The following is a 144,179-nucleotide window of genomic DNA, read 5'->3' as shown; positions in this document are numbered from 1 at the left end:
AAGTTACATTCAAAACACTATGCTTCAAAATTTGTGAAATATATAATCCAAGCAATGCATAAAGAGGCATTTACTTCTTGGAATGAATATATTAGAATACCTACAACCTGGAAGGAAGATGAGCTACATATTCCACAGAAGAAGAAAAAATAAAGAGGAGGATAAAGAGGAATGGAGAGAAGAAGAATAGAAAAAGAGGAGGTGACAAAGTGCTAAAGTAACTTAAAAGAAAGAAATTCCCACTGAACTCAGAAATTATGAAATAGAAAACTAAAAGATATGGGGATTATTATCAAAGCCACAAGCTAGTTACTTGAAGATATTGAAAAATTAGATAAGGATAGGGAAGGAAAAAAATACCCCAAGCATATAATAACTTGTATCACTTCTCTACAAATGTAGAAAATAAAAGAGAATTTTTCAAAGTCCAGACAACCCTAAAGAAGAAAGGAAAGGGGGAAAGATACATAGGGGAAATATAGGATAAACTCCAGAAGGGGGCTGGGATTGTGGCTCAGTGGCAGAGTGCTTGCCTCGCATGTGGGAGGCACTGGGTTCGATCCTCAGCACTATGTAAAAATAAATAAATGAAAGTATTAAAAAAAACCTTCAGAAGAAATAAAGAATAAGGGATAGTAAATATTGAAGAAATTTATATCACTCCTCAAAACTTTACCTCAGCACACAAAAGATAATAATCACAAATGTTTCCAATTGAATTTTAAAAGCACACTCAGGAATTTCTTGTAAAACTATTTTCTCTATGTAGAAAAAGAAGATTTATAGGATGAGCTTACTATAATATTAATATCAAAATTAGACATAACTACTAAGAAAGATAAAAATTTAAATTATTTTTATTAACAATCATTGATAAGCATATTTGAAATAAAACATTAACAAATCAAGTGTGGCAGCTGTGCATATGTCATAACCAAATAGAGTTTATCAGAAGACTATTATAAGTTTAGTTAAATATTGGGAAAATTGCCAAAGTAATTTTTACCACTGAAAAGATGAGTGGACAAAAAGTACATGAGCCACAGAACAAATGTAGCAGGAGATTTCAGCAAAGCCCACAACTTATCATGATATTATTTGCATATTAGGTGAATCACTTTTCAATCAATTAGCTGGTTCTCAGCTCAAATTACCCCTCCAGTAAAACCAGCTCTGCAATAATTGGCATTTTTCCTCTATAGTGTATGTGATATTAAATTCTGCCACTAGAGGACAGTGGAGGATGTTCAAGATGCTAGAGCAGTTTTGCATTATTGTGGTCATGCATGATAGCAGGTCAGTGGTACCGAACTGTGAGGAAAACCATGATGCTTTATTCTAAGAAAATCCAATATAGTTTAAGTTTAACCCATAATAATCTATGCAGAATTAAGGCAGATAAGCATGTCAAGTTTAATATGTTGGCATTAATTACAGTTAATGTAATTGCAGGTATAAAGCCCTATAAGCCTCATAGCAATTTGCTAATACTTTTCTGCTCCTTCTCTTCACATATTGGAAGTTTGTAGGACTGCCTTTATTTTTTTCCTAATATTACATAAAACCTTGTGGCTTCCCAATGAAAACAACAGAAGTTTCTAATTGTGGGTAACAAAAATTTCATTTAGAAACAGAAAAATGTTTTCTACATTACAAAATGCTCTTCAAAAAAACATTTGTACTTTAAAACATGATCTTACAATACATTTTACACAGTATAACCTTCAATCTCTGACAGTCTGTGCCCATGAGGCAGCTGAAAAGTGTAGCCTCTGAGCCTGCATCCTGAGTGAGGGAAAGCATAGTTCTGCTGTGACTCCTGTGCTTCTATCATTGTGTGACTCAGCCTACATTTATCTGAGTTTTCTCATTTACAAAAGATAATAATGCCACCACTGACCACAGATGGTTGCTATAGCAGTGATGTGAATTAATATTGTCCAGAGTTTAGAGCATTTATGGCTGTCTTTAAATACTATATGAGAATTTATCAAAGTACTAAAATTGGTTGTACTACTTGATAGTGGCAGCTATATTGAAATTAGCAACTCTGTTTCCTGAAAATTACTGAATCATGATCCTATTTAGAGCATTTATGGCTGTCTTTAAATACTATATGAGAATTTATCAAAGTACTAAAATTGGTTGTACTACTTGATAGTGGCAGCTATATTGAAATTAGCAACTCTGTTTCCTGAAAATTACTGAATCATGATCCTAATGGTGGTCTTCCCTGCCTTCCATTGACCTTCTGGAACTCCATTTCCATGAAGTGATAAGCAAATATCCTCTTAAGTGCAGAGTAAACAATGCAGCCTTCTGCAGAAGTTTCTCTTTGGGTTACCCTTCACCCCCATGATTGTCTCTTGGTCTTTTGAGTTTCAAGATTTAGTGGAAATGGGTCTGTTAATTTAATATGAATTCTGTTAGGGCATGACTTTTATTTGACTGATCATCTATGCACAGTTAGGATTCCAGGTATGACTTCAAAGATAAACACTCAGAAGTGCCTGGGCACACCCACAGGACATGCTGGCAAGGGTCCTATCCATAGTGTGGAATGTGGGCTCCTTGGCCTGCACTTCACCACTTTCACTGCACCCTCAGTGAGCCAATTAACCCCTGTGTGCTGAGTCTCTTCCCCCCATATAGTGAGAGTAGGAATTTCACTATCCATCTCATCTGATTGTCTTGAGGAGCAAATGACTGAAAATAAAATTATGATATTTGCTGGTAAATGGATAGAATTGGAGAATATTAGGCCATGGGAAATATGTCAGTCCCAAAGAATCAAAGGCTTAATGTTTTCTCTGATATGTGGATGCTAATTTGCAATAAGTAGGGGAAGTATAGAGATAATTTGGACTTGACAGTGGGGAGTAAAGGAAGGCAAGGGTCATTGGGGTAACAATGACATAGAATGAATCAGACATTATTACTGTATGTGCATATATGATTAAATGACCTGTGGATGTATAACCAGATGGATGAGAAGTTATACTCCATTTATGTATGATGTGTCAGAATGCATTCTACTGTCACGTATAACTAGTTAAAACAAAGAAAACATTTTTTTAAAATCTCATTAGAAAAATAACAAAAAGAAAAAAGAAAGAAAAACAAAAAGATTACCTGATTCCTGGTGGCACGCCCCACTGCCAGGAGAAGAACACACTAGGCCTCTGGAAGGTGGCCACCCATTACAATCTCACTACCAGAGATCACTGCCTTTTGAGTTCCCACATCTAGGGAACTTGCATGTTAATGTTACCAGAGAGGGAGGCCATTCATCATGTTCCTGCATCCAGGGAAAGCCTGCATTCCTGCTAACATAAAAAATGATCACCCTCTGCCTTCTCAGTTGTGCATGCTAACTCTACCACAGAAAGTGACTGCCTTCTAAGTTCCCACAGCTGGTGATACTGTAGAAAGTGACTGCCCTCTGTAATCTAGAAGTTTTCTGCTGAAAATTTTTTGATCTTCTAGATATAGAATCATGTCATCAGCAAATAGTGATAGTTTGAGTTCTTCTTTTCCTATTTGTATTCCTTTACTTTTTTTTCTTTTTTCTAATTGCTCTGGCTAGTTTCAAGGATTATGTTAAATAGAAGTGGTGAAAGAGGGCATCCTTGTTTTGTTCCAGTTCTTGGAATGCTTTTAATTTTTCTCCATTGAGAATGATGTTGGCCTTGGGTTTAGCATATATAGCTTTTACAATGTTGAGATATGTTCCTATTATCCCTAGTATTTCTAGTGTTTTGAATATGAAAAGGTGCCGTATTTTTTCAAATGCTTTCTCTGTATCTATTGAGATGATCATATGATTCTTGTCTTTAAGTTTATTTATGTGATGAATTACAATTTTGATTTCCATATGTTGAATCAACCTTACATCCTTGGGATAAACCCCATTTGATCATGGTGCACTATCTTTTTAATATGTTTTTGAATGTGACTTGCTAGAATTTTATTGAGAATTTTTCCATCTATGTTCATCAGGGATATTAGTCTGAGATTTTCTTTCCTTAATGGGTCATTGTTTGATTTTGGTATCAGAATGATATTAGATTCATAGAATGAGTTTGGAAGTCTTTCCTTCTTTTCTATTTCATGGTATAACTTGAGAAGTATTGGTGTGAATTCTTCTTTGAAGGTCTTATAGAACTTGGCTGATAATCTGGTTCTGAGCCCTTTTTAGTTTGTAGCCTACTAATGGCATCTTCTATTTCATTGCTTGAGATTGATTTGTTCAAATTGTATATGTTCTCTTGTTTCAGTTTTGTATGTCATATGTCTCTAAAATTTGTTAATGTCTTCAAGATTTTCTATTTTATTGGAGTATAAATTTTTAATTAGTTTCTAATTATCTTCTGTATTCTGGTAGTGTCCAACATGATACTTCCTTTTCAATCACAAATTTTAGGAATTTGAGTTTTCTGTCTTTGTCTTTGTTAGCTTGACTAAGTGGTTATCAACTTTATTTTTTCAAAGAACCAACTTTTTGTTTTGTCAATTTTTTGAATTGTTTCTTTTGTTCAAATTCCATTGATTTCAGCTCTGATTTAATTATTTCCTGTCTCCTACTGCTTTTTGAAGTTGATTTGTTCTTCTTTTTCTAGGGCTTTGAGATGTATTGTTAGGTCTTTTACTTGTTGACTTTCTATTCTTTTAATGAATGAGCTCAATGCAATGAACTTTCCTCTTAGCACTGCCTTCATGGTGTCCCAGAAATTTTGATATGTTTTATCACTTTTCTCATTTACCTCTAAGTATTTTTCAATTTTATACCTGATTTCTTCTTTTATTAATTCATCATTTAATAGCATATTATTTAGTCTTCAGTTGTAGAGTGATTCTAAGAACAATGTTATTCAACTGCTTATTGGAGCCATAGGATGGCAAGTGGAGCTTCCTCATTACTTACTGGGGACATTGCCAGGCCCAATCCCTCAGAAAAAGCATGTTTTTTTTTTTTTAATTTCCTGGCATTCTTGGGTGAGTTGTTGTGGAAAGTGGTGACAGTGAAAGGGAGAACATTCATATCTGAAATTGGGGTCTCTGGTGATTTTGTGGCTGTAGCATGCTTGGTGCCTGGGAAAGCTTCTGTGCAAAGGTGCAGGATGCCTAGTTGCTAATGTAATGAGGAGGCTCTGTGCCAGAGTCTTATCAGCTTCAACCTTGATCTCAGACAGCTCTTGGGAATAAAGGAACTCTTTTGCTAGACAACAATGTTTCACCAGCTCTGTTATTCCCGAACCTGCATAACAGTAACTTTAAACAATGGACTTTCTTGAGAGTTTCCCAAAGCTCCTAACATTGCACATTGCAACTGTAGTTTGTAACTGAGAAATAAATTGCACAATGTTGCTAACTGTAACTTTTATAAATACAAAGAATAATGCTTGCATTAGTCTTTAATCTGATTAATAATACATATATAATAAAAATTGCTGGCATTATTCTTTAGACCTGCTTCTCCATCAGAGGCCACAGCTCCACCCAATCCCAGCTGTTATCTTCTAAATCTGCATACATGAGTCTTTATTTTTCTAGCCTCCCATAACTCCTTGTCAAAACCTGCTGTTTGGCTGTACTGGTTGTGGCAGCTTGTCATAACCACTCATCTGCTTTTTAGGATTTCTGTGCTTCTGGGAGTCAAGTCAGAGAGGGTGGGCTGCCTATGTTCTTCCCAGACCATAGGAGGCAAAGTGGGATCTGGTTAAATTGAATGACTGGTTAAATTGCATGACTGAGTAAGTGAAAATGCTAAATCTACATTCCTGACAGTGCCACAGGTCCCCGGAGTGCATAGCATCAAATTCAGTCTTCCCACTGGTGGAATAGATGAAAGTGAATGATGGGGAGGGAGAAGGGATAGGATAAGTAAAGTTTAGAAAAATGAATCTTACCTAATTTTCCTATGTGCATATATGACTATTCCACAGTGAATCTCATCATTCTGTATGTCCACAAGACACTAATCCCAACCCCACCCTGAGAAAAATCTAAAAGTAAAAAGCAGAAAGATCCATAAAGAATAGGGAAGAAAACTGAGAGAGGAAGGAGGCAAGGGAAAGCGGAAAAACTGGGGACTGAATTTGAGCAAATTTCATTCATTACTTTTTTACTTATGTCAGAATGAATCCTAATGTTACATATAACTAGAAAAAAACAGTAAAGATGCAATTACATTACTCCATTGCTACATTTTCAGATTCAATGTATAAGAAAACAAAATTTTTAAGGAAAGGTAATTCAAAACTACAAACCAATAGCATTTAATACCCTCTAGGAAGGATCTATTTTTAAAAAATAATATTTTATAAAAAGTGAGGGCACGGAAATGGGGATCTTTATACATGTTGGTGCATATGGAAGCTGGTATAGCTGTTGTAGTGGGTCAAAGTTGCAGAAATTATATTTGAGCCATAATGAATGATCATCATGATTACTCATTCTGTTTTCCTAACTTACTCTACAATTTCCATTGAGTGAATAGGGTTGAGCCTATAATTCTAGAGATTAAAATTTTATGTAGAATAGAATTTTCCTTCATTGAGACATTCATCCTTTTTTGTAGGAGATGAGAAAATTTGACTGCTTTCTCTTTCATTTCAAACAACGTGTTCCCTTTCTCCCTTGGACACCAAAGTCACTTACTAAATTACTCGAAACCCCTAATTGCTCTATTTAACAAATTTGAAAAGATTTTGTTAAACAGAGTAATGGTTTGAACTTAGTTTGAGTATTTTGTTTATATCAGTATGATTGATTTCCAATGGTATGTTAATCTTACTAATATATGTCCACTATCAGCAAGAGTGCCAGATAGGGAGAAATAGGACACAGAGGACTCCATGCTGATCACTATTGTTATATATTTTTGAAATAAATAACCAAATTGCTATTTCATCAATGATGCATTGTGATTCATCAGGTCATCTTGGTGATACAGATCTTCAGGGAAATAACTAAGGATATTGCTCACTGCAATTTGACTTTCTCTGGTGGTTCTATACACATAAGAAGCACACACTATGCACATGCATGTGCACACACACACACTGTACACTTGCCAGAGATAGGGCAATATTGACTCTGGTATGGAAATATCTGCATCCTCACTCTCACCAAGCTATAAATTTTTTCCATCCTCCCATTTAAAGACAGAAGTTAAATTTGTTTTCATTTTATACAAAATTTCCTAAAGGCACATTTAATCAGAACATAAGAACCTGCTAAGGATTAAGCATTAACTTTTTTAAAAAAATATTTGTTTTAATTAGTTATACATGACAGTAGAAAGCATTTATGCACTTTGGTATATCATACATAGATGGGATTTAATTTCTTATTTTTCTGAGTATACATGTTACAGAATCATGTTGGTCATGTAGTCACATATATACATACAGTAATAGTGTCTATTTCATTCTACTATCTTTCATATCCCCATATCTCCTCCCCTTCCCTCCCATCATTTTCCTCTACCTAAAGTAATGCTATTCTTTCTTAGTGCCCCCCCACCTTATTGTGAATTAGCATCCACACATTAGAGAAAACATTCAGCCTTTGGTTTTGTTAATGGAAGCATTAACTTTATAAAGCAGTCACTAAATTTGTTGAAGACACTTAAATCCTAAAGAATATGTATGATATAAACTATAACATACATAACAATTGTGCTACTAATTGTTTAGGTTATTTTCAAGATATTTTTATTTAAAGAAATTCTGTGTAATATATTTAGCATTCTTCAATTTCCTGAAAAGTTAACTGAAGATGAACTCCCAAAATCCAAGAAGTGTACTAAGCCAGAATTTTTATTTTGGGAGTCTCTGTAGATAGCCACTAATCATATTCTCAAACATGAGGACCTGCAAGGAAAGGAAAGATAGATAAATGGTGAAGAAGAAGAGGAAGAAGGAGAAGAAGAAGAAGAAGAAGAAGAAGAAGAAGAAGAAGAAGAAGAAGAAGAAGAAGAAGAAACAACATAAGTCTTGTTGGTGCAGGATGAGACAGCACTGTCATCTGTGATGACCAATCTCATACACTTTCAGATGATGACCAATCTGAAAGTGTATGAGACCTCAAAGCAGGATTTGGGCTGACTTTCCTCATTGAAAAGACAAAGGTGAAGCCAGACTCCAGGAAGATAAAGAGAGTGCTGAGGTCCAATGTACCAATATCGACCAAGACTACATCCATTGATGAACATTAGTCCATAATTCCAGCTCTAAAAATGATATATATTTAAAAGATAGGAAGAGATTCACACTGGCAATGCTCCACAGGCATTTGGGGAGTGAGAGCAAAATATAAATGCCTATGGAAGTGGTTTTAACGGAGTATGTCCTAAAACTTTTACCCTGATATCTATAAATAAAATAGTAAAACAGGAATGGAACCAACTCTTTACTGGTATACTCTATGATATATATTGCTTTTTTTAATAAAAGGTCTTTTTTTTTCAATAGTAAATATGAGGTAAAAGAATTGAACACTAGTGCTGACAACAGGTACCAAAGATACACTCTTGCTTCAATTTGCTTGCCAAACAATGAGGAATTATAGAACAGCTGGGTGCAGTGGTGCACAGCTGTAATCTCAGCAACTGAGAGGCCAAGAAAGGAGGATTTCAAGTTTAAGGCCAGCTTCAGTAATTCAGTAAGACCTTAAGCAACTTAGCAAGACCCTGTCTCAAAATAAAAATTACAAAGTGATGGGGATGTGGTTCACTGGTTAAGTGCCCCTAGATTCAATGCCTGGTACAAAAATAATTTTAGGATAAAGATCTAGGAAGAGAAACAAAAGACAAGGAAGAAGGAAGTAAATTATGTAATTTTCTTGTAAATGGATGGAACAGGAGAATATTATACTATGTTAAAAAGCCAAACCAAGAAAGTCAAAGGTTGAATGGTTTCTCTAATATGCGGAAGCTAGTCTACAATAAGGAAAAGAGAGTGAGAGAGAAAGAGAGACAGAGGGAAAAGAAATGTGAGAGTGGGGAGATAATGCCATCAAAATAAAAGAAAAATCATGACAGTAGAAGAAGAAAATTGATGGTGAAGGAGATGGGATAGAATAAGGGAGAAAATTGGAGTTAATCTGACCTCAATTTCCTATGTACATATATGAATATATCACAATGAATTTCACCATTATATAATCCCCAAGACACTAATTAAAACAAACTAATGCAAGTAAATAGCAGAAATATCACTAGATTAGGGGAAAGGAAATGAAGAGGCAGAAGGGTATAGTGAGGGAATGTGCTGGGAACTAAATTAGAGCAAATTGTATTTCAGTCATTTATAATTATGTCAAAATAAATCATAATGTTAGGTATAATTAATTTGAACAAATAAAAATGTTTTAATCATTGTTATTTTGAAAGAAGAAGAAGAAGAAGAAGAAGAAGAAGAAGAAGAAGAAGAAGAAGAAGACATCCAGGCAGTCTTTATGAGAAGCTATTTAGGGCTTGTCATAGCCTCACAAGTTTGGGGAGAGAAAAAGTGAATACTACCAGGTCTTATTAAGCAATGCATACTTTCAGTTTGAATCATGAGGGGAGAAGAGTGAAATATTGTCCAGTATCCAGATGAAAATATTCCTTGATGTCAATTCAACTTTCGTAATTAGAGTGAAGTACCCCACATCTCTCCCACATGAGAATATAAAACCACACTGGAGGAATTTGACATTATCTGAGACCTAAAATTATTTATGTAGCCTTTCCATATATCATGTCTGGAATTAATCAAAAATTAATTTAAAAATTACTTTAAAATTAGGAAAAATCACAACAAAATAAGACACAAAGAAGGAAAAGAAATAATAAAAGAACTTACACAGGTAACTAAAATAATAGATTACTAAGACAGAGGTTTTTTAAATGACTCTGCTTAGTATAAATACACCACAGCGAATCTCAACATCATATACATTCATGAGGCTGTGATACTAATTAGAATAAGATATATACTATGCTTGTATAAATATATCAAGATAGCTTTTACTGTCATGTATAACTAAAAAAAAATAAAATTTTACAAGAATTTTTAAACACATGCAAAAATAACTCTGCTTAATGAATTAATATGTTCAAAGAGAGAAAAGACAAGATGGGGAAATTTGAGAAAAAGTTTTCAAAACTATAAAATATAGGAAGTAGGTTTACTATTTAATGAATGCCTTGAATAGCAGTTTAAACACAGCTAAAGAGAGAATCAGTAAGAAGAACAATTTAGGTAAAAGAAAAAAAAAGAATAAGATAACTAGAAGGTAAGAGATAAAATGGATAAGCTAAATGATCTAACATATAATACTATGTCTCTCAATCTAAACTAAAAGTCAAAAGTTGCTGGAGTGCAATTCAAATACATAAGTTATGTAATATAGATAAATAATCATTGAAAACATAAAGAAACTGACAAAAATAAATAGAATCCCTGGGAAGACAACATATGTAAATTCTAAATGAAAGAAAGATGTTATGCTCTGTTAATATTTATATAAAGAGATATTTTAAAAGAAGAATAATTATTAATGATGAGATATGATATAACATGATGATAAAATTGATATATTCATGAAGCTCAGAATATACATTCAAAATTCCATAAAATTCACAAGATAGTGAAAAGTTTCATACTACCTCTAATATCTGATGAACAAAACAAACAAAAGTCATAAACATGAAAAGAAAACTTAAGGAAGAAGATTAATAAAACTGAACTAATAGATATATATATTCTTTCATGTCCACATTATAATATTTACAAATGCATTTGAGTTAAGCCAGTCATGATACATTTTAAAACTTTCTACTCACAGAACCACATATTACAATTAATCACATTGTAGCAATATGGTTATTACATTGTAAAATGCATAAAATTATAAATTTATACATTTTAAAGTTTTCTAACCACAGAACAATTAAGAAATTGGGAGCAAAAAAATAGCTATAAAACTTCCAAATTCTTGAAAATTAATAAGTAAAATTCAAAATAGCACATAAAAAAGGAAGTAATCATGAGACATGAGAAACTATTTCAGTACCTTGATGATGAATATAAAATATAATACAACTCATGCAGTATAAAGGCATCATCCATATCTTTATCAAAAATGTTATAGATCAGAAGGATAGGGGTTGATTTGTTCAAAGCACTGAAATTAAAAAAAAAATTGTTAACCAAGAATACTACACCCAGAAAAAATAATGTCCATCAGTGATGAAATTCACATAAAGATTTTCTCAGACAAATGAAGACTAAGAGTTAACCACCACTACACCTGCCTTACAAGAAATGCTAAAAGTAAAACATTACACATCTCTAGCAGAAAGTCCTTCATCACTCTACCCTATAAAATTGGTAGAGGTAAACAATATGCCAAATGGGCAAATATCAATAATGGACACAATAAGAATGATAGTGCAAGGTAACATGAAATTTCCAATGGAACATAATAATTCTCCAGTCACAGATATCATAGAGAAACACATTGATGAGTTGCCTAAAAATCTTTGAAATAAGAATCCTTTTTTGTTTTTAGTCATACTTAATATACAAATGAGAAAACAGCCAGACGTGTTTGCACTCGCCTGTAATTCCAGAAGCTCAGGAGGCTGAGACAAGAGGATTGCGAGTTCAAAGCCAGTCTCAGCAAAAGTGAGGCACTAAGCAGCTCAGTGAGACTCTGTCTCTAAATAAAATACAAAATAGGGTTGGGGACATGGCTCAGTGGGTGAGTGCCCCTGAGTTCAATCCCTGGTACCCCCCTCCAAAGAAATAGAATAAGAAAACATCAATTGCCCAAATCAGAATTAATATTACTATTAATATCATTACTAACATTATTTTTTTCATTTCTTCTAATTAGTTGCACATGACAGTAGAATGCATTTTGACACACCATACATAAATGGAGTAGAACTTTTCATTCTTCTGGTTGTATGTTATGTAGAATCACACCAGTTGTGCAGTCATGTACAACTTTATCCATTCAGCTTTTGAAGGGCACCTAGGCTGGTTCCACAATTTAGCTATTGTGAGTTGAGCAACTATAAGCATTGATGTTATATGTAGTATGCTGATTTTAAGTCCTTTGGGTATAATCTGAGGAGTGGGATAACTGGGTAAAATGGTGGTTCCATTCCAAGTTTTCTAGGAATCTCCATATTGTTTTCCATAACGGTTGCACCAGTTTGCAAGCCTACCAGCAATGCATGAGTGTACCTTTTTCCACATGTTTTAGCAACATTTACTGTTGCTTATGTTTTTGATATCTTAGAGTAGTTTTGATTTGCATTTCAATTATTGCTAGAGATGTTGAACATTTTTTCATAAATTTTCAGATCAATTGTACTTCTTCTGTGAAATGTCTGTTCAGATCCTTAGCCCATTTATTGATTGGGTTATTTATTTATTTATTTATTTACTTATTTTGGTGTTAAGTTTTTTGAGTTCTTTATATATCCTGGAGAGATTAATGCTCTATCTGAGGTGGAGGTGGTAAAGATTTCTCCAATTCTGTGGAATATCTCTTCATGTTATTGATTGTTTCCTTTGCTAAGAAAAAGCATTTTAGTTTGAATGAATCCCATTTATTGATTCTTGATTTTAATTCTTACAATTTAGGAGTCTTGTTAAGAAAGTAAGATCCGAACATGGTAAAGATTGAGTCTACTTTGTCTCTATTAGGTGCAGGGTCTCTGTTCTACTGCCTAACCCTTTGATTCACTTTGAGTTTAGCTTAACGCATGGTGAGAGATAGAGGTTTATTTTCATTTTTTAAATATAGATTTTCAATTTTCCAAGCACCATTTGTTTAATAGGCTATATTTTTTTCAATGAATGTTTTTGGTGTTTTTGTATACTATGAAATAACTGTATTTATGTGGATTTGTCTCTTTGTCTTATATTCTGTACCATTGGTCTATGTGTCTGCTTTGGTGCCAATACCATGCCATTTTTGTTACTATGGCTCTGTAGTATAGTTTAAGGTCTGGAATTGTGATGCCTCCTGTATCACTTTTTTGCCAAGGATAGCTTTGGCTATTGTGGGTCTCTTATTTTCCCAAAGGAATTTCATAATTGCTTTTTATAGTTCTATGAAGATTGTCATTGGGATTTCAATAGGAATTGCATTAAACCTGTATAACATATTTTGATGACATGGTTATTATTTTTAAAACTTAAAAGAAATAAAACACAATGTACACAATTCAACCAAATTAGAAAAAGAATTTTGATCTTAATAAGAAATTCAGCAAAATAGTAGAAAACATAAAAAGAAACAAAAAATTGGGGTCTGAATAAATTATTGAATGAAACAAAAACATTATTATTAGTAGTAGTGGTAGTAGTTGTTGTTGTAGATGGACATAATACATTTATTTATTTATTTATTTATTTTTATTTGGTGCTGAGGATTGAACCCAGGGCTTCACATGTGCTAGGCAAGTGCTCTACCGCTGAATCATAACCCCAGCCTGAAACAAAAACATTTTTGAGAGCACCAACAACAGACTAGCTTAAGCAGAAAATTTTTGGAGTATAAGAATAGGTCATTGAAATACCTAAGTCAGAAGATAAAGAAATAATTTTTAAAAATTGTGTTAGCCAACTTTGTGTCAATATCTGACAAGAACATCTTAGAGAAGGAAAAGTTTATTTGGAGTTTGTCATTTTAAAGTTCTCAGTCTGTAGTTGGCTGGCTATTGCTCTGAGCCTGAGGAGAGGCAGGATGTCATGGAAGGAAGGCGGGAAGGCATAAAGCTGCTCAGGAGGGAGGGAATGAGGCAGAGAAAGAGAGAGAGAGAGAGAGAGAGAGAGAGAGAGAGAGAGAGAGAGAGAAAAAAACACAAGCAAGGAATAAGATATATAATCCCATATAGTACACACCCAATGACCTGTTTTCTCAAACATATTCCACCTATGTAGTTACCACCCTGTAATTCCTTCAAATTATTAATTTATAAAATGAATTAATTCATAACTAAGTAATCAACTGATCAGGTTATGGCTCTCACAGTGTGATCATTTCTCCCCAGCATTTTCGTGTGAGCTTTTTAGGAGACACCTCATCTTGAAACTATAACAATAATGGAGAAAGAGTCCCAGAATATGAGACATCCAACATTTACACTATGGATATCATAGAAAGAGAAGAGATGGGAAAGACAAAGAAAACCTATTTTGTAAAATAATAGCTAATATACTCCAAATTTTAACATTAATATGGATAATAAGATATTGGAAGTTCAAAAAGCACCAATTTGATTCTATTAAAACAGGTAGAATTAACTGTAAGAAGTAAAATCAAGAATCAATCAATATTATTCAAAATATAATATTTTAAAACTCTCTGAAGTATAAGAAAAAAGAGAAAATTCTAAAATCAGACAGAGAAGCATCATATTATATAAAAGGTGTTCCCCATGAGTCTAAGAGCAGATTTTTTTTAACAAAAATCTTATAAGCCAAGAGGGAATGGGATGATGTATTCAAAGTCTGAAGAGAAAATAATTGCCAACCAATAATATTATATACAGCACATTCATTCTTCCAAAATAAAGAAATAAACACTTTCCAAACACTAAAATTGATGGAATTTTTCACGTCAGATCAATGCTATGAGAACTGCTCAAGGGAATAATACGTCTAGAAATAAAAAGGTTAATACCACCATTATGCAAATATGTGAAAGTATAAAACACACTAGTAGAGCATATACACAAAAGAAAAAGACAGCATTCAAACTATGCAAATTCAAAAAAAAAAAAAAAACAGAATCACAGTGAACAAGAAGGAACAACAAATATACAAAACAATAAAAATAAAATTGATAAATCACACAAGTAAGTTCATATCTATCATAACCTGGAATTTAAATAATTAATTATAATAATTAAAGTAACTAAAATTAAAAATAGGTTAAAATCCTCAATTGAAATATTTATATTGACTAAATGAATAAAAAAAAGATCAAGATCCAACAATATGCGCCTACAAGAATCTCCATTCATAAGTAAAGGCTTACATAGCCAGAATGTAAATTGAGGGGAAAATATACTCTATGCAAACCAAAAACAAACAGTAAGAACACCTATACTCAAGTCAGATAAATTGTATTTTATGTCAAAGACTTTTAAAAGGGCCCAAAGTGGTCAATAAAATAAAGAGACAGATTCAACAATATGAAATAAATATAAACATGCATGTGTGGAAAACCACAGCACCTGACTAACCTAAGGGAAAAAGAAAATAGCAGTAGATCAAAGAGGAGAGATGTTCTCCAATATGATAATAGTGAAGAACTTCAGCACTCTACTGTTTTCAGTGGACAGATAATTCACCCAAAACATCAACACAGAAGCACTGAAGTTAGATTGTACTGCGGAACAGTTGGCCTAAGAGATGGACCTAAGAGATACTACAGCACCTATTATCCTTCAGTCACAGAAAATGCTTTCTTCTCATTAGCACATATAACAATCTCTAGGAACCACAACAAGAACAACAAAATTATGTACTAGGCCAAGAAATAAGTCATAAGAATATAAAACATAAGAAAACTATCTTCTTTGACACCAATGTAATGAAGCAAAAATCAACAAGAAGAATTTTAGAAATGTCATAAATACACAGAAATTAACCAACACACAGTTGAACAATAATTGATCCAAAAAAGATATTGAGAGGGAAGTACAAAAATTTCTTGAAAGCAGTAAAAATGAAACCACAGCTCAACATAACCCATGGAATAAACTAAATAAGCCCTAAGAAGAATTCATGGAAATAAGCATCTACAATCAAGAGAAAGATTTCAAATGATTAGCCCAGTAGAGACCTCAATGTGCTTGAGAAACAAGAATTTTAAAAATTTTAGAATTGAGTAGAAGAAAAGAAATAACAAAGATCGGAGCAGGAAAAAATGAAATAGAAACTAAATAAAAACAACTAATAAATGAAAGACTTGATGTTTTGGAAAGATAAACAAAGTTGATAAAACTTAGAATAGGCTAATGAGACAGGGCATCCAAATTAATAAAATCAGAGGTAAAAATGGTGACATATTAACGAATAAAAAAAGATCCAAAGGACTTTTAGGGAATATTATGAGTGACTCTTTGCCAAAAAAAAGAAAATCTAGAAGAAACAAATGGATTTCTAGACATGTACAACCTACCAAAATTTAGCTACGAAGATAGAAAACACTAAGTAATAAATTTTAACTACTAATTTAACATCTCACAACAAGGGAAAAAAAGCAGGTCTGGATGGCTCCAAAGTTGCATTGTACCAATGTTACAAAAAGAACAAATAACAATTCTTTCTCAAACTATTTCAAACAGATCAAAAGAAAGAGAATACTTGCAAACTCGTTTCCATAAAGCCAAAATAAAACAAAGACATTCACATACATAAAAATAAAAACTATAGTTCAAGATTCCTGATGATCACCCATGCAAAAATTCTAAGCAAAATGCTAGCAGACCAAATCCAACTCATAGGAATACTAATCCATTTTAAAAAGGGACAAGAGTTGTGAATAGACATTTCTGTAAAAACAATACACAAATAGAGAACTCAAATATAAAAAAAAATGTTCAACATCACTAATCATAGGAAAATACAAATCAAAACCATGATGCGTTATCAACTCACTACAGTTAGAATGTCTGTAGTCAAAGGAAAAAAATGCTAATAAGGATGTGGAAAACAGAAACTCATACATTGTTACTAAAAAAAAAAAAAAATGCCAGTAAGTACACTAATTAAAAAAAAACAGCATGAGGCAGCCATTGCAGTACATTGGGTTCCATTGAGACAGCAGTGGGCAAGTAAGAATAGGACAGGCACTGGGCAATTCTGTCTGTGCCTCACAGAGGAAAACAACTAAACATGGGCAAAGGAGATCATAAAGAGCTGGAAACCAAAATATCTTCATATTCATTCTTTGCACACCCTTGGCTAGAAGGAGCACGAGGAGAAGCACCCAGATGCTTCAATTTTTCTTTTTTTTTTTTTTTCATCTATTTTTTATATTTTTATTTTTTTATATTTGTTCTACTTAGTTGTACATGACAGCAGAATGAATTTCTTTTCTTTTTTTTTTCTCCATAAAATTGCTTTATTTATTTTTTTAAATTTTTTATTGTTGGCTGTTCAAAACATTACATAGTTCTTGATATATCATATTTCACAATTTGATTCAAGTGGGTTATGAGCTCCCATTTTTACCCCGTATACAGATTGCAGAATCACATCAGTTACACATCCATTGATTTACATATTGCCATACTAGTGTCTGTTGTATTCTGCTGCCTTTCCTATCCTCTACTATCCCCCCTCCCCTCCCCTCCCCTCCCCTCTTCTCTCTCTGCCCCCTCTACTGACATTCGTTTGTCCCCCTTGTATTATTTTTCCCCTTCCCCTCACTTCCTCTTGTATGTACTCTTGTATAACTCTGAGGGTCTCCTTCCATTTCCATGCATTTTCCCTTCTCTCTCCCTTTCCCTCCCACCTCTCATCCCTGTTTAATGTTAATCTTCTTCTCATGCTCTTCGACCCTACTCTGTTCTTAGTTACTCTCCTTATATCAAAGAAGACATTTGGCATTTGTTTTTTAGGGATTGGCTAGCTTCACTTAGCATAATCTGCTCTAATGCCATCCATTTCCCTGTAAATTCTATGATTTTGTCATTTTTTAATGCAGAGTAATACTCCATTGTGTATAAATGCCACATTTTTTTTATCCATTCATCCATTGAAGGGCATCTAGGTTGGTTCCACAGTCTTGCTATTGTGAATTGTGCTGCTATGAACATCGATGTAGCAGTGTCCCTGTAGCATGCTCTTTTTAGGTCTTTAGGGAATAGACCGAGAAGGGGAATAGCTGGGTGAAATGGTGGCTCCATTCCCAGCTTTCCAAGAAATCTCCATACTGCTTTCCAAATTGGCTGCACCAATTTGCAGTCCCACCAGCAATGTACAAGTGTACCCTTTTCCCCACATCCTCGCCAGCACTTGTTGTTGTTGGACTTCATAATGGCTGCCAATCTAACTGGAGTGAGATGGTATCTTAGGGTGGTTTTGATTTGCATTTCTCTGACTGCTAGAGATGGTGAGCATTTTTTCATGTACTTGTTGATTGATTGTATGTCCTCCTCTGAGAAGTGTCTGTTCAGGTCCTTGGCCCATTTGTTGATTGGGTTGTTTGTTCTCTTATTGTCTAATTTTTTGAGTTCTTTGTATACTCTGGATATTAGGGCTCTATCTGAAGTGTGAGGAGTAAAGATTTGTTCCCAGGATGTAGGCTCTCTATTTACCTCTCTTATTGTTTCTTTTGCTGAGAAAAAACTTTTTAGTTTGAGTAAGTCCCATTTGTTGATTCTAGTTATTAACTTTTGTGCTATGGGTGTCCTATTGAGGAATTTGGAGCCCGACCCCACCGACTGTAGATCGTAGCCAACTTTTTCTTCTATCAGACGGCGTGTCTCTGATTTGAAATCAAGCTCCTTGATCCATTTTGAATTCACTTTTGTGCATGGCGAGAGAAAGGGATTCAGTTTCATTTTGTTGCATATGGATTTCCAGTTTTCCCAGCACCATTTGTTGAAGATGCTATCCTTCCTCCATTGCATGCTTTTAGCCCCTTTATCAAATATAAGGTAGTTGTAGTTTTGTGGATTGGTTTCTGTGTCCTCTATTCTGTACCATTGGTCCACCCGCCTGTTTTGGTACCAGTACCATGCTGTTTTTGTTACTATTGCTCTGTAGTATAGTTTGAAGTCTGGTATCGCTATACCGCCTGATTCACACTTCCTGCTTAGCATTGTTTTTGCTATTCTGGGTCTTTTATTTTTCCATATGAATTTCATGATTGCTTTCTCTATTTCTACAAGAAATGCCGTTGGGATTTTGATTGGCATTGCATTAAACCTATAGAGAACTTTTGGTAATATCGCCATTTTGATGATGTTAGTTCTGCCTATCCATGAACAGGGTATATTTTTCCATCTTCTAAGATCTTCTTCTATTTCTCTCTTTAGGGTTCTGTAGTTTTCATTGTATAAGTCTTTCACCGCTTTTGTTAGGTTGATTTCCAAGTATTTTATTTTTTTTGAAGATATTGTGAATGGAGTGGTTGTCCTCATTTCCATTTCAGAGGATTTGTCGCTGATATACAGGAATGCCTTTGATTTATGCGTGTTGATTTTATATCCTGCCACTTTGCTGAATTCATTTATTAGCTCTAATTGTTTCTTTGTAGACCCTTTTGGGTCTGCTAGGTATAGAATCATGTCATCTGCAAATAGTGATAATTTAAGTTCTTCTTTTCCTATTTTGATGCCTTTAATTTCTTTCGTCTGTCTAATTGCTCTGGCCAGTGTTTCGAGAACTATGTTGAACAGAAGTGGTGAGAGAGGGCATCCCTGTCTTGTTCCAGATTTTAGAGGGAATGCCTTCAATTTTTCTCCATTCAGAATGATGCTAGCCTGAGGCTTAGCATAGATTGCTTTTACAATATTGAGGTATGTTCCTGTTATCCCTAGTTTTTCTAGAGTTTTGAACATAAAGGGATGCTGTACTTTGTCGAATGCTTTTTCCGCATCTATCGAGATGATCATATGGTTCTTATTTTAAGTCTATTGATGTGGTGAATAACATTTATTGATTTCCGTATATTGAACCAGCCTTGCATCCCAGGGATGAATCCTACTTGATCATGGTGCACAATTTTTTTGATATGTTTTTGTATCCGAGTGGCCAGAATTTTATTGAGGATTTTTGCATCTAGGTTCATTAGAGATATTGGTCTGTAGTTTTCTTTCTTTGAAGTGTCTTTGTCTGGTTTAGGTATCAGGGTGATGTTGGCCTCGTAGAATGAATTTGGAAGTTCTCCCTCTTTTTCTATTTCCCGAAGTAGCTTGAAAAGTATTGGTATTAGTTCCTCTTTAAAGGTTTTGTAAAACTCTGCTGTATACCCATCCGGTCCTGGGCTTTTCTTAGTTGGTAGTCTTTTGATGGTTTCTTCTATTTCCTCAATTGATATTGGTCTGTTTAGGTTGTCTATATCCTCCTGACTCAATCTGGGCAGATCATATGACTTAAGAAATTTATCTATGCCTTCACTATCTTCTAATTTATTGGAGTATAAGGATTCAAAATAATTTTTGATTATCTTCTGTATTTCTGAAGTGTCTGTTGTGATATTGCCTCTTTCATCCCGTATGCTAGTAATTTGAGTTCTCTCTCTTCTTCTCTTCGCTAGCATGGCTAAGGGTCTGTCGATTTTGTTTATTTTTTCAAAGAACCAACTTTTAGTTTTGTCAATTTTTTCAATTTTTTCTTTTGTTTCGATTTCATTAATTTCAGCTCTGATTTTAATTATTTCTTGCCTTCTACTTCTTTTGCTGTTCTTTTGCTCGTCTTTTTCTAGGATTTTGAGATGAAGTATGAGATCATTTATTTGTTGGTTTTTTCTTTTTTTAAGGAATGAACTCCAACCAATGAATTTTCCTCTTAGAACTGCTTTCAATGTGTCCCATAGATTCCGATATGTTGTGTCTGTGTTTTCATTAATCTCTAAGAATTTTTTAATTTCCTCCTTGATGTCTTCTATAACCCATTGATCATTCAGTAACCTATTGTTCATTCTCCAAGTGATGGATTCTTTTTCCTTCCTTCTTTTATCGTTGATTTTCAGTTCCATTCCATTATGATCAGATAGGATGCATGGTATTATCTCTACTCCTTTATATTGTCTAAGAGTTGCCCTGTGACATAATATATGATCTATTTTTGAGAAGGATCCATGTGCTGCTGAGAAAAAAGTGTAACTGTTTGATGTTGGGTGGTATATTCTATATATGTCAATTAAGTCTAGGTTTTTAATTGTGTTATTGAGTTCTATAGTTTCCTTATTCAACTTTTGTTTGGAAGATCTGTCCAGTGGTGATAGAGGTGTGTTGAAGTCTCCCATGATTATTGTACGGTGGTCTATTAGACTCTTGAACTTGAGAAGAGTTTATTTGATGAACATAGCTGCACCATTGTTTGGGGCATATATATTTATGATTGTTATGTCTTGTTGGTGTATGGTTCCCTTGAGCAGTATGTAGTGTCCCTCTTTATCCCTTTTGATTAACTTTGGCTTGAAATCTATTTTATCTGATATGAGTATGGATACTCCTGCTTGTTTCCGAAGTCCATATGAGTGATATGATTTTTCCCAGCCTTTCACCTTCAGCCTATGTATGTCTTTTCCTATCAAATGCGTCTCCTGTAGGCAGCATATTGTTGGGTCTTGTTTTGTGATCCATTCTACTAGCCTGTGTCTCTTGATTGGTGAGTTTAAGCCATTAACATTTAGGTTATTATTGAGATATGGGTTGTTCTTCCAGCCATATTTGTTTATTTATGTTACTAAACATGGTTTGTTTTCCTCTTTGATTATTTTCCCCCCTTTAGTGTCCTACCTCCCACTGTTGGTTTTCATTGTTATTTTCCATTTCCTCTTCCTGTAATGTTTTGCCAAGGATGTTTTGAAGAGATGGTTTTCTAGCTGCAAATTCTTTTAACTTTTGTTTATCGTGGAAGGTTTTAATTTCATCTTCCATCCTGAAGCTTAATTTCGCTGGAAACACAATTCTTGGTTGGAACCCATTTTCTTTCAGTGTTTGAAATATGTTATTCCAGGATCTTCTAGCTTTCAGAGTCTGTGTTGAAAGATCAGCTGTTATCCTGATTGGCTTACCCCTAAATGTGATCTGCTTCCTTTCTCTTGTAGCTTTTAAAATTCTCTCCTTATTCTGTATGTTGGGCATCTTCATTATAATGTGTCTAGGTGTGGGTCTCTTATGATTTTGCACATTTGGCGTCCTGTAGGCTTCTAGGATTTGGGGTTCTGTCTCATTCTTCAAGTCTGGGAAGTTTTCTCGTATTATTTCTTTGAATAGATTGCTCATTCCTTTGGTTTGAAACTCTGTCCCTTCCTGTATCCCAATGACTCTTAAATTTGGTCTCTTGATGTTATCCCATATTTCTTGGATGTTCTGCTCATGGTTTCTTAACAGTCTTGCTGAGCTGTCTATGTTCTTTTCAAGTTGAAATACTTTATCTTCATTGTCTGATGTTCTGTCTTCTAAGTGTTCTACTCTGCTGGTAGTATTCTCAATTGAGTTTTTAAGTTGGCTTATTGCTTCCTGCATTTCTAGGATTTCTGTTTGTTTGTTTGTTTTTTATAACCTCTATTTCCCTGTATAGTTGATCTTTTGCTTCTTGGATTTGTTTATGTAATTCATTGTTGAAGTGATCTTTCATTGTCTGATTTTGCTGTCTGATGTCTTCCTTGAGACTCCAGATCATCTTAAGCATGTATATCCTGAATTCTTTATCTGACATTCCATCTGCTGTAGCTATTACCTCTTCTAACGTTGAGTTGACCTGCATTGCTTGTGGTCCTTTCTTTACTTGTCTCTTCATACTGTTCGCGTTCCTTTCTACTTGGTGAAACTGTTGTGTTTTTGAAATTTTCCCCCTATATATTTATATTGGTCTTGTATAGTTGCAAAGTCTCCCTCGCAGGCACGGGCGGCGGCTCTGCCCCTCCTCCAATTGGGGCAATGTGCCTACCATGTCGGCAGGCCGCTGGGCCTGCTCTGCCGGTCGGTAGCAGGTCCGCCGACCTTGCAGGCACGGGCGGCGGCTCTGTCCCTCTGCGGGCCACTAGGCTTGTTCTGTCGGTGGTCGCAGTTCTGCCTACTTTGCAGGCGCAGGCAGCGGCACTTCCCCTCTGCAGGCCTCTGGGGATGTACTGCCAGTGGGTCGCAGGTCCGCCTACCTTGCAGGCGCAGGGGGGGGGGGGGCGGCTCTACCCTTCCTCAGGCCACTGGGCCTGTTCTGTCTCTTGGTTGCAGGTCTGGCCTGTTCTGATGGTGGTCACAGTTCCACCTACCTGGCAGGCGCGGGGGGTGGGGGGCGGCTCTGCCCCTCAGCAGGCCACTGGGCCTGCTTTGTGCGTGGTCACAGTTCCCTCTACCTTGCCGGTGCAGGGGGAGGGGGCGGCTCTGCCTCTCAGCAGGCCGCTGCTCCTCTTCTGCCGGTGGGTCGCAGGCCCGCCTACCTTGCAGGAGTGATTGGAAGCTCTGTCCCGCCGCGGGCCACTGGGCCTTTTCTGTCGGTGGTCACAGTTCCCCTACCTGGCAGGCGCGGGGGGTGGGGGGCAGCTCTGCCCCTCAGCAGGCCGCTGGGCCTGCTCTGTGCGTGGTCACAGTTCCCTCTACCTTGTTCAGTCAATTTTTCAAAGAATGCAGGGCTGGGATTGCAGAGCCTATCAAAGGGAATTTGCCTGGATATCCAGCAACATACAGAGCCAATGGGAAATTACCTGAGGCTACACTGCAGATAGGGACTGATAGGAGCCCTAACAAGTCCACAGGCTGAACCGTGAACATAACTGTTAAATAACAGAGTAGTGTTTGGATACTTGCAGGTCCTTGCCCTGGGAATCAGCTCATGCCATTCACAACCTGAAGCAGTGGAAACTGGAGTCCAGATGAACCACTGGAGACTTTTCACAACTCAGAGCGTGGCACTGGCTAGGGGAATACTTCTACACCACAGATTACCCATAGAAAATCCACAACCAGCATTTCCTACATCCAGAGAGCCACAAGCACCTTCACTACCTCAAAAGGGATCCAGTAGAGAGGAACAGGTACACAATGACACACAACAATCACAGGGACAATCCAGAGCTTACATCCTCAACTACTACAAACCACAGAAACACTGCAACATCTGAGCAGTCAGCAGCAGGCCCATGAGCTGACAAACCAAAAGTTGCTGGTAAAACAATCATAGCAACTAGGAAACTGGCCTCTGTCTACCCCTTCACCCCCTGCAACTCAGGAGAGATCCACATCCTAAGACTTGGATCTGCTTAATGTTCAATTGACAAGGAAATGCAATCCAAGATTCAACAAGAATTTTCTTCACCCAGACCCAGTATACTATAGACAATGCTTATATCAACTTTGATTGTATACATGATTCCTTAACTTGAACAATAATTACTAACCCAATAGCCATCATTATACCTTCGATTCATTTGAATGTATTTCATCTAAGAGTTTAAGGCATTAATTGGAACCAATCTTTCTATCTTCGTTTTCCTAACTCTAGTTTATATCTGCATCTCTTATCCCCTACTCACCCCAGGCAATACCTGCTACAACTTCAAATAACACCCATCCATCTCACTTCCTTTCTACCTTAGTATGAATTACCATTTTACAGCTTCTCTCTCTCTCTCTCTCTCTCTCTCTCTCTCTCTCTCTCTCTCTCTCTCTATCCCATCTCTTCCTATATCTCTTTTCCCCTCTCCTACTTGCCCAATTTTATTCCTCCCTACTTTTACCTCTAACTTAAGGGTATAGTAAGTTTATCAAACTTAACAACTAATTTTTTGGCCTGTTCAAGGGCTAAATAGAATGAGATCTGGTTCAGAAGTGACTATTTGAAATACGGCTCAGTGTCATCACTTAAAGTGGGGCTGATGTTGAGATTAGCAGAGATCACATATTGAATTAAAATATCATTATCTGGATATTCACCCAATACAGAGCTCTTAATAAAAAGAAGTTCATAAAGTAGCCTTTATTTAAAAGAAGTCAGAACCATACAGATAGATGGGTAGATGCAAACAATATGAAAAAGCAAAGGAACAAACCATCTCAAACAATCCAAAATGCCTTGACTGCAGAATTCATTGACACTACAGTGGAGAAAATGTCAGAGAAGAAATTTTAAAAGTTCATAGTTAAATTGTTCTATGAGCTAAAAGACAATGTAAGGAGTAAAATCAAAGAGAAAATACAGGAAGTAAAAATCACTTCAATAAACAAATAGAGGTTCTGAAAGAGAACCCATCAGAAATCCTTAAAATGAAGGAATCAAACTAAATTAAAAATTCAGTGGAAAGCATCACCAATGACTAGATCAATCTGAAGGTAGATTTTCAGGCCTCAAGGACAAAGGATATAATCCAACAATGAAGAAAATATGTTAAGAGACCATGAATGGAATATTCAAGCAACAGGGGATAATATTAAAAAGCTAAATTTAAAATTCATAAGGATAGATGAAGGCTCTGAAATACAAATTAAAAGAAAACACAATGTTTTCAATTAAATAATATATTATCTCATGCTTGATAAAGATATATATATAATATATATTTTATATATATATGAAACATAGTCTTTTTAACAAATGGTTCTAAACTGTAAATCCATATGTAGTAAAATAAAAATCGAACCCCTATTTCTCACCTTGCACAAAACTTAACTCCAAGTGCATCAAAGACCTAGGATGGACACCCTGCATCTACAAGAAGAAAATGTTGGCCCAACATTGCTACATGTCAGCTCAAGAAATGACTTCCTTAACAAGACTTCTAAAGCTCAAGAAGTAAAATCAAGAATCAATAAATGGGATGGCATCAAACTAAAAAGCTTCTTCTCATCAAAGGAAACAATCAATAACATGAAGAAAGAGCCTACAGAAAGGGAGAAAATCTTTGCCACCTGAATCTCAGATACAGCATTGATTTCCAGGATATATAAAGAACTCAAAAAAAGTTAACACACAAACAAAAAACACAAATATCCCAATCAATAAATGGACTAAGGAACTGAGTGAACACTTCACAGGAGAAATACAATTGATAAAAAAAATTTCATTATCTCTAGCAATTAGAGAAATGCAAATCAAAACTACTCTTAAGATTTCATCTCACTCCAGTCAGAATGACAATTACCAAGAATACAAGCAACAATATATGTTGAAGAGGATGTGGGGAAAAGGTACATCTATTCATTACTGGTTGGACTGAAAATTGGTGTAACCATTATGAAAAAAACGTTATGGAGATTCCTTAGAAAACTTGGAATGGAATCACTATTTGACCCAGCTATCCCACTCCTTGGTTTATCAAAGGACTTAAAATGAGCATATTACAGTGACACAGCCACATCAATGATTATAGCAGCTTAACTCACAGTAGTTAAACTATGGAATCAATCTAGGTGCCCTCAACAGATGAATGGATAAAGAAACTGTGGTATATATACACAATGGAATATTGCTCAGCCTTAAAGAAGAATGAAATGATGGCATTTTTCAGTAAATGGATGGAGCTGAAGAATATCATGCTAAGCGAAATAAGCCAATCCCCTCAAACTGAAGACCAAATGTTTTCTCCAATGTGTGGAAGCTAATCCACAATAGAGAGGGGAGATAAAAACAGAATAAAAGTTCAGTGAAGTATACAAAGGGGAATGATGGGAAGGGAAGAAAAATGCCAAAGAAAAGACAGTGGAATAAATTGGACATATCTTTTCTATGTATATATGTGAATGTATCATAGTAAAGCTCACATTGTGTACATCCAAAAAATAAATTAATTAATTAAAAAGAAAACTATGGGTAAATGGCAGAGAAATCAGTTGGGTAGAGAAAAGGGAATAAGTTGTTGGGGAAGGAGAGGAGAATGAGAGATACTGGGGACAGAATTAGAAGATATATTCCATGCTTTTATAATTATGTCAAAATGGATGCTAATGGCATGTATAAATAGAAATAAATAATAAAAAGAACTCACAGGAAATAAAGAATTTTTAAGAAGTGGAATATCATGTCTAATAAAGAAAAAGGCAATTTTGACATGGCAAAGGCAGATAAGACTCATTATGAAAGAGAAATGAAATTCTATATCCTTTTTAAAGGAGGAAACAAAGAAATTCAAGGAGGTCTCCTTCTTGTTCTGAGTGTCTTCCCAAAATTAAAGAAGAATATCCCAGACTATCCCTTGGTGATGTTGCAAAGAAACTGAGAGTGATTTGGAATCCCATTGCTGCACACAGGCAGTCTTATAAATAGAAAGCCGCCGATCTGAAGGAAAAATATGAACATAATATTTCTGACTACCAGGATAAAGGAAAACCTGACACAGCACAAAGGAGAAAAAGGTTAAAAAGCACAAGGGGAAAAAAAGGAAGACGAGGATGAGGACATGGAGGAACATGGAGAAGATAGTGATGATTATGGTGATGTTGACTTAGTGCAGTTTTGTGCTTGTTTATAAAGCATTTAACCCCCTCATAAAATACTCACTCCTTTTAAAGAAAAACTTGAAAATGTCAGGCTGTGTGAAAATTTTTTTAAAAACTGTACAGTTTCTATTTTATATTTAACACACTACTGAAATATAGTGTGTTAAATATAACACATAGTGTGTTAAATATAACACAGGTAGCCCTGTTATGGTATATTTCCAATAGCCATTAACCTTGTCTGGTACAGTAACCTTGTAAATTGGCATGGAAATTTAAAGGAGATTCTTTTTGGTGCATAGCACATATTAATTATTTATGAGGATGGTAGGTTTTTTTTTATCTTAACATTTATCTGAGGCAGCTTATAGCAAATAGTTATTATTCTATTAACCGAATACCACTCTGTGATTGTTTTCTTTACTGTTAAGTATCTTTTCAGTTTGGGGAATGTCGTGACCCCTCGCCAGCAAGGGAAAACACGACACAGGATTCTTCTTTCAACAGTTTATTCAGGCCTTGAGTTATGAATCATCTAATGGCGTCTGCCCGCAAGCACAGCTTAATAAAGCCCCCCGCACCCCAATCCTAAGCTGCCACGTGGATCTCTCTCATAGGGTGGTAAGGGATTGCGTGTCAATTCTCCATAAAAGGAGTTGTTTACCACAGGCCACAGTGGAAGCCGGCGCCATCTTCTAATGGCGGCCACGATCTATAACAATGGCTTACCACAGTTCCCCCTTCTATTTTATATAACAATGCAGGCGAAAGTAGAGGTCCTATCCCACTGTGCAGAAGTGGCTGCAATGTATGGTTCAGTCCTAAGGAGGCACCTTCCCCAGACCTGATCCCATATCAGCCGATGCCTTTTTTCGTAGGGCGGGGCGTGGACGTCAAACCCGCATGCAATAGGACATGCTTTCCTTGAGGTCCGTTGAGGGATCACTCAAGTGCAGTGCTTTGCCTCGCATCCTGCATCATGACGACGGCGAGAAGTAGGATAACACAGGTAGCCTGGTAATAATAACAAAATTTAAGTTGACAACACAATCCCTAAGCCCCAGAGAAAGGTAAAGAGTCTGCAGTCGAGAAGAAAGAGCAGTCCTGAAACCCATCTGTGTGCAATGGTAACAAGACCTGCAGAGTGCAAGGGCTATTCAGCACTGGAGAGAATAAGGAAGAGGACATGCCAATCCCAGTGCAATGTGAAACTAACTTGAGGTGCAATGGCCATGCCCAGAAATCACTGTTTAAGATGTGCAAGCCAGATTTGTGGAGAAATGCCATTTTCTAAGGCCGCAAGAGCCTTTTCTTGTGCATGGCGAGTTTTAAGGCGACAGAGAAGCCACAAACAAAGTACAACACCGAAGCAACACATAGCCCCCAAAATGCCCACTCCCACCCATTCCTTAAAGAAGGAAAAGGCAGAGGATAGCCAACTGGTGAATTGACCCAAAGTCACTGGTTCGACACGGGTACTATTCAAAACAGCAATCTGCGTTAGTTGAGACTGGATCAAGTTTTCTGCTTCCATGGACCAGGTTCCAGATAGATACTCCCCGATGATGCGGGAGGCATTTCTGGAATCATTAAATCTGACAGAGGTTATACATAAGTGCGCACGTTGATCGACACAACCCAAATGTACTAGATCAGACAACTCCTCAACTTGAGCTTGAAGCAAATCTATCCTTTGATTAGCAGCCAGAATCCCAGATAAAATGTGTTGATTAATTCTACTTTGAGATTCAAGTATGGTGGATGTTTGTTGAATAACCTGATTAATAGTGGCAGCAGTTTGTACCTGGCTGGCCATGGCCACTCCAGCTGTAACCGCTGCAACAGCAGATACCGCCACAGCTGTCACTATAGCTGCCGTAATTCCAAAATCTCTACGGCCTCTAATCAGTTCAACAATAGGAAAAGACTCTGGATCTGCAGTAACCGGAATCGGGACAAAGGTCGGAACTTTCATAACCACTGCCGTAGTCCAGGAGCCATTCCAACACTCAGACAAATAGCAGGTAATATTAGAGCAATTAAGTATCCCCTGTGGTGTAAAATTAGCCAAAATAAACAGGAACGGAGATTGGAGACAGACTGCTGCGGAAGGTAATGTAGCATTAGATAAAAAGCATATCCTTATCCCAGGCAGGGCGTCCCGCTGCATGATTTTGTGCAGCCTGCTCTACCGCGCCCTCTAGCATAAATGCTCTCCAGTCCAAGTATTTGCCTGGGGAGACACAAGCGCGCACCAGACTAGCCCAATCTGAGGGAGTCATGCAAAATCTAGTAAGTCCCTCCACCTGAGTAAGGGTGAAAGCGGCATCTATGCCATAAGTGCGGACAGATTCTGCCAAGGTTTTAATTATCTTAAAGTCTAAAGGCTCATGATATCTTCCCCTGTCATTGTCCTGAAACACAGGGTATGCAAGTCCCATATCGGCATCAACTGTCCTCCAAACTTGTGCATGGAAAGATCTCCTGGAACCCCAGCTCCCCCCCACATATGGGGGCGGGGCAACCGGCACCACATCCTCCTCCAGACACTCCACCTCTTCCCCCTCAGAGTCCTGCCGATCGACACTAGATCCCTTCCCCCCCCCCTTACAGCAGGCCTGCGTGCCCTGTATCTCCTTTTTCTTCTTCTTCATTTTTATCTTGCGTAGTTGTTGTAGCAATATATCAAGGTCCTCAGAACTCTCTGAGTCGCCTATGTTCTCAGGCGTTTTTAATTCGGTCAAATCTGGGTAGAGCCTTCTCCTATTTTTATTTTCAGGCTCTTTTGCCTTCTCACTACTCTTACTCTTAATACTCTCTGCCACTTCACTATGTGATCCTTCAGATTTTTCCTCATGTAGTTGCTCAAGAACAGCTTGACCCTCACTCACAGCTTCTTGGCATTTACTATCTACTATACATCCTCTAACTAACTTCAAAAGTGGTATAACACCACCCTCTAAGGTGCCTTGCTCACGAGCGAAATCTAAATCTTTCCCTAATTTGTCCCAGCTAGGAATCGTAAGACTCCCTGAAAAGGCAAACCAAGGAGCCGCTATATCAGCTTCTCTCAAAAACATTTGCAAAGTACTCTGCTTTACCTTAAGTCCTTTTGAACGTAGCAACCCATCTAGGGCCAACAAAATTGGGCTTGAAGAGGTAGCACCCATAATGTCTCCAAAGATATAATGAAAGTGAAAGTACAAAAATCCCCGCTCTCTCCTTTTCTACAGAGGAGCGTCCCGCTATTAGCTTGCGGATTCCCACTTTACCTGGGAACTTACCGGTGCACCACCCTGACTGCTGAAAGTTCTGGATCCTGGGTTCGAGGAATATGGTTCCCCGTCCGGGCCACCAATTGTCGCGACCCCTCGCCAGCAAGGGAAAACACGACACAGGATTCTTCTTTCAACAGTTTATTCAGGCCTTGAGTTATGAATCATCTAATGGCGTCCTCCCGCAAGCACAGCTTAATAAAGCCCCCCCTTACCCCAATCCTAAGCTGCCACGTGGATCTCTCTCATAGTGTGGTAAGGGATTGCATGTCAATTCTCCATAAAAGGAGTTGTTTACCACAGGCCACAGTGGAAGCCGGCGCCATCTTCTAATAGCGGCCACGATCTATAACAATGGCTTACCACAGGGGAAGAATTTGGCTATTTTGTGTTTTTTGAGATTATCGTTCTCTTAATGTGCCAGTATTTTTAAAAATAATGTTCTTTTAATTTACATGCTTTTGTGATGGTGTGTTCTTTTGTTATATAATTTTGATTTGGGTTTCTTCCATTTGTATTTTTTATTTAATTCAAGATGAATACTAAACATCTAAGTCCTGGATGATTCTAAAAAAACTAATAATTGCAAAGATTTTAAAAAAGAAAATAGTATGAACTTCTATGATCCAACCATCCTAGCCCTTGGTATATATCCAAAGGAAACAAAATCAGAACTGAAGAGTTATCTTCTCTCCTTTATGTATTGCAGCATTATTTGCAAAAACTAAGATATAGAATCATCTTAGGTAGCAATCATAGAATAATGGAATATTACTTGTTTTTTAAAAGGACTGAAAGCCTATCACTTATGATATGAATATATCTGAAAGACATTAGATTAAGTGAAATAGTCCAGGTACAGTAAGACAGATATCACTTATTTTTACCATAATACAAACTAAGAAGGTTGATTTCATATAAGCAGTAGAACAGTGTTAATTACAGATAGAAAGGGTGGGGGAGGGGTATAACAAGATCTGATAACAGGTACCAAAATCCAGTTAAATAAAAAGAATGAGTTCTATTGCTCTATAGCACAGTAGACTATAGTTTGCTATATATTTTATAAGGAATTGGAAAAAGTAATTTTTAACAAAGAGAAATGATAAACATTTAAAGATATTAAAATTATATTTGCACTGATTTGGTCATTACACACTGTGTAAATGTATCAAAGTATCACACTGTAACACCATAAATATGAACAATTTTAAAAAAATAAAAGATTTGAAAACAAAGAAATACTAGATGGTGTAGTTCAATATGAAACAAAAGGGTGTTTACACAACATTAGGATAAAATGAACATATACAACACATTGGCAGAGATCATAAGTTTTCCCCAGCAATAGTTTGACCCAAAAAATGGGTAGAACCATTATGGACAGCACTACCAGGGCATCCAACCCCTGAAGGTTGAATTTGCCTGCAAAAGAACACCTGAGTTTGCATCACATCCCTTAAAATGGGAAGAAAATTTATCCCCGTTGTAGGAAACTTCTAGTCCCAGGGAAGATTCTCAATGACCTATGTACATGGAAGTGTCATTGTGTACCCATCCTTGTGGAATATGAGAACTTCAACACTTCTCACACCAATGTGACAAAAAAGATGGAGTTCAAACTTTAACTTTAGAAGTAAAGGAGCCAGAGTAGACATTTTATGATTCCAGAAGACTCATGAAGGTTAGCCATGATCAGCAGGAGTATTTAGAGGCCACCTTGATTAGTCTTAATTTGCCTTTCTTTTCCTTATGAAATGATCTTTAAACTGTTTACAGTGCTAATACTGAAGCCCACTGGGAAACTCCAGAGAAGTGCTTATAGGTAAAGTATTTGCCTTCAGTATCAGCTGTTTCTTATTAAATCTTCATTATTTAGAATTTATAGCTTAAAAATTATAAGAGCAGTTATAAAATTTAAAGATTCTAAATAATTTATGTTTTATATATATAGACAACATATTCAAACTACAATATGTGTTTTTCTACATTTCAATATGAACCACTATCCACATAATATTTAATATACAATTTACTAATGTATTATAGGAAGCATGGCTTCAAACTCTTATATACATTCTGAGTTGCAGCTTTAGAAAATGCAATTTCTAAAATGCAAAAATAAAATATATTAAATTCATTCTTATTCTAAATTTAAAAATGTTTTTATTAGTGTTTATGGTTATACATAATAGTGGGGTTCATTTTGACATAATCATACATGCATGAAATATAATATTCTCCATTGCAGTTCCCAAAACTATGTGTTTCCTTTCCTTCTTCCCTCCCTCTGTTCCCCTACCTCTACTCTACTGGTCTCCTAATTACTTGCTTTTTTAAAATTAGTGCTTTATAGATGTTATCCTATGATAAAGTCTATGGGGCTCATATTCAGAACAGGCAAATCCATAAAGATAATAAAAATATTGTTGTTTTAAAAAGAGAGGAAGGATAGTGAGGAGTAATTATTTAGTGAATGCAAGTTTCTGTTGCACTGATAAAAATATTTTGGAGTTACTGATAGTATTTATACAATATTGTGATAGTACCAAATGTCACTAAAATATTCACTTTTTTTTTTTTTTTTGGTATTAGGGATTGAACCCAGGTGCACTCAACCACTGAGCCACATCCTTAGCCCTGTTTTGTATTTTATTTAGACACAGGGTCTCACTGAGTTGCTTAATGCCTCACTGTTGCTGAGTCTGGTTTCGAATGTGTGATCCTCCTGCCTCAGCCTCCCAAGCCACTGGGATTACAGGAATAAGCAACTGCACCCAGCTTGAAATGTTCACTTTTAAAGAGCTAATTTTATGTTAATAAAATTACTATTTTAAAGTTATGAGATGATTAGTAGTAATATTCTAAATTCACATATTATAAAAAAGAATAAGTTCTAAACAACAGTTATTCATTCATCTCCCTCAAGCAAATACAATAAACTAAATTATTCCTGCAACAAAGAGTATAATAAAAAAACAATAAGGTAATGGCAGAAATTATAGAATTAGGAAAGAAGTACCTAATGGATGCACCAGCAATATATAACAGAAATGAAAAAGGAGATGATATTATAGATGATCTAAAAATATATCAAAAGCGACACACTTGAAAACTTTTATGAACTTGGAAAATGCTCAGAAAAAAATCAAGATTAATATTGAAAGAAAGAGAAAATCTGAAGAAGAACTTACTCTTGAAATAATTGAATCTACACATGCATACTTTTCCAGACAAAATAAATACCAGATTTCTATGGTTTTATTAATGAAATCTATTAAAGGTTTAAGAAGCAATAGTGCACCTACACAAATTTTACTTTTCAAATCATTTACAAGAGCCACTAATTTTAATTCCTAAAAACTAACACATATCTGTCATGAATATAAACACAACAAAACAATTATTTAGAATAGCTAAACACATGGAAAAATTCATATGTCAATCAACAGTACAATGTTTGGATATATGATAGTATATTTACTAAGGCAATTCTACACAACAGCAAAAATGAACAAATTATTTGAGCATCAATAATTGGTTGAATCTTGGGATCACTCAACACTTACTCAGCCCCCACTATTCCAACTGAGCACAGGGTGTCTGTGCCTTCTATTTAAGGAGTTTTCTAAGGTCAACTGCTAATACACTGACATAAAGAAAGTCTAATGCTCTGTGCTTTAAAATGACAATATTTTCTTAATATTGATCTGAAATTATTTGTGAAGAATTTCTTATGTCTATTAGGGTTTATTACTTAGGGAAACTAAGTCAAAGTCTTTTAAATGATTGTTGTATAGCTCTGGATAAATAAACAGCTGCTATTTTAGGATATTACCATATAGTTAACAACCAAAATTTGTGTATAGAGATATGTATCCAAATGAAAACTAAATATGTTTGTCCAAGGTTTAAGTGTTATGTAAAACATTGTAAAATGAACTATGTAGGTTTAATACAGGCATGGTAACCAATAAAGTCTCTTTTTATACGTTCTATCTGACATAAAATTGCTACACTGCTATTGAAGAAAACCTGCCTTATATCTGTTTGCTTTAGCTACATATGTTGCATGATCATATAAGTGAGATGCATTCATACATCAGGTAATAAGTCCATTTCTGATACCTCACCTGAGGAAAGTTAAGTGTCTGCCTCTTACCTCATTTCATGTTAGAATGGCTCTGAAGTAGGCCAGAATTAAGCTTATTTAAAGTTAGGTTCAAAAGATACATTTTTGCTGTAAAGATTAGTGTGATCTAAAAATAAACAAGGGATATAATACAAAACTAAGAAAAGGTTTGAATGAATTGTAAAAGGCATTAAGTTTTAAGAGAGTTTTGAAAGAAAACAAAGTTTGTATAGAATTTCCTATGTGAAGAGTTGATAAATCAGTGAGTCTTTGTAGAGGCTAAATAGATACCAAATATACCTTAGTGCTATTTTGGATACTATGTTTCTTGGCTTGGAACTATTATACAAAATAAATCCTTATAAAACTTTACAACTCCTGCCTGTTAGTATTTTGTAAAACTACCACTTCTAACAGAAAAAATCTAAGTCAATTTAGGACAATAAACTATCAGCTACAGGACAGAGAGGATATAATGCTGACTTTCAATCTTAATATGGACCCAACAGACTTTGGTCTAACTGTAACTATATAATTATATACATTAAAGTTAAATCCCAGTACTCCTACTTCAAGAATGGTGAAACCAAAATTTGAAGACCAAAGTCTGTTGTAAAGAAATAATAAAGAAGAGGAGACAGAGACAAGGTGCAGGAGCAGGGAAAGTGACAGAGTGGCTGAGAGACCAAGTTGCCAAGCTTCATTTATATCAACAGGTTACATTAGGTCATTAGTACCATAACTACATTATTGTTTAGAGTATCAGTAAGGTTGCTTATTCTGTAGTTACATTTTATAGTTATAATATGTAATGTTAGAAGCTTCTAACAGTGCCTCAACTGATCAGGGAGGAGAAAAACACTGGTCACATGACATGACAGCCTCCCACACCTTTATTCCCAGGAGTTATGTGCCTAAGATCAAAGTTGAAGCTGATGAGACTCTAGCATGGAAGGTATTGCCATAGTACCAGGCATCCTATGCCTTGTCACAGAAACTTTCCCAGGCACCAAGCATGCCACCGCCATGAAGTCATCAGAGACCCCAATCTCAAACACAGAAACCCCACAGTGAAACCAAGATTTGGAGACCAAAGTTAAAGAAGTAAAAGGGCTAAGAAAAAGCAGCCAATATTTTGGCCTTTGCTCTCTAAGGTCAGCCAGAGCTCAGGGAATTATGGGACTTTTGTTAGAGCCCTATGCCTCTGGTGAATCACCCAATCTCCTAATCAAGAAGATTATGAAGACCCTAGAGCACAGGAATCCAACCAGTGCACATTCTGCAAAGAGAGGAGTCACTGGAAAGGGAATAGTCCCTGAAGTTTCTGAAGAAAACAACAGGTGGTCAGCAAGACCTTGATCCATTCTGATAGATAGAGGGAAAGCTAAAGGAGCCAAGAGTTTTCTCAGAAGTTCCCAAGAGTGATCCCTGACAAATCTCTGCTGACTCTAAACATTAGACAAGAACAGGGTCAATTTTTTACCAACTTGGTCTTAAACACCTGGCAGGAAAGTATAACCAAAAACAGTCATATGGGGGCATTTTGAAAAGCTATGACTTTTTAAACATAAGATGTTCACTTGTGTCAGTCTATCCAAGGGTTAAGTAAAACTGGGAAATTATTTTAAAGGGGTTACAATAGATACTACCAGAGTGACAAGTTTGTTCTAAGTCAATTTGAGATCTACAAATTTTCCCAACCTCCAACATAGGTAAACTCAATCTGTTTTTTGCTGGTATGATTATATAGCTTTGATATTTATCCCCTGTATTGGTCTAAAAGATGTAATGTGACATATGAAAGCCCTAACTGACTTTACCAAAAGAATCATAAGTGACCCAGCTAAAGAGATTCTTTTGCTAACACAGAGGCAGGCCCACTGAGAAAATGATTTTACAGAAATCAGATGATATTCCACAGCTCAACAGGAAACCTGTGCCATTATACAAATTAAAATTGTGCAATTCTGCTGATGTTTCTACAGTCTTAAATGGCCTCCACTCACAAATAAATGACTGCCATGACCTTCTGAGTAACAACAAATATCTCAAGTAGGGATGAAAGAAGATTAAGAAAAACACAGAAACAAAGAAAAACAGATATTTTTAAGCAAAGCTGGAGCCATGTGGGACATTGCCCTATAATGGAGGAACAGTGATTCAGAAATAGCTCACCATGTTTATTTTTATTGGTTCTCATAATCAGGAAATTTAGCTAAAGAAGCTTTGTAAATTGTTCAAGGCTTTTTTGTTATCAAGAGGCTTCTTTGTGCACTGAAGAGTTAACAGAGCTAGAAAATTTTTGTAGCTATCTTGCTGTGATAGTGTTAAGAACATCCTGTGACTATCCCACTGTACCCAGAAAACCCTTTGTACTGGAACGCCTGATAACTATTGGCACCAGAGCTGAGTATCAAGACTGTAAACATCCTTGCCTTCTGGCAAGGAATGTTTCCCAGGCTTGGCTTTTGCCTACACTGCAGGATCAGCCCAAAACCAGGATCATTTGCTCTCCACAAATGACATGTCAGACCACACATCTAACCTTATGGTGTTCATAGGCTGGCTGGTAACACTGATGTGTGTGTGTGTGTACTAGTGGTTTGCAGAAAATAACACTTTTTTTCTTGTTCATTATTGTACTAGCATGATTCTTACCTTATGTACAATTTGTTCAGTTATTTGCCAACTGCTACCATAGACTTCTGTACTGCCCTGAGGCTTAAGATGCCTGTAGGGTCCATTAAGTTCAATAAGGACATAGAGATACTATCTACTTTGGAAGTACTTTCTGACTTTTATAAGAGTCCATTAAATAGGACCCTGTAGGAGGACCCGACTTCTATTCTCTTAACACCCCTTTTCAGCCTGTAGAAGCTATAGTTGTCATCACTCAAATTCCCTAAAAGCAGTTAGGATTACCTCTTCAGAGGGCAATGAAATCAGGATGGATAGATAAAGGCTGTGCAGATAAGGAAATGGGCCCTTAGGTAACTTCCTGAATAATAGAGCACAAACAGCACCTGCAGATACTTAGTGAGAAACTTACAAAAATGCTATTTTTAAATCAGGACCTATGTGACTGGAATCCATGTCTCTCCAAAGAAGGAAAAATGTCTGATCCATGTTTTGATTGGACTAAAGACTGGATAAAGCCTACATGAATTATATCACAGGCACTGAGCGCCTTACCTAGGTCAGGCATGGGGCTTACTTGCTTAAACTTATAGATCTATATAAACCCCTAGACAATAATCACTTTTTAATATCTCTCTTTTGAGATCCCTCCCTCTTCAGAAGATTTACCTTCTATTACTCTAATAAATTCTGTTACTTTGCCTTCACGCTTATGTTTGTGGATTTTGCTCTCCAAATTCATGAGACAAAGAAGCCACCCATGATCTATGCTACACTTTCCAATGAACCAGAAAAAAAAAAAAAGAATTCTTTGTCCAGTTCAACTCAATAAATGCATTACTTTCAAGTTCACTGAGAAGTTTCTTCCTCATGGTTGAATTTAGGTCCATTTGTCATTTGTCTGTTGTGTATCAGTTACTATGCAAGAAAATGAAAATACAGTGGCAAATAAGATCTTGCACAATTCCTCAAAAAGATGGTGTTTAGCTAAAGAAAAAAGATGTATACTTTTTTATTTATATATGACAGAAGAATGCATTACTACACATATAGAGCACAATTTTTCATATCTCTGGTTGTATACAAAGTATATTCACACCAATTCACGTCTTCATTCATGTACTTTGGATAATAATGACCATCACATCCCACCATTATTTCGAACTCCCTGTTATTTCCCTTACCTTCAAAGTCCTCTGCCCTATCTAAGTTCCTCTATTCCTCCAATGCTCCCCCTTCCTATTCCACTATGAATCAGCCTCTTTATATCAGAGAAAACATTTGGCATTTGGTTTTTTGGGGACTGGCTAACTTCACTTAGCATTGTCTTCTCTAACTACATCCATTTACCTGCAAACGCCATGATTTTATTCTCTTTTATTGCTGAGTAATATTCCATTGTGCATATATGCCACACTTTTTTTTTTACTCATTCACCTATTGAAGGGCATCTAGTTTGGTTCCACAGTTTAGCTATTGTGAATTGTGCTGCTATAAATATTGATGTGGCTGTATCCCTGTAGTATGCTGATTTTAGGTCCTTTGGGTATAGACCAAGGAGAGGAATAGCTGGTCAAATAGTGGTTCCATTCCCAATTTTCCAAGAAATCTCCATACTGCTTTTCATATTGGCTGCAACAATTTGCAGTCCCACAAGCAGTGTATGAGTGTAACTTTTCCCCACATCCTCCCCAACACTTATTGTTTTTTGTATTCATCATATCTGCCGTTCAGACTGGAGTGAGAAGAAATCTTAGAGTGGTTTTGATTTGAATTTCTCTAATTGCTAGTGATGATGAACATTTTTTATATATTTGTTGATTGATTGATTGTATATCACCTTCTGAGAAGTGTCTGTTCAGGTCCTTGGTCCATTTTATTGTTTTTTTGTTTTTGTTTTGGTGTTTAACTTTTTGAGATCTTTATATACATTAGAGATTAGTGCTCCCAAGATGTAGGTTCTCTATTCACCTCACAGATTGTTTCTTTTGAGAAGAAACTTTTTAGTTTGAGTCCATCCAATTTAATGATTCTTGATTTTAATTATTGCACCAAAGGAGTCTTATTAAGAAAGTTGGGGCCTAATCCCACATGATGGAGATTCATCTATAAGACACAGAGTCTCTGGATGTATTCCTAAGACCTGTATCCATTTGGAGTTGAGTTTTGTGCATGGTGAGAGATAGGGGTTTAATTTCATTTTGTTGCATATGGATTTCCATTTTTCTTAGCACCATTTGTTGAAGAGACTATCTTTTCTCCAGTGTATGTTTTTGGCGCCTCTGTCTAATATAAGAAATTGTAATTTTGTGGGATAGTCTCTGAGTCCTCTATTCTGTACCATTGGCCTACAAGTCTGTTTTGGTGCCAATACCATGCTGTTTTTGTTATTATTGCTCTGTAGTATAGTTTAAGGTCTAGTATGGTGATGCCACCTGCTTTACTCTTCCTGCTAAGGATTGCTTTAGCTATTCTGGGTCTCTTATTTTTCCAGATGAATTTCATGATTGCTTTTTCTATTTCTATGAGGAATATCATTGGGATTTTGATTGGAATTGCATTAAATCTGTATAGTGCTTTTGGAAGTATAGTCATTTTGATTAAATTAATTCTGCTTATCCAAAAGCAAGGTAGATCTTTCCATCTTCTAAGGTCTTCTTTGACTTCTTTCTTTAGGGTTCTGTAATTTTCATTATATAGCCTTTCACCTCTTTTGTTAAGTTGATTCCCAAGTATTTTTTTTGAGGCTATTATAAATGGGATAATTTTCCTTGTTTCCCTTTTTTTGAGGATTTGTTACTGATATACAGAAATGGCTTGATTTATGGATGTTGATTTTATATCCTGCTATTTTTCTGAATTCATTTACTAGTTCTAGAAGTTTTCTGGTGGAACTTTTAGGGTCTTCTAGGTGTAGAATCATATCATCAACAAATAGTGCCAATTTGAGCTCTTCTTTTCTTATGTGTATTCCATTCATCTGTCTAACTGCTCTGGCCAGTGTTTCAAAAACTATGTTAAATAGAAGTGGTGAAAGAGGGCATCCCTATCTTCTTCCAGTTTTTAGAGGGAATGCCTTCAATTTTTCTCCATTTAGAATGATGTTGGCCTGGGGCTTAGCATAGATGCCTTTTACAATGTTGAGATATGTTCTTGTTTTCCCAGTGTTTTGAACATGAAGTGGTGCTGTATTTTGTCAAATGCTGTTTCTGCATCTGTTGAGATGATCATATGATTCTTATCTTTGAGTCTATTGATATGATGAATTACATTTATTGATTTTTGTATGTTGAACCAAACTTGCATCCCTGGGATAAAGCCCACCTGGTCATGATGAACAATCTTTTTTATATGATTTTGAATTCTATTTGCTAGAATTTTATTGAGAATTTTTGCATCTATGTTCATTAGAGATATTGGTCTGAAGTTTTATTTCTTTGATGTGTCTTTGCCTGGTTTGGGGATCAGGGTGATTTTGGCCTCTTAGAATGAATTTGGAAGTGCTGCCTCTTTTTCTATTTCCTGAAATAAATTGAAGAGTATTGGTATTAGTTCTTGTTTAAAGGTCTTGTATAACTCAGTTATGTATCCATCCAGAACTGGGCTTTTCTTGATTGGTAGACTTTTGAAGGCATCTCCTATTTCGTCACTTGAAATTGATCTGTTTAAGTTGTGTATATCATTCTAATTAATGTTGGGCAAATTATATGACTTTAGAAATTTGTTGATATATTCAATATTTTTTATTTTATTGAAGTACAAGTTTTCAAAATAATTTCTAATTATCTTTTGTATTTCTGTAGTGTCGTGATATTTCCTTTTTCATTACGTATGTTAGTGATTTGAGTTTTTTCCTCTTCATTAGCATGACTAAGGGTCTGTCAATTTATTTATTTTTTTCAAAGAAGCAACTTTTTGTTCTGTCAATTTTTTCAGTTGCCTCTTTTGTTTTCAATTTCATTGACTTCAGCTCTGATTTTAATTATTTCCTGTCTTCTGCTGCTTTGGGTGTTGATTTGTTCTTCTTTTTCTAGGGCTTTGAGATGTAACATCAATTCATTTATTTGTTGACTTTTTCTTCTTTTAAGGAATGAACTCCATGCAATGAACTTTCCTCTTAGAACTGCTTTCATTGTGTCCCAGAGATTTTGATATGTTGTATCTGTGTTCTCATTCACCTCTAAAAATGTTTTAATCTCCTCTTTGATATCTTCTGCAACCCATTGTTCATCCAGTAGCATATTATTTAGTCTCCAGGTGTTGGAATGGATTTTATTTCTTATTTTATCATTTATTTTAATTTCATTCCACTATGATCTGATAGAATGCAGGGTAGTATCTCTACTTTTTTATATTTGCAAGAGTTGCTTTGTGGCATAGTAGATGGTCTTTTTAGAGAAGCATCCATGTGCTGCTGAGAAAAAGTGCGCTCTCTTGTTGAAGGATAAAATATTCAATATATGTCAGTTATGTCTAAGTTGTCGATTATATTATTGAGCTCTATAGTTTCTTTGTTCGGCTTTCATTTGGAAGATCTATCTAGTGATGAAAGAAGTGTGTTAAAGTCATCCAAAATTATTGTGTCGTGGTCTATATGACTCTTGAACTAGAGAAGAGTTTGTTTGATGAACATAGATACTCCATTATTTGGGGTATATATATTTTTAATTATTAAGTCTTGTTGGTGTATGGGTCCCATTGAGCAGTATGTACTATCTTTCTTTATTTTTTTTTGATTGACTTTAGTTTGAAGTCTACTTTATTTGATGTGAGGATGGAAATCCCTGCTTGTTTCTGCAGTCCACAAGAGTGGTATGATTTTTCCAAACCCTTAACCTTCAATCTGTGGGTGTCTTTCCCTATGAGATGAGTCTCTTGGAGGCAGCATATTGATGGGTTTTTTGTTTTGTTTTGTTTTTATCCAATCTGCTAGTCTATGTTTTTTTTTTAATTGGTGAGTCTAGGCCATTAACATTCAGAGTTATTATTGAGGCATGATTTAGCTGGATATAAGATTCTTGGTTAGCATCCATTTTCTTTCAGAGCTTGGTATATGTTGTTCCCCAATATCCTGGCTTTGAGGGTCTGGGTTGAAAAAGCTACTGAGATACAGAAATCAGATCACATATAGTATTCTCTCTTGCAGCTTTTAAGATTCTATCCTTATTCTGTATGCTAGGCATTTTCATTATAAAGTGACTTGCTGTAGATCTATTGTAATTTTGTACATTTGGTGTCCTGTAAACCTCTTATATTTGGTTTTCCAATTCATTCTTTATGCTTGGGAAATTTTCTGATATTATCTCATTGAAGAGATTGTGCATTCCTTTGGTTTGAAACTCTGTGCCTTCTTCTATCCCAATAATTCTTAGATTTTGTCTTTTCATGCTGTCCCATAAATCTTGGATATTCTGTTCATGGTTTCTTACTATCTTCCCTGTGTGATCATCTTTATTTTCCAGATTGTATACTTTGTCTTTATTATCTGATGTTCCTTCATCCAAGTGATCTAGTCTGTTGGTTATGTTTTCTATTTAGTTTTTTATTTGATTTACTGTATCCTTCATTTCAAGGATTTATGACTTTTTTTCAGTCTCTCTCTCTCTCTCTCTCTAATCTTTTGCCTCCTGTATTTGCTCTTTTATCTCATTGTTGGGGTAATCAATTTTTGCCTGATTGCTAATTTAGGTCATTCTTTAATTCACATATCATTTTAATTATAAACCTTCTGAACTCCTTCTCTGACATTTCATCAACTTTGCTGTCCATGGGTTCTGTTATTATAGTAACCTGGTTTTGGGGGGGACACTTTCCACCTTGTTTTTTTCATGTTGTCTATGTGTCTTCCTTTCTTGCAGTATGTATCTGAGATATTACAGTTTCTTCCCTACATTCTTGTAGTACCCATGTGGATTGTCTGTACCTCACCTTGATATTGTGCTTCCAGACCCTGCTGGTGTCCCTCAATGTATGCTATTGTATCTAAAGTTGGTGGCAACTATAGCCAAGGTAACTCAGGATAATAGTTAAGGTGCCCCATGATGGATGCAATGTCTTACAGAAATTGGGCTGAAAACATGGGCCTCACATTCCCTTTGGATGCCTACTCTGAGATGCAGCTGCTTCTAGGCCCTGTCTATTAAAAGTTAAAGGTTACTGCACGGGGAAGGCTATTGTGATGACTGCAATGTCCCAAGGTGGAAGTGGGTTAGGCTTAGGATCCCAGGTGGGGCAGGGGTGCAAACTCGGACCTACCCTGGACCTTGGTCCTACGCACTTTGATGTGGCTGGATCTGGGCCAGGCCTGGGTTTCTGGGGGTAGTCTACTAGTTGGAAGAGGCAATCCTGTGCCAGAGGCTGGGCTCCTGCAGGTGCCTGCCAGTGGAGCGGTGGGCCCAGCCCTACTGTGAGCCTGGGTCCTGCACAGACCAATGTGGATGGATCTGGGCCATGGTCTTGACCTCCTGCAGTAGTCTGTTGGTTAGAAGGGTGGTCTTGTGCCAGAGGCTAGGCTCTGGCAGGTGTCTGCTCTACAGGTGCAGAGTTAGACCCGGGCCTACTATGAGCCTGGGTCCCACACAGACTGGTGTGGGTGTTCTGGCCTAGATCTGGGCTCCCGCAGTAGTCTGCTGGTTGGAAGATGTGGTCCTGTGCCAGAGGCTGGGCTCTGGTGTGTCTGCCAGTGGAGGGGTGAACCCAGGCCTACTGTGAGCCTGGGTTCCGCATAGGCCTGTATGGGTGGACCTGAGCCACAGGGCTTGATCTCCCACCCCAAGATGTATACTTTTTGATACTTTACTTTCAGAAATATGAAAAAAGAATGTGCAAAAATGTTCCATGCTTTTATAATTATATCAAAATGAATCATAATGCTATGTATAATGTAAAAGGACCAGTAAAAATATAAAGTATATAATATTTTATTTATTCATTCAAAAATATATGTTTCCTGGATAAAGCTGGTGCTAGACTATAGAGATCCAAAGATCAATGGAAAATGTTTCCTATCCTCTGGCATTTTGAGCCCAGAGGAGATAATAGCTATACATAGAGAATGTTATGATTAATTTTATTTTTCAACCTGACTGGGCATGGGTGCCCCAATATTTAGTTAAGCATTTTTCTGGGTATGTGTATGAGGATTTTCTGAATAAGATTAATATTTGAATCAGTATCCACAGTAAAGTAGGTTACCCTACTTTGGAGGCCTGATTTAAATAATAGACAAATATGGAATCAGCCTACCTGCCTTCACCAGATAAATGGATAAATAAAATGTAGTATATGAAACAATAAAATTTTATTCAGCCATAAAGAATAAAAGTATGTCATTTGCAGGAAAATGGATAGAACCAGAGATTAAAATAAGTCAGACACAGAAAGACAGATATTGCATGTTTTATCTCATATGTGGAATCTATAGGGGAAAAAAAGACAACTTCAGAGTAGAAGGGAGAAAAGCAATAGGAGATCAAGGGAGATGGCAGGAAGGAAAAGAGGGGAACAATGAAGGCTATAAATGATCAAACTGTGTTATATGTGTGTATGAATATGCCACAATGAAAAGCACTATTCTGTATAATTAAATGTACTGATAAAGATATTAAATGTTATGTAAAAATTTTAAATTTAAATAATAAAGTATACTTATAAATTTATGCTACATTGCTGTTTTTCTCATTTTAGAATGGTTTTATTTTTATAATTTTTATAATTTATAACATTAAACATACCTTTAATAACTAAATTTAATTTTATCATTTCATTTCATGTAGGCATTGAGTCTGAAACCATACCCTGAATAAGACTTGTTTCCTCTTCCTTGTCTTCTTTTCAATTTGTTTTCTCTCTGCATCCTGCTCTACATCTTAATGACTAACTATAAAATTAGTTAAAACATCCTGAGCATTTCCCTCTGCATTCCCCATTTCTAAGTTAATGGGAAAGGTCATATTTAACAGGTAGTTGTCAGGAAAGTTTAAAGCAGACATAGACTGTGACAGAAACCAGACACACGGACTTTCAAACAACAAGCCTCTGAAGAACCATGCTTTCTTAGATGCACACAGGTCCAGGATCCTTGGTGACCTACAGATAGAGAAAAGACACTCACATTCCACATTCCAGAACTAGCCACCTGCCTGAGACTCAGATAACATCCCCAAGAGAAATGCAATCAAAATGTCTCCAGGCAAGGAGGACACGAGCATTAGCTTTCCATCTTCCAATACACTGGCTTGCTGTCAATAAAGTCTTTTCTTCTCACATTGTTCTGTCCCTTGAATTATTGGCTCCACTGGCAGCAGCAGAAAAAAAAATTTCATGGTTAAAAGTCCTTGAAGTTTTCCTTGGGTAGTTTTCCTATCTCAAAATTTCATGGGAAGGAAAATCTCCAAAACTGTGTGGCACTACATTTCTGAAAAACCTATTCTCAATCCAAATTGAATAGTAAACAACACATGAAGAAAATATGGAAGTGTTAGACAAACATTAAGCACACTATGTTCTCATCAATCAAGTGATAAAAGAGTAATTTATATTAACACCTTAATAAAACAATTTCTGATAGCTCTGAGTCTATGGAGACTAAATAAAAAGCTTCTTAAGATAATTGCTGTATCATGTCAGATTCAGTAGCTACAGATTACAACAGATTTTTGGACTCATCCAAGCACAGTGGTGGCAGGGCATACCTGCTACAAAGAAGACATGGTTTAGGCAATATCCATGTGTATGGGCAAAAAACTCAAGGACTGTATTTGTGACTAATTGTATAACAAGTTATGTTAGTTTCTGTTCTATGGAAAGTTTAGAGCATTTTTTAAAAAAGAGAGATTTAATTTTATTTTTTTGCACTCATGATGTTGATTGCTAAATGTAGTAGTCTGATCATGAAAGCTAAGATGCACATGAAATTTCAGAGATGCTTTTTTTTTAACTTTTAAAACAAAATACACTCTGATAAGTGGATGCTGATCCATATCAGGAGTGGGGAGGCACATGGGAAGAATGGAGGAACTTTGGATTGAGCAAAGGGGAGGAAAGGGGAAAGGGCATGGGGGTAGTAAAGATGATGGAATGAGATGGTCATTATTACCCTAGGTATATCTATGAGTGCATGAATGGTGCAACTCTATGTCATGTATAACCAGAGAAATGAAAAGTTGTGCTCTGTTTGTATACAATGAATCAAAATGCATTCTGCTGCCAAGTATAACAAAATAGTATAAATAAAAAATTTTTAAAAAATTAATTGGAGGCTGGGGTTGTACCTCAATGGTACAGTGCTTGCCTAGCACCTCTGAGGCACTAGGTTCAATCCTCAGCACCACATAATATAAATACATAAATAAAATGAAATTCTAAAAACAAATGATGAAAAATATTTTGAATAAAAATTTTAAAAATACATTTATCTATTGCTACACTTTTAGATTCTATGTCTAAGAAAACATATTTTTAGGAAAGATCATTCAAAAACCACACAGAGATAGCATTTCTGACCCCTATGAAGGCTATTTTAAAAAAGGTTCAAAAAAAGTGTTATGGAATCCAGGATGACAGAGTAGAGGAGAACCTGTGACTAGCTGCTCTATGCGGAATTTGAGGGAGCAGATGGACGGTTTCCCCCACGGGGGCTCCCATTGACAAATTTAAGCTTCTCAGAGTGTGTGACAAAAATCCGCTGATTTTTGCAAGTGCATTGCAGAACGTGGGGGAAACGGAGTTGCTCTTTGCCACCGAAGCGGGACAGCAGCACAGCACTGGAGCCCACTGCAGACCCACGGAGTTTGAGAGCAGCGGCTCTCTGGCAGCAGAGCAGAGATACAGGGTTATTGCTCCTTCAGGGATGAAACCACCAGACTGCAACCCACATAGGTGCAGGACACCAGATGAGCACCAAGTTCTGGTTGTAGCTAAGGAACAGCCCAGCTCCCTCCACCTCACTGGACACCCAGCATGGAAAACATATGGTCTCCATCTTGGAAAATCTATCTTGCCAACTTTTGGTGGGTGTGGCTGACAGCACTGGATGAGTGTCTGAACAGGTATGTGGTTCCCAGCCCCCTTTCTCCCTAGCTGTAATAACTCAAAACCTTTCTCACAGCTTTCAGTGGGCGTGGCAATCAGAGGAATATGACTGACCAGGTTGCCAGTTTCCAACTCCCCCTCTCCCCAGCTGTGATGATGTGGTGACTATCCAACACAGAGATAGCTCTCAGTTGATCAGGAGTGTGGGGCGGCCAGGGCACCACCTGCCCAAAGTGAACCCCGGGCTATGGACAAGAGATCCATCAATTGGGGCCTGGTGGGCCAGAGAGGGAAAGCGGATAGAGACAGGGAGCAACTCAAAGAGACCAGGATTGGAGAGACACCCAGCAGGTGAGGGAGAGCCACCTCACAAGGATTGCTTCCACCACCCTGAAGGCAGAGACTCAACCTGGAATACACAATGCCACCTACTGGAAGAGAAGAAAACAGAATTCTAAGAGTGCATTTTTCTTTCTTTCTTTTTTGTTTTTTTCTTTTTCTTCTTTTTTTTCCTTTCTTTTTCTTTTCATTCATTTCCCTCTATCCCTTTTTTCCTTTTTTTTTCTTCTTTGTTTTTTATTTTTCTTCCTCCTTCTCTTCCTCTCTCAACCTTCCAAGTGTTACTGTTTCTACTACATGTAATTTACTAAATGTAAATAGGTGTTTGTTTCTATGCTTCTTATTGTCCTCCCATGTACTTATCTACTCTAAAATACCTCCTGTCTATTCTCCTGCTAATAATGTCCTTCATTAGAGTTCTCCTCCAAAGTTGCTAAGATATATTAACCCCATACCCTCACATCTTTCCCCCATAACATAATGTTCTATGCCCAACCCTCAGTTCTCTATATGCCACCAGAAACTGTATGCCTTTTATTAAACTAATGACTATATTTTAAATAATAATTGAATCCAACATTTCTAGACATAGTGACTAACTATAAATATATTAATAACAAAAACTTGCTCATAGATGATGTATGATTGATATTAGGAACTGTTAATATTGTCCTTCCTCACAAAGGAGAGATCTCAGAACTATATAAGAGCAATATAAATCTATAGGGTAAAAACAATAACACACCAGTCTCACAGAACTGAAAGAAATGTAGCAACATGAAAAGACAAGGAAAGAAAAGACCACAAACAATGTAAGATAATACATCATTAGAAGAAGTAACATTACAGCAGAAAGAATGTCAGATAAAGATTTCAGGATATACATGGTCCAGATGTTCTGGAGTATCAAAGAAGACATTATACAACAAATACAGACAATGAAAGATCACTTTGACAATGAATTACATAAACAAATCCAAGAAGAAAAAGATCATCTCTACAGGGAGATAGAGATTATACAAAAAAACCAAACAGAAATCCTAGAACTAAAAGAAATGATAAACCAAAAGAAAAACTCAAATGAGAGTATCACTTAGAAGATAGGACAACAGACAACAAAGACAAAATATATCATCTTGAAAAGAATGTAGACAGCACAGTGAGACTCATAAGAAACCATGAGCAGAATATCCAAGAAATATGGGATAACATAAAGAGGCCAAACTTAAGAGTTATTGGGATAGAGGAAGGTAGAGAGGTCCAAACCAAAGGAATGAACAATCTGTTCAATGAAATAATATCAGAACACTTTCCAGACATGAAGAATAAAAAGGAAATCCAAATCTAGACACCTACAGGACACCGAATGTGCAACATCACAAAAGATCCACACCAAGACACATTATAATGAAAATTCCCAACATACAGAACAAGGAGAGAATTTTAAAAGCCACAAGAGAAAGGAAGCAGATTACATATAGGGGTAAACCAATTATATTAATGGCTGATCTTTCAACACAGACCCTGAATGATAGAAGATCCTGGAAAAACATATTTCAAATGCTGAAAGATAATGGGTTCCAACTTCAGGTTTGAAGATGAAATAAAAACCTTCCATGATAAACAAAAGTTAAAAGAATTTGTAGCTAGAAAACCAGCACTTCAAAACATCCTTGGCAAAACATTTCATGAAGAAGAAATGAAAAATAACAATGAAAACCAACAGTGGGAAGTAATAAAGTTAAGGAAAAACTAATCAAAGAGAAAAAATAGATCAACTTAAATAACAAAAATAAACAAATATGCCTGGAAATACAAACCATTATCTCAATAGTAACCCTAAATGTTAATGGCTTAAACTCACCAATCAAAAGACATAGGCTAGTAGACTGGATTTTAAAAAAGATCCAACAATATGCTGCCTACAGGAGACTCATCTGATAGGAAGAGACATACACAGAATGAAGGTGAAAGGTTGGGAAAAAATCAAAACACTCACATGGACCTCAGAAGCAAGCAGTGGTGTCCATACTCATATCAAATACAGTAGACTTCAAGCCAAAGTTAATCAAAAGGGATAAAGAAGGACATTACATCCTATTCAAGGGAACCATACACCAACAAGACATAGGAATCATTAATATATATGCCCCAAACAATGGTGCATCTATGTTCATCAAACAAACTCTTCTCAAGTTCATGAGTCAAATAGATCACAGCACAATAATCATAGGTGATTTTAACACACCTCTCTCACCACTGGACAGATCTTCCAAACAAAAATTAAATAAAGAAATTATAGAACTCAATAACACAATTAATAAATTAGACTTAATTTCCATATATAGAATATATCAACCAACATCAAGCAGATACACTTTCTTCACAGCAGCACCTGGATCCTTCTAAAAAAAATAGACCATATATTATGCCACAAGGCAACTCTTAGCAAATACAAAGGACAGTCCAAGAAGGTTCAGAGGAGAAATGATTGGGTTGTAAGAGTCTTAACTCAATTGGTGAATTAATCCCTAGTGGGATTAATTGAAGTGGTAGGGTGTGGCTGAAGGAGGTAAGAATTAGCACATGGCTATGGGGCATATATTTTGTATCTGGAAAGCAGAGTCTCTCTCTCTCTCTCTCTCTCTCTCTCTCTCTCTCTCTCTCTCTCTCTCTCTTTCTTGCTTCTTGAATACCATGAAATCTGTTTCCCTCCACCAGTCTTCCACCAAGATGTTCTACGTCACATCCAGCCTTGAGGAATGGAGCCGACCTTCTATGGAGTAAGACCTCTGAAACAGTAAGCCCGCAAATAAATTTTTTCTCCTCTATAATTTTTCTGGTCAGATCTTTTAGTCACAGCAGCGGAAAAAAACTGCCTAAAACAACTAGTATTGGTGAGGACTTGTAGAAACTGGAACCTTCATATTGTGTTGGCAGGAATGGGATGTGATAACAGTTGCTGTTGTGTGTAGATGATTCAGAAGTTGCATCTGAACCATAACATAATATGCTATTGGTCATCAGGATTGTCACTTCTGCTTTCCTCCCTTATGCTACAGTAGCCATAGAGTTCATAGGTTTGAGTCTTGAGCCCCATGGAATAAAGATTTATATAGGAATTATGTAGATATGTGATTCCCTTTCAGTGAGACTCACTAAATTTGTGGATGGGCTGATAATCTGACTCCTTTCTCTTCATTTCAAACAGGGAGGCTCCTTCCTCGCTTGGAACACATGTTTATCTTCTATATTTCTTAAAGCCCTAGTCACAATATTGAATAAAGTGAGAATATTTTATCATAGTGCAATGATTTGATTTAGGTCAGGAGCTGTTTTGTGTGGAAGGATGTAATTGGTTTCCAATGGTATCACTTGAGATTAGTTGGATTATTAATGTCTGTGTGTGTTAATTTCACAAATACCTGTTCACTATCAATAAGAGCCTCAACTGTACAGCCAAGGAGGAATAAGACACAGAAGACTATACTGACCTTTGCTGTGATGTGTGTCTGAACCAAACAAATTGCTATCCTGTCTCTGACTGGATGTGACTCATCAGGTCACCTTGGAGACACACAGCTTCAAGGAAATTGTAGTGGCACCCCCTCCTCCACGGAAAATCTTAATTGAGCTTCTCTAGAAATCTTCACCATAATTGACCTTAGGACTATCAGCAAAAGAATATTTACAAAAAAAATAAATGTAGTTAAGCTTTCTATTTCCTGTTGCTCTATCTTACAATAATAAAATTTGTCCACAGGCCTAAAAGAGATCAGCACTCCAGGTGCTGAACACCTCTTTACTAGCTTTCCATAAACACTTATGGACTATCTACTGTATGTGTGTGTGTGTGTGTGTGTGTGTATTTGTAAAAGTTTTCAAGGGAAGTGTGTCTGCAAATGCAAAGTGTGATAAGAAAGACAGATCCTGTAATGAAGCTTCTGGCTTTGGGTGAGAGCTGCACAGAGATGTTTATATTTCAAAGAGAAGAGAAGCTGGCAGGGGGAGGGAAAAGGGGGGAGAAGAAGCTCTCCCCTTCTCAGGAGTTGTCCTTGAAGGGTTAACTTGCCTAGAACAATGAAAGAAAAAGCTGTTTTTGTGTGAACTTCTGAGCCCTTCCCTTACACACTGTGTATAAAGTTCTGAAACAGCATGAACTCAGGGTTCAGGGGAATTAATTGATTCAGTGAAAGCTGTGCCCTCTGAACCTGGCTACAGCCAAATAAAACTGCTTCCTGTTTCCTATCAGATGTTCTGCCTCATCTGTCCCCTACAACAAAATGATTAAAGACATTATTCATTGCCCTCTGCTACCCCATCCTTCTACACACACACACACACACACACACACACACACACACACACACCATGCATTTGCCAGTCGTAAATTCAATATTCTCTCTGCATGGGATGCACAGTATCTTTACTCTCTCCTAGGTTATAGACCCTTCCCATCCTCCCAATTGAGTACAGGGAGAAAGAAGCACAAATCATTTCTATTTTATTTATATCTGCCTATGGCCACAGGTGCATTTGAACCTGCTAAGTATTAAGTGTTTATCTAGATAAACAAGACATTGAAGATTTTGAAGACTTGTTTAAACCTAAAAATTAGTCCCATATACTCTAAAACATGTAACCATGCCTTGTTGATTTTATAGGTTGTCTTTGTATTTTTGCTGTTGGAGGCAACACTGGGTGGAATCTTCTTAACATTAATCTTCTTCCTGAAAAAAAAACTTAAAAACAAACTCCAACAATCAAAAAAATGTGTAAATACAGCGTCACAGCTTGGGCAAGCCTGTAGAGTAGATGTGTGAGCCACTTGATATCTTCTCAAACAGGATGATCTGGGAGGAAAGGAAAATCAATAGTAAAAAAGATAAAGACATTTTTTTTTTCTGAGGATGAGTGATAGTCTGAAGGTTTATCAGATATCAAGGAAGGATTTGGGCTGACTTACTTCATTGTCCCCTGGATGAAGCCAGACTCCGGGAAGGTAAAGTGTTTCCTGAGGCCCAATGTTCCAATATCGCCCAAGGTTATGTCCATTGATGAACACAAATCCAGAAACCCATCCCTGAAAAGGATGAGGCTTGAGATACAGGAAGAGATTCACACCAGCAAGTGAAACTTAAAGCACTTGGGGAATGAGAGCAAGATACCTATAACACTGAAGGTGGAAGTAAAGTTTAGAAAGTAGTATATCTTTTTTTGGGGGGGGTGGGTGTACCAAGTATTAAACTCATGGCACTCAACTACTGAGCCACATCCCCAGCCATATTTTATATTTTATTTTGAGAGAGGATCTCACTGAGTTGTTTAGTGCCTCACCATTGCTGAGGCTGGCTTTGAACTTGCGATTCTCCTGTCTCAGCCTCCCAAGCTGCTGAGATTACAAGCGTGTGCCACCACGCCAGGCAGAAAAAAAATAAGTCTGAGAAGTTCAACCCTGATGTCTAGGAATCAGAGAGGAAAACAGGACTGGAACCAGCCCTGTACTATGATGTTTCTGTTCCTCCTGCCCTATCCCTATAATGCATAATGTGACATATATTTTTTTCTTTTTGGTATCTGGGATTGATTGAATCCAGAGGTGCTTAACCATTGAGGCTAAAGGAGTCTTTTTGCTTCTGAAAATAAGTATTAGGTAGTAGAGATGAATACTACTGGTGGCAACAGCTGTAAAAGCTACATAATCTTTTTTAATCTGCTTCTGATACAATGAAAAACTATAGCACCAAGATCTAAAATAAGATAATGAAAAGGGGGGGCAATCCAGGCAGTTTTTTTTACTAGAAACATTTACTTCCTCAAAGAGTACTTCTAAAGAGCTGCATGAAACCTTTCATACCTTTATAAGGATAAGGACACAAAAACTGGATGCCAGCAAGCTTTACTAAACAAAGTACACTTTGGTTGAGAGCTCCCAGAGGATATAACATAGGATAAAAGTGAAGTAGAAATAGTCTATTCATTGGACGCCTCACTTCAAATCATTTCCATCCTTGTAATTAGAGCAATGTGCTTCTGAGTGACCCTGTCACCTCAAGAGAGATATAAATCCTCACTGGAGGAAAATGACATCATCCTAGACATAGAAATATAAATACATATGTGTGTGTGTGTGTGTATAGTATTTTCCAGATATCTGTCTGATGCTCAATGAAAAAAATAAGCAAGCAGATAAGGGAAGATAAGGGAAAGGACAGTATAATAAAAACCAAGAGGAACAACAGGCAATAGAAGTAAATGCACAGGTGATCCAGATAACAGAATTGCAAGACACAGGTTTGGAAATAATTGGGCTAAATAAATTAATATGTTCAAAAGTATAAACCAAGACTGAGAAATCTGGCATCAAATTAAAATATTTAAAGAACTATAAAATATAGTGTTATTGTTTAGATATGAGTTGTTCCCCAATAACCTTATATAATAGATAATGCAGGAGGGTTCCAAGATAAATTGATTAGATTATTAGAGCTGTTACCTAATAATTGTACTAATCTATTTAATAGATTGATAATTTGAAAGAACCACTATACTGAGTGATCACTGTAGGCAGGTAGATTGTGCCTGGAATAAGGAGGTCACTGGGGATGTACCTTTGGAGTTTATATCTTGTCCCTGGAGGACCACTCTTTCTGTATTCCCACTGTTATGAGCTGACAGCTTTCCTACACCATGCCCTTCTGCAGTTGTGTTCTGCCTCATCTGAGACCCAGAGCAATGGAGTTGGCCAACCATGGACTGAACCTGTAAACTCAGGAGCCAAAATAAACTTTCCCTCCTCTAAGTTGTTCTTGTCAGGTATTTAAGTCACAGCAATGAAAAACACAATAATTAATATTTAATGGTGTTTTGAGTAGCATATTAAACATAGCAGAGAAGAAAGTTAGTAAACTGAATAATAAGAAGAAATTTTCCAAAAATAAAATCAGAGGACAAAAGAATAGGGAGAACAGAAGGAGAAAGAATCAAAATGGATATACCAAATTAGCCTAATAAATTTTAAAACTGGAATCTTTCAAATGCTTTAAATTGAAACACAAAGATTGCTGGACTGAATTTTAAGTGAAAAAGTTATGTGCTACCCAAGAGAGAATCGATGAAAACATAAAGATATTGACAAAAAATTTTTAAAAAAAGAAAAACAAAACAGGTAAATGATAAAACATGTAAATCTTAATCAAAAGAAAATTTCTATAGCTGTGAAAATATCAGAAAAACAGACAAGAAATATTATTAGAGATCAGTGGAATGGGAATAGGAAAGATAGCAAGATGAATTCAACATAACTCTCCTGTGATCATTCATATATGAATACATGAAGAGTGTAACTCCACATTATTCCTGTCGGGTCTTTTGGTCATAACAACAAAAAGCTGACTAAAACATTCACCAATAAATGGATTTAACTAGCTGAAAAGATTTGTTTTAAAAGACCCAATGATAGGCTGCCTATAAGAAACTCACCTTGCCAGGGATACACACAGACTAAAATGAAAGAATGAAAAAAGATGTTTCACACAAACAGAAACCAAAGTGAGCTAGAGTGGCAGTACCTACATCAGATAAAGTACACTTTAAGTAAAAAACTGTAAAGAGACAAAAAAAAGTTACTTAATAATTATAAAGAGACCAATTTAACAAGGGGAAATAACAACTTACAGATATACATGCACCTAACTCTGGAAGACATAATGTTATGAGGCAAACATTATTAGATCTAAAGGGTAAGGTGCATTCCAATACAATAATATTTGAAGACTTAAAGATTTCACTTGCATCAATGAACATATCATACACACACACACACACACCCCACACAAAATAAAACCAGAAACATTGCAGTTAATCTGCTCTATAGAACAAATATACCTGAGAGGTATTTGTAGAGCATTTTATCCAATAGCTGCAAAACACAAATTCTATTCATTGGCACATGGAACATTCTCCAAGATGGATCAAATATTAGCCCACAAAACAACTTTCAACAAATTTAGAAAAAACTAAAATCATATCTTCTCTGACCACAATGGAAGAAAACTAGAAATCAACGAGGAGTTTTGGATGTTATACAAATACATGGAAGTTAAACAACAAACTCTTGAATGACCACATGTCAATGAAGAAATTAAAGGGAAGGTATTCAAATTTCTGGAAACAAATAAAATGGAAATACAACATACCAAAACCTGTGGGATGCAGTAAAAGAAACACAAAGAGGGATGTTTATAGCAATGAGATCCTATATCAATAAAGTTCAGGCTGTAAACAGAGCTCAGTTGTTAGAGTGCTTGCCTCGCATGTACAAGGGTTCAATCCCCAGCACTACAAAAAAAATGTTCAAAGATTTCAAACAACCTCATAGTACAACTTGCAAAGCTAGGGGAAAACCCCAAACCCAAAAAGAGTAGTAGAAAATAAATTTTAAAAGGTCAGAGAGCAGTAGGCTAGGGAAAATAGAGTTACTTTAGATTAGGTAGAGGGGAGTGAATGGAGAGGAGGCAGTATGGGGTAGGAAGGACAGTAGAATGAATCAGACATTATTACCCTATGTACATATATAACTATATGACCAGTGGGATTCTACATCATGTATAACCAGAAGAATGAGAAATTGTACTTCATTATATATGATGCATTAAAGTGCATTCTACACCACATCTACTGCCATGTATAACTAATTAAAACAAATTTTAAAAAATAAAATGAAAAGAAAAAAGATCAGAGAAATAAAAAAGAATTAAATGGAGACTAATAAAAATAATACATGTGATCAATGGAATCAAGACTAGTTTTTTGAAAAGATAATAAAATTGACAATCTTTATAAACAAAAATGACAGAAGATCCAAATAAATTAAATCAGATAAAAAGTAGACATTATAACTTCTACCCCAGATATAACATTAGGAACTATCGTGAACAACTATATACTAACATTGTAAAATCTAAAAGAAAGAAAGAAATTTCTGAACACATATAACCTACCATATAAAACCTGAACATACAAGATTAATTCAAATTAAAAAATGCCTTAGCAAAGAACAATATAGGGCAAGATAGCTTCACTGCTGAATTTTACCAAACTTTTAAAGAAAAACTATCAAATCTTATTAAATTATTCTAAAAACTGAAAGTAAGGGAACACTTTCAGACATATCCAATAATAAGAGAAGGGTTAAATATAGTATCATATATTTGCTAATGTAATCCTAAATGACAGTGAAAATGAACAAATCAATGCAACATCAGTGAATGGTTGAATGTCACAAGCAATGCTGACAAAGGGCCAACTGGTGAAGCACCTGCCTTAGGTGCTCAGTAGTAAAGTACCTGCTTCACCTGTACAAGGATGGGAATTCAATCCCTAATTCCACACCAAAAAATAAAAGGAATGCATGTCATATGATTCAATTTATATGAATTCATTATAAGAAATACTAAATTAGAGTGTTAGAATTTAATGTAGTAGCTACCTTTAAGTAAAAACCATCAGCAACTGTAGAGTTGTGCTAACAACTTATTTCTTTATCACAATGATTATTAATAGGTGTTTATTTTGTAATTATTTGTCAATCTACATATTAATATTGTACACTCATATATTTATGTTTATAAATAAAAAACTTTGAGGGGAGGCCAGTTTAGGCCTCCCTCAAAATCAATGCAGAATATAATTTATGATATGATCTCATTAGTGTAAAAAAGTAATTGTGTGTGTGTGTGTGTGTGTGTGTAGGCGAAGTTAAATATAAAAACAAATTTTGGCAGTGCTGAGCTTTCAAATGCACAAATGAATTGGAATAGCAATAGGATTTAAGAAGAACTCCTACAATTCATTTTCTTTCCATCATTTGAATTTTAAATTGTGTTTTATACATTTTCTAACAAGTGATAAGTTAGGGCAATTAAGAAATATTAGAATGCTTGGCTAAAGTAGGAAGAGGAGGAAAGGCAAGCATTCCTCTCAGGAATATTCTCACTTAGATATTAATTTTAAAATTAGGAAGAACAGAGTAGAAGAGGGAGGCTCACTTACTGGTAGCCCCAGGAAGGTGTCCCTGGGAAAAGAGCCAGCCTTCAAGGTCCCCAGGTAGAAGGCAGGGCCCAAATATCTCACTGATACAGGCCTCCAGCTGGCAGAACGGAGCCTAAAAAATGGATCAAACCATAAGGAAGAGGAAAATGGTTCCCAGCTCTCATCCCAATATTGACCCCAGGTTTCCCTCACAGGATTCTGTTTCAGTGAGATTATGAGAATGCATGTATTAAAAAGAGAACCAGGAGACTTGCTCTAGGGTTCTAGTCCTGATTCAAAGGACTTGGTAATATAGAGCAAATTCCATAGTTCTCTGAATATTGGGCTGTTCACTTACAAACTGATCAGTTCGAACTCTCAAAGATGCTATGGTTTGGATGTAGTTGGAGTTTGTACCCCAGAGTAGCACATCTTGGAAGCTTGGTCCCCAGAGTGGTGGTATTGAGATGGTGAAAACTTTAAGAATTGGGAGGACCAAGAAATGTCTAGATCACAGGGTCACCAATTTCAGAATGTATTAATATGGTTTCAGAGTGGATTAGTATGTATGAGAATGGCTTATTATAGTGAGGCCACCCCACATGCTTGGCCTTCCTGCAAACATTCCTATTGTGGAAAGCCACCCACTATGAGCCCACAACAGAGCAGACCAGGTGCCAGCACCATGCCCTCAGAATGACAGAACTGTGAAGTAAATAAACATTTTTTGTTCTCAAAATTCCCAGCCTTAGATTTTTTTTAATACCAACAGAAAAATAACCAAGGCAGCTGATCACTCATTGTGTCTTTGGAGGTAGAGAGGAGCATACCTCTGGAAGAAGTTCATCTTCATCTCCAAAGAATAGATGGTAAAACCCTCCAGAGAAACATTATTGATTTTAACAGGGCCAATTAATCCTGCAGAGGGGAGGCAGTAAAGAGAACAGAAACAAGGACTAGATATTCTTCAGGATCTGGGACAAAGACATGAAGACATATGTATGCCTTGTGACGGGGGCACAGTCAGGAGGACGTCTATGTGACAGCTGTGAATGAGGTTTCTGCTTGTATACTTAAACTATAAAGACGTTCCCACTTAGTATTGGAACATTTCTTAAAATTCCCAAAAAGAGACTGGGCCCTGCTCTTGGACAAACCAGCACCCAATAACTGTTCTACTTTCCTGCCCTGGAGAAGTGGAAAAGGCAGGAAAGGGCAAGAAAAAGAGTTGTCATCTTTGGTCCTAGATCCTCAGTATCCCATGCTGAGGGGTCCACTGTTGTTCTCCCAACCCCAACACAGCCCCAACTATTCATTCTAAGTAACTAAAGTGAAACCACTGCCTGCTTCTCAGGCCCTGATATCACCTTTCCTCTCATCTTGAATTTTCCATGAAAAATTTACTCGTCCTTGATTCTCCACCAGGATCCTGAGAAGTTGACATTCCTGTTTGGGGCAGAATGGTTAATGGAGACTATATAGCCAGTTAGGACTCATATTCTAGAACTCATTATTTCCTCCAAGTCCCAGAAGGAAACAAAAGCAAAAGGGATAAAGGATGCCCCACAGCCCAGCAGTGCTCCCTCTCCAGTAAAGAGATGGGTGTGCTTCTATTACATATTACATCTGCCCTTTTCTTCTGCTGATCTTATTAAAAAGATAGAAGCTTACTTATGCCTTTGATCGGAGACCTAAATAGAGGCTGGGAATGACTCTTGCCTAGAGGAGAAAGTACACTCTCACTAGAACTTCTGGGCTGTAAGTTCGAAACACCAGGGCTTGGGATACACCTTATACCCTTGCACAATCCTGCAGCAGCTCTATATGAGAAGATACACCAAAGCATAGTGGAGGAGAAGGAGGGATCTCAGGAACCGGACATATTTACCTGTTAGCAGTGGTTCAAGGGCAACACCTGGATTTTAGAACTACATACCGTGAAATTAGGAATGAACAGGTCCTGAACTTTCTCATTCAGAACTCCTAAAATTGTGTAATTCAAAAACACCTACAAAAAAAAAGCATAAGACTGGGCCACCTGAAGAAAAGGAGAAGACAGGCTGTGGTTGAGGCAAAAGGAGGTCAATATGAGGGCAGGGCAGGGACTAACAAATGTTTAGAAGCTCAATGGGAATTCCCAAAATAATTTGTGTTAAAGTAAAATGGAAGTCTGTTTTATTTGACTTTATAATCTCAATGCCTCCCCCATAGTAGGTGCTTTAAACACTACCATATAGTAAAGCAGATCAGCAACTAATTTGCTTCTTCAATTACAGAGTTAGATAAACACCAGGCTCACCACTTGGGATACTTATTGATAGCTACCTGTCCAATATCATGAACTTCAGCATGCAGGCGGCCTCCAGAACAGATTGAAGTCTCATAAAGGACAAATCCAAAGGACTGACCACTGCCATTGTTTATTGGAAGATTCTCCATGTTGACTGGAATATGTGACTTCACTGGCTATGAGGAAGACAAGACAGGAACAGAAGCCAAAGGGATGAGAAGTCAGGATCTTGCTGTCTGAGACCCTCATCACTGTTGAACCACTTATTGGTCCTCAAGAGTTCACTGAATAGAAAATAATAGAACAAATGCTATGTGACCATGCTCTTATAAGTTGGGTCTCTACCGACTAGGAAATTCAGGTGCTGGTGAAGAGAGCATACTTTCTGTAATCATAAGAATCTATCAACTGAGTAAACAAATTACATCCTAAACAATTAAAGTCAAGAGATGATGTATTCACTAAGTAATATTTACTTAGCATGTGCTTGTCTCTACTTTTTATCTAAAATAGTGAAATAAGAGGTGAAAAACCACATGACTTTGTTTTTGAAAATTTTTCAAATTTTCTTCAAAATAGGGTACATACTGTAATTGCAAAGGGGAACAGAGATCCATACTAGTTCAGTGACTAGACTAGTTGATGGTGAATCAAGATAGCAGTTCAGTTACATGGGTTCCCAGCTCTGATCTAGTCCTTTATGGACGCCATCACAATATTCACCAGTCAAATACAATATCCTCTATAATCCTGCTATTCACCTCCACCAACATTTATTCTTCAAGTTTAAACCTCTTCACAGTTCTCCCAAAAGGAACTGGTGGGTCTTATTCCATGGCTCTATGTTTAGACATAATGCCAAGGATTAATTTTTATACTTCACAATAAAAGTTCCTTGAAGAAATCTCTTTTTTAAGGAGTAATAGAAGTGTTCTTTATTGTTTTTATGAATTAAAATTCTTATTACACATATTGAGCATAATTTTTCATATCTCTGTTTTTATATAAAGTATGCTCACACCAATTCATGTCTTCATATATGTACTTCGGATAACGATGTTCATCACATTTTACCATCATTGCTAACCCCCTGTCCCCTCTTTCCCCTCTCATCCCTCTGCCCTATCTAGAGTTTGTCTGTTCCTCCTATGCTCCCCCTCTCTACCCAACTATGAGGCAGTCACCGTATATCAAAGAAAACATTTGGCATTTGTTTTTTTAGGATTAGCTAACTTCACTTAGCTGGTGGGACTGCAAATTGGTGCAACCAATATGGAAAGCGGTATGGAGATTCCTTGGAAAACTGGGAATGGAACCACCATTTGATCCAGCTATCCCTCTCCTCAGTTTATACCCAAAGAACTTAAAAACAGCATACTACAGGGACACAGCCACATCAATGTTTATAGCAGCACAATTCACAACAGCTAAACTGTGGTAGCAAATTAGATGCCCTTCAATAGGTGAATGGATAAAAACAAAATGTGGCATATATACACAATGGAATTTTACTCAGCAATAAAAGAGAATAAAATCATTGTATTTTCAGGTAAATAGATGGAGTTAGAGAAGATAATGCTAAGTGAAGTTAGCCTTGAAGGAATCTCTACACCCTGGTCTCAGTCCTTTCCCCCCATCTCTGTAATGGTCAATTCTAGGCTGGTGCCAAAGCAGGGCTCACCTCATTTAAGTACTGAAGGACCTCCCACAGTGGTAAGAAGTGAGATGGTCTCACAGAAGGGTACACGGTCTTCAAAGTATGTTGAGGTGAGAGGGGCAGGGGCTTTGCTACAAAGAAAATGAGTCACAGGGCAAGAAATGCCTACCACTGCCTTCTCTTAGCCTCCTCACTCTTATTCCTGATTCCTTGTATCCCTCAGTAAGCAAGAGAAATGAGATCTATGCTAGGATATGCATGTGCTTCTCCAAAAGTGATGCTAAATAGGCAAGAACTAAGTTGAAGCCATTTTGTAAACACACATAACTGGTAGACACAGAACCATAGAAGAGAAAGGGCTATTAGGGGATGGGAACTCTGTCTTATACCTTTTACAATGTTAGGCCTAGTTTGTAGGCCTTAGTAGATGGCTAACTGACTTTATTTAGTGAAATAAAATTAAACAGAATGAGGGTTTTTTTCTTTTTATCTATGGGGTTCCTAAGTCATACACAGTACTAAGAATTTTACAAATAGGAACTTAGTCTTCACCACCATCATAGGAAACTCATATCATTATCTTAATTTTTCAGCTAAAAGACTTAGAAATGCTTATACAAAACCACCCAACTTTTAAGTGGGAAAGCCAGAATTGGAACCTAAGATTGCCTTTACCCTCAGGAACTTCATTAAACTGATGTTTATAGAAGAGACTGTTCCCTGTCCTCACTCTTCCATAGGGTGGCCATCCTTCCACCAAATGGGTGTTGAGTACCTGAAATAGATGCAAAGAGTTTGCGAAGCTTGAAATATTTTTCTGTGTAATCTCCGGCCTCTGTCAGCACAGCATCATAGTCTGCAAGACACCCAAGGCAGGGTCACAGGCCACGCAGCCCTCCACATCAGGCCCTGTTTTAGCACTAGAGCATGGGATAGGTCAGGGCCTCTGAGAGTGAGAGAGAAGGAAAATATATTAACTGCCTCCAGAATGTTCCATCATAGGCTAGTACATGAGCATGAAATGTAAGAACACTCCTCACACCCTTCCTGGGGACTTGTATCTCCCATAACACTGAGCCCACCCTGGGCATTTTACTTTCTGATGGAGACTCTGTTCACTCCTCAATCTGGATTTTTCCAGCTGTGCCCAGCTGTGCTTGATAGCAATCATAGTTTGTGTCCTGTCTCTTCTAGAGGTTCTGGTCACAGAGTCAGTGGACAACACAAATGAGGCAGAGCTCAAAGTGCCACGAAGCCCTGTCTCCTGAAATGACAGCCTGCTGGAGAGTTAAAAACATCACAGAAGAAAAGAAAGCAGATAAGAAAATAAATGTTCAGCAGAGATTATAGGTCAAAACCCCGTGATGTTAAAATATGATTCTAGAGTCTCCTCCCTAAAGCTCCAGCAATACTCTAACTGGGAAGGTGACCACACCCACCAACACCTGCCATAGCTAGTCACAACGCCTCTGTGCATCCCAAAATATACAGCTCCATTAATGAAACCAAAGTTGGTTCCACCATGGAACATATATGCGTTGAAGGAGATCTCACGGTTGATAAGTTCAGACACAGTTTGTTCAACTTCTGTAAAGGGGGAAGTGGAAAACATACAGAAAATTAGTAATTAAGGAAAGAAAGTAGTCTTGGGTAAAAACTATTATTTCAAACACAATCAGTTAATTATTTTTTCATCAAACCTCCACTAAAATTCCAACCAGGAAGTGATAGAATCAGTCAGAACTACTTTAAGAAACTAAATCTTGCCAGGACCAAGAGCAGTTTTGAAAATTTTTACCCCACAGCACTGACATAATTTGACTGTAATTTACAAAAGTATCAAAAACCCTTAAGGTACATAAGTACCTACTTTTTATTCTTTTCATTTTTTAATTTTATAAAAAAATTAGTGTGCCTTCATTCCCACCTTCTAGGATAGTGTCTCTGGAGGCACTGCATAGAAACACAGTAATATTGCACATTCGTTTGTTTTAGAGTACCTGCTGAATGTGAACTTATATATTGATTTGCTTTCTAATGATCTGCTGATTCCACTAAATTATAGGCTTATTGCAGGGTAGAAATCACGTAATTTTTATTCAACAATGTATCTTCAGAGGCTGGATAAGTGTATACATGGTAGAAGTTCAATGATTTTATGTGACTAAATGAGCAGGTTAACCCTTTAAGTCTCATCTTCCCAGATGTGAGACACATATAAAAACTTAAATTGAGCAAGAAATATAACATATATGGTAACTTTTGAAGAAAATAATGTGTTTTAGAGCTCTATTCTTTAGAGAAAAGTAGTAGGTGACTGATTATAGCACTTAAAAACATAAATATATTTTTATAATTTTCATATGGAAATATATATATATATATATATATATATATATATATATATATATATATATACATACATACATAAACTTGGATAGGTAGCATATAGACATGATCAGTAGAAACACGAAATTAAGGGGATAATTCTATAAACTGAGTCTACACAAAGACCCAAAGACTTTCTTTCAAAAAGCAACTTACCCAAAGTGTAATTTACCTAACTCCATTTTGGCTCTACTCTGGCTTAAGTCAATAGGATGTTATATCCTTTGACAAACAACCTGTTTTCCTTAGGGCTATTCTCTGGGCTGAGGAATTTAAGATCCTCCCTGCTGGTAAGAATGCAAATTACCTTGGCCAGGGGGGTATGTGACCTTTATACAGACCAAAGATTCCAAGACCCAGAAAAACAGAATAATTTAAAAGAAAAGCCCATGACCACAGAATATGTAAGAACAAGTTCCAGTTAGAACTGGTCAGCATAGGCCAAGAAAACCAAAAGTTGCCTTTAGATCTTTAGCAGGTCATTATTCCTGCCACCTTCCCCACCCCGCCACAAGTGGGTTTTGCTTAGGTACCTATGGGTAAAACCATGTGCTCTGGGGACTTAAAAATCTGATACTATTCTACTGTCAAAAATTGAGAAGTGGTGATTGGGTGGGACAATTCAGAAACTTTCCAAAGACTCAATAAAACTGGGGAACAAAGTGGGCACAACATCACTCTCTCCTTTTAGTAGAGACAACCCATCTCTCTTTCCCTCCCTTTAGAGAATTATTTCTTTCCTAATTAATTCTGCTATATTTTTATTATATTTCATATCTTGCCTGAAATTTTCCCCTACAAGAACACAAGAGCCAAGAAACACATTGCAGCCTCCAGATTCCCAATACCACCTCTGGTAACAGTTCTAGATTAGCAGAGAATAATATCAGTATCCATGACTCAAGGCCATCTGAACTTGGAGTTGAAAACTGCAAAACACTTACCATCCACACTTTTAACATGATGTTTCCTTCCCCAATTGTCGAACCAGCCAGTCCAATATTCCATAACCAGAATGGGCTTATTTCTCTAGGAACAAACAAAGGCAAATACTAAGTCTGATAAAAAACAAAACAAGAATGGCCAAAAAACCTGCATACAATAGATGGGAATTTGAGGATCTTATGTTTACACTTTTTTCCCAAGTCAGAGCTCCCTTTGTGATCCAAACGTCATTACCCCTTACACATTATACCTTCATCCTCCACAGCTTTAGATCCTCCACTCTTCCTAAGTGCCCAGGGTCTCTTGGCTTCCTCTAGTTTCATGTGCCTCCCTGCTATTCCTAGGGTAGCATCAGTAAAGTCAACCTGGTCTTATGCAAGGCTGGTATTCAGAGAATTTATTTTAGATACACAAGGATCTGAATACAATTACTGACTGTCTGAAACTGAGGCTTAGAGATCACACAGCTCTTAGAGCCACCATTTAACTCCGGCTCTAACCCTAACCACCAGAACTAAATTATCCTGTCTGCATTTTCACTTTCTATTTGCCCTTATTTCAATCCATACCACTCTTGTGTGGAAGTGTCCATTGTTATTATGCTCATCCTCATACTTTTCGTGTGTGTGTGTTTGGTACAGGGGATTTAACCCAGGGATGCCCTACCACTGAACTATATCCCAAACCTTTTTATTCTTTACTTTGAGACAGAGTCTTGCTAAGTTGCTGAGCCTCAAGCTCACAAGCCTCCTGCCTCAACCTCATAAGTAGCTGGGATTATAGGCCTGTGCCAAAGTTCTCTTTATTTCTTAATTTTTAATAGTTTGTATTTTGTATGTTTATGCCAATAAACAATTCAGTATACGAGAATTCATAAATGAGCTGAGCATAACGGATCACATCTGTAATCCTCGGTACTCTGGAAGGCTGAGGCAGGAGGATTGCAAGTTGAGATCAGCCTTTGCAAGCAACACCTATCACAATTTTTTTAAAGGGCTAAGAATGTAGCTTTGCGTTAGAGCATTTACATAGCATGCTCAATATCCTGGGTCCAAACCCCAGTATTGAATAAATAAATAAATAAATATAAAAAGGAATTCATAAATGTTTGCACATCTCTATGGATTATACTCTTTATTTATGTAAAATAATTACCACAATACAATAGTAATTATTGAACTTTTACTATGTACTGCACACTGACTAAAGTAATTTATTTCTTTTTTCCTGTGTAATAACCCCCAAAAGGAGATGTGTTCAGTCCCCATTTCACAAATGAAGAAATTGAGGTTAATTAACCCGTCAACGCTCACTCAACTGGAATTTGAATTTGCCAGTTCAACTTCAGAAACATTCTCTTACCCATTACACTATGCTGCCTATAGATTGAAAATGATTGGCTACCCAAAACTAGAAGAAAACACACTAAAATAGTACATTTCTCAAAACTTCTGGTATTTGTGTCACAACACAATCAAGACTATATATATGATAAAATCACAGCCAATGTTATACTGAACAGCAAAATTTGCAAGTGTGTCATCTAAGATCCTAGAAAAGAAAAGAAAGAGACGTCCACCTTCACTATTTGTATTAAACACTATACTGACTTAGAGCAATTTGGCAACATATAAAAATAAAGGATATTTAAGATGGGATGGTGGAAGTCAGATTATTCCTGTTTGCTGACAACATAATTTTACATCTATATAAACCACATGAAAAACTGGTAAAGCAGTTAAAAATTTACTAAAGTTGACCCAAAATTAATATACAAAAATTAGTGCCACTTATATACAATAACAAAATAGCTGACAAAAGATCAAGAAAGCAAATCCAGTCATGATTGCTACAAAAGAAACAATAAAATAAAAATACATTGAAATAAATTTAATGGAGGGAGTGAATAAACTCTATAATGAAAATTATAAAACACTGATGAAAGACATTGAAGAGGTCACATAGAAATGAACAGATCCCATGTTCATGAATTAGAAGAATTAGTAGTTAAGATGTCCACGTTATACAAAACAACCTACAGATTCCATCAAATTCCCAGAAGGATATTAATGACATTCTTCACATGAAGAAATCTTAATATCCATATGGGACTACAAAAGACCCTTTTACTAGTATAAAAGCAATATTGAGCCAAAGAACAAAATTGGAGGAAGCACAATACCTGGCTTTGAAACATACCACAAAACTATGTAACCAGTTAACGAGCATAGAGACTAAAACACTGACACTGTTCCATATGGAACAGAAAAGAGGAGGCATAAATAAATCCACATATCTACAACCAACTGACCTTCAATAAATTGCCACAAACACATAGTTAGAAAGGATAGTCTTTCAATAAATGATGCTGGGAAAACTGGATATTCAATATGCAGAAGAATGAAATTAGACTCCTTTGTCTTCACCATATGCAAAACTCAACTGGCAACACACCAAAAGCTTAAGAACTGAAATTATAAAACTATTCAAAAAAATACCCAGGGAAACACTTCAAGAAACCAGTGTAGGCAAGGACATTTTTAAAATAAAACCTCAAAAGCACAGGCAACAAAATCAAAATAGACAAATGAAATTTTATCAAATTTAGAAGCTTTTTCATAGCAATGGAAACAATCAATACCTGCCAAATGAGATAAAATATTTTCAAACTCATCCAACAAGGGTCTAATTTCCAGAATATATAAAAAAATTCACAACTCAAAAGTGATACAAAAGTAAACAAATAAATAATTCTATTAAAAACTGGGCATAAATAAATATCTAAATAGACATTTCTCAAGATATACTAATAGTAAACAAGTATATGAAAAATATTGAATATCACTAAATACCAAAGAAATGCAAATCAAAACTATAATGAAATAGCATATTACCATAGTTAGAATGACTATTCAAAACGATAAAAAAAAAAAGAACAAGTGCTAGTGAGGATGAAGACAAAGAGGAATTCATATACAATGTTAGCAGGAATGTAAATTAGTAAAACAGTACGGAAGTTACGGCATGGGTGGAATTGGATCTATCATATCAAGTGAAAAGCCAGACACAGAAAGAAATACCACATCTTCTCACTAGTTTGTGGAAACTAGAAAGTGGATCTCATAGAAGAACAGAATGGAATAGAGGACACTAGAGACTGGGATGGCAGGGAGAAAGGAAGGTGGAAAGAAATGGGCACCAAAACACAGAGGGGAGGAATTAGTTCTGGTTTTTCTATGGCACAGTGTAGTAACTATTGGTTATGACAACCTATAATATATTTCAAAATAACTAGAAGAGTACAAAATTTCTAAAACCTAAACATGATTAACATTCCAGAAGACAAAAGTTCTTATTACCCTGATTTGTTCATTACATATTATACACATGCATTGAATTATCATAATAAATCTCATTAAAATGTACAAATAATATGTCTCAATTTTTAAAATGCCTTATTGCTAAAAATTGTTGATTTCAAAGAATAGAATAGTGATTTTTAGAGGTTAGGAAAAGTAGGGCATAAGGAGCTAGGAGAAGGCTGAATAACAGGTACCAAAATCCAGTTAGATAAGAAGAATGAGTTCTAATGTTCCATGGCATGGTAGGTTTAATGCAGTTTACAATACTCCTTTATGAAAACTACAAGACAGAAGTTTGAATTCCCCAAACACAAAGAAATGATAAGGAGATGAAACACTAATTATTCTGATCTGATGATTAACCTTTGTTATGGAGAACTGTGTGAAAATTGATGAGAAAAGGAAATTTGATTGGTTCTTTAATTGCAAGAATGACTACTTGTGGAGAAGAGACTAGTACTGGAGAGAGGGCCCTCAAGCCAATGCTATGGGAGACCAATGAGCAGAAATGGTAGTGAGGACTTCCTACCTCAGGGCCAGAAGAGTGGACAGGGGATAGAAAGGAGGAGAGGGTAACATCATACCAGGTCTTGCAGGCCACCACAGGGGGTGCAGATGTGACCCCAGGGTGAAAGGAAATCAGGGAAGCCAGTTCTGCAGGGACCACAACCATGCTTGGTTATGACAAACACACCCTAGTGGTACTGAGAAAGGACACCCTTCCTTGGAGGCATGGACTGTGCTCTGTCTATCTATGTATCTATCACAGGAGGTTACCCTCTGGGAGGAAAGGACCTGCTTACTCTGTGTTTATTAAATATTTGCATAAAATTCTCACTCTGTTCCATAATTTGTACTGGTTAGCTGAAAAAGCCTAAACCAAACCAAAAAAAAATCATGTGTTCTTCATAAGAAATACATATAGCCCATTTCCATGATCTTTACTCATATAAGAAAGAGAATATCAGCTCCCACTGATCCTTACTTAGGTGTTTCCTGATATAAGCCTCTCATCCTTCTCAGAGTCATCTCCATGAACATGTTCTATGAACAGAAAGTGATACAAGCATGGTTTCTTCCTGGTTCCCTACCCCGGAAGGCAAACATGCTCCCAACATGGCTTTGAATGCTACCAGTGCCCAGAGTAAAGACAGGCAGTCTTCTTATCAAACCCCCTTGATCACCTGTTCACTGATCACCAGTTGCACAGGTTCAAGAGGTTATAGCAAGAGAAAGGGTTAAATTCATCTCTAGGCTGTCTTACCTGCATTTGACGAAACCTAGAAAAGAACTTCTCATTAAACGAATCCATATTGACAGTGGTCAGTGCTGTAGAGAGAAGAGATAGACCACTGAGGCATTGTGACAAGAGCCCTGAGGGAAGGGATGGAGGTCCACCTTGCACATGGCAAGAGTCACACTGAGTAGAAAGGATTATGAGACATTGCTGTAGTTCACTTTGCAAATCACAAAGTGCTATCATGACCATTGGCAACGATAAACATCATTACAGAGAAGAACAGTTAAACTTAGCCACATTTGTGTGAAGACACAGTCCAAAGTTAAAAACTTGATCTAAAAACTGAACGCAGATTATCTGGTCTCAGGCTCAGCATACTTTCCAGGGCACCATAATAAAGTGGGAAGAGCCACTAAAAAGAAGATAGCAGTTCACAACAGCTGCAAGTCTGCTTTAAAGATCATCTGACAAAATGTTCCCTGAACCTACCTACTTGCTCATAAATTGGCCATTCCCCTCACTATTGTAACCTTGTGATTTTGCTTTGAATTGTCCTGGTAGTTCATTCTCTGGGATCTGCTAAGTTTCTAAACCAAACCTGAAGCTATAGACTCTCAGAACTGGAACTTTTGTCTATGCCAGGTTCCATACACATCCATCCTTTGGTTCCCCACCAATTTTACATCTTGGTGGGGATGTCCTGGATGCTGAGTCATATCAACCCAGATTCCTAGCCACAGAAGTCATGAAAAATGGCAAAGTGCCCTCATGAAGAGGAATTTCATTACTGCTGTTTAAAGAAGCCACATTTGTAATCAAATCTCTGGGATCAGTCTCAATGCATATGGGGGAAAAAAGGCACCAAAGATACACTTGGTTCTTTCTGAGGCTAGTTGACAATTTACATTGGCTATTAAGCATCTCTGAGTTCTACTTTGAAATAACTCTAAATTTGTACCTCCTTCGACAGAACCTTGCTCAATTTCCTTCTCATTATCAGAGGTCAAGAGCATCTCAACAATCCCTCTTTTCAGCAAGGCCTGTTGAGAAAAAAATGAACAAAATGAACCCACTTCCCTCACTCCTATGGTTAGGATAAATAAGGAAATTAGGAAATAAAGGCAATTGTACTCAGATGGGAAGAGTATGACCTACAAAAAAGTGTCATCTTTTGGATCTGGAGTGTCCCCCAAAGGCTGTGTAAAGTCTTGGTCCACAGCAAGAAGCAATTGAGAGATGGTGAGAAATTTAATAGGTGGGGATTAATGAGAGATTTTTACAACACTGGGGGTGCAGCCCCAAAAGAAATTGTGAGGTGAGTGTTTTTTTCTGGCATACACTCCACTATGATGTGCTGCCTGAAAACAGGTCCAATAGCAGTGGGGTCAACAAATCATGAACTAAAACCTCCAAAACTATGAGCCAAAATAAACCCTTTTTGCTTGTAAGTTGATTATCTCAAGTATTCATTCATTTACAGTAACAGAAAGCTGGCAAATTTTAAAGTATTTTGACTTCATAAGGATTATATGCTTTCTCTCATATGTGGAAGCTAACGAGGAAAAGGAAAAGAAAGATGGGGATGGATCTCATAAAAATCAAAGGGAGATCAATAGAGGAAAGGCACCAAGCTGTGGGGCATAGGGAAAAGGGGGAAAAGTACTGGGGAGTGATACTAGCCAAATTATATTATTATATTGGATATTGTGTACATGTACAAATATGCAACAACAAATTCCATCAGTACCACTGTAATACATCAATGAAAATGTAAGAAAAAAAAGTGTTTAAGTTCAGAGTCTGACCATCTACAACTTAGGAAATGTAATTATTCACAGACCCTATTTTTGTCAGCTTTTTTTGTTGCTGTGGCCAAAAAAAATCTGACAAGAACAATTTAGAAAAGAAAAAAATTATTTTGGCTTATAGTTTCAGAGGTTCAGTCCATGGTAAGCCAACTCTATAGCTCTGGGTCTGAGATAAGGTAGAAGAAGTCCTGCCCTCCTTTCCTCCCCTTCCCAGGCTAGCAAACAATTCCTATCATCTCCAGGCCATTCACACAATGTCTCTGTGTGGACAGAGATAACCAGGAGGAACTAGTCTGGATGGGTCAGCTTACATCATGTGGCCCTACATCCTGTTTGGCACCCTGAGGACAGAGTCCAATTTAGAGTGACCCTTATCAGCTTCTTGAATGTAGGAATCCAGGGATAGGAGGGGCCTGAGGCAACCAAAAAGACACCAGACAGGACTTTAGTTCATCACTGCCTGAGAAATCTACCCATGGAGGAGCAAAAAGAACAGAAGAAGGGCCAGAAAACTGCAAGTTGATAGCCATTATCACCAAGTTATTGATTTACTATGAATGTAAGTTTACCAGCCTCCAGCTTTCAAGAGGGTCATAGAGATTGTAAACAGAAAGGAATTACCTTCAAAACATGGTGATTGGTTTCATCACAAAGTTATTTAAGTTCATCTTGATTGCCTTAAGAATACTGAATATTCACAGAGAATTTGAACCTGAACTTAACATGTGCTCATAATGGACAGAGCCTAGCAGTGACCCATGTAGCAGGGAATAAGACTTGCATGCTGGAGAAGACACAGATTGAGCAAGGAGACAAGTAATATGGAGATAACCAAGTGTCTTACCTCCTTTACATAAGACATGTAGTCTTTGTCCTTATTAAATGAACCGTATTCATTCTCTACTTGCACTGCAATGACAGGGCCTCCACGGTGGTACTAGGATACAAGTTGAAAAGTGAGGCTACTGGGGCAAAAGCCTGGAGTCTGGTTTGCTGCTGATGACCACTCAGCTGATCAGCATGCTGGGAGCCAGGATTCTTTGCATGTGGCTCTCTCCTTCCCAGAGCTTAAGTTGGTAAATTTCAGGAGTCCTACCTGCCCTAGTGCTTTGGAGATGAGCAAGCCATAGTTACCCTCTATTTCCCGTATTAATATGCTACTTGAATATTAACTGTCAAATCACCTATTTCTACATATACCACATCTATTTTCCTATCTGATATGAGAAAGGCATCCCTCCTTCTTCCTGTCCTAACAGGCCTTCTTACAAAAGAAGACCCCTCCCACTAGACTCAGAGTTCACCCCTAAAGACAGGGTTCCTTCCCTTCAGGATTGCCATCTCTTCTAATGCTTTATGTGTGCATCCCACTCCCATCTACCACCTGCTTTGGAATGTTGCTTTATGGCATAACTCCCTCTCCCTTGTGACCTCCCACTTTTACTTACAAACTAACTGACCTCAATCATCATAGAAACCTGTCTAGGACCTCCCACATCAGATAGATAGAGAGGGTATAGGAATGGTCCCCTCCAACCAGTTCTCTCACTCTTTGCCCTTTAAGAGCCACACATCCTGAAAGGGTCCCTAGATGCCAACACTCACCTTCTCTGCTTCTCAATTTTAGCTCAGTCCTCAAACCAGCCCAATAAAGCTTTTAGCTCGTTGTGTCACCTAAATATTGACCTAGTCATGTTACATCAAAGCACTTTTCAGGATTTTACTATTTACTGTCTTTCCAAACTCAGCTGCATTTTCTTCTTTTTGATCTTGCCCACACTGAAAACAAAGCAAGCTCTGGAGAGAAAACATATGTCTTCACTCCCAATGAAAAGGAACATCGTAGTCCCTATTGCCCACACGGTAAATGTAAGATGTAGAATAAATGCTCCTTTTTGGACATGAGGATGCTGCTCCTAGTGGGCACAAGGGAGAATGAACATACTTGGTAGGTTCCTTGATGGACTGCTTTGGCCTTGTTCCCTCCTCACACTGCCCCAAACACTTATAGTTCTTCATATTCCTCATTCTATTCCTGCCATCCATACACTATGGGGTCTCAGGACCATTGTCCTGGCCTGGCTAATGGCTTTCATTTTGCAGGTCACTATTCAAATATAAATTGTTCAGGAAAACATGCTCTGAACCTCCCTTTTTCAGAAAGACCTTACTAGTACGCCCTGCCTGTTAGGGGGTTCCTGTGCCTCCTTCACATCACCACTATAATCCTTATTGTGTTGCCTGTTTGTCTTGTTTTAGGACTATAATCTCCAAAGGGCAGGGACAATGTCTTCCCACTGTGGACTGAAACCATGGCTCCTGCTCAGGACCTGGCAACCTCCCAAAAAACCACAGGGTGCCTTGCTGCTCAGTACTTAAGAGGCATAAATATTCTGAACTAAGAAATATAGAACAATTATTCTCATTATCGAGTAGTACCTTCTCCCCAGCTGAAACCATGAGATTTCTAAAAATTCCATTGTAAGAGAATCCACCTTAACATCATAAAATTTAAAAAAAAACTTTAAAAAAGTCATAAGTAAGTCAGTAAATGCGCTCAAGAAGCTATTGATATAATAATTAAAACAATGAAACCAGTCAATTAAATACAATGATTTTAAAATACAAATAATTAAGCAATGTAAAGCCTTATGCATTTCATTTTAGAATTCATTTAAGAATTCCTTGCTTCCCATTAATTTCCTAGTAGGATTTTCTACTCTCATAATTTCAATGGGACATTTATCCCAAATTTGTTCTGCTTGATGAACACATACAAACACTAAGTGGCATTGTACTTATACTCCCATCCAAATAGTCAAAGTTTTTCTAATTTGAAGACTCAAAGATTGTCACTGATCTTCCCTAGATTGCAGGAATGAAACCATCAGAAACTTGTGAAAACCATCACAAACAGGCCTTCTTACAAAAGAAGACCCCTACCACTAGACTCAGAGTTCACCCCTAAAGACAGGGTTCCTTCGCCTCAAGATTGCCATCTCTCCTAATGCTTTATTGCAGAAATCTCATTCCCAGTGTACCTATCCTTTTCCTTTCCTTTTTAAACTTTTGACTCTTCTCTCCATAAATATCTTATTAAGAATAACTCACAATCCATGATTCAGAATTAATTACATAGGGCTGGATCTATAGCCCTGTCTTGTTTCCCCCAAACAGAAGAGTCTAATATAATTCAGTCTACTATCTAAGAATCCTGGTGGTTATACCATCTTGGGTTACATAAAAAGATGGTCTCTTAAACTAAGATTTATAGTTATTCACATCTTCTGAAAATGCAGATGTATTTTACTTATGAAACCACAAAAATCAAACAATTGTTGTACTGCAGACTGCATAGTATACAGCACTTTTTTGTCATAGACTAGTCTGTGAGCTATAAATTAACGTTCTGAGAATGAGCATTTCTTGCTGGTGCATCAGGACAAGGTACCACATGTTGAAGGAAAATGCCATTGTTTTTCTCACTTCTGTAACTAAATCAAACTTGAATGTAGGCAATAGCAGCTATATTATACAAATACAAAACAATATCTAAACTAATTTATTTATTATCATGTAAACTGGGAAGATTATAATATCCATGAGTAGGGCACTAACTAAATGAATTATGGCATATTCTGCTATGGAGTACTATAGAACTATTTAAAATAAGGACAGTAGGCTGGGGTTGGACCCTTGTCTAGCATATGTGAGGCCCTAGGTTCAATTCCCAACACTACAAAAGAGAAAAAAAAGAATGAGATTTCAAAAACATTGTTTTATTCAGGCAAGGTGGTTAAGACTTGCAATTCCAGCTACTCAGGAGGCTGAGGCAACAAAATCACAAATTGAGGCTAGCCTGGATAACTTAGAAAGACCTTCTTTCAAAATAAAATGAAAATACTAGGGATGCAGTTCAGTAGTAGAGCACTGGCCTTGCTTGTGGTTTGATCCGGAGTATGGGGGTGGGAGGCAGGGCAGGTAATTTAAGTGATAAAGGAAAACTGTCCACTGGAAACTATATTTTTATTTAAAGAAAAGGATATACATAGACACATCTCTGTATATGTGCATTTTTTTTTCTGCATGCATTGAAAATCTCTGGGAAGATACACAAGAGCATGGTAAAATTAGTTGTCTCCTAGGAAAAAAAACTAAATGGCTTTTGGACATGTTGAAGGGGGAGAATTTTATTTATCATAGTTATTTTGTACCCTTTGAGAATTTTTTACCAGCTGTTTGTACTGATGATTGTAAACAAAAGAGTAGAAATAGGAAATTCAGATCAGTAAGCTTAGTGAATATTGAGCTCACAGATACAACTATGATAACCCTTTTTGGGGTCCCTGTCTTCTGTCATGGAGGTCTTTATGGAAGCTCTGGACAAAGCCACAAAGACTGATAAACCCAGTCTGATTCCCTCTTAAAATTGGGAGCCATTTGTCCACAAAAGCATAAAAAGCTAATTTCGGCTTTACTATAAATTACTGAAAATTCTGAACTTGCTTGGAATGCCTGCCGTGCCTTGAACTCACCCATGCTTGGCTTTCCCTGACCAAATAACAACTCTCTCTGAGGCTCTAATGATCTTCATAAATTCTGATGTCGGGGCCAGCAAAAATATAAACTAGCCTTTGTGTTATGCTCATCAGAGTTTTGTTATCTGTAACTCCCCTTTGTGTAACTTTCTGGGCTATAAAGCTGCGCTTCTAAAAAGTTGCGGGGCTGTCTTTGGCTCCGGCGGTTTTTGTTGGGAGAGGAAGCCCGGCCTGTTGAAATAATAAGCTTGCTTTAATTTGATTTTAATTGGAGTCAGTGGTCTTTTCTTTACATCCTGGTCTAATAAGACAAGTCAAAATTTCTATGCTTGACATGAGGGTACAAAAGTCAAAGTTATAAGAAACTCACCTGTATTTCTCATAGAGGCTGGACATGACCTATTTGGCTGGTGACTGAGCCAAAACACTCTTTCCCCAAAGTCAGTGTCAGAAGAAAAGGTCAGGGGCTTTACCTGGAGAGGAATCACTCTGGGAATCAGGTGATCAAAATACTTATCAACTGCTTCAACAAAGCCTTTGTCTGTTGTTCTCAGTTTCATGTTGGGGTCTTGCAGAAGCCAGCTGGGGACAAGAAGGGACAGGTTAGTATGAGACAGGAAGGTCAGAGGAATCTGTGAACTTTTCACACCATGCACCAGATTTGTAAGGATGAGAAGGAAACACACTACACACTTCCCAAGGCACTCTAGACCTTGGAAGTGCTTTGCGCTCCATTTCATCAGATGAAGGGACTGAGCCTACCCAGACTTCTACACCCACGTCCTGTGTGTTTGATTGTTTTTAAGAATTCCTTGAATCTTCTCTATTCTATTTCAGTACGCTGAGAACATTGAGCACAGCTTCTGCTCCTCAGGCATAAGGTCACATAAGGTCACAGATGAGATCTTCTAGTGGCACCCCCTCCTCCACAAAAAATCTTAACTAAGCTTCTCCAGAAATCTTCACCTTAATTAATTATAGGACTATCAACATAAAGAGTCTTTACAAAAGAGTTCAATGTACGTAAATTTATTTTCCTGCTGCTTTATTACTTGGCCACTGGCCTAGAAGAAATCAGCACCCCAGGTGCTGACACCCCTTTACTAGTTTTCACAAACATTTATCCAGTATAGATAGTTTGTAGAAATGTGTTTTCAAATGCAAACTGTGATAATAAAAAGACAAATACTTTAACAAGGCCTCTGGCCTTGAGCTGGAGCTTCACAGAGAAGTCTACATTTCTAAGATAAGAGAAGTTACCAGTTGGGCTCTATGGTAACAGCTATCAGGGGGAGGAAAGGAAGGGGAGAAGAAGCTCTCCCCTTCTCAGGAGCTGTCCTTGAAGGGTTAACTTGCCCCAAAACAGTGAAAGAAAAATCTGCTTTTATGTGAACTTCTGCAGACTGTGAACTTCTAAGCCCCTCCCCTCACACACTGGGTATAAAATTCTGTGACTACCTGAACTCGGGGTTCAGGGGATTAATTGATTACAGTAGAAGCTATATCCTCTGAGCCTGGCTGCAGCCAAATAAAACTATTTCCTGCTATCTTCAGTGCCTTGTCTCATCTGTCCCCTACAACAACCTGATACTTGAAGAACACAGTAGAACCATGAAGCCAGGAAAACCCCACTACAGGTTACAGAAGACAGGGCCAGGCTACCATCTGACCTATAATGGGAGTAATTGTTTCCCTGAAATTCCCACTTACTTTAATGATTTTCATATATCAAACTATCCTTACAAAAATTACATAATCATCTCAATAGATGCAAAAAAAGTCTTCCACAAAATTTAGCTCTCATTCATAATAAAAACACTGAAGAAACTAGGGACAAAAGGAATTTACCTCAACATCATAAAAGCTATATATGGCAAACTCAAAGCTAACCTAACGATGCATAGGGAAAAACTGAAAGCATTATCCCTAAAATTGGGCACAATAGAAGGATGTCCTCTCTCCTATTCAACATAGTACATAAAATTTTAGCCAGAGCAATTAAGCAAGAGAATAAAATAAAAGGAACAAAAATAGGAAAGGAAGAAGTCAAATTTTCACTGTTTACTGATGATATAATCCTATATTTCTAAGGTTCAAAACCTCCATGTTATGGTTTAGATATGAGATATCCCCCAAAAGCTCAAGTGGAAGACAGAGCAAGAATGTTCAATGGCCTTTTTCACAGGACAAGAAAAAAACATTCTTAATATTCATATAGAAGAATAAAAGACCCAGATAGCAAAAGTAATTCTAAGTATTAAAAAAAGCAATATTGAAGGCATTATACCTGATTTTAAATTATTCTACAGAGCTATACTTACAAAAGCAGTATAATACTGGCAAAAAAAAAAAGACACATGGAACCAATGGAATAGAAGACATACATACAAACCCACTCAGATATAGTCGTCTGATAATAGCCAAAGATGCCCAAAATATATCATGGAAAAAAGACAGCCCTTTAAACAAATGGCATAGGAAAAACTGGATATCCATATGTAGGAGAATGAAAATAGTTCCAGTGTTTCACCCTACACAAAAGTCAATCAAAATGGATCAAAGGGGTTACGAATTACACCAGAAATCTTGCAACTGCTGGAAGAAAACATAGGGTCAACATTCCATCATATAGGTGCAGGCACCAACTTCCTCAACAAGATCCCTACAGTTCAAGAAGTAAAACCAAGAATCAATAAGTGAGATGCCATAAATTCAAAAGATTATGCACAGCAAAAAAAAAATTATTAAGAGCGTGAAGTTATAGCAGCCTACAAAATGGGGGAAAAATCTTTGCCAGCTACTCCTCAGACAGGGGATTAATATCCAGAATAGGTAAAGAACTCAAAAACACTCAATGCCAAAAAAGCAAATAACCCAACCAATAATTTAGGCAAAAGAAGTAAACAGACATTTCTCAAAAGAAGAAACACAAATGGCTAACACAAATGGCTAAAAATGTTCAACATCTTTAGCAACAGGGCAAATACATATCAAAATTAAAACTGAGATTTCATCTTACTCTGGTTAGAATGGTAGTCATCAAGATTACAAACAATAATATACATTGGCGAGGCTATACACTTATAAGGAGGATCTCATGAAAATAGAAATGAGACACATAGAATAAAGAGAGACTGGGGAAGGTAAGAGGAGAGGAAAAGGGAGGTATTAAAGAGTAAAACTGACCTAATGATGAATATGTAACAATGAATACATAGCAATAAATTCTGTTATATATAACTACAGTACACCCATAGAAAGAAAAGAAGGCTGTTTCTCCTGCATTGAAAGGAAGGTGTTCATCTGGGATAAAGCAAAGCCTTTATCTCACCTGGGGAATAACTAATCAACCAAAGACAGATCCAAGATGGGACTGGGACCTGTCAGTTCAGAGGGATTACAGAAGAGGATTCCTGGATTCTTACTCTGAGACTGAGCAATCTGGGCAGAGAGTCAGCATCACAGCAATAAAAGCCAAGGAAATAGAAAAGGCTGGTAAATAGGCTGAGTTCTTTATGGGTGGAGAAGGTGGCCTGACCTCAACAAAAGAGAGTAAGATCTGAGTTTGCCAGAAGAAGCTCAGCGGTTGTCAGAACTTTCTCTGTTCTAAAGCTTCTGGTCCCTTCCCTCCCATCCAATAAGAAGAACAGAGGTGGCCTCAGCTCCTCCTCTGTGGGATTAGAATCCCAAGAACTGCTGCTCCCTCTTACCTCTTATTGTCCATTACCAGGACCCATATCTGCTTCACCTGTGAAATGGGATGACAGTAGTGCCCACAACTCCCCCACACCACTGCAGGCTTCACAGGACAGGATATGAAGTACATGGCACAGTGAAAAATTTAAAAAAACACACTTGCTCAGTCCATGAAGGTGAATTTCGTTATCATCTGACTGAAGTGTTATTTTTCATGAATTAAAACACATTATTAAATTATAGCTCTTGGACTCAGAGTCCCGCTCACCTGGGCAAGCCCCCAAGGTCAACCTCTGCACAGATGTAGGGTCCTGGACGCAGAATCACCCACAGCCCAACCTTTGCAGCCAACAGGACAAAGGCTCTAGGAAGGTAAACAAAGTCAGATCCTCTCATGGCAGTGCAGAGAGGAGGCTGCCTGGGTAGAAGCCCATACACATAACAAGTTGCCCACTCTTCCCCTTGTTCTCAACTAGGGACACTGGAGTGAGAAAGAGTTAGCCCAGTTCAGCCCAGCAAAGCAGGAAATTAGTCCACCAGGTGGGAGGCCAGAGGCCCTGGGAGCTGGGTTCGCATTAGCTGTGGGCATCAGGACCATCTACCCAGCCTCATGGGACCTAAGAAAAAAAGCCATCCTATATGGTACAGAGGGTCTGTCTCCAATAATGGACATGATAATCAAAAGGACAGCCAGCTCCCAACGAGGTTGCTAAACACCATTGCAGAGTTGGGCAGTGCCAGGAGTCTTGGTCCCTCTTAGCTGCAGTGGAGAAGTGGGACTAGATCCCAATAGCCACAAGTCCCTGGGTAATAGGTCATTTCTGGGGAGCAATTGGGCCCTGGGTGCTGAGCCTCTCACAGCATCCTGAGACCAGGGGTCCAGACCTCAGGACCTCTTTGGTCCTCAAAGCAAAGAGAAGATACCCCTAGAGTTCCAAATCAACCCCAAGTAGCCATGTCTCTGCTTCCTGCCCCAAGCCAGGTCACAGAAACAGTAGCAATACATACTCCATGTCCAGGTTCCCTGAGAAGTAGAATTGGCCTCTTTCTGGCTCATGCAGGTTCCATGGAATGTAGCTGGGAAAGGAATAGGAAAGTACAATAAGCATCTTATTTATTTTTTCCAGTTGTTACATCAGCCCCAAACCAAGTCAAACCCTGCAATAGTTCAGTGAGTGTAAGTTTCTGATGGAAAATAACCTCTATCACAAGAACAATGACTATCTTCAACAATTCCTTTTTCTATTGCTCAATTGTGGTTCAAGGTATCAATTATCCTTGGATTCTAGATTCCTTAGATTTATATATAATTTCACTCACCACCCCATTCTTTATAATACCCATTAAAAATATAAAGAAAAAGAAAAAACACAACAAAAATGTGCATATCTGCCTGATATAGTCTTGCAAAGAATTAAACAAAGTAAGAAGATATGAGGAGTTTCTATGAGGGCAAGGGAAATGCAATTCAGTAGGGTTCAGTCTTTAGACCGCAGCAAGAAGGGCTTCTGCCAAGGTCCTTCCTCAGAGGGCTGCCTGCAGAGTCAAAGGACATGTGTAAAATTTGTATTGACTCTATTTTTATATGCATATAGCTCTATTGTGAGAATAGAATAAAAAATTGCAAAAAGCTACTTAAAAGTGATGTAAGGAAAATTGCTGAAAACAGAAAGATGAAGAAAGATGTATAAGGCAAAATTACACTAATAAAACTGATAGTATACAAATGGTTTTAAGGCAATATGGCAGACAGATAAGGTGCGTGGCCTTAAATAAAAATAATTCCATCCACAAAATGTGCTATTCAACCTTCTATGCCCTTAATGAAGTAGCTTCTACTAAAGGAGAAGCTGACTGAATTAGAGAAGAAATGGATAAGTTGATTTCACAGTCATAGTGAAAGGATTAAAATACCTAAGAAATAAAGAAAATATGTAGAAAAATTATAAGGATATTGATTTCAATATCATGATTAAAATGTGGAATTTATAAATATATTTTAAAACCTAATAGTCAACAGGTTCCAAATTCTAGAAGTGTATGTCACATAGTTTATGATCTCAAGACAAAGGTAACTAAATTATAAAAATGACAGTTTAAAATAATAATAAAAAGTAAGACAAACAAATAAAACAGAAAGCATGGCTGGGGATATATTTTAAAAGAGATGGTACTGTTGGTAATGTGCTTGTCTTGCATGCACAAGACCCTGGGTTCAATCCCTAGTATCACAATGAAAAAAAAAAAAAAGCAGAAAGCACATTCCCAAATTGTTTATGGGTCAAGGAGGGAAATTCAACAAAACTTATGAATATTTTAACTAAATGATTTTGAAAGTACAGTATAAGAAGACTTGTGGGATATATAACTAAAGCAATACTTAGGAAAAGCATTCATATTTCTAAATGGCCCCATTATAAAAACAAGAAGTCCTAGAAGGAAAATGAATTAAATATTCAAGTCAGAAAAGAAGAAGAAGAGGAAGAAAAGTAAAAAGGAGAGGTGAAGAGAGAAACAATGAAGTAACAGAGAAGGAGATCCAAGGAGAGGAAAACATGAGGAGAAAGAACCAAATCAAATAAGGTAGGAGAGAGGAAATTACACAGAACTCAGAAATTGTGAAATAGAAATTAAAAAAAAGGGATGATTAACAAAGCTACTTGCCAGTTGTTTGAAAATAAATTAAAAATTAGATAGGATTATTAGCAAAAGGACAGCCAGCTCCCAACGAGGTTGCTAAGTAGCCCAAGTACACAATGCAGCGAGTACAGGGAAAAAAGGAAGATTTTTCAAAGTCCCAGTCAGAAAGAAGAAAGTCTCCCAAGAAAAAGAAAAGCAAAACACTTATTAAGAAAAATAGGATATACTCATAATAAATAGAGAAAATAACTTAATAAAAATTCAAGATCCTATGAATCTCACCCTCACAACCATAAAAGATAGTGATCACAGAGTTTTATGTGTGAATTTTAAGAAACACTGAGAACAAAGATAATTCTTTTGAAAATATTATCAATGAGTAGAAAAAGATTTACTCATCTTATGAGCTTAATTATAGGATTGATATCAAAACTGAACAAGAACACTAACTAAAATAAAATTTCAAATCAATTTCTCTTAAAATTATAGGTAAACATGAGTAAATCAAATTCATCCCAGGACTGTAAGTTACATTGAATTTTAGAAAAACTGACAATATCACTGCTTGAAAAGATGGGTATACAAAACTAAAATGATAGATGCAGTAGAAGATCTCAGTGAAGCTCAATAATTATTTCTCATGATGTTTCTTGCACAGTAGATATACCACTTATCAATTTGCAGCCTATCAATTTCAAATTCTCCCTCTAGTACCAACTCTAGCTGATCAGTGGCATGGATGTGTGAAGACAACTCAGTACCATCTCTTTTAAAATATTGTTAGATCATGAGTATAACCCATAATAGTCAATGCAGAATTAACCCAGGAAGTCAATCGAGCATTACGTATTTTGGTATTAACATAATTAATATAATTCTGATACAAATATGACTTTATATGCCCCATAGCATTTTGCTAATGCATTTTTGGTTTTTCTCTTTCAATTTACTAAGTGTGAGATTCTCAGGACTGCCTTTGGGCAGGGGGTAGAGTGCTTATCTAACATGTACAAGGTCCTGTGTTCAATCCTAGCACCTAAAAAACAAAAACAAAAAAACTGACTTTATTTTTCCTTATATTAACTGATAGAAGCTCCATGACTTAACCATGCAAACAACAGATCTTTGAAGTTGATGACAAAAATTTGATCAAGAAACATAAAAGTGTATTGTGCATCATAAAATGCCCTTTGAAGAACATTTAAATTTTACAACATGGAATAAACATTCTACAGTGTAATCTTCAATATCTAAAAGTCTATGTCTCTAAATAAAATACAAAATAAAAATAATAAAATGAAATACAAAATAGGACTGGGGATGTGGCTCAGAGGTTGAATGCCCCTGAGTTCACTCCCCAGTACCCCCCCCCCAAAAAAAATAAAAAATAAAAGCCTGTGACTATGAGAGGCAGCCAAATGGTGTAGCCATTGTCCTTGCAGTTTGAGTGAGGTAAAGCATAGCTCTGCTACGACTATCTATGCCTCAGTCACTGTGATTTTGGGAAAGTGACTCAACCTCCCTTGGCCAGATTTTTCTTATCTACAAATACCACCACTCACCATAGATGATTGCTATTGGGCAGAATAAATTAATGTTGTCCAGGGTTTAGAGAATGCCTGGCTGTGTATAAATACTACATAAGTATAACTAAAATTGGCTATCCTAATCGACAGTGTCAGCTCTATTGAAATTAGCAATTCAGTTTTCTGGAAACAGCAGAATCATGATCCTAATGTGGTCTTCCCTGCCTTCCCTCTGACTTTCAGGAGCTGGTTCTCTTGACGTAACAAACATATACCCTGACTAACATATGCAAACTGAACAATACAGTCTTCTGGAGAAGTTTCTCTTTGGGACACTCTTCACCCACCATGATTGACTCCTGACCTAAGAGTTTCACAATTTGGTGGAAATAGGTCTGTTAATTCAATGTGATTTTTGTTTGGGTGTGGTTTTCATTTGGCTGGTTATCTGTGCACAGGCAGAACTCCAGGTAGAACTTCAGGGGGTATACATACTCAAAAGCTACCTAGGCACACCCACAGGACATGCTGGGAAGGAACCTATCCATAATACGGAAGGTGGGCTCCACCCACACTGCCTGCACATTCCCCAGCAAACTGAGTGAGCTAATTAATCCCAATGTGACCAGTCTGTTCCCCTGAACAGTGGGAGTTGTACTATTCACCTCTCAAGACAGTCCTGAAGACCATGTGATTATGAGTATGATAGAAAATGCCTCCTCATCAGCACACACCAAACGCAAGCTGCCTTTTGTCACTATGTTTAATCATGGTGAATTCATGCTCACTTATATTTCAGTTCTTCTAACTGACTAAACTGGGTTTGCATTTCTTTCTGCCACCATTGATGAAGACATGTGCATGCCAGGCATTGTGATAGGCTTTTTCTGTATAAATAAGATAAAGGTTTTATCTCCTTTAATCATCAATACAACCTTATGAGACAACCTTATGTCTTTACAGTGAAGGGTTCTGGGCCTGACATAGGAAGGTTAGTAGGAGGCAGAACTGTGCTGGTGGCCGTGTGTATCTGACTCTAAATCCCTACATCTCAGGCATTACCCTGCAGTGTTTTTTTTCCCTTAAGGCCATTAAACTTCACTTAGTGATGCTGATATTTTCTTACTTGTTCATTTTGTGATACTGGTGCTATTCCTCTAGATATTCTTATCCACATACATAAATGGAAGGTATTTTTAAAATCTGTAAGCCTGTGTATATTCATCTGTAAGTATGCATCCAGCATGTCATTAAACTGAGTGCTCCCAAGGGATCAAATAAATTATCAAATTCTTGATAAATTATCTACTCCCTTACATTTGTCCTATTAACCCCTATCCAAAGCTTTGATCACTGAGGAAAGTATGGTATGGTAGCTGACAGCTAGACATTTAAGCATAAAAAGAATGTGCTCTAAATGTCTATTCTGGAGACAGCTCCTGATCCTGCACTCCAAAACAAGAGACTCTGCTCTAAGCCGGGATGCATATTCTAGGAGCCCCATGGGGTAAGCTGGTGATAGAGGCTGAGGGGCAGCTCTCACGTGGTAACAGTGTTGAAGCCACAGGCCTTCAGCTTGAGCAAGCGGTCCCTCCAGTACTCTCTGGGCATCCGGAAGTAATGGATGGAGCCCCCAAAGATGAGGAACTTATGACCCTCCAAGGTGAAGTGTGCACACCTTCCAACAAGTCCCTCAGATCGTTTCTTCAGTGTGAGAGGGTTCAGATGAGACCAGTTAGACCTGCATGGAAAGGGGAAGGAAGGAAGAAGGAAGATAGACAGGAGAGCCTGCTGCAACCTTCAAGAAAATGAAGTTCCTGTTTGCAGGATCTACCCTGTGCATGGTAAGCATATTTCTTTCTCCAGTAAGATAAAGCTCCCTTGTTACCCACTCAGGTTCCCCACTCAGGCAAACCTGCGTGAAGACCAAGTCACTTTTCCATCTTTATGTTTAGGGCAAGAAGCAAAACCTGATAAGATAATTGGCAGGAAAAAGATGCCCACGATTCCTTTCCAGGCTAGGCAGCAACTGTGGGGAGAAAAATATAACAGTAACAACATGAAGGTGTTGGCCTCCTCAAGCTGTAAGGACCAGAAGGTTACTCTAGGATCCTCTACAGGAATCTCATCACAAGCAGGGATTCTCTTAGGGGAGCCTAAGGTAAGAGAGCTACAGCCCCACCTGGCTCCACCCAGGTTCTCCCATCACCAGTTATCCCAGTCCTCCTCAGTCAGAACTGAAGCTGGGGACAGACAGAAACTGGACAAGGTTAAGCACTGGGGGTCAGGCAAAGTCAGGGAAGAAAGGTGGCTTCACCTCAGGTGGGGCACTCCATACGGAGGATCCAGGAAGGAAGCAGGGTGCAGTACTGGAGCACCTTGTCTACAGCCACAACCCTGGATTTTCTTGTACTGAATTAAATGTAAAGACCCCCAGCAGCACAGGGAAAGGGGGCTTTCTGCATAAGAAGGAGCTGGGAGGGAGGAAGCTTGAAAGGGGAGTTAATGAGAAGAGTCTCCTGGTTAAGGACCAGGAAGATATCTCAGTCCACATAACGCTCCTAGGGCTTGGGGCCAGGAATAGCTGTGCATAACTGATAGAATGGATGTGAGGGAAGGTCTAGGAGGCTCTCTACTAAGACCACTCAGGGTTATGGGAAAGCAGCACTAGGCAGGAGGAAAGGCCCCAGCTCCTGGAAGGGCAGGTTGGGCCACAGACTTGGACAGTCCCATAGGCAGCTGGGATGAGTTACCTGATGTAGGGCAGGGAACCCATCTCAGTGAGGCCAGTGATCCAAGATCCCTTACTGTTTCTGCCCCTCTCTGTAGCCTCAGATGCAGAACACCAGGCAGAACAGGGACAGAGGTCAAATCTGAGCTCTGAGCCTGGAACCTGGTGTGAAATCCATCCGGAGGAGTTGGCACAGGAATTCCTGGACCTAACACCACAAAAGTCTGTCAAACAATGCCCCGGGGAGTCTGTCAGACTCTGCACCAAAGAACAGCGGAGCCTGCAGCCCAGGGTGTGCAGACCTCCCGTCCTTGACACAGGTGCCGCTCAGCCCTGAGAAGTAAAACAGGAGGGTCCTTATATTATCATTGGAGCTTGCCTTTCCTAAACTATGAGTCAACAGCCAGCTGGCACAGAACATGAAGATCAGTGGGAGGAAAGAACTTAGCTGCCGTGTACTGGAGAGCCAGAAGTCTTGATTCCACTGGTTCAGCAATTTTATTCCGTACCCATTTTATTCAGTGCCCATTCAGTACCCATTGACTAGGTTCCAGATGCAGCACTTCAGACTAAAATGAAGGAGTTCTAAACACAGTTAGGTAATTTTTGTAGGATGGGTAAATGCTTAAAGACTGAATAGGGTGTGATGGAAGACCAGGTTTTATTTTTAATTTTTTTGAGAAACCTACATACTGCTTTTTAGGCCGCGACCAGTACAGGCTTCATAAATGAAGGTTCAGTACGTGAGAAATCCTTAGGGAGTTTTGAATTAAAGAGATAGACTCTAATTACCTTTAAACCAGCTCCAGGATGGCTTCTCCTAGCTCCAGCCTCCAGCTACCTATTATGGTAGCGAGGTTTACTGAAGAGGCTAGTGAGAGAGAGAGAGAGAGAGAGAGAGAGAGAGAGAGAGAGAGAGAACACGCCAGGGAGTGGACTTTTATTGGGGAACAAAAAATTCTGGAGAAAATCCCATCCAGTGAAGATTAAGGGAAGCAGTGTCCCAAGGTCAGGTGCAACGATTGGGTCTTCAGGGTATGGCCAGACACACCTCCACACGGACAAGCCCTCGGACCTGAGAAGGGTGGGGAAAGCTCTGGACACAAAGATGTGTCTAAACACCTCTCACCCAGCCAGGGAGGTAACTCAAAACACATACGAGGATGACCTCCCACACTGCTTTCCATAATGGCTATACAAATTTATATCCCTACCCACTCCAGTAGGATAGAAGGATTCGTTTTTCTCCACTTCCTCACTATCCTCTTTTGTCTTTCTGACAATAGACATTCTTTATTTTTACTTTTTTTATTTATATATGACAGTGGAATCTTATTACAATTCTTATTACACAAATAGAGCACAATTTTTCATATCTCTGATTGTATACAAAGTATATTCACACCAATTCGTCTCTTCATACATGTATTTTGGATAATAGTGATCATCACATTAAACCATCATTTATAACCCCATGCCCCCTCCCTTTCCCTCCAACCCCTCTGCCCTCTATAGAGTTAGTCTGTTCTTTCCATGCTCTTTCTCCCTATCCCACTATGAATCAGCCTCTTTATATCAAAGAAAACATTCAGCATTTGGTTTTTTGGGGATTGGCTAATTTCACTTAGCATTATCTTCTCTAACTCCATCCGTTTACCTGCAAATGCCATGATTTTATTCTCTTTGATTGCTGAGTAATATTCCAATGTGTGTGTGTGTATATGTGTGTGTGTATATGTGTGTGTGTGTGTGTGTATATATATATATATATATATATATATTACATTTTTTAAATCCATTTATCTATTGAAGAGTGTCTGAGTTGGTTTCACAGTTTAGCTATTGTGAATTGTGCTGCTATAAACATTGATGTGGCTGTGTCCCTGTAGTATGCTGATTTTAAGTCCTTTAGGTATAGAACGAGGAGAAAGATAGCTGGGTCAAATGGTGGCTCCATTCCCAGATTTCCAAGGAATCTCCATACTGCTTTCCATATTGGCTGCACCAATTTGCAGTCCCACCAGCAATATATGAGTGTACCTTTTTCCCCACATCCTCACCAACACTTCTTGTTGTTTGTATTCATAATAGCTGCCATTCTAACTGGAGTGAGATGAAATCTTAGAGTGGTTTTGGTTTGCATTTCTCTAATTGCTAGAGATGTTGAACATTTTTTATATATTTGTTGATTGATTGTATATCATCTTTTGAGAAGTGTCTGTTCAGGTCCTTGGCCCATTTATTGACTGAGTTATTTGGATTTTTGGTGTTTAGCTTTTTGAGTTCTTTATATACCCTAGAGATTGGAGCTCTATCTGATGTGTGAGGGGTAAAGATTTGCTCCCAATATGTAGGTTCTCTATTTACCTCACAGATTGTTTCTTTTTTTTTTTTTAATTTTTATTGTTGGTTGTTCAAAACATTACATAGTTCTTGATATATCATATTTCACAGTTTGATTCAAGTGGGTTATGAACTCCCATTTTTACCCCGTATACAGATTGCAGAATCACATCAGTTACACATCCATTGATATACATATTGCCATACTAGTGTCTGTTGTATTCTGCTGCCTTTCCTATCCTCTACTATCCCCTCTCCCCTCCCCTCCCCTCCACTCTTCTCTCTCTACCCCCTCTACTGTCATTCAATTCTCCCCCTTGTATTATTTTTCCCTTTCCCCTCACTTCCTCTTGTATGTAATTTTGTATAACCCTGAGGGTCTCCTGCCATTTCCATGCAATTTCCCTTCTCTCTCCCTTTCCCTCTCACCTCTCATCCCTGTTTAATGTTAATCTTCTTCTCATGCTCTTCGTCCCTACTCTATTCTTAGTTACTCTCCTTATATCAAAGAAGACATTTGGCATTTGTTTTTTAGGGATTGGCTAGCTTCACTTAGCATAATCTGCTCTAATGCCATCCATTTCCCTGCAAATTCTATGATTTTGTCATTTTTTAATGCAGAGTAATACTCCATTGTGTATAAATGCCACATTTTTTTTTATCCATTCGTCTATTGAAAGGCATCTAGGTTGGTTCCACAGTCTTGCTATTGTGAATTGTGCTGCTATGAACATCGATGTAGCAGTGTCCCTGTAGCATGCTCTTTTTAGGTCTTTAGGGAATAGTCCGAGAAGGGGAATAGCTGGGTCAAATGGTGGCTCCATTCCCAGCTTTCCAAGAAATCTCCATACTGCTTTCTAAATTGGCCGCACCAATTTGCAGTCCCACCAGCAATATAAAAGTGTACCCTTTTCCCCACATCCTCACCAGCACTTGTTGTTGTTTGACTTCATAATGGCTGCCAATCTAACTGGAGTGAGATGGTATCTTAGGGTGGTTTTGATTTGCATTTCTCTGACTGCTAGAGATGGTGAGCATTTTTTCATGTACTTGTTGATTGATTGTATGTCCTCCTCTGAGAAGTGTCTGTTCAGGTCCTTGGCCCATTTGTTGATTGGGCTATTTGTTATCTTATTGTCTAATTTTTTGAGTTCTTTGTATACTCTGGATATTAGGGCTCTATCTGAAGTGTGAGGAGTAAAGATTTGTTCCCAGGGTGTAGGCTCCCTATTTACCTCTCTTATTGTTTCTTTTGCTGAGAAAAAACTTTTTAGTTTGAGTAAGTCCCATTTGCTGATACTAGTTATTAACTCTTGTGCTATGGGTGTCCTATTGAGGAATTTGGAGCCCGAACCCACAGTATGTAGATTGTAGCCAACTTTTTCTTTTATCAGACGCCGTGTCTCTGATTTGATATCAAGCTCCTTGATCCATGTTGAGTTAACTTTTGTGCATGGCGAGAGAAAGGGATTCAGTTTCATTTTGTTGCATATGGATTTCCAGTTTTCCCAGCACCATTTGTTGAGGATGCTATCCTTCCTCCATTGCATGCTTTTAGCCCCTTTATCAAATATAAGATAGTTGTAGTTTTGTGGATTGGTTTCTGTGTCCTCTATTCTGTACCATTGGTCCACCTGCCTGTTTTGGTACCAGTACCATGCTGTTTTTGTTACTATTGCTCTGTAGTATAGTTTGAAGTCTGGTATCGCTATACCGCCTGATTCACACTTCCTGCTTAGCATTGTTTTTGCTATTCTGGGTCTTTTATTTTTCCATATGAATTTCATGATTGCTTTCTCTATTTCTACAAGAAAGGCCGTTGGGATTTTGATTGGCATTGCATTAAACCTATAGAGAACTTTTGGTAATGTCGCCATTTTGATGATGGTAGTTCTGCCTATCCATGAACAGCGTATATTTTTCCATCTTCTAAGATCTTCTTCTATTTCTCTCTTTAGGGTTCTGTAGTTTTCATTGTATAAGTCTTTCACCTCTTTTGTTAGGTTAATTCCCAAGTATTTTATTTTTTTTGAGGATATTGTGAATGGAGTGGTTGTCCTCATTTCCATTTCAGAGGATTTGTCGCTGATATACAGGAATGCCTTTGATTTATGCGTGTTGATTTTATATCCTGCCACTTTGCTGAATGCATTTATTAGCTCTAATAGTTTCTTTGTAGACCCTTTTGGGTCTGCTAGGTATAGAATCATGTCACTGCAAATAGTGATAATTTAAGTTCTTCTTTTCCTATTTTTATGCCTTTGATTTCTTTCATCTATCTAATTGCTCTGGCCAGTATCTCGAGAACTATGTTGAACAGAAGTGGTGAGAGAGGGCATCCCTGTCTTGTTCCAGATTTTAGAGGGAATGCCTTCAATTTTTCTCCATTCAGAATGATGCTACCCTGAGGCTTAGCATAGATTGCTTTTACAATATTGAGGTATGTTCCTGTTATCCCTAGTTTTTCTAGAGTTTTGAACATAAAGGGATGCTGTACTTTGTCGAATGCTTTTTCTGCATCTATCGAGATGGTCATATGGTTCTTATTTTTAAGTCTATTGATGTGGTGAATAACATTTATTGATTTCCGTATATTGAACCAGCCTTGCATCCCAGGGATGAATCCTACTTGATCATGGTGCAAATTTTTTTGATTTGTTTTTGTATCCAATTCGCCAGAATTTTATTGAGGATTTTTGCATCTAGGTTCATTAGAGATATTGGTCTGTAGTTTTCTTTCTTTGAAGTGTCTTTGTCTGGTTTAGGAATCAGGGTGATGTTGGCCTCGTAGAATCAATTTGGAAGTTCTCCCTCTTTTTCATTGGTATTAGTTCCTCTTTAAAGGTTTTGTAAAACTCTGCTGTATACCCATCCGGTCCTGGGCTTTCCTTAGTTGGTAGTCTTTTGATGATTTCTTCTATTTCCTCAATTGATATTGGTCTGTTTAGGTTGGCTATGTCCTCCTGACTCAATCTGGGCAGATCATATGACTTAAGAAATGTATCAATGCCTTCACTATCTTCTATTTTATTGGAGTATAAGGATTCAAAATAATTTCTGATTATCTTCTGTATTTCTGAAGTGTCTGTTGTGATATTGCCTTTTTCATCCCGTATGCTAGTAATTTGAGTTCTCTCTCTTCTCCTCTTCGTTAGCATGGCTAAGGGTCTGTCGATTTTATTTATTTTTTCAAAGAGCCAACTTTTAGTTTTGTCAATTTTTTCAATTTTTTCTTTTGTTTCTATTTCATTAATTTCAGCTCTGATTTTAATTATTTCTTGCCTTCTACTTCTTTTGCTGTTGTTTTGCTCTTCTTTTTCTAGGATTTTGAGATGAAGTATGAGATCATTTATTTGTTGGTTTTTTCTTTTTTTAAGGAATGAACTCCAATCAATGAATTTTCCTCTTAGAACTGCTTTCAATGTGTCCCATAGATTCCGATATGTTGTGTCTGTGTTTTCATTAATCTCTAAGAATTTTTTAATTTCCTCCTTGATGTCTTCTATAACCCATTGATCATTCAGTAACCTATTGTTCATTCTCCAAGTGATGGATTCTTTTTCCTTCCTTCTTTTATCGTTGATTTTCAGTTCCATTCCATTATGATCAGATAGGATGCATGGTATTATCTCTACTCCTTTATATTGTCTAAGAGTTGCCCTGTGACATAATATATGATCTATTTTTGAGAAGGATCCATGTGCTGCTGAGAAAAAAGTGTAACTGCTTGATGTTGGGTGGTATATTCTATATATGTCAATTAAGTCTAGGTTATTAATTGTGTTATTGAGTTCTATAGTTTCCTTATTCAACTTTTGTTTGGAAGATCTGTCCAGTGGTGATAGAGGTGTGTTGAAGTCTCCCATGATTATTGTACGGTGGTCTATTAGACTCTTGAACTTGAGAAGAGTTTGCTTGATGAACATAGCTGCACCATTGTTTGGGGCATATATATATATGATTGTTATGTCTTGTTGGTGTATGGTTCCCTTGAGCAGTATGTAGTGTCCCTCTTTATCCCTTTTGATTAACTTTGGCTTGAAATCTATTTTATTTGATATGAGTATGGACACTCCTGCTTGTTTCCGAAGCCCATATGAGTGATATGATTTTTCCCAACCTTTCACCTTCAGTCTATGTATGTCTTTTCCTATCAAATGCATCTCCTGCAGGCAGCATATTGTTGGGTCTTGTTTTGTGATCCATTCTACTAGCCTGTGTCTCTTAATTGGTGAGTTTAAGCCATTAATATTTAGGGTTATTATTGAGATATGGGTTGTTCTTCCAGCCATATTTGTTTATTTATGTTACTAAACATGGTTTGCTTTCCTCTTTGATTATTTCCCCCCTTTACTGTCCTACCTCCCACTCTTGGTTTTCATTGTTATTTTCCATTTCCTCTTCCTGTAATGTTTTGCCGAGGATGTTTTGAAGAGATGGTTTTCTAGCTGCAAATTCTTTTAACTTTTGTTTATCGTGGAAGGTTTTAAGTTCATCTTCCATCCTGAAGCTTAATTTCGCTGGATACACAATTTTTGGTTGGAACCCATTTTCTTTCAGTGTTTGAAATATGTTATTCCAGGATCTTCTAGCTTTCAGAGTCTGTGTTGAAAGATCAGCTGTTATCCTGATTGGTTTACCCCTAAATGTAATCTGCTTCCTTTCTCTTGTAGCTTTTAAAATTCTCTCCTTATTCTGTATGTTGGGCATCTTCATTATAATGTGTCTAGGTGTGGATCTCTTATGATTTTGCACATTCGGCATCCTGTAGGCTTCTAGGATTTGGGATTCTGTCTCATTCTTCAAGTCTGGGAAGTTTTCTCGTATTATTTCATTGAATAGATTGCTCATTCCTTTGGTTTGGAGCTCTATACCTTCCTGTATCCCAATGACTCTTAAGTTTGGTCTCTTTATGTTATCCCATATTTCTTGGATGTTCTGCTCATGGTTTCTTAACGGTCTTGCTGAGCTGTCTATGTTCTTTTCAAGTTGAAATACTTTGTCTTCATTGTCTGATGTTCTATCTTCTAAGTGTTCTACTCTGCTGGTAGTATTCTCAATTGAGTTTTTAAGTTGGTTTATTGCTTCCTGCATTTCTAGGATTTCTGTTTGTTTTTTATAACCTCTATCTCCCTGTATAGTTGATCTTTTGCTTCCTGGATTTGTTTGTGTAATTCATTGTTGAAGTGATCTTTCATTGTCTGATTTTGCTGTCTAATGTCTTCCTTGAGACTCCAGATCATCTGAAGCATGTATATCCTGAATCCTTTATCTGACATTCCATCTGCTGCAGCTATTACCTCTTCTAAAGTTGAGTTGACCTGCATTGCTTGTGGTCCTTTCTTTCCTTGTCTTTTCATACTGCTTGCGTTTCTTTCTGCTTGGTGAAACTGTTGTGTTTTTGAAATTTTCCCCCTATATATTTATATTGCTCTTGTATAGTTGAAAAGTCTCCCTTGCAGGGGCGGGTGGCAGCTGTCCTCTTCCTCCAATTGGGGTGATCTCTCTACCACTCTGACAGGCCGCTGGGCCTGTTCTGCCGGTCGGTCGCAGGTCTGCCTACCTTGCGGGCGCGGGTGGCGGCTCTGCTCTGCCCCTACTCCAATTGGGGTGTTGTGACTACGACGCCGGCAGGTCACTGGGCCTGTTCCGGGCACGGGCCGTGGCTCTGCTCTGCCCCTACTCCAATTGGGGTGACGTGACTACCACGCTGGCGGGCCGCTGGGCCTCTTCCGGGCACAGGCGGCGGCTCTGCTCTGCCCCTCTGGCTTGATGATAAAGTGAGAGAGACTCGGGTGTTTGTGACTCACTTTCTTTACCAGGAGACCAACTGTTTCTGTCGCCGCTGGTATCGATGAAGTTCTCTCTTCCACCGCTTTCTGATGACATCAGATCTCTGCCATGTTGGTATCCCATGTGAATGGCAGCATTTTGTTCCCTTTGCCGGGTGACCAAAGCAACGGGTGAGTCCTGACCGGCCCTCACAAGCCCCGTCTCAATCCTGTTGCCACTGCCTATGAAGGCTCAGTTGGTATTTACCTCCACTGTATTCAGCAGGACCCAGACCAAGAAGCAGTTTCCGCGGGTTCTTTAGCCCTGGGCCAGAGCAGTTCCGGGAGCCGGAATTCGGCCGCTCCGGGCTCGGTGTATGTTCTGATAGGAGCAGGCTCCAAGAAGCAGTTTCCGCAGGTTCTTTAGTACTGAGCCTGAGTAATTTGTCTGGGAGACGCAGGCGAATGGCAGCCTGAAATTACCTGTTCTATGGCTGAATGAGCTGCGATCAGTCGAAAACAGGGATGGTGACATCAGCTCTCCAAGATGGTGGCCGCTGGCTTCCTCTGTGGTCTGACCGGTGTGGAGAACCAAATTGGACCGCTTCCTTCCCCCGTCTCAAACCCAGAATTCAGCCCTGAGCACGGTGATTGCACAGCTGGCAGAAGCCCGCAGAGCTGTATCTTTGCATTGCTATCTCGTCGTTTCCCAGTGCGCACCGCAGACTCTAGCTGCGGGGCTATTTGCTGAATAAGCAGCGTGACCCTCCTTGCGGACAAATCTCTCACGTTTGAGCCCCCGATGCTGATCCTCGTGAGATGGAAATCCTTCCTCTAGGTTTTGGAGCACCCCAATTTTGCTGGAAATTCCTAACAAGATAGCTTTTAGCCGTTCTAACTTGTCATTCTCCCGCACAATGACGTGGTACACGGGGGCTGATGCACTCCCTTCGCCGCCATATTTTACACAGATTGTTTCTTTTGCTGAGAAGAAACCTTTTAGTTTGAGTCCATCCCCTTATTGACTCTTGATTTTAATTCTTGAGCCAAAGGAGTCTTATTTAGGAAGTTGGGGCCAAATCCCACATGATAGAGATTAGAGTCTACTTTTTCTTCTATTAGATGCAGGGTCTCTGGTTTAATTCCTAGGTCCTTGATTCACTTTGAGTTGAGGTTTGTGCATGGTGAGAGATAGGGGTTTAATTTCATTTTGTTGCATATGGATTTCCAGTTTTCTTAGCATCTTTTCTCCAATGCATGTTTTTGGCACCTTTGTCTAATATTAGATAATTGTAATTTTGTGGATTAGTCTCTGAGTCCTCTATTCTGTACCATTGGTCTATCAGTCTATTTTGGTGTCAATACCATGTTGTTTTTGTTACTATTGCTCTGTAGTATAGTTTAAGGTCTAGTATAGTGATACCACCTGCTTCATTCTTCCTGCTAAGGATTGCTTTAGCTATTCTGAGTCTCTCATTTTTCCAGATGAATTTTATGCTTTTTCTATTTCTATGAGGAATATCATTGGGATTTTTTTTGGAATTGCATATAATCTGTATAGTGCTTTTGGAAGTATGGTCATTTTGATAATATTAATTCTGCCTATCCAAGAGCAAGGTAGATATTTCCATCTTCTAAGGTCTTCTTTGACTTCTTTCTTTAGTGTTCTGTAATTTTCATTATATAGGCCTTTCGCATCTTTTGCTAAGTTGATTCCCAAGTATTTTATCTTATTGTTGAGGCCATTATAAATGGGGTAGTTTTCCTCATTTCCCTTTCTGAGTATGATTTATAGGTGTTGATTTTATATCCTGCTACTTTGTTGAATTCATTTATCAGTTCTAGAAGTTTTCTAGTGGAACTTTTAGGGTCTTCTAGGTATAGAATCATATCATCAACAAATAGTGCCAATTTGAGTTCTTCTTTTCCTATGTCTATCCCTTTTGTTTGACTAATTGCGTTGGCCAGTGTTTCAAGAATTATGTTGAACAGAAGTGGTGAAAGAGGGCATCTCTGTCTTGTTCTAGTTTTTTAGAGGGAATGCCTTTATTTTTTTCTCCATTTAGAATGATGTTGGCCTGAGGCTTAGTGTAGATACACTTTATAATGTTGAGATATACTTCAGTTTTCCCTAGTTTTTCTAGTGTTTTGAACATAAAAGGGTGCTGTATTTTGTCAAATGCTTTTTCTGTTATCTATTGAGATGATCCTATGATTCTTATCTTTGAGTCTATTGATGTGATAAATTACATTTATTGATTATTGTATGTTGAACCAAACTTGCATCCCTGGGATAAATCTCACTTGGTCATGATGCACAATCTTTTTTATATAATTTTGAATTCTATTTGCTAGAATTTTATTGAGAATTTTTGCATCTATGTTCATTAGAGATATTGGTCTAAAGTTTTATTTCTTTGATGAGTCTTTGCCTGGTTTGAGGGTCAGGGTGATTTTGGCCTCATAGAATGAGTTTGGAAGTGCTGCCTCTTTTTCTATTTCCTGAAATAAATTGAAGAGTATTGGTATTAGTTCTTCTTTAAAGGTCTTGTAGAACTCAGCTGTGTATCCATCCGGAACTGGGCTTTTCTTGGTTGGTAGACTTTTGAAGGCATCTGATATTTTGTCACTTGAAATTGATCTGTTTAAATTGTGTATACCATCCTGATTCAATTTGGGCAAATTATATGACTCTAGAAATTTGTTGATGTCTTTGATATTTTTTATTTTATTGCAGTACAAGTTTTCAAAATAACTTCTAATTATCTTCTGTATTTCTGCAGTGTATGTTGTGATATTTCCTTTTTCATTACATATGTTAGTCACTTGAGTTTATTCTCTCCTTCTCTTCATTAGCATGACTAAGGGTCTGTCAATTTTATTTATTTTTTCAAAGAAGCAGCTTTTTGTTCTGTCAATTTTTTCAGTCATTTCTTTTGTTTCAATTTCATTGACTTCAGCTTTGATTTTAATTATTTCCTGTCTTCTGCTGCTTTGGGTGTTGATTTGTTCTTCTTTTTCTAGGGTTTTGAGATGTAACATTAATTCATTTATTTGTTGACTTTTTTTTCTTTTAAGGAATGAACTCCATGCAATGAACTTTCCTCTTAGAACTGCTTTCATAGTGTCCCAGAGATTTTGGTATGTTGTATCTGTGTTCTCATTCACCTCTGAAAATTTTTGAATCTCCTCCTTGATGTTTTCTGCAACCCTTTGTTTATTCAGTAGCATATTATTTAGTCTCCAGGTGTTGGAGTGGATTTTATTTCTTATTTTATCATTGATTTTTAATTTCATTCCCTTATGATCTGATAGAATGCAGGGTCGTATCTCTACTTTATATTTGCTTAGAGTTGCTTTGTGGCATATTATATGGTCTATTTTAGAGAAGAATCCATGTGCTGCTGAGAAGAAAGTGTATTCTCTCATTGATGGATGAAATAGTCTATATATGTCAGTTAAGTCTAAGTTATTGATTGTATTATTAAGCTCTATAGTTTCTTTGTTCGGCTTTCATTTGGAAGATCTATCTAGCGATGAAAGAAGTGTGTTATAGTCACCCAAAATTATTGTGTTGTGGTCTATTTGACTCTTGAACTTGAGAAGAGTTTGTTTGAGGAATGTAGATGCTCCATTGTGTGGGGCATATATATTTATAATTGTTATGTCTTATTGGTGTATGGTTCCCCTGAGCTGTATGTAGTGCCCTTCTTTATCCTGATTGACTTTACTTTGAAGTCTACTTAATTTGATATGAGGAAGGAAACCCCTGCTAGCTTCTGCAGTCCATGTGAATGGTATGATTTTTCCAAACCCTTAATTTTCAGTCTGTGGATGTCTTTCCCTATGAGATGAGTCTCTTGGAGGCAGCATATTGGTTAGACTTTTTTAATCCAATCTGCTTATCTATGTTTTTTGATTGGTGAGTTTAGGCCATTAACATTTAGAGTTATTATTGAGACATGATTTGTATTCCCAGCCATTTTTGTTTATTTTTGGTATTTAAGGTGACTTATTCTGTATGCTAGGCATTTTCATTATAAAGTGACTTGCTGTAGATCAGTTGTGATTTTGTACATTTAGTGTCCTATAAACCTCTTGTATTTGTTTTTCCAATTCTTCATGCTTGGGAAATTTTCTGATATTATCTCATTGAAGAGATTGTGCATTCCTTTGGTTTGAAACTCTGTGCCTTCCTCTATCCCAATAATTCTTATATTTGGTCTTTTGATGCTGTCCCATAAATCTTGGATGTTCTGTTCATGTTTTCTTACTATCTTCACTGTGATCAACTTTATTTTCCAGATTATATACTTTGTCTTCATTATCTGATGTTCCTTCATCCAAGTGATCTAGTCTGTTGGTTAAGCTTTCTATTGAGTTTTTTATTTGATTTATTATATCTTTCATTTCAAGGGTTTCTGACTGGCTTTTTTTCAAAGTTTCTATCTCTCTCTTGAAGTAATCTTTTGCTACCTGTATTTGCTCTTTTATCTCATTGTTGGAGTATTCAATTTTTGCCTGTATTTGCTCATTTAGGTCATTCTTTAGTTCACAGATACTTTTAATTTGAACCTTCTGAACTCCTTCTCTGACATTTCACCAACTCCACTGTCCATGGGTTCTGTTATTATAGTGTCCTGGATTGTTTGGGGGCACTTTCCTCCCTTATTTTTTCATGATGTCTATGTGCTTCCTTTCTTGCAGTGTGGATCTGAGATATTACAGTTTCTTCTCTATATTCTTGTAGTACCTGTGAAGATTGTCTGTACCTCACCTTGATATTGGGCTTCCAGACCCTGCTTGTGTCCCTCAATGTATGCTACTGCATCCTGGACCTGGGTCCTGCGCAAGTTGGTGTGGATGGGCCACTGGGCTTGACCTCCTGCAGTAGTCTGCTCCTCAGAAGGGGCAGTTCTACACTAGAGGATAGCCTCCAGAGGGGTGTCTGGCCCGCTGGTGGAAGGGTGGACCGGACCTACTGTGAGCCTGAGTCCCCTATGAGCTGGTGTGGGCAGTTTGGCCTGGATCTCGGCTCCCCTGGTAGTCTGCTGGTTGGAAGGGGAGGTCCTGTGCCAGAGGTTAGGCTCTGGTGGTGTCTGCCCTACCAGGGGATTGGTGGACGGGGCCTACTGTGAGCCTAGGTCCCGAACAGGCCAGTGTGAATGGATCTGGACCACCAGGCTTGACCTCCCACCTGACAATAGGCATTCTAACTGGAGTGCAGTGATACTTTATTGCAGTTTTGATTTGCATTTCCCTGATACTTAGTGTGGAGCATTTTTTCATATACTTGTTAGCCATATATTTCTTTTAAGAAATGTCTGTTTAGATCTATTGCCTATTTTTACTTAACTTATTTTTATTGAGTTTTTAGTTTTTATGTATTCTGGATATTAACCCCATTCAGATGAATACTTTGCAAATATTTTCTCTTGTTCTGTACTTTTTCTTTTCACCATCTTGGTGTTTACTCTTCTGTGCAGAAATTTTTAATTTGATGTACTCTCATTTGTCTATTTTTGCTTTCTGTTTCTTGTGTGTTTAGGGTAAATAGCAATTTTCATTTGAGTTATTTTGTTTCAGAATTTGAAAAATATTGTGCCATCTCCTCTGGCCTCTGTTGAATAGGATTGTATTCCATGTCTCATAATTGGCTTCAACTTTAGGTGGGGTTCCCCTAGAGATAATCAATTTTGTCTGGCTGCTTTCAAGAAAATTAGTGTTTGGTTTAATTGTGAGGCTTCCTGTATATTTCTTTGGTTTTTTTTCTGTTTGAATTTGAATATCTTATTAATTTGAGGTTTGATTGTTTCACCAAATTCAAGAATTTTTCATCTATTATTATTTAAATTGAGATGGAACTTAAATTTTTAAAATTTGCCATTAAAAAGTGTTTAATTTAGTGGTCTGAGGTATATTCATGAGGTTATACAACCATCATCACTAAGTTCAAGAAATTTAAATCACCCTAAAAAGAAAAGCATCCCCATTAGTCATCACTCCCCATTTTTCCCTTTCTTCAGCACTAAGAATAACCATGAATCTACTTTTTTGGCTCTATTGATGTGCTACTTAGACTTAGGACATTTTTTTAAAATAATATCATATGATATTGGGTTCATTGTGCCTAGCTTCCTTCACCAAGCATAATATTTTCAAAAATTTATTCACATTGTAGAATATATCAATGTATTCCTTTTTATGACCAAATAATATGTGATTGCATGAGTCTTCCTTATTTTTTTATCCATTCCTCAGTTAATGGACATTTATGATACTTTCACTTTTTGCTTATTATGACAAATGCTGCTATGAACATTTGAGTACAAGTTTTTGTGTTAGTGCATTTACTCCATCCTCTCAAGTGGACTTCTGTTATTTTATCAAATATTCTTTCTTCACTCTTTCATTCTTCTCTCTTCTGTCACTTTAACAGTATGAGCATTAGATCTTTTTGTAATTTTTCCCACAGATGTCTGCATTTCTGGTTTTTTTTTTTTTTTTTTTTTTTGCTTATGAAGTCTATAATCCCTGTGCTTTCAGATTCTGTTAATTATATTATTCTTTCCTCTGTCCCCTCCAGACTGCATACTGTGTACTATAGAAAGCCCAGCAAAAATAGCATAAGATTCATGATGCCTAGCACCTAATCAAAACTAACCAGCAAACAAAAAGTAGGAAAGTGTGATGCATAACCAGGAGAAAAATCTAGAGATTCTATATGTGATGCTAACCACTCCTACCTTTGCTCACTATGAACTACCCATCAAAGCCTTTGCAAATGTAATACAGTGAAAGAATGGTGCATTCCCTTGAGTGGCACTCTATTTCATACTTTAAATAAGACATTTTATATCTACTCCTCAGAGTGCCCTTCTTTGAGCATGCTAAGTCTAAATAGAAACCTGACACATTCTTTCATGGCCAATTCTTTGTGTATTTTCTTTGTATCACTTACCTGATTTTGATTTATTTACCCATCTACTCACTTCTTATTTTGTTATTTTAATCTATTCCTACCATATGAGTTATATAAACAGACTCCTCATTGCACTAAGAAATTAATCCGTTGAGCTGAGGGTATAGCTCGGTGGTAGAGCACACTTAGCAAGCAAGAGGCTCAGGGTTTATATCCTTTCAAAACCCAATTTTATTTCTACAATTCAATTGCAAAGCCCTGTTTATTAAATAATTTATAGGTAATTTGACTTGGACTGATCTTATTGAGTTTATTCAAATTGTATATTATAATTTCAGTTTTATCAATTAGGCTTGCCTGCCTTCCTTCATTCAGAAACAACCATGAAACCAAAGTTACTGTTTCATAACAACAACAAAAAAAATCTTCAAGTCTTTCTTATAATTTTTCTTGCCAAAAACATATCTTTTCTTCTTTTCCTTATTATCTCTACTTTTAATTATCATTAATTAGAAAAATTTTAACCTTTAAGAACATTAATTTCTGATGAGCAATTTCTAAAGAGCAATTTTGAACCATTTCACATCAGCATTTTTTAAAATTAGAAACATGTATTTTCATAACACAATTTTATATAAACATATCCAAATATATTTATCTTTTCTATATTTTATAAAAGAGATAAAAGCATGTTTCCATTCTTTGGCATATGTTACTAAACAAGTCTTACCTTCACCTGTCTTGCACTGTGCCCAACCCTGAGGCAGTGAGTTTTGCAAAATGATTTAATTCACAAAGAAGCCAAACATGAGGACAGGGACTACTCAAACTCAAAGTTGCCTGCCTGATGATAGCATTTAGGGGTATTTATGGAATTAAAAAAGGGGTGGGGTCTGATGTGTAGAGAAAGATGACTGTGTCACTAGAGGGATGATTCCCCAGAAGGGAAAAGAAGATCTAAACCCAGTCAGGTTCTTGATTTACACCACAAAAAAGGAAGTTGGGGACACAACAAAAGAGGCAGAAGCAAAGATTTATTCAGGAAGGCAGGCAGTAAAGCAGAATACATGCTGAAATGAGAGAGATTGCAGGTGGTGGAAAGTGAGATGTGCTTTTGGAGTCTCAGGCTTCTTTTTTTAAAGAAAACTAACTTTAGCTGGGCTTGGTGGTGCATGCCTGTAATCCAATCTACTTGAGAGACTAAGGCAAGAGGATTCCAAGTCAAGGCCAACTTGGGAAACTTAATGAGACCCTATCTTAAAAAATAATAAAGGACTCAGGATATAGCTCTGTGGTAGAGAACCCCTCGATTCAATCCCAGTATCGCAAGTTATTGAGTTTATTCAAATTGCATATCATAATTTCAGTTTTATCAACTTAGATGTGAGCATGAGAGGTACATGGAATGTTATCAGCTTAATAAGCTGGATTCTTTTGATTGTGGAGCACAGAGAAGGCCATGGGTCCTGGTTCTTTTCAGAATCTTTAGTTAGAATATTACCTATTTAATATGTTAATGGTCTATACTTCTATAATGGTCTATAGTTCTACCATGAGTTTCTAAAAATATCTCTTTCTTAGCTTCTTTTAATTAGTCTAAAAATACTTTCTATAGATTAATAAGGTATATAAACACTAATTATATGGATTTACAATACTCTAGGATTTATTACACTTTTTAAGAATTTAGGCCTGGAGAAAAAACAGGCATGGGAAGTACAGGAAAGAATGTTCATGGAGTTTTTAGATTTAAAACTATAATCCTCTTTCCTACCCTGTTTATCTTCTATTTATCCTTATTTCTTCTAACTTAATTGAAAATAAGAAAATATAAAGTAATAGATTATCTGCACATGCAAAAACAAACTTAAAGGCTCTTCATAATATATGTATTCAGAAAATGGCAGCATGGTGGAGTTTTTGGTTCTCTTGAGACAGAAGTTGCAAGCCATCCATGGGCTATGTGTGGATTACATCAACATTGCAACCTAGTGAATAGGAGAATCTGGTGTCTGGGAACTTCCACTGGAAATTTCCTCTGGCCAAGACCGTCCAACACATTGTGAGCCCTATTCAGCTCTGCCTGGTCCCACACAGCACCAGAGATGGGGTGAGCTGCCAAGATGCCAGTCAACCTGCTGACTGCAAGACATCATGAAGCAAGGCTCCACCCCTGAAACCTTATCCCTGTACTCCCTTAAATAAACCATGGGAGCCATTTTTTAATTGTCCAGCTCCAGCTCCTAGGTGGGCTGGATCTATCAGGCAATCTACTTTAAAACTATAATTCTGACTTTGTGTCTTTTGTTCTTCACTAATTATTTCTGACTTATTTTCTCTGGTGGCTTACACCCTCCTGGACAGGAAGAAGGACCCCCTGGAAAGACACTGGCAGCCTCCCACAGTCAGACACTCCCCCCTTCCCAGAAAAAGGGAAAATGCACTACTGGGACTTTAACTCACAGTCTGTCAGCCAATAAATGTATGCCATGAGCTGGGTTTGGTGGAACATGTCTGTAATCCTAGCTACACGGAAGGCCAAGGTAGGGGGATAAAAGTTTGAAGCCAGCCTCAGAAACTTAGCAAGGCCCTAAGCAACTTGATGAGACCCTGTCTCAAAATAGAAAATAAAAAAGGCATGAGAGGGCTGGGGTTGTGGCTCAGTGGTAGAGTGCTTGCCTAGCAAGTGTGAGGCACTGGGTTTGATTCTCAGCACCACATATAAATAAATAAAATAAAGGTCCATTGACATCTAAAAAAAATTAATAAATAAATAATAAATAAAGGGGCTGAGAATATAGGTCAGTGTTTAAGCATCCTTGGGTTCAATCTCCAGTACACTCCCCCAAAGTATGCCATGTTTCTTTCTGCTCCCCAACCCTTAAGTTCCTGATACCCAATAAGAAGTGTGATATGTGTTCTTCCTTACATCCTCCCTCTCTCAGACAATCTTAGCAACCTCAAAAAAACAGGTGCATCATTGAAGCAGGATGGCTTCATCTTAATATCTTCAAGGATAAAAAAGAAACTTGATAAAAGAACAAAACAATTGAAAAATCACCACAAAGAACTACAAATTGCTGGGGCCTAAACTTGTGACTCCCATGGCTTGTGTTTTCTTCCACTTCCCACCCCCGCTCTCCCACATATGTGTTCTCAAATGTAGCAATTTGTCCTTATCACAAGGCAAAGATAACTATACGAGATGTGGCATTAATAGGAAAGATATAACATTTGTTTCCAGACAGACTGACTAACAATTCCCAATCAAGGCAGAAATGCTCACGTAAAAAGATAGTGTAGTTGATCAGTAAGTCCTTCCACAAAATGCTAAACTTGCTGTCATAGCCATAAATCCGCTGCTTCGTCTGAAATTTTCCCAACAACTCAGAATCTCAGAAGTGGTGTTGAGCTCCACCTCTGTCATTGCTGAGGATGTAAATGCCCACCTGATTCTCTGTGTTGCTGCCATTGGAATAGTATTACAAAAATCAGGTATTGTTCAACCTCTTCATGTGTGAGCACTGCCATTCCCTTGTGATACCAGGATCCACATGAGGATGGCACTTCTAATTTGACTTTGACCCCAAAGTCTGGTTTGAAAAAGTGTAGGGTAGTCTGAGGCAAGACTACAGGGAGGCTGTAAGCAGGCCAAATAGGTTTCCAGAAGGCACCCTAGGGACTGGCCTGCCCAACAACACAGAGCAGGAAGAGGAGAAAGAAGAGAAGCCCTGGAATCCTAATTGGCTCAGCAGGTAACTATTTCCTTGGGATTAACCTCCCATGTGTCTGAATAATATACACTTATATTCAATTGTGCCACAATAGGCTGTGGGTCTCTGCATCAATTCAAATATGCTTTTCCATATAGTAGCCTTTAAAACCAAAGATACCTCTCATAAATTACTCTGAGAATCAATTTTAGGAATAATTCCTTTGGGAACTAATGATATGATCTATGAATTAAATCATTTCTTTACATTATGCCCTCTAATTCCAATAGTTTATTGTTTTTGTTCTTCCTGTGCACTCACTACCTTCTTTGTAGCCACAAACTTCAAAGATGCTTTTTGCTGTCCCTGTATAACTTTTCCTTGGGTGAGAGGAATGGTTCCAAGTCTGGTGACCAATGCACAGAGTGACTAAAATCTGGGTTTGGTCTAGCCTCAAGGTGAGACCCACCACTCTTAATTACATCCTAGCTATTAAGGGCTTGTATATTTTGATTAGTTTGAATTTCTTTCTGCACCTAGTGAACCAACTCCCAGGAGCTGAATACATTTCTAAATTCCATTGGTATCTTTTATCTTCAGTAACTCAGTATAGCTGTGTCTCCATATCATGTATGATCACACAGCCACCCAGGAATTGAAAGTTCTTCATCCCCCATCTTTTTAATCCTTCTCAAATTCTGTTTCTGTGAACCAATGCAAAAGATTTTTTTATCTTTTCCTTTCTAATGTACCCTCCTCTAACAGGGAATTAGGCTACATATGCTAAAATTAGTGACTCTTAGGCCTGCAAATGCCCAAAGGGTAACTGAAAGTAGGATAAGCCTCTCTGACTTCATTTGAATCTGTCTCCTTTATTGCCTTCAACTTAAGGTCAGATTCCTGCTTAATTCTACACACAAGCTCAATTCTACACACAACCATTTAAGGATTATTCATTTAAAAACTAGTAATACAAGATGTATTAGTCCTAAATTACCTAACCTATCTCATGCTCCTTCAAGACTGAGATAAGATTTTCAGAGACAGTCAACATCAGACCTCTAGAGTGATGCCTAGAATTACATTACAGCAACAGACCCCTGCCATGGTGCCAAGAAGTGCAATCATCACCCAGTTTCAGGATCACAGGTCTGATAGATAAATGCCCTAATCAACAAGTGGAAATTGCCCCCTTAAGAGACAAACACTTCTCAGAAGCAGCCTCAAAAAAGCAGAACTGAGAAAATGACCAACCAGACCACAGTTTGACCAAGACTGCTTAATATGCACACCTATGTTAGAAATTCTGTATTGTCACAAGGAATCAGATGTGTACTCAGAAGCAGCTCAAAAAGACAAAATTTACTTCTGTAAAAGACATTCTACTGAACAAAGGCTGGTAAGCAAGCACACTTGGATATGCAGTCTGCCTGGTTTTATCCCTAATGTAACACTACCCCTTACTCTGATAGGAGGAGCTCAGGGTTACAATCTACATGATTGGCTATTTTAAAATTGGGGCAGGCAAAGGAAAGGGCTGTATAGAAAAACTGGCTATGATTTGGTATAGGTTGGGGAAGATCAGAATGGCTATAAGAGGACATTCAGGCCATCCTTTAGAGACTGGATCCAGGAATTTAGATAGATAGGCTATAGGTTGCCTTTCTTAGATCCCAATTCTAAATACTATATTCTGAAAATGGACCACCCAACTTTCTATTTCTCACACCTTTCTCCTCCTGCCCTGATTCTTCTATTAAAATGTCAGTGCCCCAAAGACAGGGCTGAGATGCTGGGTCTCACTTTGCCTTCCCAATACGGCCATATAAAGTTCTTTTCCTGCTTTTCACTATGACCTATTCTATTTGGTTTTGGGGATAAGTGACCAGACCTAGATTGTTGGGACTTCTTGATATGGGCTCTAGTAACATGCACACCAAAAAAAAAAAAAAAAAAAAAAAAATCTTATCAAAATTAAAACTTCCTTAGAGCCAGATGCATTGACATGTGCATATAGTCCCAGCTATTTGGGAAGCAGAAGCAGGAGGCTCCCACAAGCCTAGGAGTTAGAGGTCAGCCTGGGTCAACATAGTAAGAATGCATTTCTTTAAAATTTTTTAAAGGACAAGGGTGTGGCTCTGTGGTAGAATGCTTCTCTAGGATGTTAGGCCTTGACTTCAGTCCCCAACACTACACAAAATAAATAAATAAATAAACTACTGTACAATGCTGTTTTACCTCCTTAGTGATAGAAGAAAATAATGGAGACCAACATCTAGATTGTAAGTGACTGTATTATTGGGGCTATTGATAAAGCTAAGTGGTAATGACTATAGTTATGCTCCCTTGTGGAGGCTTCCTGTGAGCTATGTTAAGTTTTTAGTGTGAGCCAAGACCATGAGTCCAGTATGTTATGGTCAGTATGCATTCAAGTTCAGAATACTGTGATTCAGTGTATGTACTTAAGGTCATAAACATTTGCTTGTGAGCATGTGCCCACTGATATATCCTGTTGGCAGTGTGCTTTCTTTGTCTGTCCTGCATATAAAAACAGCCTATGTAAAAGACTTGGGATGCTAAATGGAACTGATTGGGGCAAAAATGGATGGGCTGGGAGCTGAAGCTGAGGCTGGAGTCTGGAGGCTGTTGCCACCTCTGAACCAAGCAGATCAGGTTCAACAATATTCTGTGCTCCAAACCCTTAAATGCAAACTGGAAAGAGTGGAGATTAAGGCACAAAATTTTTGTTTGTTTGTTTGTATATGCCAGATTGTTAGATTCTCTCCTGAGATAAAAATTTGTTGTATAAATTAAATGTACAGATAACATTATCACCTAAAGAGCAACAAATTCATTTGCAAGTGCTTCTCAGAAAAAGAAAACAAAACCTGCTGTGCTTGAGGTCTACTAAAACTGAGTAAGGCCACTTGAGCCAAAGAGACCCTGAAAAAGGTGATCAATGTTATCGTAACCAAGATTTTGTTGTAGGAGAAATAACTTGCCTTAGGAAGAAAAAAAAAACTCCCCCTTAAAAAGAGAGGTATTAATGTGGATTTATTCTCTTCTGGAAAAAATTTTAAAATATGAACTGAGTCAGCTTTCCCAAACACCCTAAATATATGTGACTAGAGATATGTATACATTTGAAAGCTTAGGAAAACACTTTACCAAGCTGGTATTCTCCTAATTAAAATTGTCTATAATAGCTATACACAACGTAATATTACTCAGCATTAAAAGAGAATAAAATTATGGCATTTGCAGCTAAATGGATGGAGAATGTCATGCTACGCTAAGTAATCAAATCCCCAAAACAAAGGCCAAATATTCTCTGATAAGTGGATGCTGATCCATAAGGGTGCAAGGGTGAGAGGAATGGAGGAACTTTGATTGGACAAAGAGGAGGGAGAGTAGGAAAGGAGATGTGTAGGCAGGAAAGATGGTGTAATGAGATGAACATCATTACCCTAGGTACACGTATGACTTGCTCATATGGTGCAATTCTACATTGTGTACAACCAGAGAAATAAAAAGTTGTGCTTCATTTGTGTACAGTGAATCAAAATGCATTCTGCTGTCATTTATAATTAATAAGAACAATTGTTTTTAAAAAATTGTAATGGCAATCTCTTTTGGACTTATCTAAAAATAGCAAATTTAGTTGGAGATGTATTTATGTCATTTAATGTTCTATAACTGGATAAAGGTAACCTTTAATCAACAAGATGTATATAGCATTTTGTGTCATTCTTTACACTGGTATAAGGGTACAGATAGATTAGAATGGTGGGAACATGAGGTTAAAAGACTAATTCTATAAAATGAGTCCACTCTACTGATTCCATGCTTTATTTGCCAAAAAATCTGTCTGCAGCCATGCCAGGCCTGAGTAGTGAGGATATGTCACATACCTCAGCAAATTGAGGCAGTGCATAGAAGACCTGGTAGTCAGTGTGGGTAATGAATCTTGGGGATCAAGAGGATGAGAGCCAATTATCAAAGAAAATACAATGGGTTGCTAACAGTTAATCATGGACATTACATTTTCCTGCACATTGGTTGCTAATGATTAATTCCTATGCTCCTTCTCCTTCCTGCCCCTAGGTACTTACAGGGAAAAGAAAGAAAAGGCAAAAATTAAAGACAGGGATTCTGGGATATATAAAAGAGCAAGACACATTCCCTACCATGGACTACCAGCTCTGGGGCCCCTTCTCTTTGAAAAGGTCTGCTGTCTCTGTCCCTTGTTAAATAAAACTTGCTTTCTATGCTTGCCTCAGTGTTTCTTGAGTATTTAATCTTCAAAACTGGAGAACAAGGACCATTCCTGATCTCTAAGACCAGTATTACTGGGATGGGAATTCAAATGTATTTTTGGAAGGTAATGAGAGTTTGATTTGTTTAAGTGCTCTCTTGGTCCTTCTGTTTTATTCATGTTTCAGATATAATGTTATATTACCTGATATTCTGATAGATTCAGAAATAATGCATGAGAACTTTGTCAAATACTATTTAAGAAAAATGCAAAGATCAGCTTCAGAAATAGATCACTTTAAGATTTGCAAAGAGCTCCCCCTCACCTGAGATAAAGCTCTGCTCTCACACTATTCCATGTTAGGATGGCTCCAAAGTAGACTAGAATTAAGCATCTTTAAATTTATGCTCAAAAGATAGATTTGTTGTTGTTGTTTTTGTAAGGATTACTGTGATTTCAAAATAAACAGGGGCTATAATACATAACTAAAGGTTGGGGGTTACAAAAAATTTTGTTTCTTGGTTCACAGCTATTATACAAAGTAAATATGTTTTTGCTTTTGTGAGCTTCATTTTGTATTTTCCTTGTAAAACTTTGTAACTGTTGTCTATTAGTGTCTTGCAGAAGTACAGCTTCTAATAGAACAACCTGGGTTAATTAGAGACAATAGCTATGATACAAAGCTGGTTTCTACCTTTATAAATGCTGAAACCAATTAAATGGAAGAGGTAACAATCAAATTATAAACATTGAAGTAAAACCTCAGTAGTCCTACTTCAAGACTGGTGAAACTGACCTGCTAGAGGTTTAAACCAAAACTTGAAGAGCAAATTTAAAGAAGTAAAAGGGCCAAGGATAAAGCAGCCAATATTTTGGCCCTTGCTCTCTAAGTTTATTCAGGGCCCAGTGAATGATGGGACCCCTTGCAACTCCGGTGAGTCACCTGACTTCCTAATCAGGGGGATTGAGAGGACCTTAGAGAACAGGAAGCCAACCAGTGCACATTCTGCAAAAAGAAGGATCATTGTAGAGGGAATTGTCCCTGATGCTTCCAAGGAAGCCACATGTGGTCAGCAAAATTCTGACCCATCCTGGAAGATAGCACAATTCATAGAGGAAAAACTAAAGGAGCTAAGAGACTTCTCACATGTTCCTAAGAGTGACACCTGACAAATCTCAGCTGACTCTTAACAGATATAGGAAAAAGGTCAATTTTTACCAACTTGGTCTTAAATACATGGCAGAAGAGTATAAACAAAACACAGTCATACATGAACATTTAAAAGATAAAACAATTGTTTTACTTGAGATGTACATTCATGGCCATCTTCCTGAAAGTAAGTAAAACTGAGAGGTTATAAAGGAAGGGTTTTTATACAGAAGTGCCTGATAAATATCACAAAAATCTCTGTCAGAGTACAAGTTTGTTCTGAGTCAATTTAAGACCTATTTTTTTGGGGGGGTGGTCTAATATGATTATTATGAGCTGCTTCTCATTTCTTCTGGAGTTAGCAATTCATCACTTCTAGCCTGGCAACTTGATTTGCAACACCTGGACAAAAGACACGCTTCAACCAAGCTGAAAAGGACATTACTAAGTGTCCTAATCACCAGAACAGCTATCTGAATTGCTTAAAAGGGTAGAACTCATTGCTATGGGTGATTTCCACTTCAAAAAGTTAGCATGTCTAAGATTGATGGCAATACCAAAGGGCACAAGAACAAAAATGAAAATGAGACCAAAAGGCATAAAAGAAAAGGGGGGGATTGGTGAGTTAAGTGGTCCATTTTCAGAACTCAGCATTACATCTTAGTTGGGATATAACATACAATCATAGTCATTTTTAGATCCAATTGTAGCCATTTTAACTATAGCCCTTCCCTTTGCCTGCCCCAATTTTAAAAGGATCCAGTCATGTGAATTGTAACCCCAAGCTCCTATCAGAGAAAGGGTCAGTACTTCATTAGGGATAAAAACAGATGGATTGCCCATCCAAGTGTGCTTGCTTGCCACCCTTTGGTTAGCAACACAAATAAAATTTGCCTTACTGAGCTACATCCAAGCATGAGTTTAATTCCTTGCAACATCCTGGTATTTCTTACACCACTGTGAATTGTACCCAGATATGTTTTGTTTGTTTGTTTGTTTGTTTTATTCAGGGCACTTTCTAATGAAGGCCATGTTGTCAATACAGAAACTGTTAGGAACCTCTCTGCAGAAATCAGCAGGTCCAAGATACAGGTACCTGAATACATTCAGATTATAGGAGCCCCTTGCTCTGTTGGAAACAGGAAGGGCTGTACCCAGAAATGTCCCCTGACCAAATGGAGCATCCTATCAGATCTTAAATGGGGAGATAATTTTGTTCCTATGTTATAATCTAACAGTACCAGAACTTATTGCCATGTCCTTTGTGACTGGCAGCTTTCATACCCTGAATAAGATAGGCAATAAGGGTTAGGCAATCAGGGTAATGGGCCCCTATTAGGTTTTTACTTTTTACAAATATAAAGTCTACCCTGTGAGGTTAAACATTCAACTCAACTCCTTTGTCCAGAGCAGAGTGAAAAAAGAAGTGGGGTGTATCCAAATGGAGGTTTCAGAAAACCTCAGACTCAAGGACTGAAAGGGCAGAGTCAATTAGAAAGTCCTGGGTCAAGCCTTGGTACACTCTCAATGTTACTGCCGTTTACCGGTAATGAGTCCTTGTTTCCCCAATGCTGAAGTATAACACCAGAGAAGCACACCGAGGCAAGTTTAGAGTGGAAAGTAGAAGCTTCAATAAGGACAGAAGAAAAGACTTCTCCCCAGAGGAAGAAGGGGACCCAAGAGGTGGAATCCGTGGAAGAGCCCTGTCTTCCCCTTTTTATAGCTAAGGTCTTCTTTCAGTTTTCCCACATTTCTGCAGGTGTTCCTGTCCTTTGTTCTGTCATCTTGAAGTGATAGAATGTAGGTGGGGAGACCCAAAAGGTGAGGGGCAGATGGGCCAGAGGGGTAATCTGGGCAGGAAGGGCCTGGGGCCACTTCTGATTAGCATCTCCCTGTTTGCTGGGAGCTGTTTCATTAACATTTCTTTAGAATGGGCTCTGGGCCTTGGGAACATTAACATTTCAATTTCCCAAATGCTGCTCTGCTTTCCTGGGCTCCATTCTCAGCATGGCCTTCATTTTTTATTTTACTCAATATTAGACCCAATTTACCTAACTACACTAACTACCTATCTTTAAGTCTGGCTTCATCAATGCCCATACAATATAGATTCCAACCTTAGCCCAACAATTTTTAAATATCTGTTCAGCATGGACTCTGATCAATGTCTTTATCCAGAAGCTATAGGTCCCCAGACTAGTATACCCAAGTGGAAAACACCCTCCCCTAGGTTCCCCTTCTCATCCTTACAGCTCCATCTTTTCTCCTGAAAAACCAGCCTCTATATCAGAGCAAAGCTATCCAAGGAAGGGACATGGCCTTTGTCCTTGGAAAAACCCACAGAGCACTCCTAGGCACATTCCCACCCTGCTAAGTTGTTTATCTACAGGAGAGATCTGCTGCGCCAGGTGTCCCTGACTCAGTCAGGCTAGGTGGGGGATCCATAGCAGCCCCCTAGCAGCCACCAATCAGCATGAGACAGGGAAATACCTGGGATGCCAGATAACCCTCCCGTAGTTTATGGTAGTTGATAACCTGTTGGGAAACCATGTAGTTCAGCACGTACACCCCTCTTGGCTTAAACCAATCAGTTCAAACAAATACCCCTTTTGTACTGACCAATCACCCCTACCTAACTTGTTCCCGCCAGTGAATGTGCTAATCATGTTTTAGAGTTGTTGTTTGATTTTCCCGCAGCATGAGACACTCCGCCCTGGTCCGCTCTTTTCAGACTCGGTTGCCTGCACTCAACACACTGATCTTGCGTGGTAAGGATCTCCTGACCCCGGCTCGCCAACTCCCTTCAGGCTATCGCTGGATTTGTGACCATGATCGTCCGGCACACTCCAGACGCCTGGTGGGGAGAGGGAATCCACCCCACTAAGACCTTTACTGGTTGAAGTGGACCCTCTGGTGATCTGTTTCCCTTTGGGGCGTGAGGCTTCTGAGTTTACACGAGAGGCTCTGTGGTTTTTTCCCTCCTCCGCTGCCGCTGCCACTGCCGGCTAAGAGTTGCTGTTTCCTGCGGGGCTGCTGTGTCTGGCTGAAGCTGCCTCTCTGCTCGGGAAAACTGAACTCCCGGCCTGGAACTGCGTTCTGCCGGAGCCGGAGTTCTGTTTTCATTACTGACTTCTTCCACTGTGGTCGAAAACTTTCCTGACGTCAGGTTGCCCATGGCTCCGACCCCATTGGGTCTCACAGATCGCACTTCACTGGTGACGACCAGGTAGTGCCCTCTGTATTTCCTCGCGACGGCTGGTCATTTTGGGGAAGCCCACCTGACCCCCGTTCGCCCTGGGCTTCCTGGAAGCCGGTCCAGCCCGGGTTTTCTCTTTGTCTCTCTTGCTTACTCTTATTCTCTCTCTCTCTCTCTCTCTCTCTCTCTCTCTCTCTCTCTCTCTCTCTCTCTCTTCCACCTTTCCCTGTGACTATCGGCACCTCTTCATCTATACCTGAAGCCTCACCTCTCAAATGTTTAATAAAAAATCTGGCCACACTCTCCCTCACACCAGACATCAAGCCCAAACTTCTAATCAAATTCTGTACCCAAGATTGGCCTACATATCCACTGGATAATGGCAATCATTGGCCTCCAGAAGGCTCCTTAGATCCAAACCTCCTCCGGGACCTTTTTAACTATTGCCAGCGTCTGAAAAAGTGGAGGGAAATTCCCTGTGTTGAAGGTTTTAGCCTTCTCGCACAGCACCCTGCTCTCTGCTCCTCCTGCCCTCCCTCTCAGGTCCTTCTTGCTTGCAAACCCCTCTCTTCCCCTACTTCTACTCCTGACTTCGCAGATTCTTCCTCATTTGACCCAGCAGATGAACCCCCACCTTATCCCCCAGCCCCATCTGCCCCTTCTCTCCCACTATACCCTCCTCTTCCCCTGCCTGATTCCACAGATACTCAGCCTTCCATTTCATCCCCCTCCTCTCCGCCCTATTCTGCCTGCTCCACCTCCTCCTCCTCCACAGAGACACTCCCTTCCCCTCCCTCTCCTTCCTGTCTGCCGCCTGCCTCTTTCAGTCCTCCTGTTACCAGGTCTAAGGGACTCCTTCCCACCCCCAAGACAATCGCACCCCTTCGTGAGGTAGCTGGTCCCGAGGGTGTCATCAGAGTCCACGTGCCCTTCTCCATATCGGACATTACTCAGCTAGAGAGGAAGTTAGGCTCATTCACCACTGACCCCACCACTTACATTCGGGAGTTTCAATGGGTCCTACAAGCATATAGCCTCACTCATCATGACATCTACATGCTCTTGGCCAATACACTTCTCCCCGAGGAAAGGCGACGGGTCTGGGAGCTAGCCCAAGCCCATGCTGATGAAAATCATAGGACCAATCCTAACCACCCCACGGGCCCTCATGCTGTCCCAGAACAGGATCCCCTATGGGATTACAACACCCCTGAAGGCTTACAGTCTAGTGACCTTTTTACATCCTGCCTCTTGGCGGGCCTAGAAAAGGCCACCCACAAGGCTGTTAACTTTCAAAAGGTGCAGGAGGTCATTCAAAGGAAGGAGGAAACACCTTCAGAATTCCTGGATAGACTAACCAAGGCCCTTCAACAGTACACAAACCTTGACCCAGAAACCCCTGATGGCCGTCATGTCTTAATGACATATTTTCTGGCCCAAAGCTACCCTGACATTAAAGCCAAGCTTAAAAAGCTTGAACAGGGCCCTGCTACTCCTCAGACCAAAATCCTCGCTGTCGCTTTCAAGGTCTTTCATGGTAGAGAAGATGAAAGTGAATGCCGTAGGCAGAGGGCTGAAAATGCCAAATTCCAAATGTTGGCCCAGGTCATTCAGAGAAGGTCATCACCACGCCGTCCTAGTAAGACACCCCCTGGAGCTTGCTTCAAATGTGGTAAGGAGGGACATTGGGCCAGGGATTGTCCTTCGCAGAGGACACCCTCCAACCCCTGCCCAAAATGCCATCAAAGGGGACACTGGGGGGCAGACTGCCCAACAACCCGGAAGGGAGGTTGGTCAGCTGCCCGGCAACCCCAGCCTCTCCTGGGCTTGGCAGAGGAGGATTGACGGAGCCCTGGGCCTTCCCTCCCGACCATTACCATCAAAAAGCAAGAGCCTAGGGTCACCTTCCTGGTGGATGGACGCTTCATTACCTTCCTCTTGGATACTGGTGCCGCTTTTTCGGTCTTGAGGGAGTATTGGGGTCCTACCACACCCTCAAAAACTCCTATTGTCAGGGTAGGAGGTAAACAGATTTTCCCTCGAAAAACCCCCCCTTATCATGTTATATGCAGGGATCCCTTTTGTCCTTCACACACTCCTTTCTCGTTATGAGCCATTGCCCCATTCCCCTTCTGGGAAGGGACATACTCTCACTATTGAAAGTCACCATTCACATATCACCCCACACCTCTCCTACCTCTCATTTCCTCATGATGTTCCTAGGGGCAGATACACCTCCTTCACGCACTCTTCCACAACTATCTAAACCAGTTAACCCTGAGGTTTGGGACACAACTACACCCTCTATGGCTAAATGCAGTCCTATTCATATTGTCTTACGGGACCCTTCAAGATATATTAGTCAACCACAATATCCACTCACAACCACAGCCCTCCTCGGATTAGAACCCATCATCCAGGATTTATTACGAAAGGGGTATCTTAGGCCTACACACTCTCCTTTCAACACCCCCATTCTGGCAGTTAAGAAACCTAACGGGTCCTACAGGCTGGTTCAAGACCTTCGCCTTGTCAACTCCTCTGTGGTCCCCATCCACCTGCTAGTGCCCAACCCTTACACCCTCCTCTCTCAGATCCCTGCTACTACTACCCACTTCTCGGTCCTAGATTTAAAAGATGCATTCTTTTCTATTCCCTTGTCCTCAGAATCTCAGGATATCTTTGCTTTTACATGGACTGACCCTCACACCCGCCATTCTCGTCAGCTTACCTGGACTGTCCTCCCACAGGGATTCAGGGATAGCCCCCATCTCTTTGGCCAAGTTCTTGCCCAGGACCTCACATCCTTTCACCCCACCTGTCCTGACTCTACTCTCCTTCAATATGTCGATGACCTTCTTCTATGTAGTCCCTCTTGGGAACACTCTCAATCCCACACCGCCCAGCTTCTCAATTTCCTAGCAGATAAGGGATATAGGGTGTCTCCCCACAAGGCCCAGGTTTCCCAGTCTTCTGTCACCTATCTTGGTTTTTGTCTTACACCCGGGAAAAAGGAAATAACACTGGATAGGAGGCAACTCCTCTCTAATCTTCCAGTGCCCCATACGAAAGCCGAAATACTATCATTCCTAGGACTAGCAGGTTATTTTAGGGCCTGGATCCCAAATTATTCTCTTCTAGCCAAACCCCTGTATGACCTAGCAAAGGGACCCCCTAGTGAATCTCTTGCCTCCTTCCCCAACTACCACTTCCGTAGGCTTCAGCAACTCTTCCTAAAGGCACCCGCCCTTCACCTTCCTGATCTTTCAAGACCATTTCATCTATATGTCCATGAAAAAGGGGGACAAGCACTTGGGGTCTTAGGTCAAAACTATGGGCCTACATTTGCACCTGTGGCATATTTGTCCAAACAACTAGACCCTACCATCCGTGGGTGGGCCCCTTGCTTAAGAGCTCTGGCTGCTGGACAAATTTTACACAAAGAAGCCTCTAAGCTGACTTTTGGGGCCCCTTTAACTATCCACTCCCCACATCACTTGAAGGATCTTTTAGCTTATAAGGGCCTTCAAACCCTTCCTCCATCCAGAGTTCTGTCGCTTCTCACTTCCTTTCTGGAAAACCCTAATATTACTTTCCTCCCCTGCTCTGCACTGAACCCTGCCTCACTGCTCCCAATGACTCCCACGTCTAACACACCAACTCATAATTGCTTGGAAACCTTAGATGATTTCCTCCCCTGTCATTCTTCCATTTCTGAGGGACCACTCACCAAGCCTGACCTTATCTGGTTCACTGACGGCAGTTCCTTTAGGCAGAACGGCACTCATTACTCTGGATATGCTGTAGTTTCAGCCACTGAGATTATAGAGGCCAAAGCTCTGCCTTCAGGAACTACCAACCAGCAGGCTGAACTTATAGCAGCCACTCGTGCCTGCCTTCTAGCACAAGGCAAATCCCTCACCCTTTATACTGACTCAAAATATGTCTTCCATATCTTATTATCCCATGCTGCAATATGGAAGGAGCGAGGCCTACTTACCACCAAAGGTAATGTGATCACTAATTCGGCTCTTATAACCAATCTGATAGAGGCCTCCCACTTACCCACCCAGTTGGGAGTTGTCCATTGTAGGTCCCATCAGAAGGACGGCTCTCTCATCACTGAGGGCAATGCCAAAGCTGACCAGGCGGCACGAATAGCTGCTACCACTTCCAATTATGGCCCCCCTGGAGGACATATAATGGCCACTTTAGACAGCTCATCTGAAGCCCCTACTTCTTCCAGTAAGAACAAGGATCTTATCAAGTTCCTTCATACTCTATTCCATTCCAATTCTCATTCTTTAACCCTCTTTTTACAGAGCTTCTTCTCCCTCACCCCCTCTGACAAAGCCATGCTCCAAAATATAGCCTCTAATTGTCAGATCTGTCAGCGGACCAACCCTCATATTCCTTTAAGGCCCAAACCTTTCCCTTCCCACCAAGCCCGGGGACACATTCCCGCTGCTGACTGGCAGGTAGACTTCACCAACATGCCCACAGTACGGCACACTAAATACCTCCTTGTCTTTGTGGACACTTTCTCTGGTTGGGTTGAGGCATTTCCCACTTCCAATAAAAAGGCTTCCACTGTAGCTTCAATCTTACTGACAGACATCATCCCCAGGTTTAGTATGCCTACTTCCTTACAATCTGACAATGGCCCTGAGTTTATTTCTAGGATCACACAAAAGGTCTCTCAAGCCCTCTCCTTCAAGTGGCATTTCCACTGTCCATATCGCCCCCAGGCTTCAGGGAAAGTGGAAAGGGTAAATCGTACTCTAAAGGAAGTCCTTACCAAATTAACAATGGAATTAAACTTAGACTGGGTCAAACTCCTTCCCTTGGCTTTGCTTCGAATCAGAGCTCTCCCTAAGAAACCATCTTTACTGTCTCCCTTTGAGATAATGTATGGAAGACCTCTTATACCCCCTGGGCTGGTCATTTCACAAGGACCTCTCACCCGAGATTTGTCTTTGCCTCTCTTGTTTCATCTCCGCTCGGAACTCTGGAAATATCAGGACTGGCTTCTTCCGGACCCAGTCTCCTCTCCAAACACTCCTCCCTTAACACCTGGGAGTCTAGTCTATTATAACACCCCAGAGGAGAAAGGGCCTCTTGCCCCAAAATGGAAAGGCCCCTATCCTGTCATTCTCTGTACCCCCACCGCCGCCAAACTCTCCTTACCAGACAACCGTCTCACTCCCTGGATTCACATTTCTAGGTTGAAGCCATATCACCAGGAGGCCCCACCTGCTGACGACAGGACCACCCCAGAGGAACTCCAAGAATCACCTCCTGAACCTCCCCTTTACTCCTGCTCTCCACACCCATCTCACCCCTTTAAGTTGTGGCTCACACGGTGTTCTCCGCAGCCCAATTCCTCTTAAAGAAGGCACAATGATCTCTCCCAACACCCTAGTCTTCTCTCTCTGCTTGTTTTTTGTGCTCTGCTTATTTTCAGTGCTCTGTCGGGACTGGCCTTTACCCTTCTCTCCTACCATGTATTTATTCACTCTTCGGGAATGATACTCAGAACATGGCATGCAGAAGGTCCGCGCAGTGGATGCAACTACTTGCTTCATCCACAACTGCACCTCTATTTCCCTAAAATTGTCACCTTCAAGGACCTTCATCCCTGGTAGCTGGAACTGGCCTTTCATTTGCTTCCTTTTTGATCAAACCAAAGACTATTGTCATTGGTGGCCTGAGATATATAATGGATGCCCCTATTGGTCATGCAGGTTCCATGATGAACGTGGTAGCTATTCTTACCACTCACTTGGTTACCCTGAAGAGTGGACTTCTAGTTACCTAAAGTGGCATAAAGGCTCTTCATCCGATAACAATGGATGGTATACTTTAGATATACCTGACCCCAAGGCCAAACGTTGGGACTATGTTGAGTTTGCTGTCTATGCTCGGACAACCTCAGCCAGACCCACAGGGTGGATGACTGTTGGCCGCACCCTGATTACGCCACCTAAAGCAACCATCCAGGTAGTCGAACACATCAAGGAGTCAGAATCAAAACTTCGAGATCTTATCCATAGCCCATCCAAAGAAGATTCAGAGCCTTCAACACCCTTAGGCCCCCCTCCCACATGGCTCAATTTGCTACACAAAACTCTTCGATTATTAAACTCCACCCCTCTTTCTGTGCCTACTTCTCAGTGCTTTCTCTGTGCTTCACTTAGTCGTCCACTTCTAGCAGCAGTCCCATTAGCGGCAGGAAATATTTCAGCAAAAACCTACAATTTCTCTAAGAAAGGACAACCCCTACATGTGACACGTATCCCACTGTGGGAAAGTTATTCCACCAATACTTCATTTCCTTTCATCTGTTTCCACCTGCCAACAATGAATCCCTTACCCATTTGTTCCTTGAGCTATAGCACCCCATTGAGCCCTGCGTTTATGCAACCTGGACATTTCCTCTGGTGTAACGGGTCTTTAAGTACCTCAACAATCAATGTCTCTGGCACCTGTTTCTTGGTTACTGTAGTTCCTCAGCTGTCTTTGTATACTCCCACCGAATTCCGGCAGCTGGCCCTACCTTCCCGCACCCGTAGGGCAGTCTTTCTGCCGGTTCTGGTAGGCCTCACTTTAACAACCTCAGTGGCAAGTCTCGGACTCTCTGGTGGAGCTATAGGTCATGCTCTGTGGGCATCCAATGACCTGCAACAAAAACTGCAGGAAGCACTCGATACCACTGCTGAGTCTCTGGGCTCCTTGCAGCGGCAGGTTACTTCATTGGCACAAGTGGCTTTACAAAACCGAAGGGCGATTGATCTTCTCACTGCAGAAAAAGGGGGTACATGCCTGTTCCTCAGAGAGAAATGTTGCTACTATGTTAATGAGTCTGGGCTAATAGAAAAAAATGTTGTTAAATTGCAGGAATTATCGACCCAACTGCTCAAACCCACCTCCTCTAATCCCATAACGGGGTTCTTCCAATCCTCTCTTGCCACGTACTTACTACCTATCTTGGGGCCCCTTATTGGGATGCTCCTTTTTTGTGCTCTCTTGCCCTGTATAATGAAGTTCCTTCAAACCCAATTACAAAAAATTTCTAATCAAACTTTCAACCAGCTTCTGCTTAGGCACTACCAGCCTCTGATGACCGATGAACCCCCAACATCTCCAAGAGAACAGTTCACTCAGTGCTGAAGCTCACTACCAGGCACGATGGAATGCAACGGACATCAGACAGTGGGAGACAATGAGCTCGGAGAACCTCTTAATCTGCCATCCTGGATTCATGAGTCTTTATGTCCTTCTAAGCTTCCTCATGGCCCTTGGCCTCTTCTCTGTCAGTCCCCCAACATGGAACTTCTGCCAAAAATTGACCTTTGCTTTAATTTTTATCTTCATTCTGTTTTTATTCGCTCTGATCTTCTTCAGGTGCTGGTGACGCCATGTCCAGGCAACGCTTCCAGTATTTCCTAGAGTCTCTGTTACAGGACCAGTGGCTGATACCAACAATCTCCTCCATCCAGGACTGGTTCGATGCCATCGACAACTTGTGGCTTCAGGGAACTTTCACAGACTTCACCCCTACAGAAGTAGCTGTCTATAGCCACTGGGTTTTATTTCTGGCTGCCATGATATCCCCAGACCTGCCCCCCCACCCCGAACATTCCTCCACTTCCCTTTCTAGGCCCCACAGCACCCCCACACAGCAGGAAGCAGCCGGATCTGACCAACGACGTCCCACTTCCTAAGAAAACAAAAAGGGAGGAATGTTGGGAAAAGTATAAATGGCAGCCATACCCCAGAGAAAAAACCCCAACATGGCGCCTAAGCACCTCTTCTTCCTACCTTCTTCTTTTCTGCAGTGGCGCGAAAAGTTCCCGCCCGTGTGAACTCTCCCGCTGGTGCCAATTTCAAATCTCGCTGGCGGGGAACCTTAGCCCCAATGAGAACTAATTCCTGGGCTCTGGAGCTGATATCTGAAAGAACTTGCCAATAAACGGGTTGCCTGCCATTTATCTAAACCCTACCATCTCCCCCTTAGTTCTATATAAGCACACTGCTTTTTGCAATAAAATTGGAATTCTCCCTGCAAATTGTCTTTGCGTGGGGAATTCTTTCACCAGGTAGGTTCCTTATAGAGAGATTGTGATTCACTTGTTAATTTGGGAGAGAGATAAGAGGAAAAAACAGGCTCATTTAAAGAGAAGCGTTAGTGGCTGTAGTAAAGCATGAATTGGACCACTGTTACACTCCGAGTGGTATGTCTTAAATCTTTCTGATTTGATTGCAAGAAGCAAGGTTTAAAGGAGGCCTCATACTGCCTCAGTTTCCCAGAAAGCACTGGTCCTATAACATCAGGGTTTCAATCTAGTTTAGACCCCATTTTTCCAAGGTCCCCATTTCTATCTGCCTGTAGATCTTCTGCATTAGTAATACATTTGCCTATTACAAATGGATCAATTTTGGAGGTGTGCTAATTACTGCTAGAACCCATGCAGCCAGCAGCTCTGAGTGAGGCCTGGGGCCTGAAGGCTATCAGACAAAGCTATCCTAGATAGGAAAGCAGCTCTTAACTCCATGCTAATCCTGGGACATCGAATGACAACCACACTAAACTGCTAGGTTGAAAACTCTCCTCCTAAAATAAATACTTAGAAAATTGAGCCTAATTGTTTTCTTAACTCTAAAACTTTGTTTCACGAAGCTGATAATAAGCTGACTGGAGCAGTAACCTGTATACACATTTTCTTCATGCACTAGTTTAGAGGTCATCACAGGATGGTGTTACTGGAATATTTGGTGGGCAAGGGAGTTATAATGGCTCCCCACTGGCTGTATTTGGTCACCTGCATCTGGAGTAAAAGAAAACCTAAGAATATATAAGAATATAATAAGTTTATTCACAATTTGGCCAAACAAGAAGACATCTATTCTGCCTTTCTCCAATCCAAAGAAATATTAGGATTAAATAGAAGAAGAACAAAGGGGGAGGAGGGCATTCAGAGATATGCATATGTTTATTTAGTCAGGCTTGTGAGCCAGAGGAATGTTGTAATTCTGGTTATTCATGTCCTATTTGCATTCTGGTTCTAGGCACCAGGGCCTTGGGGGCAGTTTCTATTATGTTTCTGTTCTCAGCAGAATATGATTACTGGTTGGAGATTAGAAGGAGAAATAACTTAAAGAACAATTTTTGCAGAACAATGGCTGGGTCTCCTTCAAACTTTCAATTTTAAAGAAGCAATCATTACCCTGGGAAGACTGCTTTTACAATTCCCCCTTGTCCATTCTTCAATCTGAAGGATCTGGAGCACCATGTTACCTGGCTGTTTATAGCTAGATTGGTGCATAGATCACACAGAAGACTTTTGAAACTTATAAATGAAAGCAAAAATAACTGAAACAGGGACAGACCTCAATGGATCAGCAAGGTTTTCTTTATTAAGCAGCAGAATGGCACATTTTCAGGAGAGAACATGGCAACGGGTTACAAGAGGGGTCTGATTTTTATAGGGTTTAAGTGAAACTTAAATCATAGCAGAATGCATTTGTTGGGCAGTTAGGGGGAAGAGTTGTGCAAAGTCAAAGCCCAAGTCAGTTATTAGTTATTAGTTAGCATCTTATTAGTTGTAAAAGTTTAAAGTCTCTCAGAAATGGAAATGCTGAAAGTCCAGATCCCATTGTTTGCCTTTTCCACCCCACCCCACCCCAGTCCAGGGAACACATTGCCCTCCTTTCTCTCTGAGGGTTGTTGTTTTTCATATCCTTAATAAGTAAAAAGGAGCCAGATGCCTGAGCCTGAAAGAAAAGAAGTACCATTTCATACTGTAGAGCTCAATACAAAACAGAGCCAAAGTCAGAGGCTATCCAATACCTCCACCTAGTGGAGTTTTGCTTTTAGGCAATCATGCAAAAGGACTCTTTCCCTTCCCATTCCAAAAACCTCTCCAACCATGCTTACTTTTGGGAAAAGTTGGCAGGAGATTTTCTTTTGGTCTTCACGATTTTTCCCCTTGTCTCTGAACATTTTTTCTAAAACCACTCAGTAGTTTGTTTGTTTGTTTGTTTGTTTTATCAATCACTGCTGAGACAAATTTATCCCAGTTGTCCATGTTGGAGGAGATGTGATGATCATTATTATATAAAGTACATGTATAAAGACATGAATTGGTGTGACTATACTTTGTATTCATCCAGAGGTATGAAAAACTGTGCTCTATATGTGTAATAAGAATTGTAATGCATTCCACTGTCATATATAAATTTTAAAAAGAGGAAAAATTTAAAAAGAGGAAAAAAAGAATTTAGCCAAATATGAGCAAAAAAGGTTTAAAAGAATGCTTCTTAATTCTAGATAGGGAAAAGGGATGGGAAGGGAAGGGAGGGGGCATAGGGTTAGAAATGATGGTGGAATGAGATGGACATCATTATCCAAAGTACATGTATGAAGACATAAATAGTGTGAATATACTTTGTATACAACCAGAGATATGAAAAATTGTGCTCTATATGTGTAATATGAATTGTAATGCATTCCGCTGTCATATATAACAAATTAAAATTTAAATTTTTTTTTAAAAGAATGCTTCTTAGGCTAACTTTTTTTAGAGTTCATCAATAACCTTATCTATTTTGTAGTTATTAGTTAGCATCTTCAAGTTTGGGGATTTATGCAGAATTTAACAGGCAATAGTTATAAAGTTTACAAGGAAAATACAAAACAAACAAATAAGAGCAAAGCAAATGCAGTTTGCAGTAAATTCAAATGAAGAAATAATCCTTCTTAGTCCTACTGATAGAGGACAGACAGGTCTGTAAAAACCTTACAATATTTATATCAATAATATACCCCATATCATTGTAAAGTAATAGTTGCTTATTTAACCAGAGTTATAAACCCAGTTTTATTTTAAAAGACTCCAAAATATGTGCTTAAATAAACCTTAATCCTTTTAATACTTAGTTTTTTTAAATTAATTAAAACAATGAAGCAGAAAACACAATAAATTATCTTGATATACAAAAATGTTTCATATAAATTTTTTCTTATTCAAAAACATCTTCTTTCTAAATAGATTATCTTCAACCAGAACATATTGATACTGGTCTTGGAGATCAGGAATGGGTCCTTGTTTCTGGTATTGAATAATTAAACACCCAAGAAATTCCAAGTGAAGTATAGAAAGAAAGTTTTAGTTAAGAAAGTGATAACAACAGACTTCTCTGAAGAGAAGGGCTCCAGAGCTGGGAGTCTGTGGGAAGAAGTGTATCTTGATCTTTTATGGACCCCATTACTTCTCTTTTAATTGTTGCTCTCTCTTTCTTCTTCTCCATGTATGTGCCAGAGAGCAGGGACCTGGAAGTTAATTGTTATTAACCCAGAGTGCCCAAGAGCATCATCTCAGAGGTTAACAGCCCATTGTCCTCAATGTTTGATAACCAGTCCATCCTCTCTCAATCCACATCATTCATTATCTACACTGAATGCCTGAACTTCTTCACTGCCTAGGCCAGGTGGGTCTGCAGACAGATTGCTTTTTGGCAAATAAAGCTTGTGGGGTGGTCATCAGAGTGGCCTCACTTTAAAGAATTATCATCTTAACCTCATGTTCCCATGTTCTTTGTGGGAACAATATTTAAATATTTTAATACATACAGTTATATATAAATATAAATATATGATTTTATACTGTGCTATTATATGCTGAAAGTACTGCAAGGATATGTGATTAAATTACAACAACAACATAATTCTAAGATTATTGCAAAATGATGCCATCTCAGAAGTCAAAAACCATGTATATGCTACTAGTACTTTTTAAAGTTATCATTATTTCCTGTCCTATTTTGGGGTTGGGATAATGAAGGTCTAGAATCATATCACTGGCAAATAGTGCTAATTTAAGTTTTTCTATCTGTATCCCTTTAATTTCTTTCACCTGTCTAATTGCTCTGAAAGATCAGTATCTTTCCTGCTTCCCTTCTCATCCAATAGGTGGAGTCATCTATTGTTCCAGGATCTTCTAGCTTTCAGATTCAGTGTTGAAAGATCAGCCGTTAACCTAATTGGTTTACCCCTAAATGTAATCTGCTTCCTTTCTCTTGTGGCTTTTAAAATTCTCTCCTTGTTCTGTATGTTGGGCATCTTCATTATAATGTGTCTTGGTGTGGATCTCTTGTGATTTTGAAACCTCGACATACTGTAGGCTTCTAGGATTTGGATTTCTGTTTCATTCTTCATGTCTGGAAAGTTTTCTAATATTATTTCATTGAACAGATGGCTCATCCCTTTGGTTTGGATCTGTATACCTTCCTCTATCCCAATAACTCTTACATTTGATCTCTGTATGCTATCCCAGATTTCTTGGATGTTCTGCTCGTGGTTTCTTATCACTCTTGCTGTGCTGTCTACACTCTTTTTGAGATGATATACTTTGTCTTCATTGTCTGATATTCTGTCTTCTAAGTGTTCTACTCTGCTGGTGATACTCTCATTTGAGTTTTTAATATGGCTTATTATTTTCTTCATTTCCAGGATTTCTGGTTTTTTTGTTTTTGTTTTTTGTATAACCTCTATCTCCCTGTAGAGTTGATCTTTTGCTTCTTGGATTTATTTATGTAATTCATTGTCAAAGTGATGTTTCATTGTCTGCATTGCTATCTAATGTCTTGCTTGAGACTCCAGATCATCTGAACCATGTATATCCTGAAATCTCTATCTGACATTCCTTCTTCTGTAGATATTACCTCTTCTAATGTTGAATTGACCTGCATTGTTTGTGGTCCTTTCTTTCTTTGTCTTTTTATGCTGCTCACATTTCTTTCCAGCTCTGTGTGACTGTTGTGTCAATGTTTTTGCCCTATATACTTATATTGCTCTTGTATAGTTCCAAAATCTCTCTTTTGTGGAGAAAGACAATGTTAACAGTTCCCAACATCAATAATACATCATCTATGAGCAAGTTTTCATTATAATTATAATTTATAGTTAGACTCTATGTCTACAGATGTTGGCTTCAATTATTATTTAGAATATAGTCATTAGTTTCATAAAAGGCATACCATTTCTGGTGGTGTATAGAAAACTGAGAGTCAGGTGTAGGACATTATGTTAATGGGGAAAGGAGTGAGGGTATGGGTTTAATCTAACATAGCAACTTTGAATGAGAACTCTAATGAATAGATAGGGGTAATTTATGGAAGAAGGTATAAATTCAAACTCCTTATCTGATTTTAGAAAATTACCCTAAGTATAAATAGTAAAAGTTAGTAGGTTGAAAGTGGGATAGAGGGAGGAAGAAAAAAGGGAAAAAAAGAATAACAAGGAAAGAAAGAAAAAAAAAAGGAGAGGGAGAAAAAAATTTAAAAAAAGGAGGGAGATGGGACCTATGCAATTCCTCTATATTATATTATTCTGGTGATTCAGTTCTTAAAGTCCTATTTCATGCAAAGTTCTTGGTTTCGCATATGTTGATGCTGTGAGGACCAGAGGGGGAAGGGTAGAGGAGAATGGATAGAAGAGAGAGAAAAGAAAAAAAAAAAAGTCTCTCAGAACTCTGTTTTCTTTTCTTCCAGTAGGTGGCATTGTCTATTCCTAGCTTGAGTCTATGCTCAGGATGATGGAGATAGCCAGTGTGAGAGGACTTGAGCTTCTACCTGGAGCCTCCCTATTCTTAGTCTCTCAGTTGGAAACCAGGTGCCTGTACAGTTGCTGTTCTGCATTGATAGCTATGCCCCACCCAAAAGCTTGTGAGAAAAATTTTGAGTCATCACAGCTGGGGGTGAGGAAGTTGAAAACCGGGTACCTGATCAGCCACAGAACTGCTCTAGTAGCCACGCCCACCAACAGATGGCAGGTAAGGTTTTCCAAGATGGATTCCATCTGTTTTTCTTGTCGGGTGTTTGGTGAGGTGGGGGTTGCTGGGGTGACCTTGTACAGGGCCAGAGCTTGGTCTGGTGACCCACAAGCAAAGCCTCTGCATTCTGTGCTGCCTCCATCTGATCCGAGCACTATGCCATGGGTCTGCCTCTATCTCTAGGCATTTTCATTGTAATGTGCCATGGTGTGGACCTGTTGTGACTTTGTACATTTGGCATCCTGTAAGCCTTTTGCATTTTTTTCCAATTTGTTCTTCATGTTTGGAAAAATTTCTGATATTATTTCATTGAATAGATTACTCATTCCTTTGGTTTGTAAATCTATGCCTTCCTCTATCCCAATAATCTTAAATTTGGTCTTTTTATGCTATACCATATTTCTTAAATGTTCTCCTCATGGCTTCTTATCATTTTCACTGTGTGGTGTACATTCTTTACAAGATTTCTTATTTTTTCTTCATTGTCTGATGTCCTATTTTCCAAGTGGTCTAATCTGTTGGTGATGGTTTCAATTGAACTCTTTATGTGGTTTATTGTTTCTTTCATTTCAAGGAATTGTTTGTTTTTTCTTTAGAGCCTCTTCTTCCCTATTGAAGTAATCTTTTGGTTTTTCTTTAGAGCCTCTCTCTCCCTATTGAAGTAATCTTTTGCTTCCTGTTCTTGTTTATGCTGCTCTTTGTCAAAATGATCTTTTGCTGCCTGTATTTGCTCTCTTATATCATCCTTCAGTTTGCAGAACATTTTAATAATGTACATCCTGTGCTCCTTCTTTGTAATTTCATCTGCTGTACTGGCCATGGATTCTAATAATGTGGTATCTTGATTTGTTTGGGGCATTTTCTTCCTGGTCTTCCATGTCTTTTCATGTCTTCCCTTCTAGGACTGTGGATCCCAGGCATTATTGTTGTTACCCTATAGGCTTATAGTACCCCTGTAAGGTTCCAATACCTCTCCTTTGAGGGTTAGAACAATGCCACCTAAAAACAAATACTTGCTAATAGATGTTTACAGTTTTGTCACAATGTTCAGAAATGGTGAATTCAATTATTATCTACAATATAATCAGTAGGTTTGTAAAAGGGTTTAGAGTGTCTGATGGTGGACAAAGAACTGGGGGGTGAGGTATAGGAAGATATGCTGAGGAGGTAGGAGGTGAGGATATAGAGTTATTATATCTTAGGAAGTGTGAAAGAGAAGTCTAAAGAAGAAGGTTAGCAACAGGAGAATAAAGAGGAAGTAATTTGGGGTAGATGAGTAAGAGAGAAGACAGTAGAGTACATAAAACACACACATATATATTAAGAAAAATAAAAAATTTACTATTTACTATTTTTTTAGTAAAAATTGAAGAGAAAAAAAGAAGAAACAGAAACAAAAACAAAAAAGTATGTACAACACAACTGTAATATGCTATTCAGTTGTCTCAGACATCAATATCCTAATTAATGCAAAGTACTTGGTTTCACATATGTTGGGAATGTAAGGGCAGGAGAATAGAGAGAGAGAACAAAGAAAAAAAGGAAAAATATCTTGGAGGAAGAAACAAGGATTGTTTTGGTTGGAGATCAGTGTCTTTCCTGCTTCCCTTCTCATCCAATCGGTGGGGTCATCTGTTTTTACCTGGTATCCCTGCCCTCAGGATGGTAAAGGTAACCAGGGAGGGAGGGTTGATCCTGGGTAGAGGGCTCCTGGAAGTGGGGGGTGGTCCCCAAAGAGAGACTACACCTCAGGGATCTCTTTTTGGGCCTGCTCTTGTGATGTGAGCACCAGATCTTATCTCTTTATCTCACCTGAAAACCTCACAGTTCCTGGTCTCTGTTAGTTTCTAAACTGTATCACACTGACCCTCTCCCTTACTGCTTCCTAACAAGGAACGATTCTCTCCAGGGTTCTTGTGTGTGGCGGTTTAGGCAAGCTCCACACCTGCCCCGCTGAGAGATGGTTTTTTGTTGGGCAGTCACTACACGGGTTAATGACTGCTGGGGAGAGGTGGAGTTAGAAACTGGGTACTGGCCAGCTGTAGTTCCAATCTAGGAGTTTCCCCCACTAAAGATGGTGATGGAGGTGACCCAAGATGAAGCCATTTTCTTTCAGCGATGGGGTGTCGGGTCAGGTGGAAGGAGCTGGGATGATGAGTTCAGAGACTGGGTCTGTGGTGTACAGCATGTGGCTGTGCCTGTCTTCAGATCCTATGTGAAGTTCCCTGGTACAAGTGGGCTAAGGTGGGTAAGGAACTATTTCCATTGCTTCAGAGTCCCAAGATGGATGCGACTGGGGGAGCCTCATGTTGGTTGATGGTGGTCCACACAGGAGTGGCAATTGTAGATCCTGTGCATGGTTAGCTTATGAGTGTCCTGTGTGGAAGCTGCATCCAGGATTTTTGCTCAGGTAGGTGGTGGGTGCTGATGCCTGTGGTCCCGCTCAGGCACCTGGTAGTTCTGTGTGGGTGAGTAGTTGGGAGACCTACTTTCACACTGAGGCCTGGAGCCCTGCACGGGCACAGTGGCCGTGATTCCTGTGTGGAAGCAGGAATATTGCTCGCAGAGAAGCAGTATTCTCACTCTTGAGTCCCAGGTCACGGAGTGACACAGATGCTGCCTCCTTCTGGCCTGCCATCTTGGATCCCTTTCTCTTTTTATAGATTGAGTTGAGTTTACATTTAGCAGTTAATGCTTCAGTATTTTAATTACAAATAACTCAGCTGTTTTATCTCTGTTGGGTACATTAATATTTATCTCATTTATATTTGCTCATTTTGTTATTTTTAGATTATCCTTGAAAATTAAGGTATTAAACAAGTATGATCAATACTTTAAGTTATTTGTGTGACAACAACAACAAAAACACCCAAGAGTTGTTTTGTTTGATAAATAGAAAGCAATAAACATCAGAGATAAATATAACCCTGATTAACTAACAACACAGAAAAAATGTATGTTAATAGTTTTGAAGACATTGCCTCAATTTTACCTTTTCAACAAATTTAAAATTGACCCATTTGTCAGAGATTTACTTATTTTAACATTTTAGTCATAAGACAAACCAGCATGGCAATATAAATATATCAAATTTTAAAACTGAGTTTTTAAAAAATAACTTCCCCCCCTTTTTCCCTTTAGACCCAAACAGCCAGGAATTTAACTTTTCTGATGTCTGCATTCTAGCTAGAGCTACCCAAAATAACAATTCTCCAAAGAGCAAAGAGTAAAGTGTAGAAAAAGAACCATATGGACAGAGTCAAAGCCTCCAATCAAACAGAACAAAACTAATTTAAGCAATCAGAATCTAAAGTGAATTCACCAGAAAAAAATAAAATGAATTCAAAAAGGCAAAAATAAACCAACTGCAAATATCTTAGTCAAAAGCCATTTCCAATGGCACACACCTGCAATCCTAGTAAGTAGGACAAGACACTAGGGCAAGAAGATCACAAGTTCAAGGCCAGCCTCAGCAATGTAGTGAGACTCTCAGCAACTTAGAAAGACCCTGTTTTAAAATAATAAACAAACAAACAAATAAATAAATGGCTTGGTGTGTAGCTCAGTTGTACAACACCCTAGGTTTAATCCTCATTACCCACTCAAAATAAAAGTCATTTCTAAAAAAAAAAAAAAAAAAACAGTCATATTAAATCAGAGTGCATTTTCCATTATATAGGCCATGTCATACCGCAATAATAAAATCATATTTGCCTTTGTCTAAGTCACAATATTAGGTAACTATCAACAGGTGGGTAGAGAAATAAACAATGAAGGACAGACATTAGGTATATGCATATTTTAATTATACGGGAGTTCTAAAACTGAAAACACAGTGAACTTACAAGAACAGGCAAGAATTTGGAGAATGAGGGATGGAATATCTGACTTTCCTCAAGCTTTAGATACTTATAATACCTTGAGGAATTTAAAACCGTAGAGAACCAATGGAAGCAGATGAGCTTCAGAAAATTGGTTGTACAGCACCCTAGGTTTAATCCTCATCTTTAATCCAGATCTTCCCCCGGCAATAGTTAATTATAACCCATCAAGGGAAACTACTGTTTCCAAATGATGTCATGTCACCAGGACTCTCCCTTATTGCTGAAAGTATGTCATACTGCCCAATCACCCTAGAAACCAGGACGTCTAGACCATTTCAAAGAAAGTTTGCTGAGAGTTATGCACAGGGTAATAAATCAGTTAAGGGGACAGGACATTGAGGCAAGGACAGGACTTAATTTCCATAAAAACTGCAATTATGTGAGCACCACACCATCATCTCTTGGCAGTAGTCCATCAGTTTCTCACTCTATTAGACTTTTGCTTGCTATTCTGTATTCCATTCCAATTCTTTCCATCAGGTAACAAGATCTAATAACTGAGAACAACCGAGGCTGCCTCAGCAATGTGGTGGGTCCTTGCTCTGTAACATTTGGTGTTCAACACCTAGTTTATTTGCCTGTTCTGAACTACATGTAATCTACGCCTTTGTTTCTTGATGACTGGAAGGCATATTGAGTCACAACTAACAATTCTGGCAAGGATATCAAGGTACCTTGTAAAATTGAAAGATATTCTCAGTTGGAATTCAGTCATCCCTGGCCCTTATAGCACAAGAAGATGGGGCTTCCTTTTTCCATCATTTTGGTGGATAGGCCCTGTCTAATAGTTTAGGACTACTGGTCAGGGCACTCCCTGGCATAGTCTGAAGGCTAGCAAATACATGTTCCTGATTGCTGGTGCTCATTAAGGTAAAGGGACTCTTTCTCTTCCTCTTACCCTGTCATCTTTATCTCCAGACCACTTGAACATAATGAAATCTCACTCAAGGCTAAAATTGGTGGGAACTCTCATTCATGTCTTAAGTTAAGAGGCACTCCCCATCACTTTGGGCTGAGATGTCCCATTTAAACATTGCATCTTATGCTCAGATGGCAGCTTTCTTTGCTTCTCTGCTACTTCTTGACCTTGCACAGATTGGTTCTTGCTCTCTTTCTATACGTTCCTCTTTGCAGGAGACAAGGATAATAGGGAGAGCTCCAATAAGTGCAAGCTTTCATTTTCCTGAGGGATCACCCAGACCTTCATAAAGAATGCAGAATGGAATCTTTCTATGGTAACCAAGCTTAAAAACAACACAAAAAAAAAAAACCTCACCTAAAGGAGTAGCTGTTACAGTGGGAAGACAACTGTTACCTTTTGCACACAAGTTATAGTCTCTATGCATATCTAGGGTTGGGCTAGAGACCTACTAGTACAACATCTTGTTGGAAATTGCCATACTTTTCCACATTTAATATTGTTAAGAACATGATGAATAGACAATAGATTTTTCATTTCAAAGCATAAAGCATTTTCAAAGGACATTATAATAATGATTCTGTATAAAATTGTGAAAAATCACTATTGAAACCAGACACCTTCTGCTGGCAGGTGGGGTCTAAGTACACTGAATGCCTTTGCGGCCAAGAAATCCTGCTTATTCTCCACTAATATTGAGTTGCTGTTCTTATTGGTGGCTCTTAATGTTGGCCAATCGCCCCACCACCACCACCCTATGTTGCAGCAGACCCCAGCAGCTCACCAACAATTTCTTCTTCCTGGGTTCTTGTCTTGCAAATTCAAAACCAAATGCCACAGATGAGGATAAGTGAGTGTAAGAGTAGATTTATTCAAGTGTCAATAGAAATACAACTCCCACAGGGCAAGAAGGGACCCAAAAGGGGTTGATGCTTGAATATGCTAGTCCTAAGGCTTACATAGCACTTGGGCCAATGCTATTGGTCCAAATTTATACTATACTAATAACACTATTGATCCAAATTTATGCTAATAAGGGTTTAGAAAGTTCTAATGCTATTGGTTAAAATTTATGCTGATCAGGTTTTGGAAAGTACTAATGCTATGGGTTAACCCTTGAGTCTGAACCTTCATTCAGATCTGCCCCATTTGTATTCTCACCACTGGCATTCAATCCCAGCTTCCCAAGAAGTTGAGGTGGGTAGATAATGGATGCTCTGGGGTTTTGAGGTGCATCACTGTGTGGAGTGGGCTTCCTCACTGGCCTGGGCTGAGCTACCACCTGACTTGCCTTGGTCCTGTTTGGCTATGCCTCAGGCTCATGCAGACATGACAGGCTCCACAGGGCTGCTGCCTGGGCTAGCAGCCTGCGCTCCAGCCCATGCTCTAGACCATCCAGTCTGCCATTTCACAGCTCTAGGACAAGGGCTTGGCTTAACTACTAAGGCAGAATGTGGAGTTTTTATAATTCCGAAATAAATTATTAACTGTATATAGTCCTTAGTGATATATAATTCATGTCCAAGGTTACCTGTTGCTCTCTAAGATTAACATGAGAGATTCCCAGGAAAAGACTAGGAAATGAACAACTTATAGACATGCTGATGATTGCAAAATTTATACTCGAGCTTTTATTCATTTGTTTGTTTGTTTGTTTGCAGCGCAAGGGATGGAACCCTTGCACATGCTAGGCCTAAGCTGGGTACATGCTACCATAAATCTCCATCCCCAGCCCCAAGCTCTTTTTTTTTCTTACCCTAAGGAAAAAAATTATTTACAAAGGATCTTAGATATCAAATATTGAAAAATTTAAAACCCACAAATATAATAGATATGTCACTGTGCTTTTCTCCAGTCTGGATTAAAATTTTGGTGTTTGCATTTGTATAAAAGCTTTGCAGAGAATCAAGGAACTCCAAACATAATTTTGGAAGCCAAAAGTGAAGGGAGAAAATTTTTTTAAAAGAAAATTTATTTGCAATGGTTCAGTTTTCCAGAGTGAGCATTACTGGGGGTCTTAAAAATGGAAATACATTCATTTTGCTTTAAGAATTCTGACACAGTGCACTCAAATGTGTGTTAAGAGGGCTGGGCTTATGACTCGGTGGTAGGACATTTGCCTAATATGTTCAGGCCCTGGGTTTAATAAGAGCTTCCAAATGTGGAACAATTGCTATCCAAGAGTTCAAGAATTAGGATCAGGTTTATGAAGTAAAACTGGTCCAGCAGACTCAGATAGACTCATTTCCCCACATGCTTTATTCTCTCTTCTTGAGGACACCTAGTCTTAAAGGGCTCCTTCTTCCTGACCTAATATCAGACACCCATCAAGTGACATTTCTCTGAATAGTTAATTGAAAATGGAAGAAAAGGAAGCTACACTGAAAAATACCTCAAGTACAGCCAATAAGACAAATTAATTGACTCCCTGTTAAATAGAACAGTTCAAGTAGTGATAGCTTTCTGTAAAACACTGGTCCTTATTAAAGAACACTTGACCAAAGCATTCAGACAACAGTTGCTGAGCATCCATTGGGTGCCAGGAACCCAGTAAAAATTGGGGTGTGGGGCTGGACTTGTGGCTAAGTGGTAGAACGCTTGCTTGGTCATGTGAGGCCCTGGGTTCAATCCTCAGCACCACATAAATCCATTGACAAGTAAAAAAAATAGAATATTAAAAAAATTTGGGGCATGATAGTGACAAAACAGTAAATGTGGACAGATAAGTTCCCTTCTCCCAGATTAGTGAACAACAATAAATACAGAATAATTATGCAGGAAAAGACCAGGCACATGTGATAAAACATAGTGTAGGTGGAGATAGGACAAGCTGGTCAAGGAAAATTAAGTCAAAGGATGGCAGCCTCTGGAGATGAGAGATGTCTTTCTTTTCCTCTTACCCTCTCATCAGATTAGAGTCAGTTCTGAGTCCCCAAGGAGGCGAGTTCTGAATGTGCTGGAGGAGGTATAGGAATTCCATGTGGCTGAAGAGTAAGAGAGCAGAGAGAGTAGGCTGTCTAACACTGTTAAGACTTTGGTAAAACCCAAATGAAGCAGGACAGAAGAGCCCAGGGGAAGGAGTATAGATTGTATCTGAAATAAACAGGAAGCTTTGGCAAGTTTGAAAGAGAAGTCATGTCTTGTTCAGAGCTCTGAAATGTCACTCCAGCTTCTATACAATGAGGGAAAAAATAAATGATGAAGGCAGTAAGAAAACTGTTGGTTATTTTTATGCTTCAGGTTAGAAAGATCAAGGGCTTTGGCTTTGATGATGTCAAGGAAGACTGGTAAAGTGAACACACTAAAAGTATTTCAGAGGCCACAAGCAGATGGTCACAGGGAGGGGTGTGATATGGGGACAGGGGAAAATGTGGATCCAACATGACTTCCAGAGTTTGGCTATTTGCAAGCTGTGCAGACTGGGAGAACAAGGTGATGGGATGAGATAGGTAACCCAATGGAGTTGTTAAGTAGGCAATCAGATAAATGAGCTTATAATTCTAAAAGCAGTAAAAATGGATGGCGTGACTAGGAACAGATGTGTGGGTTTAGTTCTTTACTATTGCATTTCTAATGGATGGATTTTAATTCACAAATAACTAGAAGGATTTAAAATTTCTGCTTTTCTTTTATCCTGTACTGAGAATTAAACCCAAGGGTGCTCTATCGTTGAGTTGAATCCCAGCTGTTTTGTTTTTGTTTTGAGACAGAGTCTCACTAAGTTGCCTAGACTAGCCTCAAACTTGCAATACTCTTGCCTTAGTCACTGGGATTACATGTTTGCAATCCTCAGTCTCCCCAGTCACTGGGATTATACGCTTGTACCACCTCATGCTGCTGAAAATTTCTACATTAATATACAATGATATAACACATTATGTTCTCAGCTTTCCATTACCAAACCATGCTAGGTAAGCATTAGTCCTTTCTCTCCCATGTAAGAAAACATGAAAAGTGCTGAGAATGTAGCTCAGCAGTAGAGCACTTGCCTAGCATCTATGAAGTCCTGGGTTTGATCGCCACATTGCAAAAAAGGGGAGGGGGAAAGCATATGAAAATACATGCAAGTAAAATCATTAAATGTAAAAGCCTTTATTTCTTACTATATTATTTACAGATTTTTGGAATGTTCTTGTTAATAAGTAACATTATTTGACAATTCAAAATTAAATATCTCAAATTGATTAAATCTCAACTGAGATTTACCTACTGTTTTTGCATTACTAATATGGAAAGGGAAAATAAAGGTACTAGTGTTACTTACCAGCTGGTAAACATTATTTTATTTCTGCTAAATAAATAACCTAAATATTTTTTTAAAATGTAACATATCTGAAGTAGATTTTGCTGAAAAAAATATTTTGACTTTTTTTAAAATATACTTTTTATATTTCATAAAACATCATGGATTTATTGTCATTATTTTAAATGAATTACTAAACACTTAAAATTTAAAAAAAAAAATTTTTTGAGCCACATGTGGTGACATATGCTTATAATCCTAGTGACTCAGGAGGCTGAGGCAAATGTCCAGGCCTCATGCTACTTCCACTAGCCTGGACCTCTCCATTTGTTGTTAGCTCTCCAGATGATTGTAATACACACCAAAAGTGAGAAGCTTCAGCCATAGACAGCTCCATAGCACTAGGCTCTTTCTTAACTTGAAAGGTTAATAATCTTGAGAACTGTTTGCTAATCTTGTTCCCAGAATGTGCTGTCCCCAACTGCCAAACTGCAGAATGTATTCCCTTACCCGGTTGCACGCAAACCGCCCACTCGCCCTGACCCATCAATGAACTTCCCTCCCTGCCCTCTCCAAGGAAAGTATATAAGCTCTGCTTAAACTGTTCTCGGGGCTCTTTGCTCTATTCAAGTGAGCTCTGAGCCCCTGCATGCTCGACCCCCAATAAACCCCTTGCTGTTGCATGAGACAGTCTCTTGGTGGTCTCTTCCTCCGACGCTCGCCCGACCTTTACAAACTCTGCTCTAATACACTTGGAGTATATTATTTAATCTAATCTCCTTTCCAAAAACTGGGTTTTCTTTTCTTTTCTTTCATGGATTTCATTAAAGCTAAATAAAAATCTCAACTATATAGTAAACAAGAGGTTGTTAGTTCATTTTCCACTGCTGTAACAAAATATCTGAGGCCAGCTAATTTTGAAAAGAAAAAAAAATGTTCATTTAGATCATAATTTTGGTGGCTTAAATTTCAAGACTGGGAAAGTCCCATTTATTCAGTCTCCTAACAACAGATGATATCACAATGGTGGCAGGAGCCCATGTGAGGAGAGAGATTGTGTCTTAAAACAGGAAGCCAGAGAGTGATTTAGGGGTTGCATTCATTTTTATAACTCACTATTCTGAGAGCTCAAGGGGTCCCTTGAAAGCTACATTAATTCCTTCCAAGAATACATCTTCAATGACCCTAACAACCCCCACTAGGTCCACTTCTTAAAGGTTCCATCATCTTCAAACACTACCACCTTGGGGACCCAGTCTCCAATACATTGGCCCTTGGGAGAAAAAATACACATTCAAATCATAACAAGAGGAAATTCAATGCTTTTGGATGGAAAAATTCTTACTGCAAGAGGCACATCACCAGCTTCAGAGATGTACCTCAGCCTTGTTTATTCAGAACTAGAATTATACAGAGGAAAAATGGAGCCACAGATTCACCATCATCTTGAAACAGGATTTCCCAAATCCTTTCATATTTGTCTTTTATTCATTAAGGGTTGATACATGAGGCCCCAGTTCTAGTGTTTTCCTACGGGGTAGAAAGAGTGTCATTTCTTTTGTGTATTCCTGTGTAGACTAGGGCTTTGAGCATGCTAAGCACACAATCTATGAGATATACACCCAGCCTAGAAAAGTGTCATTTCTGATTGGGAGAAACAGAAATGCCCCATGGTAGTGTGCTCTCACCTAGAGGAATTTCTACCCCCAGAAGACATTTGGTGATGCCTGGAATCATTTTGGGTTGTTGCAACTGGAGGCCTAGGTGCTACTGACATCTGGAAAGTAGAAGCAATGCAGCAAGCCTCATCTCTCTGAGGAGCCTTCCTCTGATTATTGCTGCAAGTCAGCAACAGTGTGTCACCCCATCTCTGGACTAAGCTACTAAAATGACTTTAGAGGATGATACTGATGGTTAGGTGACATGTGAATCCACGTTTCTTTCTCCAGAGAACAAGTTTTCTCTATTGGGTCTGTTTTGCTGTCTCTTCAAAATGAGAGGACTACACTCAGGATTTCTCCTAGTCAGACAAAACAAATGAGACACTTGCTCATCCACATGTTGGTGAGCAAGTCAGGATGGCAAGTCGACTACTGACTGGACTTCAGGTGGCAGAGTGTCTGAAACTTGCCCCCAGTGGTGCCATGCTGGCATGGGGATTGAGATTAAGGTATCATCTAAAGTCTGCAGAGTGGCTGCAGCCAGCCTCGCAGTCCCCTGTGTCAATCATTTTCTCTCCTTTTATGCATGTGCCAAAAGCAACGACAATTTGTATTTTCCATATAGTTTGCCCCAACCCGGGTGTCCATCCATGTATAAATGGATAAAGAAATGTGGTATATATACACAATTGACTTTTATTTGAAGAATGAAACCATGTCATTTGCAAGCAAATGGATGTGAGTAGAGAACATCATGGTAAATAAGATAAGTCAGACTCAGAAAGTCAAGGGTCATATGTTTTTTCTCATATGTAGAAAGAAAGTAGAGAGAAAAAAAGGTTGGGATTGGGAATCTTATGATACTAGACAGGAGATCAATAGAATAGAGGAAGGGGATCAGGGAAAGGAAAGGTACTGGAGAACAAAACTGATCCAAATATACTGTTACATTGTATGCATGTATAAATATGCAACAATGAATCTAACTATTATGTATAATTATAATGCACCAAGAAAAAAATTAAATAAAAGAAAAAATTCAAAAAACAAAATAAATTTAACTTGCTTTAAAAAGGGAGGATGAGGCTGGGCATGAGGGTACATGCCTGTAATCCCAGCAACTTGAGAGACGAGGCAGGAGGATAGCAAGTTCAAAGACAGCCTCCACAATTTAGTGAGGTCCTAAGCAATTTAGTGAGACATTGTCTCAAAAAAAAAAAAAAATAGAAGGATTGGGGATGTGGCTCAGTGGTTGAAGTGTTCCTGGATTCAATCCCTAGTATAAATAAATAAATGTTAAAAGGAGGTGAGCTGGGGAATGATATTGGCCAAATTATATTATTATATTGAGTACATGTAGAATTATGCAGCAACAAATCCCAGCAATATGTACAATTACAATGCAAAATTTTTAAAAATATGGAAAAAAAGGGATGGTGAGGCCAGGCTCAGTGACATTCAGCTGTAATCCCTGTAACTCAGGAGGCTGAGGTAGGAGGAGCACAAATTTTAAGGAGTTATAGCTCAATGATAAGTACTTACCAGTATGTGTGAGACCCTGGGTTCAATCCCCACCCTCACAAAATAAAAATAAAATTGATATTTAGTATCCCTGTTCAATTTTTTTTTTTACAGAATCTAGGTGGGAATATTCAATGCAATTAAATTTAGCTTATTTGTGCATCTCCTATATGCCTAAAATCAAGATAGAACATAAAGACACAATGAAAGGGCAAACACACTTCACCTAACTTGGGGAGAAAAACTATTTTCTATAATTTGATCCAGTATTTCACCAAAGATGCTAACTTTTGGTTATTGGTGAAGAATCACCACTGCCATACAATCTTCTCCCCCTTAAACTTTCTTCCAGTGAATAACTTGGATGAGAGTGCATGGCAGGTCTGAGAGCTCTCCACATTGCCTAGAACCCTTGGTGGTCATGAAGATGGAGGACAGAAGGCCTGGCACTAGTGATGAGCTATTCCCTTTTATGTATATAATTTGTGCATCATCCCATGTCTTGTTTGCTTGCTTATAGGTGTTAAAGGGAGTAATATATTTTTATCTTTAGCCTCCCCCGGGCATAATCTTTACCCCAATTCACCTAAGGAACCCATTTATCTTTGAGAATATAAGAATTTGTTTCAAAAGTAATACAAGAGAAAAATAATAGACTGTTTCTGATATTTAGAACTTAGTGTTGTGCAGAATAGACTTGGGGTCCCAGATAGACATTGTCCCAAAAGATAACTTCCCAAATTCCTTTCTACCTTTTATAAATTTAGGGTTGATCTCTAAGGCCCCAGTTCCAGTGCTTTCCAATAGAGTAGCAAAAGTGTCATTTCTAGCCCAGTCAGTTATGCCCCTCAGCAGTGTGGACACCTGGAGGAGTTTTGATCCCCCAAGGATACTTAATGATATCTGATGAGACATTTTGGATTATCACAACTCGGGGGTGGGTGATTCTAGCATGTAATAAGTAGAGAGACTAGGGAGCCTGCTAAACATCCTACCATGATTAGGTCAGTCCCCATCACAAAGAAGTATCTGGCCTCACAGACTATGTAGTTGAGAGCCTGCTTTATGGCAAAGTTTGTCCAAATGTGACCCCCTACAGACCAGCAATATGAGAATCACTGCAAATGTGTTAGAAATACAAATCCTCAGGCCCCCACCCCATACCAACCAAATCAAATTCCAGGGATGAGGACCAGAAATCAATGTTTTAACAAGCCTTCTAGGTGACTGTGAGGGTGTGCCGTAGTGTTAAGGTAAAAGATTATGATATGGGGAAACACGATACTTAGGGGCGCTCAGTAAAGGAGGGGAGAAGAAAGAAACAGAGGGAATTAAGATTTGTTCTGCTTTCTTAATGGGCTTCAGATGAGAGAATGGAGTCAGCATGGAACATGAAGGAAACACCTAAGCAAGTAGCTCCTTACTTTTTTTATATAAGTACAGCTGGCCACTAACATTTACAGATATAGGTTAAAAGGGGTTTTGCATGATCTTAAGCTTTTGGGCTGACTAGGGTCTGGTGGCCTCTGTGCAACTGGCCTGACCCTGGCCCTCATTTGAGGTCAGGGAGCTTCCGAGATCTGGCTGAGATTCCTTTTTGTCTTGGCTTGGTAGTCCCCTCGGTAGCCCTTAATATCATGCCAACTCACCTTTTGCAAGCTGCCCTGACAGCCTGTCAGCTATCCCACCATGCTGGATTTGTAATGGCTTGAAAAAACGAAACTCTGTAAGTCTACCCTCTACCTGTACTGGGCCAAGCTGATTCACTCCAGGAGCTCAGACACTTCTCTCTGCCCTTTGTTATGGCTGAGAAGGGTTGGAACCATCCATAGGAGAACCCAGAGTAAGAGCAGGGAATCAAAAAGGACATTGAGTCAGGTACTAACAGTGGTAAGGAGAGGTTGACAGCCTCTAAGAACAACTGGTTTTTACCTGAGCATGGAATACCAATGGTATGGAAAGATCAATAAAAGGAAAACAGTGCATTTAAAACTTACAAAGCATATATGAATTGCCTGTCATTTCCTGCATGCATTTGTATTTTATTTGACTTGTTGCTTTCAATTTATACTTATGAGATCAAGTATTCTGAGTATCTTCTCATTTTTTTCAACATTTTATTTGGTGGTCACTATAGCTTTTAAGGTGGCAGCATGACAAATGGTGTGCACTGGGTAGACTTATTTTGTAGTAAACATGAGAAACAGGTGGGATAACTTAAGCCAGAAGAGTGGTATGCTGGCAGATCAGGAAGTGGATGGTGGACTCCAGGCAGCTGGAGCTGAATCGAGAAGCCAGGGTGGTTGTGGTGACCAAAGTGCCAGGATTGATGGGTTACTCACAGCCCCACTGCTCACATGACAGCTCAGTCCATTTACTACACACCACTTATGACTCAATATCCTGGAAAAGAAAATCTGGTTGGTCTATTGTATGTCACATGTGACCGATGGGGAGGAAGCACAGCTTGATTATTAGGTCCACAAAGACTCTACTGAAGGGAGAGTGGTTTGCCGAAAGTATATCTGGGGCTGAGGATATAGCCCAGGGGTAGACTCACTGCCAAACATGCACAAGACCCTGGGTTCCATGTCTAACATGCAAATAAAAAAGAAAGGGGGAAAAAAAACAAAGGATACTGGGATCTAACTACCAACAAAAGGCACTAGGGAGGCTAGGGACCCAAAAAGTGGGCATTCTCTAGACACAAATATAGAACATCTGCAACAGTTGGGCTTTGTATAATTAGTCCATACATTCCCTGCCTACAGCAACCAGAAAAAGTGTCTTGGAATTATGTAATATGGAAGCCTGAGAAAAAGCCCTAGGAAGCACAATATATCTCAGACAAGATAAGTAAGAGGCATGTTTGGATTGGATCACAATAAGAAAAGGGACCCTGAAAATATAGTAGGAATGCTGGGAAAGGAGGCTGAGGGAGTTGGGGTAAGGGTGTCAGAGAATGGAGTTGATTAGTTCATCTTTAAACAGGAGGGCATGAATGGGGCTATGACAGGTACAAGAGAAGATCTTATCCACTGTGTACAGAGGCAGGCTTCAGGGTCCTGGGAGATAATGCACAGCCTGCCTTTTAAAAAATCTCTATCACATCTAGAAAGATCCAAAAAGCTCATTACCCTTCAGAATGCCATACTGAGGGACTAGGGATGTAGTTCAGGGTAGAATACTTTTCTGGCATGCACAAGGCCCTCAGTTTTGTCCTCAGTACCACAAAAATAAACAAAGAGATTGCCATACCTAAATGAGGTTCCATTTTAAACCCAACCTCTATGCCACTTTCCAATTCCTCAAACAAGATAATCTGCAAAAAACAAAACAGAACAAAAACAAAAATCCTGTGGGGCAGTCATGAAATTCAAGCTTCATCTCAGAAGCAAGGCAGAAGAACTCAAAGGAAGTAGCCTGGTGGAGATGGGGCACCATGTGGGTTCACCTCATTTGTTCCAGTATGGAGCCAGGGTCCTGGAAGGTAGAGAGTTTCCTGGGGTCCTATACTCCAGTAGCGTCCTAGGTTTTGTCCATTGATGAATACTACTCCTTTATTCCAGCCCTGAAAATCATGAGAATGCAGGATTCACGGTATAAATTCTAGATGTAAAGACATAAGGGATGAAGACACACACACAAATACACACACCTCATACACCATTGACACACCAAATCACAGTACAGATATACCCAGACAGGGTGGAATACCAACTAAAATCTTATGTGGCAGGTAAATCCAGAGTCCTGTGATACTGTCTCTGACAGGGGATTAACTCAGCATCCAAGCCTCAGGGAGGCACTAATTTCTAATTCATCTCCCTGTGTCTGCCCCAAGCCAGGAGAGAGAATTTCCACTTATCAACAGGTACTCATTAAAATATGCCAGGCTCAAAACAGCTAGAGTTGCAGAATTTCAGGTGTGGCAGCCAATATGTGCTGGTAACTCCTCATATCTCTGTCATATTTGTTTACCTTCTAACCCTGCCCTACTTAACTCTGGGGGAGAGACAATCTCCCAGATGGCTGTAGAATAGCTGAGGTCTTTGGGAGCTTATATTCCCTCACACAGGGCAGAGACTATACACTAAATGAGCTTTGTTAAAAGGTTCTTAGGGGTGTGTAGTTGGATGACACATGGGCAAGGGATAAATTGTACTAACCTCCAGTTGTACAAAGGTGTCTCTGGGATCACCACTGATTTTTAGGTAACCAAGGAAGAAGGCAGGGCCCTTAACTTTCTCTGTGATTAGCTTCCAGATTTTGGGGAGTTTCCTAAAAGGGAGTCAAATAGGATTGTCATACCTTTCTTCAGTCTTTTCCCTGAAATCTGGTGTCCCCCTCTATGGCACTGGCTATGCT

At 38.4% G+C, this 144,179-nt stretch overlaps 2 protein-coding genes across 2 annotated transcripts in view; both read right to left on the bottom strand.

Annotated features, from left to right (window-relative positions):
• Positions 1 to 52,335: 52,335 nt before the first annotated feature.
• Positions 52,336 to 113,730, bottom strand: LOC114100675 (beta-galactosidase-1-like protein 3). Its single transcript, XM_071616998.1, has 20 exons — positions 113,510 to 113,730; positions 85,613 to 85,699; positions 85,214 to 85,432; positions 80,513 to 80,581; positions 79,773 to 79,868; positions 76,282 to 76,390; positions 72,115 to 72,207; positions 70,421 to 70,502; positions 69,487 to 69,551; positions 64,860 to 64,944; positions 62,977 to 63,114; positions 62,303 to 62,383; positions 61,552 to 61,658; positions 59,906 to 60,046; positions 59,517 to 59,588; positions 58,948 to 59,026; positions 58,411 to 58,498; positions 57,602 to 57,713; positions 52,515 to 52,631; positions 52,336 to 52,401 (listed from the first exon to the last, which is right to left on the bottom strand). The coding sequence occupies exons 1-20, from the start codon at positions 113,728 to 113,730 to the stop codon at positions 52,336 to 52,338; spliced, it is 2,127 nt and encodes a 708-aa protein (XP_071473099.1).
• A 28,190-nt stretch (positions 113,731 to 141,920) lies between these two features.
• Positions 141,921 to 144,179, bottom strand: part of LOC114100721 (beta-galactosidase-1-like protein 2) — a 48,184-nt gene continuing 45,925 nt past the window's right edge. The window contains exons 17-20 of the mRNA XM_071616997.1: positions 143,981 to 144,092; positions 143,266 to 143,382; positions 143,070 to 143,133; positions 141,921 to 142,214 (exon numbers count right to left, since the gene is read on the bottom strand). Coding sequence (XP_071473098.1) covers positions 142,207 to 142,214; positions 143,070 to 143,133; positions 143,266 to 143,382; positions 143,981 to 144,092 — 301 coding nt within the window. The 3' untranslated portion in view covers positions 141,921 to 142,206. The remainder of the gene's footprint in view (positions 142,215 to 143,069; positions 143,134 to 143,265; positions 143,383 to 143,980; positions 144,093 to 144,179) is intronic.

This window comes from Marmota flaviventris, chromosome 9, assembly GCF_047511675.1.
Source record: "Marmota flaviventris isolate mMarFla1 chromosome 9, mMarFla1.hap1, whole genome shotgun sequence".
Taxonomy (NCBI): Eukaryota; Metazoa; Chordata; class Mammalia; order Rodentia; family Sciuridae; genus Marmota; species Marmota flaviventris.
The sequence above is the reverse complement of the archived record's forward strand: the minus strand, read 5'-3'. Positions and strand labels throughout refer to the sequence as shown.

Excerpts from the sequence above, each read along its gene's own strand:
- LOC114100675 (XM_071616998.1), bottom strand. The coding sequence starts at position 113,730 with ATGGGCAACCTGACGTCAGGAAAGTTTTCGACCACAGTGGAAGAAGTC. Across the intron at positions 76,391-79,772 it reads GACCTTGGGGGCTTGCCCAG|CTGGCTTCTGCAAGACCCCA; the intron begins GTGAGCGGGACT and ends TCTTGTCCCCAG. Across the intron at positions 52,402-52,514 it reads TTCATCCAGGGGACAATGAA|ATCATCCTGTTTGAGAAGAT; the intron begins GTAAGTCAGCCC and ends CTTTCCTCCCAG.